The sequence below is a fragment of the Budorcas taxicolor genome, chromosome 14, assembly GCF_023091745.1.
Source record: "Budorcas taxicolor isolate Tak-1 chromosome 14, Takin1.1, whole genome shotgun sequence".
Lineage (NCBI taxonomy): Eukaryota > Metazoa > Chordata > Mammalia > Artiodactyla > Bovidae > Budorcas > Budorcas taxicolor.
The window spans coordinates 39,482,181-39,604,076 of record NC_068923.1 but is presented as its reverse complement, the minus strand read 5'-3'; the positions used below and the strand labels follow the sequence as shown (position 1 = coordinate 39,604,076).

The 121,896-nt window shown below is 42.1% G+C and overlaps 1 protein-coding gene and 1 pseudogene across 1 annotated transcript; both read right to left on the bottom strand.

The window, feature by feature from the left end:
* Positions 1-284: 284 nt before the first annotated feature.
* On the bottom strand, positions 285-65,411 carry RAB2A (RAB2A, member RAS oncogene family). The gene is made up of 8 exons (XM_052651467.1): positions 65,109-65,411; positions 40,635-40,706; positions 32,165-32,232; positions 24,194-24,276; positions 23,674-23,766; positions 17,571-17,682; positions 3,614-3,682; positions 285-1,603 (listed from the first exon to the last, which is right to left on the bottom strand). Exons 1-8 carry the CDS (start codon positions 65,152-65,154, stop codon positions 1,508-1,510), a joined length of 639 nt encoding a protein of 212 aa, XP_052507427.1. The 5' UTR covers positions 65,155-65,411; the 3' UTR covers positions 285-1,507.
* LOC128059174 (elongation factor 2-like) lies at positions 65,227-75,140 on the bottom strand (annotated as a pseudogene).
* Positions 75,141-121,896: the final 46,756 nt, after the last annotated feature.

Below are 121,896 nucleotides of genomic sequence, written 5' to 3'. Positions count from 1 at the left end.
ATCTTCCGGAAAGACGGGCAGAAAGCTAAAGTCAGTGAGTAGATTGAAAATAGCTGCTTTCATTCTTAAAAATACTTGCTTATATATGTCATCAATAACAAAGAATTTTAATACTGTTGAGAAGATTTTTATCACATTCTAGCAAAATTTTTAAAAAGGGTAGTGTTAAAACATTCTGACCCTTTAAAAAAATATGCTTAAATACACATCAAAGCTGCGGATGGACTAAAAAATTAACTTCTAAAAAAGGATGTGGTCATAATAAAAAAAAAGGAACATTTTTATACATAGGATTTTATTTTGCACTGCTATAACAATTTCATTATAGACCAAGGGAGATAAAAGAAAAAGGGTAAAACCACCACACTGAGTAAATTACTAAAGCTTTTCTACATTTAACAGGATTTTCCATCTGGTAGATTTATTGTCATATCCCCTTCAAAACAGACAAGATGCTTACCATATTTTAAAGATTATAGGTTGCCACTGAAAGAAAAATTTTACACATTTCACTGTACATCAAGGTTGAAAAACTGTCCTGCATGAAAAATATACTTAGAAATCATGTGAATAAAAGGAAAAGAAAACATTATTGTTGAAAGAAAGGTTAAAGTCCTCGCAACGTGCCATCTACACACGGACACTCGTTCCTCCTGCAGTCGCTCAGGGGGAGGAGTCCTTGCTTCTGTGCAGCTCTCTCATCATACTGTGTTCCTACCCAATGGGATACATTAAGGCAAACAAATCCTTCTCTGAAGAGGTCTTACAGAAACTGTGGACAAATAGCAAACTTTTGGCATCAAAACAGGTTAACACATACACAGCCTTTAGTAATAATGTACATTTAAGCATATTTCTCTTCGACTAGGGACAAGGAAAAATGAACATGCTTGTTAACAATGTCAAAAAGTTTTAAAATTCAGTGTCCAAGCAATTCCTAAAGATGCTTCTGTAGTTTTAAGCTCTAAACAGTATAGAATTTATGCAAATGCATTAAAGAATTCAAGCTTGGCAAATTACACCCAAGCAGGTTATTAAACTATATATACAGAAAGTAAATGATAAATACAGAATTAAAAGAGTCCTTCTGTTTTCCTTAGAGCCTTGAAAACTGACAAACTTTTGAGGACAGTTCTATAATATTAAACATTAGGTAACCACGAGTGTGGGGAAACCTAACTCCACAAACTGATTTAAAACTCAGGATGACTCTGTAGTGTTTCATACAATTCAGTTTGTAGGTAGGGGCACGAGACAACATTTAACAAAAATAATCACATCAATTGACCTAGAAATCAAATGCAAATAGATATGAATACAATCTCCAAAATCTGTCTTTTTAAGTGAACATTAACCATTTATTCAAAGTTATACAAGAATTTGAAGGATTAAAGTCTTCTGTGACATAAAGCCATTTCAAACAGTTTCATGTCTCAGCTGAGCAGGAGGAGAGGGTGAAAGGATAGGTGAGCAGCCCCTTTAGGGCAGCAAGACCGTATAAACAGACTCAACAGCAGCCTCCGCCGGCCTGCTGTCCTCCCTGACTGCCTGCGTGTGTGGCATTGGTAGCAGCATGCTGAGGGCCAATTTTAATGCCATTTGCCTGCAATAAAAGAGAAAAGGATAATATAAAGGTCAAGTTTAAGAAATCCTTTGGTTTCTTAATGGTACAATATTACCAAACAACTAAAATATATTTTTAAAACACACCTATTAAGCAAATTTCTGGCAACAATTAAGACACTATCTCTCAGGGAATGTTTCTTTCTTTTAAAGCAATACTGTGGAAATATTCCTGAAGACTATTCCTTATCACGGTCAGGTACTAGGTTAACAGAAACCGGAGTGCTGCTTTTAAGGGAATTCTCACAATGGAGAGACTGTTTAAAACAAAAGCATTAAAGGAGGAAAATGTGCAAATCTTAGGCCGCTCCCACACAGCGGACCTTTCCTCTAGACAGCGTTTCTGCTCCATGTTGAATCAGCTGTACAGGCTAAGGGCATATGAGTGTTCTGTGTCATCAATAATTTCTATGATCCCCAAAGACATGGCAGCTTGCCAGGAACCCACACACAGAGTGGTTCTTTCATTCATCAAACTCACACTTATGTCTTAACCCTCACTCCCTCAAGTGGATTTTACCTAAAAATACAACGCACGGAGAAAAGTAATACAGTAGCTTCAGAAATTAAGCTCTTAAGGAAACTTGACGTCACAGTAAATCTCAGATTTATAGTGCTTGGCAGTTGTTCTGCAACAGTAGTAGCCTTGGGGTTTCTGGCACTGGCTCAGTATTGACAGCAGCTGATGTGGTTTCTTTTCGCTCTTTTGACTCCTCTTTAATAAAAAGCATGCCCTATGGCTCATTGGTTTTGCCCCCTCTGGGCTGGTAGCAACTTCTTGAGGAATCAAGGAGTCAGACTTGGCAGTAGGCCAAATAAATCGCACGGCCTGTTGGCTCCTGACAGCACGTTACAATCAAAGCCGCACCAGGCACAGTAAAGCAGTCAGCTACTATATGAAACCAGACAGACACAATGAACGTGCCCTTTTTCATAGGGGTCCAATTACTGTTCAATTTATACGGCATTACTCTCTGAACGGTGTCACCGCGAAATTAACTCAAGATCTACTGCCATAGAAACTTTATCACTACAGATTAAACTTTATCACTACAGATTAAAAGAAATCGAAAAACCAAGTACTTTTTGGAAACCTTGGGTGAACTGTTGCTTGTGTTAGCAAAGAACACTGAGGCAAATAAAAAGAGCCTCTTGCATCCTGGCCAAGAGAGACACACATATAATGTCCTCCCAACACAGGGCCTTCCTCACTGCACCTGGGGGAGGTAGAAAGGGTTTTCTCTCGGAAACAAGAAAACCTAACATGGACTGGCAAAAACATTTATGTAAAAGTAAATAATATACCCTGTTCACATAAAAATTCTAAAATAAGGATAAATGCATAGTGGGGATTTAGGTCAAAATAATGGCTTTTGGTAAACACTCTGAATTATTTGCTTCAAACTTTTAATATTTTATCCTAATCATCTTGATCAAATCTGGCTCAGAATAATTTTACGAAGAGAGAAAAGAAAAGCTACCCACAAAAACGAAACAACCAGCGCCAACTGCCAATTACATGTATTAACTTGGTCTCCTGAAAACACGCTATGCTGAACTGGGAGTAATTTCCAAATTGGGCATTTCCCTCTTCCGCACCAGACAACAGAGAGAGCATCCTGCGCTAGGAACACTGCACATGCACATTTACACACTAGGAAATTATTCCCCAAGGCAGGCGACACCATATGGATGTGTGGATCAAAGTGGATTTTCTTCTCTTTGGAGGATTTCTATTATTTCGCACTGCTTGCAATAAATGGATAGGGTCACTTACTTTAATCTGTTTTCATAGATAAACTGATGCTTTACAAAACATAAAGATTCATCTATTAAACAACACATAACAAACTTTCAATTACATGATTATAAACTAATGTTTAACTGACAGCATAGATCCATTTTAGGAATTTTTAAAAATATAAATTCTTGACTCCAAGTAATTAAAATTCAATTATAGATTAATTATTAGCCAATTATATGTTTATACCTCATTATTAATGTCAAAGACTCCTTCTTGGATTTTTTCATAAATTTCTTTTGCTGTATTAATAAATGCCTGAAATATAAGATAGAGAAGTTAATTTATTTAAAACCACATAGTAAAAGAACATTATATAAAAAGGTCTATAAAATATCACAATGTTCAACATAAGAAAATCAACCAATGTAACACATCATATTAATAAAGGACAAAAATCATATGGTTGTTTTAATAGATGCAAAAAAAGCATTTGACAAAATCCAACACCTTTTCACAATAAAAGCATTCAACAACCTAGATATTGAAGGGGACTTCCTTAACCCGATAAGCCATATCTAAGAAAACCCAGAGCCAGTATCAGACCCAGTGATGAAGTGTGAAAGCCTCGCCTAAGATTCAGAACAAGATGAAGATGTGTGGGAACTAACACAATCAGTCATAAAGTAGAAACAACACACCTGTTCACCAGCTGGTGAATGAAAACCAAAACGTGGTGCAACTCATACAATGGAATAATATTCAGCCCTAAAAATATAAAGAACTGATTCATGAGACAAGGTGGATGAACTTTGTGAAGTAAAGTAAGCCCAATATGAGAGGTCACATAATACAATTCCATTTACGTGAAACGTGCAGAAGAGGTCAATCCACAAAAGGAAAACAATTATTGGCTGCCAGGGATTATGGGAAGGGAGGAATGGAGTGATGAAAATATTCTGGAAGACAGTGGAGATGGTCGCATGACTCTGAACATACTAAAATCCACTGAATCATACCCTTTAAAAAAGGGTGAATTTTATGATATGTGAATTATATTTCAAAAGAAAAAAAAATCATGGCTGGGGAAAGGGGAGACCAAAACGTAAGAACAGCGCACATGTGAAAAACACATCAACTAGATAAGCTGCACAGACACCCATGATGTAACCAGCTTATTCTTGGAGGTCACTGTTCCACATAGGATCCTGTTTGCCTGACAATGTGTTACTTAACATACAGTTCAGGGGGGAAAGGATCAAAGGGTGCTTATTATAAAGAGATAAAGGCAGTTCAACTTCTATGTCATGTTGAATCAAGTTTCATCCTTTTCCCACATAGCATACTACTAAATTAATTCAGGAACAGCTTACATTTATGTTAAGATAATAAGATATTTTACACATTATTCCCAGTGCTACAGAAGATGTATACAAACTCAGCTTTTAAACCACCAGATTTGAGAGGTAATAGTGTTATTATATTCAATTAGCATTCTATGAAAATTCATAAAAGAAGGTTGTTCTCCACTACTACTGATACAGACAATTCAAAATTTAAAAAGTAAACAGGTCCATGGAGCAGAACACATCATACCTTCCGTCTTTTCTACGCTGGCAACAACTGACTGCTGAACTTGCCACCAGAGCTTTTGTTTCCTAATTAACAGGACTGATATGTTTTCACCTTTAAAGGCCTTACAGCTCCCCAGAGTAATCAATCTCCTGCAGCTCAATTACTGCACCAAGAACACACCAGTCGGTGTCGGGACGTGCGCGACAGTGGCGGAGGCACAGAGGTATGAATATGCATCAGCTCTAAGTGGCTGATCGAATCATCAGAGAGGGTCATGAGAACTTGCAGCAAAATAATGAGAAGAATTAATCACTGCAGATTCACAAGGCACTCAGGAAGCCAATGTGCTTTTCATGTGTGCACACTGGAGTTAAAGTGAAGGAGCAATTGGCTTTCAGCCAACTATGAATTGATTCACATTCCTCAAAATGGAGGTTATCCTTATAAGTAAGGGAAAACCTAACTCTATTTCCAATAACATGTCAATTACAGTGATGGCTGGGCTAACTAAACATTAAAAGTCAACAGATTCATAAATTCACAGGGTTATAATCCTCTTCAGGGGCACCCACACTGTGTACGTTTCATTAGAATATCAGACAGAACTACAAGGTCGCATAAATGAGCTATAACTTCATATAAACAAGGATTTTTATTATGAAAATCACTACATGTGCCGATGGATGTAAATAAATTGACTTTTTTGCCAATCTGTTGATGAATTTACTTAAAAAACTGGCTTAAGAAAGCTACATTTTTATTTATGCTAAATTTTCTAAATCACTATTAATTTTATCATTTAAACAGTACATTAAGCAAGCATCTTCAAGAATAGTTGTACCCAGTAGACGTAGGATGTATTTTATATCTGAAAGATATGCAATTAACTCAATTGTAATTAAATATAACAGTTATCTTTTATAATTCCTATCATCTCAATGAAATGCTATTTGGACAATACTACATTTACTTGTCGTCCAACTCTGATTACATGTTAAAGACACTGAAATAAAAATATTTCCCACTTCTTCCAGCACATTATAGAGAGGATACTATATAAATGGATCGGTTCATTTACACCATACCAATGATTAATAGTTAATATATATTACTAAGTGATTAATGATTAATTTTAATGATACCTCAAGAGTTTAGAATCAATGTAACAGATGTAGGCAGTAGTATACCTCTTTTATGCACTGAAATTGACTTCCCAAATATAATGACACACTAACAAAATACTGTTAAGGTTTAGTAGCGATAAAACTTTTAAGAGAAGAGCCTTGCCTGTCACAGACAGTAACTGTCCACTAAAGCTGCAAAGCATTTCAAAACTCAGAAAGACAACAGATACATTATCTGTTATAATAATTGACTAGAATTTTCTTTCATTGCTCATTTCACTCTAGTCACTAAAAATCAATCTCCATAAATATTTTCCTTTTTTTGCTGGAGGATAATTGCTTTACACTGCTCCTGCTGTACAGCAGTGTGAATCAGCTGTATGTATACACATATCTTCTCCCTCTTGAACCTCCCTCCATCCCCTATCCCACCCCTTCATATATATATTTTTAAGGAACAGATGTAATAGTGTGAAATACCTCTAGAACATAGAAAAAATCGAAGTAATTAAAATTAAATCATTACAAAGCCTTTATACCAGGCTCATGTTTTGCTTTTTTTTTTTCGGTTGCACTGCATTGCATGCATGATCTTAGTTTCCTGACCAGGGATTGAACTCGGGGCCCCGGCAGTGAACGGGCCAAGTCCTAACCACAGGTCCACCAGGGAATTCCCTAAAGCTTATGCTTTAATAGGACAGTCTTAAATTGAAATTCCTTCCAATTTTAGACATCATTTTAACTAGTTTTACTTCTTCTATTCCCCAGGCTACCGAAGCAAATTATGAAAAGGAGGGGAAAGAAGACCGGGAAAGCGAACAAGTGAGAAGCGTGTATCTTGAGTGGCCGGTGGGGATGTGCACGCACAGCATCGGGGACCGAGCCAGGCTCTGGACTGGCTGCGGAGCCGTGGGCCTGTGCAGACCAGGCTCACCGCTCCTGAGGGGAGAGGGCACCTGTTGACCAAGATAGCCCAAGTCATCAAGGAGAAAGAGGCTCAGGATTTGCTGTTTAACGTAAAACAAAACACATTTTTGAAATGCCTTCATCATTCTTACAGATTTCAACGTTACCAGGGAAAGACTGTGTAACAATTAACTTATCTGGAATAGTTATTTCCTTACTCTCAGAAAAATGAAGCAAGATGATGGCAGAACTCCAGAAAATTTTCAGCACTAGTTAATTAACATAATACTTTGAAAATATGACATCCTAAAGATCATTGCAGCTTTCTGCAACACATTAAGTCAGAACCACAAATGTTACATTCATCTCTATTCCATGTTTCAAATAGTCAAATCTGAATAAATAGGTTACAGGACAGGAAAAAACACCCTGCTGAGAAACTGATGTGAAAGGATTTCATTAGGCCTGTGAGACAACCCAGGCACATCCATGGTTAAGAAGTATAAACAGATTTCCTCGCAGCCAACCTACCCTGGCGAGGCCTGGCCTCCCATGCAGGGCCTACGCTGGCACCTGAAGCCCAACTCTCTCCGTTTCCCATTAGCTCTCCACTCTGCTCTCTTTAATTAATTGCCATGTCCAGTTCCTTACCTTTATTAGCCATTAACTGCCTTCCACTTCAGACACTGATCTTTCAACCCCTGGCAGTAGTTACCTGAGTGATGCTTGATAATACCCTGCCTTACTGAGGTTAAGTTTTCAGGGACTTCTACAGCACAAATTAAAATACACATAACCCCAAGAAATAAAGCGTATATCCCACCTACCACCTGGCCTTTATCTAAGGGTACCTACTCCATTGTTGACTGAGCTGGTACTTCTAGGGGTATGGATGAAAGGTTCGGGGATAAGGATGATGTAGATAGATCCTACTGCTGCTGAACTGAACCAGTTTAGTCAAAAGGATCTCAGCATGAGTGCTGATATTTCAGCTGCAGATGCAGGAAACGTAAACCCTCTGCCCTGACTGACAGAGGGAGGGTGTGTGCAGGGCAGGATGGGGGTAGGGCCGGCTGTGGACAGTGCACCCAGAGTGCCTTCTCAGCCAACAACAGGGAGCACAAAGGGGAACACAGAATCATGGTTTGTTTTTACTAGGGATTTTACAGTTTTTAAGGCAAAATATTGAAAATAAATTGTCTACAAGAGTAACATTTAAATTACTTCCTTGTGTAACATGCTGCCACCTGGTGGCTAGATAAAAGTTACAGCATCTGTTAGGTGAGAATTCAAAATAAATAGAAGTACCTCAGTTTTACTGAGACATCTAGAATAGATGTAAAGAGCAAAGTGTCCTGTAAAATAAGCTACTCTTTGGTTCTCCCTGAGAACTGGGAAAAGGAACTAGAGTGTTGCTGAATTCTCACCTCCATTGCTTAATCAATGCCATGGACAATACTGGTGTTGACTTGCCAAAGCTTCTATTAACCCATATTTACCAAGTATTTACTGTATGGGCCGGTTACTATGCTAAGTGATTTACACAGGCTCTCATTATTTCTGAAAAGAAGTTCAAAGTATGTATAAAAATGAGGAAGTTAATTTTGTCGGTTGAATCTGTACCTGTAAGCTTGTTAGCAGGACAGAACGTGGGGCTCTGAACCAGGCTTGGGGTTGGGGGGTCAAAGGCCAGTGTCGCCTCTTACCACATGCAACCTCTCTGTAAAATGGGGGCCACAATGATGCCTACGCCACAGACTTGTTGGAGGAAGAAGGTTAAGCACTGAGACCAGTGCTTGGCTTGTAGGTAGACCTTGACGCAGCTCCCACCACCATAAGGATATGAGGGCAAGGGATAGCTATGGGAACCATAGGAGCAGCAGGTACATAGGAGCAGAACCCCCAGTGAATTAAAACATCCTGATTAAATAAAACTAAGTATCAAAAGGTAAACTAGCAACACATAATGTGTACACAGTGAGCCCTCCAGAAGAAAGTGCATTGAGATAAGACTTTGATATTATGCAGAGATAGGACAGTCTTGTGAAAAGGATATCTAGAATTCAAGATGGGGCAGTTTACACATGAAGCTTCTTCAAATTCTGTGACTGATTCTACCTGCTTTAGCTTCAAGGGGAGAGGCCTCCCACACACAATAACTCCTAACGTGTTTCACGGACACCCTCCACAGGGGCCACCCCTGGGGGGATGAGTGAGGAAGGAGGCGGCCACTGGCAGGAGAACCAGGGCACAGCCCCTACTCCACAGTAGAGCCATTCTGCTCTTTCTTCTTTCATCTAGCTTCCTGTGTTGTATTAGAAGAGAGAACAGCTGCTGAATCTACTGACCTGTAATAATTCTCACTGTACAAACACCACAGACTGAGTTGCAAAAGGAGAAATGACTTGCCCAAGAACAGGCAGGCAACACTGGAGCAGAAGCAGGATGAAGATCCTGCCCACATTTATCCTCTTTTTATTAGGATTTTTTATCTTCAATACAACTCAAAGGAATTTTAATTTATTTTGCTTATGTGGCCATTACAACTGAACATAAAAAGCACACACTTCTCATATCCTTTAAAAAAAACTTCTAGCTAGCTAGAAGTTGTTTTGGATGGCTAAGTTTGTTTCCGTGTTACTTATAACACAGAGATATATTCTGTGGTTAATTTAGTTCTTCCATTCAACAAGCACGCTGAACACCTGATTGATACCCGGCACTGAGCATGCAGTCGCATCCTCAGGTACATGCACGTTTTGATCTCAAGGATGTGGCAACACAGGACAGATGTGAACCCAAGACTGGAACACAGCCCAGACACTTCCAAAGCAGTTGTTTAGAAGGGTAATGTGGCATGACTGCTTCTACTGGTAAAAAAAAAAACAAACTGTCCAGAGAAAGCCCTGTGAACGAAGGCCTGAAGGATAGGTAAGCTCCCACTCATATATTAGAAAAATCAGGGGAGGAAAGAGCACCCTGGACAGAGGGGCAGGTTTTAAGCTTAGTTAACGTGGAAGCTGGGTACAGTGAGCCATGGGAGATGAGGATAAAGAGGTGCCCAGGGAACTCTGAAAAGGGATGAAGTCTGGGGACAAAATCAGAGGGTAGCTTAGAGGAGGAGTTAAGAGGAGGCAAGGCTGGTGACAGGAAGGCCAGTAAGGAGTTTAGGACAATAATCAAGGTAAGAGGTGAAGGCCTGACAAATTGTAACAGCGGCAACCAGAATAGAAAGCAAAGAACAAACTTAGTATCTCCTCTGGAGAAATTAACAGGACTTGATAAAGAACAGGGATAAGATGATAAGATGTTTAAGGATGACTCCATCTTTGGCTTAAGTGACTGAGATGGAAGGGTATGTCGTGATTCAGGTTTTAAGGAGGGAATGTAAAGTTTATTTCAGACACATGGAACTCTGCCGCTGATGGGGAAGCCTTGAGAGCTGGTGATCTATAGAGTCGTGTGAATGTTTAAGTGTGTGACATGCACACAGCAGCATGACTGTCTTCAGAAATGTCTAGCTTCCCTGGTTTAGAAGCAGAGAAAATGGATGTTAACTTTGAAAAGTTAGTCTGGTTCTGATCATTCCTGAAGTTCCCTAGGATGATGGCCAAACAGGGGGTGGGGAGTGGAGTGGGGGTGGGGGTGGGGGAAAGAGGAGAAACCTTCTAATCTTTGGAAGAGAGCAGTAAACATTTATTACACTAAATCCCCCTAGAGGGATGCTGGAAACTTGCTAAGGTCAGGTCAGATCTACAGTGAAAAGCCCTGTGGAGAGCACATCATTCGAAATGCCAGGCTGGATGAAGCACAAGCTGGAATCAAGACTGCTGGGAGAACTATCAATAACCTCAGATATGCAGATGACACCACCCTTATGGCAGAAGTGGAGAAGAACTAAAGAGCCTCTTGATGAAAATGAAAGAGGAGAGTGGAAAAGTTGGCTTAAAGCTCAACATTCAGAAAACTAAGATCATGGCATCTGGTCCCATCACATCATGGCAAATAGATGCAGAAACAATGGAAACAGTGAGAGACTTTATTTTGGGGGCTCCAAAATCACTGCAGATGGTGATTGCAGCCATGAAATTAAAAGACATTTGCTCCTTGGAAGAAAAGCTATGACCAACCTAGACAGTATATGAAAAAGCAAAGACACTATTTTGCCAACTAAAGTCTATCTAGTCAAAGCTATGGTTTTTCCAGTAGTCATGTATGGATGTGAGAGTTGGACCATAAAGAAAGCTGAGCTCCAAAGAATTGATGCTTTTGAACTGTGGTGTTGGAGAAGACTCTTGAGAGTCCCTTGGACTGCAAGGAGATCAAACCAGTCAATCCTAAAGGAAATCAGTCCTGAATATTCATTGGAAGGACTGATGCTGAAGCTGAAACTCCAATACTTTGGCCACCTGATGTGAATAACTGACTCACTGGAAAAGACCCGGATACTGAGAAAGACTGAAAGCAGGAGGAAAAGGGGACAAGAGAGGATGAGATGGTCAGATGGCATCACTGACTCAATGGACATGAGTTTGAGTAAGCTCTGGGAGTTGGTGATGGACAGGGAAGCCTGGTGTGCTGCAGTCCATGGGGTTGAAAATAGTCGGACACGACTGAGCGACTGAAGTGAACTGAACGGCCCTGTGGAATTCACGACACTGAGTACAGGGCTAAGGGGTCAGCAAACCCCTCAGTTTACACCCACATTCCAGCTCTACGAAACACCTGTTCTACCACTTACAACACAGCCCAAGGCAAGGAAGGTGTCATCTCATTTGGAATTCAGTCTGCAGATCTCCAAGGACCAGGAGCGGACACCAGTATTAACAAGAGGCCTTGAAACGGGTCTTCTTGGTTACTGAAGTCTTATCGTCATGCGCTTCCCCCCAAGACACAGAAATCCACTGATCCTTCAGGTTAGATGGCCTGGCAGATTACTACAACCTGTCTCTGGGTTAGCAGGCTGTATTCTCAGTTATCATCTTGGCTCTTATCTTTAGTACTTTAGCAGCTAAATCAGGAATTTTCAGCCCTGATTTTTCAATAGTTTAAGATATTTTTAATTACTAAACTTTTGCCTCAATTTTTTTCACATTTATGTATTTTTCCTGGTTTCCCACAAATTTCCGATCTTAACTTTAAGCAAAACTGATGAATATAGGGGGAAATCACCCATCAAATGGCTAAGAGACTGGGAAGAATATCTGACACAGTGACAGCAGTTTGACAAATAATATTTCACTGACACCACAGTCACCTTTGGGCCCTAGAGGGAAGGCAATAATGTCAAGTTTTGGTAATTACAACTCTGAGAAAAAGAAATTTTAATGTAGAGAGGAAATACAAAGAAAAAAACAAGGTAGGAATTATAGAAGCAAATATATCACTTCTAGAGCATTTGGACATCTTCAGAAAGTTGGCCTGCTGCTTCTGGGAAGGGGTATTTTCTCTCGCCTGCCGTAATCTTTGAGGCAGTTATTCCTGGGTCTGAAAAGCCCTTTCAAACCACAAAGACTCCAGGAAGCTACCAGAGGGAGCTCCCCATCAAAGGAGAAGCCAGTCTATTCATCAGTGTTTTCAAGAATCTCACAGGTTTTAGAACACTTAGGGCAAAGAAGGTTTTGGACAGAATTCCACCTACAGGTTAACAAGCGGGACCAAAGCAGAAGTTGACTAAAGACTGCAGCGAGGGGAGAAGGGCTAAAGAAATTAAGGAAATACTTAACCATCCACACATTTACCTACTGTGTGGGGGAAAAAATGGTGCTAGATATTTGGAGATGCCAAGATACAAAGATGGTCTAGGTTTTCAAGGACTTCTGTCCTTAGTTGAGCCAACGTGAAAAACCAGAGTCGTGACGGAGTCCTTAGAGTGTGAAGATGAAGCCATGGCCAGAATGACGCAGGAATGAGTAAGCACCGAGAAGCAAGCACATCAGGGGACTGTGTGGAGGGCGGGTGTCGGTGGAGGGGGTGGGCTGTTTGTGCCTGTCCCGTGTCACGGCATTCCATGAGGAGGAAGAAGACTCGATGACATCCTTGGAGGCTCAGGTTGGAAAGGGGGGATTTCCGAGAAAACTTTCTGTGAATGCACTCCCAGTTTAATAAGAAGAGCGAGGAGGGGAGGACTGGCAAATGAAGGGCCTGTCTTCCAAGCCAAGGAGTTTGATTCTGAAGTGGTGGGAAACCACTGGAGGGTTTTAAAAAGCTGGAGAGTGACATTCAATTTTCCTTTTTTAGAAAGGTGTTATAGGCAAGAGTGTGGAGGACTGAAAAATGAAGATGGGGAGTCCAGTTAGGAAGCAATCATAGAAGAGGAGAGTGTGGAGAGATACTCAGATTAATAGGCAGAAATAGTAATACACATGTGGAGAGCAACACATAGTAACTTGAGTGTGAAGAGGCAGGGAAGGGGGTGCTCTGGGACACAGGAAAGGGGACTTCGCAGTCTAGAGGAGAGGAGGGGCAGCAGCAGTGGAGCTGGACACACAGTCTAAGAAGGGTATTCCTGGGTTCAGGTGATAATTTCAACATGGAAATGAAAGACAGTAAAGGAGTCTGGAAGGCACAGATAAAAAGATTATGATATCACGAGCTAAGAGAAAAGACAGGTTATAGAAGAGTGAGTGGTCAGAAGTATCACATACCCCCCAGGGACTGTTAACGTTAAGAAGAGAAAAGTTTTGTTAGGTGAGGCAACTAGGAGGTCCAGCAAGACCCCGGCTGTGTGGCTGAAGTCAGACTGGGAAGCTAGCTCTGGAAAACAATGAGGAAATGGAGTGCGGTGCGCAGGCTGCTCCCTGCAGTGGCTTCCCGCGCAGCGGAGCTCAGAGTCTAGGCCCAGGGCTTCGGCAGCTGCAGCTCTCGGGCTCTGGAACACAGGCTCAGTACACAGACTTAATTGCCCCATGGCACATGCAATCTTCCCAGACCAGGGATCAAACCCGTGTCCCCTGCATTGGCAGGTGGATTCTTATCCATTGTGCTTCCATGAAGTCCCCTTTTTGTGTGATTATAGATGACACTGTATTTTAAATTTTGGTGTTCACTGTAGATATATAGAAATACAGTAGATTTTAAAATATGCCTTGTATACTATGAACTTGCTGCACTAACTTACTAGCTCTAATTTATTTTGTACATCCCTTGGCCAGAGGACTGGAAAAGGTTAGTTTTCATTCCAATCCCAAAGAAGGGCAATGTCAAAGAATGTTCAAACTACCACACAAGTGTATTCATTTCACATGCTAGCAAGGTAATGCTAACAATCCTTCAAGCTAGACTTCAACAGTACATGAACCGAGAACTTCCAGATGTACAAGCTGGAGTTAGAAAAAGCAGAGGAACCAGAGCTACCAGAGATCAAATTGCCAACATCTGTTGGATCAGAGAAAGCAAGGAATTACAGACAAACATGTACTTCTGCTTCACTGACTATTCTAAAGCCTCGGACTGTGGAAAACTTGTAAAGAGATAGGAATACCAGACCACCTTACCTGCTTCCTGAGAAACCTGTATGCAGGTCAAGAAACAACAGTTAGAACCAGACATGGAACAATGGACAGGTTTAAAATTGGGAAAGGAATATATCAAGGCTTCACACTGTCACTCTGCTTATTTAACTTACATGCAGAGTACATCATGCAAAATGCCAAGCTGGATGAATCACAAGCTAGAATCAAGGCTGCCCGGAGAAATATCAACCACCTCAGATATACAGATGATACCACTCTAATGGCAGAAAGCAAAGAGGAACCAAAGAGCCTCGAGGAAGGTGAAAGAGGAAAGTGAAAAAGCTGGCTTAAAATGCAACATTCAAAAAACAAAGATCATGGCATCAGGTCCCATCACTTCACGGCAAACAGATGGGGAAACAATGATGGACTTTATTTTCTTGGGCTCTAAAATCACTGTGGATGGTTGACTGCAGCTATAAAATTAAAAGATGCTTGCTTTTTGGGAGGAAAGCTATGATAAACCCAGACAGCACATTAAAAAGCAGAGACAACACTCTGCCAACAAAGGTTTGTATAGTGAAGCTATAGTTTTCCCAGTAGTTATGCACTATGGAAGAATTGGACCATAAAGAATGCTGAGTGCCAAAGAATTGATGATTTTGAACTGTTGTGCTGGAGAAGACTGTTGAGAGTCCCTTGGACAGCAAAGAGATCAAACCAGTCAATCCTAAAGGAAATCAACCTTGAATTTTCATTGGAAGGACTGATGCTGAAGCTGAAGCTCCAATACTTTCGCCACTTGATGCGAAGAGTCAACTCACTGGAAAAGACCCTGAGGCTGAGAAAGACTGAAGGCAGGAGAAGGGGATGAGGATGAGATAGTTGGATGGCATCAATGAATCAGCGGACATGAGTTTGAGCAAATTCAGGGAGATAGTGAAGGACAAGAGAGCCTGGCGTGCTGCAGGACAAGGGAGCCTGGCGTGCTGCAGTCCAGGGGGTCACAAGGAATCGGACACGACTGAGAGACTGAACAACAAATTATTCTTGGGATTTCTACAGAGATAATCATATCATCCACAAATATAAACAACTTATTCCTTCCTTTCTGAGCTGTATGCCTTTATTTTCATGCCTTTATGCCATGTACTTATATCTTCTGGAAGGAACAAAACAGAAGAACAACACAACTTTCTGGATTGCCACTTACTCCTGAACCCAATCTGAGGTATATGAGGCAAAAATAAACGAAGGGAGGCCCTGATGCGTCATTCCTCAGATCCCAGGGTCTCTAGCTGGTTGGCCGCCTTCTTGCCACCTTTCTGTCTTCTTGTAACTGTTTTACAGATAATGCTCAGAGTTTTAGTTGTACTCAGCAGGAAAAGTAGGTGGAAAGTCAGTCTACTCCATGTTCCCAGATGCAGGAGTCCTTTGGTTATTATTTTCATGTTCAAATGATTTCCTTTGGATCACAGAATGGACTTCCATCTTCTTATTTTATCATGAAACATTTTTAGCTTTTAGGTAAGATCTCACATGTTATATTATGCAATGCTTACCTATGAATCCTTTAAAAATGGAATTTAAAAAGATTATCTCAATATTCTTGGCTTCTGAGAGGCAAATTAATTTATGTGATTAAGAAAAGTGCTGTTCTCTCAAGACTGTGGAAAATTCCTGCCCTGATCAAATTTAAACAATTATTTTCATTATTAACCGCAGATACAGAATTTTTGTAATAATGCTGCCAAAACATTAATGAAATATACTTCATTTAAATGTTCAGTCAAATGACAATAGTAATTTTCTACTTATAAATAAATACCTATTGTGACTTGTTAAAAATAAGAAAATGAACACAAAGGCTTCAGAGTTAAAACTAGAAATTCAGAATTACTTTCCGGTAGTGGCTGTCTTGTCATTTGACTTCATAGGACAGCTCTTTCATAAAATACAGATAGTTCTGGTTTTAAGGTTCTCAAAATCAACAAGAAAATCCACTGTTAATAATCAATAACGATATGTTTCATATGTCTTGAAACCACCACAACACACTAGCCCCTCCAGTTTCAAATCCAACACCTCTAGGAAAAGAATGTATCACTGAAACAGGCAGCTTTCTATTTTAAGTTAAACAAGAAGACAGAATGGATTTCTCTCTGGGTTTGCTGTGTAAAGTAAAACATTTTCATATGTCTTCAAGTTGCAATTAATTGGTAACACAGGTAAAGCATTAGTTGGAGCCTGTAAGAAACATATTAAGGACAATCACAGAGCACCTCATTAAGTGGAGATGAGCAGGATATCTTACCTAAGAATTCTTCAGTGAAAATACCAATGCTGCTGAACTACTACAGTCAACTTCTGGGTTCAACAGGTAATTAGACGAGTATTATTCTTAATAAATATGTATTCACTGTTTACTATGTGGAAGGCACAGGGCTAGCTGTGGCCTAGGACCCCTATCCTTAAAGCACATGCTTCTCCAATCATTGCAGAATCCCTTTCTGCAGCTGCTTTTAAAATTCTTACCCAGAAGGCGGAAACTGCAGCATTACGCTGTGCAAACTACATATTTTCTTAGGTCTCATTTCTCCTTTTAGAGAGGATTAACTGCCTACTCCTGCATGTGTAGTAAATAAATACCATATCCCACATACACAAAGCACAGGAAAATATGGTGTGTTCAGAAAACTTCCACAGTTCAGGCTGACAACAGAAATAATTGAGATACCACAAATCTTATTTATTAAATATGGCCATGTTGTGTATAATGTTCCATAGCAATAATACTTCCTCTATTTAAGCAGAAGTGGATGCAAACAGCTACAAATGTTTAGTGTCTTGAAACACTTCAAATTTCATTACTGTTCTTTTTTTTCCCTCTTCAGCCACATTAAAAAAGATTTTAGGGAAAGTATATACAAAGATCCGTTAAATCATTCTGACTTCAAGAGAAGTGTCAGAATATAATTTAAGAATCTAATATAACATGAATGTTACAAGGTATTTCAAAGGAAAGAAATTTTCTACTTTCAACAACTATCTGTGTCTAAAAAGCTTATGGGGTATAACCAACAAATGATTAACAAATGATTGCTATTATGTAGAATGATAAACATTTTTAAAAGGCCTTTTATTTACCTCTTCTACATTAGAAGCAGTCTTAGCAGAAGTTTCCATGAAGATAAGTCCGTGTTCTCGTGCAAAAGCTTCACCTTCTTCCTTTTTAACTTCTCTTCTAGATTCTAAATCACTGAACATGGGAAAGAAAGGGCTCAGTTATCAAGCAACACAGTACAATTAGATTCAAAGTTGTGCTGACCATTCTTCCAATTAATTTTTCACACATAATCATCAACTGCATTATCCTGCGTATTACGAGAGTCGAAGTGCACACTGCTGAGCTTCAAAGAACTAACAATCCAAGCAAAGAAAGATTCTAAGTTAGAGTCCTAGAATGCTAAACCCAGAGAAACTCAAAGGGAACATCAAGCCTCAAATCCCACCTTTGAGTACAGCAGGTTCCGAAAGAAGGAACTATCTTACTCAACATAGTTCACTAGGCTCCTCATCCTGCAGCCAGACTCAGAGTCTGAATATGATTAAAAATAAGTCACACAATCCTCAGAGACTACAGGAAGTTGACTGATAAAATTCAAAGTACTACTGAAACATTAATTATTATTCATCCTAGTTGGTTTAATTCCCAATAAAACTGTTAATGAATGAAGAGAGAGAGAAAAATAGAAGTCTAATTTAGAAAGTTTGGACAGAAGTATGGTATTCATTTTTATCATACTGGAATTGTATCAGTTAAGGTAGGGGTAAAAAGTAGCTGTCTCTTCTTCAAGTATGTTTTATTGTTAAAAAAAAAATTAAACTCAGTCTGCATAACTGGATGAAGATAATCTATCCAACAGGATCTGGGGACAGACCACTCATCAAATCAGACATTAAACACCTCGCCCCCACCCACCCCGGCCACCTCATGGAGCTTATATTCTAGCAGGAATAAAAAATAACGGTTGGGGTACACCCTCAACAATGATACGGCAGTGTGCTACTGTCAGCTCCCTTTTCTGACAATCATTCTTAAGACTTTTGTTATCTGAAATTAGCCTTAAGTTACACAAAATCTTCAAGAAAATACTTTCCCTTAACTGCCCTTCATCCCATTTTATGTGTATCAGTTCAGTTCAGTTGCTCAGTCGTGTCTGACTCTTTGCAATCCCATGAACCGCAGCATGCCAGGCCTCCCTGTCCATCACCAACTCCCGGAGTCCACCCACACCCATGTCCATTAAGTCGGTGATGCCATCCAACCATCTCATCCTCTGTCGTCCCCTTCTCCTACCCTCAATCTTTCCCAGCATCAGGGTCTTTTCCAATGAGTCAGCTCTTAGCATCAGGTGGCCAAAGTACTGGAGTTTCACCTTCAACATCAGTCCTTCCAATGAACACCCAGGACTGATCTCCTTTAGGATGGACTGGTTGGATCTCCTTGCAGTCCAAGGGACTCTCAAGAGTCTTTTCCAACACCACAGTTCAAAAGCATCAATTCTTTAGCACTCAGCTTTCTTTATAGTCCAACTCTGACATCCATACATGACCACTGGAAAAACCATAGCCTTGACTAGATGGACCTTTGTTGACAAAGTAATGTCTCTGTTTTTTAATATGCTGTAGAGGTTGGTCATACCTTTTTTTCCAAGGAGTAAGCGTCTTTTAATTTCATGGCTGCAATCACTATCTGCAGTGATTTTGGAGCCCAGAAAAATAGTCAGCCACTGTTTCCCCATCTATTTTCCATGAAGTGATGGGACCAGATGCCATGATCTTACATTTCTGAATGTTTGTGTATGCCATGTTTTATTTAAATAATCCCTTATTTGGGGATATTTCAAGTTACTCACAAGTTTTCCCTACCAGTATCTCTGATGATGTCTACATTTGCAAATGTTGTATTAGCAGAGGGTTAAGGATGTGTACATATAAGGGGTTGTTTGAACAAAAGAAAGTGGCACTTCAGTGTTCAGTTCTTCTGTTTTAGCACGCATTTCTTCAGTTTTCCAGGCATAAAATCATATTATTGTCTTTGAGTTTTCACCCCATTAATCCCACTCAAATCACTTTTACTACTTAAGTATCTTTCTTTCCTAAACCATTTTCTTAACTTATGCTTTCTTGTTTAGGGTATTCTAATCCTTTAACTATTAAAAACTTTCATCTTTGTAGACTCTGCTTTCTAATTTCCTGTATAATCAATTCCCAATGCCACAGTTAAGAAATATCTATGTCATCTGTCATTCTGACTAGGTCACTACCTTTCTCAAATGGTTCCACTGGCTCCCTACAGCTTAATTCACCTAACTCAAAAACGGCTTACTCTCTGTCTCCAGGTTTACCCCAATTCCCCTTATCTGATGATAATCCCATTTATCTCTGTTCATTGCCCATTCACTCTTTGAATGTCATACATTTCTTTTTTTTCTTAGTTTCTTCCCTAAAATGTCTTTCCATAGCTAGTGTATCCTAAAGAACTACCCTTCTACAATCATTAGAAACATGTTTGGTATACACTATATTTTGCTCTTTCTTTTCACAACTGAACTTACAGGCAGCAACCAAATTTAAGCCACCTAAGTGGCTTCCCCAGTGGCTCAGTGGTAAAAAGCTGGCCTGCCAATGCAGGGTTCGCTCCCTGGGTTGGGAAGACCCCCTGGAGAAGGAAAGAGTAACCCACTCCAGTATTCTTGCCTGGCAAATCCCATGGACAGAGGAGCCTGGTGGGCTATAGTCCATGGGGTCGCAAAAGAGTCAGACATGACTTAGTGACTGAACAACAAGCTGCCCCAGTCTCATTTTAGACACAAGGAAAACACTGGTAAGATAAAAGTGTGAAAATTTTCTTTATTCCTCAAATATTCTCCTCTTATTATTTCACACATATGGTAGTATGAATACTTCCATGTTACTGAATACAAAGACCAAAGCTTCCCTCCAATAGCCTTAATCTTAAAAGAATTTTGATATCTGAGGGGAATGACAGAATCAATCCCCCATGGATATGGAGGGACAATTGTATGTTCTCCTAACAGCAAACCTCAATTAAAATAACACTAAAAAAATTTAATCTACTCAGTATAATATTTACTTGTTATATTACCTTTTTAAAAACAGCTTTATAGCAATATAACATTAAAAAAATACATTTAATAGAAAACTTGATGAGTTTGATATGTGTATACCCTGTGAAGCCACCATTCCCCACTGTAATTCACCTGTTCCTTCCCCTGTGCCCTAGGCAACTAATGATCCGCTTTCTGCTCTTAAAGAACAGTCTGCATTTGCTAGGGTTTTACATAAATGGAACAACATAACATGTCTCCTTTATCCTCTTTTTTCTCGGGTAAATACTTAGGAGTGAAATGGCTAAGTGGTATAGCAAATGTGTGTTTATTTTCTAAAGAAACTCCTAAATTATTTTGCAAAATCATTGTATGATTTTATATCCCCACCAGCAGTATGAGAGTTTCAATTTCCTCTAAATCCTTGCCAATACTTGTTAAGTTGATCATTCTCTATGTAAGTAATGTTTGACAAAATCAGAATCCCTAAAATTTAATATGCTTTTTTCTAGAGTTTTTTTAAAAATATCTTTAGCTCTTACATTGAGGTCTATAATCAATTTCCAGTTAATTTTTGTATATGGTGTGAGGTAAGGATCAAGGTTAATCTTTTGAACATGGCTATTCAATTGTTCCAGCTCCATTTGAAGAAAAGATTACCTCTTCTCCTACTGAACCATGGCATCTTTATCAAAAAACAAACTATATATGTATAGATTGACTTCTGATTTCTCACTCTGTTTCACTCATCTATGTCTATCTATGCCAATATCAGAATTCCAGTAGTTTTACAATAAATCTTGAAGTCACTTTACTGAAACCAGCAAATCCTCCAATATTAGCTATTCTATGACCTTCACGTTTTTAAAGAAATTTTAAAATCAGCTTGTCAATTTCTACCTGCTTAAAAAAGGCTGAAGCATTTTGATTGGGATTACAATGAATCTTCAGATCAATTTGGGAAAAGCTGACATCTTAAAAATATTTATTTTCCAATCCATGAACATGGTATCTCTCTCCATTTATTTATTTTTTGGACTAAAAGATTCTACAGATAAGAAAGCAGTCATCTAATAGAGGAAGTTTACAAAGACTATGGTAACTACAGCTTAGAACTGGGAAATCAAATAGCTGTGAAAAATATATATTTTTAAAATTGTTTAGGGATTACTTATTTTTTGAGACACAGTTGACATATAACACTGTAAGTTTAAGGGATACAATGTGTTGACTTGAAGCATTTATATAACACAATATGACTACCACTGTAGCATCAGCTAACACTTCCATCACATCATGTGTCATTTTATTTTATGGTAACAATGTTTAAGATCCTTTCACAGCACCTGGTACACAGTGCAGTACTGTTAACTATAATCACAGCGCTGTACATGAGGCACCCAGAGCTTACTCATCTTCTAACGACAAGTCTGCACTCCTTTAACCAACATCTCCCCAATCCATTTGTTTACACTACTCTCTTACTATCCCTTTAATATCTAAAGGATCTGTGGTGATGATACTCTTTTATTCCCAAAATTGATAATGTATGCCTTCTTTTCTCAGTCTTCTCAAGAGCTAGCTTTTAGTTTTACTGGTTTTCTTTTTATTAACCTCCTTATTTATTTTTGTTTACCTTAGGTTTAAATTGCTCTTACCTTTCTAGTTTTAATCTTAATGTAAAGTTTAGGTTACTGATTTGAAATTCTTCCCTAATAAAAGTGTTTTGTGTTATAATCTCCCTCTAAGCACTGCTTTAACTGCAACCCTCAAGTTCTCAAGGATTGTAGATATACTAAAGAGAAACTAACTTATGAAAAACAGGTACTAATGCAAGTAATTCTTGTCCATGGAAATGCAAGCTGAGCCCTGGTGGAATACAGCTATCAGTCTGTGAATTTTGTTCAGTTTTGTATCCATCTGTAAATTCACTTCAGCATTCCTTATTTGATTATCAACGTGTGATATTTTGAGTTCTCTTTTGAACCAACTGTATTATCTTACTGGTTCCCTCATTAATGGATGAAATAAATAAAAGCTTTGTTGGGTTCATTACCATGTAACAGTCATGCTTTTACATTTCTAAAAATATTATCTTTTAATACTATTTTATAAACCTGAAGAATGAATGAATTCTGTATCTAGCAATTTTAAAATACTAGTTTTAATTGTTACCACTGTAATTTTCTACTAAATTAGTGAAAAATTTCCTACACTCTTTAAAGTTTATAGAAACTATGGTCAAGAAACTGTTTTCTGATGTATTATACTATCATTAAAAACATAAACACAAGGACATTCATTGTAATTAACAATACCTAGAGATATAAAGTAAAATAAGATTGTGAAAACAATATTAAGATGACACTAATATGTAAGTCCTAGAGGTAGGCTTAAAAGTACTAAACATGGTATCTATTAAGCAATATTATTAATAAAAGTGTTTCGGCCTTCAAGTAGAAATACACCTGATTAATCCATGTATTGCATTAACTCATATAATACATATTATTAAATCATTGAAAAAGGGAAAAAATGTTTTTCTGAGTTCTACACAGATCCTTATTTCTATTGCCAAGTATTCTGGATAATACTGAACTTAGCCACCAAACAAATCAGTGGGTTTTATTTTAAATTACTTATCAGATCTGGTGGCTCAGGTGGTAAAGTCTCTGCCTACAATGCAGGAGACCCGGGTTCAATTCCTGGGTCTGGAAGATCTCCTGGAGAAGGAAATGGCAACCTACTCCAGTATTCTTGTCTGAAAATCCCATGGACGGAGGAGCCTAGAAGGCTACAGTCCATGGTGTTGCAGAGTCAGGTTCGACTGAGTGAATTCACTTTCACTTTCAATCAGATAAAACTCCACAAAAATATTCTTTAAAATACACCTTCCAACAAAAATTATTTCAAATAATAATAAATTCCAATAAAGCTTATGATCTGTATTTTAAAAACCAAAAGAAACCTCTTATATTCTAAAAATTTCATCATTTAAGAAATCAATTACTTATATTTTGGACAATGTACAAGACAGGCACTTTAACAGTTACCACATAAACAGCTATCCATCTTCACCATTATGCAATAAAGATTTAAAGATATAGTCGTTTTACCTTTTATTTCCAATAAGCATAATGACCATGTTGGAATTGGAATGCTGGCGGGCATCTTCTAACCAGGTTGTCAAGTGGTTGAATGTGTCTCTCCTAAACATAAATGATAATCTGATGACTATTTTCAAAGTATTTTCCCTAGTGCTATACAGTGAACAGTATACATTCCATTAAAGATTATTTTTAGCCATATGCAATGATGAAACAAGAAACAGATTTTAAGTACAGTATCTGGAGTCATGGCTCAATGACTTTAGTTCAGTTTAGGAATTAAATGTAACCTCACTTCAGGAAATTCCAATGTATAAATATCATTACCAAACTGATCAACTTGGAATGCTTATTTATATAAGAGAGAAACTAAGTTACAGATTTCTGTAGGAAATTTAAATTTAATTCAAGACACACAGGTTTTAAAGTCAAGCAGTCAGGACAAAAAGGCAAAGTTATACTTTTACTACTGATACTCAGAAAAATTCTCTGCATTGACCACTGAGCGAAACAATCTGCAAGTTCTCACCTTGTAATATCATACACTAGCAAAGCCCCTGCTGCTCCTCTGTAATATGACCTTGTGATGGAACGGAAGGACTCTTGCCCCGCCTGTGAGGAGAGAAGAAAAGGTTGAGAGTTGCCTTTAATAAGCAGTCCTCTACGATTTCTTATTATTCAAATGTGGAATATATGGACAGGGAGAGAGTACATAAAGGAAAAGAAGAAATCCTAACTTCACCAGTCTTAGGAAAAAGTCACATAATACCACTACTGCTCAAGTCAACGAGACGCACATGCAATCCACACCCCCCACCCCCCAAAACAAGACCTCGAAACCTTTTTTGGCAATCCCTGACAACCCAATTTACTGAATGGCTTCACAATACATGAATCATTATTAGAACACAGAATGGACTCCTAGCAACTAAGCTCAGAAGACAAATTTGAAAGGAAGCAAATAACCCAGAGCCTCACATTTGAATTCAATAACCCACTCCCTGGGGCAGCTGTTGACACTAGAATAAATAAAGTCCATTGTAAATAAATGATGAATGACATCTTTACGCCCACCATCTGCTGGTGTAAAGGTTGTTGGAAGGCCAAGGATGCAGATTTTATCAGTTATATCATAAACTGCAGTGAGCTTTCAACAGCGATCAGATGGAATTCTTTGAGCAATCATTTTATTATGAAAAACAGAAAACGGTTCTGAATTTATGAAATTCTTTTCTCTACACTTAATCAATTTTCTCTGTATTTGATATATAATGCTTGTCAAAAGGCAGGAGGGCATAAAAGTCATCTTAATACCCACTTGTGAAAACAGACTTCAGAGATACTAGTTAATTTCTCTCTTCTACTAGTGGCACTAGTGTTCTGCTTTTTAAGAAAGGCTGGTGTGGGATATGCCTTTTGCCTCTGAGTTTAAAATTGAGGCAGTTCTTATCGAAAGTAACTTCATTTTTAATCATTTCAAACTTTGAGAAAAAAATGGCATGTAAATTAAGTACACAACAAAGCCTGTTTTCACAATTTTTTAATTAAAAATCTAGTAACTCCTTGCATTCTGAGTTCTGATCTTCCAGCGTAAATATTCAGTCCATCCCACCCTCAGAATGCAAACGGACAGCTCAGGTTCTGCCCTGTTTTAGTAGTAATACTCAGGTGCTGTTACTGTGGTTCTTACTATCCTCCCAGGGCCTAGCACTGGGTCCGGCACACACCAGACATGCAGAGAAAGCCTGCTGGGTGAAAGAATGAATTCTAATGTCTCAGGCAAACGCACCACACGATTATCACTCCATCCTGATGTCACATCCATACTGATGTCCACCTAAATGAGTGGACATCAGTAGGTCCTAACATACTAAGATTCAGTAAAAAAGAACTCCTCCCAGTGGAAACTAAAGAATGAGACCTTCTTTTGGTAACTTAAAAGTAATTCTGGCACTATGTCTTGCGATAAATTAGATACTGAGAAAGCCATCACATAAAAGGGCTGTAAAAAGAGCCAACTCATTTCACAGAGTTTGAGGTTAAAACACTAGATATTAGCTGGAAGTATGAAACTACTTATAATTATTTTTATAAAATTTATTGGGACACAGCTTAAAAAAAATTCTCTCAAATCCAAGTTCAAAAGGCCAGTCTTATGGGAATTTCCTCTTTAACTGCTTAGCATGGGAAAACTAAGGACTAGATTTTTAACAGATTTACTTCACTGTGAATGATATATACCAAGGAAGGATTACGTGGTAAACAATACAAAAAAGGTAAGTATTTTATGTGTTCAAGACGAAAATCACGTTTAGAGCTCTTCTATCTCCCAAGTCTATACAAAGAGCAAACGTAAAAGTTCTTTAAATCGATCTTGGTGGGATCTTCTGTGGGATGAATTAAAATGAATATAGTTGACCTTTGAACAACATGGTTTTGAACTCTGTGGGTCCACTTATATGTGGAACTTTTTCAATGGAAAATAGTCTGAGGTTGGTTGAATCCACGGACATGGAAGAACCAGGGATAGGAAGAACCATGGAGAAGAAGGGCCAACTATATATCCAGATTTTTGACTACGGAGGGTTGGCAACCCTAACCCCACACTGTTCAAGGGTTAACTGTACATTGCTACAGGTCATACAGAATAACTCTTATGAGATCAGCACATATCTGTATATCATTCCCATTCCTCCTAGATTGTTTTACAAAGAACAAACATGTTGCAATATGGAAATAATGTATATTATGCATCACTTTATACTAAATCCACTGGATCTGGATCTTGCCATAATTACAAAATCAAACAAAAACTCAAGCAAAAGATGACAACATTCCAAGTGATTGTTATGAACGCAGCTATGCATCTTAAAATCTATGATTACTCTGTAATAAGCAAACATCAGTATTCACAAGTTTCTTGAGACCTGATTTGTAGGAACAATATTCCATACTCTGGCCTACTAAACAACTAACTGCAGAAAGCTAGCCCAATGGTTAATTATCTTGATCATATTAAGGCAAAGTAACTAAGTCTTTAAAAAACACTTTAATATAAACCTGTCCAAACTGTGATCAACTGATACTGTTTTAAGTGAAAAGAAAATCAATTTATGATATATAGATGTTTTTCATCCTCTTCACTATAAGATGGTGGCTTAAAGAGATTTTAGAAGTTTGAAACTGAACAAGATACAGCATTATTTGCAGAAAGGGACTCCTAAAAGCAGCCAAGGATATAAAGATTCCCCCAAATTGGCTTCTCTATGTGCCTTTCTGTTGATAACAATTTTTGTAGTAACCCGTTTGGTAATTTAACTGCTCCTCCTCTTCTGTTACCTCCATTAATATACAACTCTACATGCATCAAGCTAGCGTTCAAAAATCCTTACCCTGAATGTAAATCCTAACCTCTTGGGCATCTGATTTCTATTTGTTTCTCTAGAATTTTATATTATTTTTCAATAAAAGTCTTATTCATACAGCCATTTTTTCCCTACTGGTATTCTATCCATATTCTGAATTTTCCTGCTTCTGTGCCTCTGTTTTAACTCTCTGTCTGAAAATTTTTCTCTTCTACTTCCCCACTATCTATTCCCTCTGAGGACCAGTCCAAGCTCCATAATCTTCTCACAAAGCTAGGAAGCTTGTCCACCAGAGCCTATACTTAGCCTTTCCCCCTCACAAATCCAAAAACAACTTCATGTGATCATTTGGGTCTAATACTATTGACTAGATAAAATGAACACACTAGTCACATGCTTATCTTTTTTCCTCCTTAGATCTCCTTGTCGGATAGCCCAGTTCAGAATAGTGAAGTGTATTTATAGCAGACACTCAAATGTGTCATCTTGAATGATCCCAAACAGCCAATAAAGTTAGAAAATTAACATTTGTGAGAATCAATACTACAGTAATACCTTTTAGTTTCATTGTTAGTCATTTATCTAACAACTCCAGCTACATGGAACACAGCTGAGAGCCAAAAAGAAAAAAGGATTTCTAAGTAGCCAACTGAGCTGTCCAGGGCCCAAACATGGAATCTCAGGTACTTTACTCAACTTAAAAATCTAGACCTGTGATCAAGGACTGCTGTTATCAAGGAAAAAGATTCTGAAGTTTACATGCAAGAGTAAGACTTCTGGTTTGGATGACGGCAAGATTAACAAGAATAACAGTAATTTTTAGGCTGTCTTAGTGTCAACAGCCAATGGCACCCCACTCCAGTACTCTTGCTTGGAAAATTCCATGGACAGAGGAGCCTGGTGGTCTGCAGTCCATGGGGTCGCTAAGAGTCGGACACGACTGAGCAACTTCACTTTCACTCTTCAGTTTCATGCATTGAAGGAAACAGCAACCCACTCCGGTGTTCTCGCCTGGAGAATCCCAGGGACGGGGGAGCCTGGTGGGCTGCCGTCTATGGGGTCGCATAGTCAAACACGACTGAAATGACTTAGCAGCAGCAGCAGCAGTGTCAACAGCAAGGATGGAGAAAAAGTCAACCGGGTCTATTTAATTCTAGGTTTTTAAAGGGAATTTCATATAGAAACTTAAGAAGATTCTGAGAAGAAAAATAAAGGTTGCAAAGATCTAGGAAAGAAGAGGTGTTGAATGCTTTGACAAATTTAAGAATATTTACTTTGAAAAAAGACTTAAGAGGATGTAACTGCTGACTTCAGATGCTTTTAACATTATCATGTAAGAAAAACAGGAGACCACAGGTGGGAGGCAGACATTAATGTAGAGTGACTTCAAGCAAAGCATGCATGCGAAGCACAATATATGAAAAACATATTAAAGAATAATAAGTAGTTTAGTTCACACTACAGTAAAGGATTTGGGTTGCACAAGAATGTTTTATTAGCTAAGGAAGCAAACTGGTTTTTGTAAAACAATCACTTCTGGAAAAGAAGAAAAACTATCAATACAGAAGTAGACAATAATTTCCTTTTGGTTCAGTTCAGTTCAGTTCAGTCACTCAGTCATGTCTGACTTTTTGCGACCCCATGAATCGCAGCATACCAGGGAGTTCACTCAGACTCACATCCATCAAGTCAGTGATGCCATCCAGCCATCTCATCCTCTGTCGTCCCCTTCTCCTCCCGCCTCCAATCCCTCCCAGAATCAGAATCTTTTCCAATGAGTCAACTCTTCGCATGAGGTGGCCAAAGTACTGGAGCTTCAGCTTCAGCATCATTCCCTCCAAAGAAATCCCAGGGCTGATCTCCTTCAGAATGGACTGGCTGGGTCTCCTTGCAGTCCAAGGGACCCTCAAGAGTCTTCTCCAACACCAGTTCAAGAGCATCAATTTTTCGGCGCTCAGCTTTCTTCACACTCCAACTCTCACATCCATACATGACCACAGGAAAAACCATAGCCTTGACTAGACGGACCTTTGTTGGCAAAGTAATGTCTCTGCTTTTCAATACGCTATCTAGGTTGGTCATAACTTTTCTTCCAAGGAGTAAGCGTCTTTTAATTTCATGGGTGCAGTCACCATCTGCAGTAATTTTGGAGCCCCCGAAAAAAGTCTGACACTGTTTCTACTGTTTCCCCATCTATTTCCCATGAAGTGAAGGGACCAAGGGACCGGATGCCATGATCTTCGTTTTCTGAATGTTGAGCTTTAAGCCAACTTTTTCACTCTCATCTTTCACTTTCATCAAGAGGCTTTTTAGTTCCTCTTCACTTTCTGCCATAAGGGTGGTGTCATCTGCATATCTGAGGTTATGGATATTTCTCCCAACAATCTTGATTCCAGCTTGTGCTTCTTCCAGCCCAGCGTTTCTCATGATGTACTCTGCATAGAAGTTCAATAAGCAGGCTGACAATATACAGCCTTGATGTACTCCTTTTCCTATTTGGAACCAGTCTGTTGTTCCATGTCCAGTTTTAACTGTTGCTTCCTGACCTGCATATAGGTTTCTCAAGAGGCAGGTCAGGTGGTCTGGTATTCCCATCTCTTTCAGAATTTTCCAGTTTATTGTGATCCACACAGTCAAAGGCTTTGGCATAGTCAATAAAGCAGAAATAGATGTTTTTCTGGAACTCTCTTGCTTTTTCCATGATCCAGCAGATGTTGGCAATTTGATCTCTGATTCCTCTGCCTTTTCTAAAACCAGCTTGAACATCTGGAATTTCACAGTTCACGTAGTGCTGAAGCCTGGCTTGGAGAATTTTGAGCATTACTTTACTAGCGTGAGATGAGTGCAATTGAGTGGTAGTTTGAGCATTCTTTGGCATTGCCTTTCTTTGGGATTGGAATGAAAACTGACCTTTTCCAGTCCTGTGGCCACTGCTGAGTTCTCCAAATTTGCTGGCATATTGAGTGCAGCACTTTCACAGCATCATCCTTTTGGTTAGAGATCATTAATTAAAATCTCTAGGAAAGAAGGGAGTTTACATATTTTACTTTTCTTTTTCTACGCAGTTTTGAAGTCTCGTTGCTTGAGAGAACATAAATCCTGAAAGTTACGAGATGCTACAAGTTGGGGGTGGGGGAAACACTAAGAAATGGTGTATGCATAAATCTGCACTGCAGAAAGAGGAAACAAGGAAGCATAAAAAGAGAGTCCCATATATGATTCTGGAACAGAGCAAGGCAGAGATTTAGGGTTTCGCATTTTGGGATGACTGTGTGGTACACAGGAAAGATAAGGAAACCTAGGTCTCGTGACAGCCTTCAGAAATTCGCTCGGCATTCTTGAGAATCCAGTCTGTGAGACTGAATATTCTTCAAGGTACCTTCCTTCAGTAACGGCTATTAAAGGTGACAGGTGAGACACTAAGACTAAAAGATTAGGAAGAAAAAGAAAAACCAGGGGCATGCGGCAGTAAAATTCCCTGTATTTTCCATTTCATTTACTAGTTTAGAGACACGCCGTTTGTCGTCTTAAACCTTTTGGGTTTTCTCAACTAGGGTTCAGTGAAGAATGAAGTCCTAATTGCCCTAAGGTAGTGGTGCTTACAGTGGGATACCTGGACCCCTGGGAGTCCCCGAGACTCCTGAAGGGCCCATGAGGACCCCATTCCCCAACTACCTATTTGTGTGAGGTTGTATTCTCTTCATCAGTTCAGTTCAGTTCAGTTGCTCAGCTGTGCCCGACTCTTTGCGACTCCATGGACTGCAGCATGCCAGGTTTCCCTGTCCACCCTCACCAACTCCCGGAGTTTATTCAAGCTCATGTCCACTGAGTCGGTGATGCCGTCCAGTAGCATACTGGGCACCTACCGACCTGGGGAGTTCATATTTCAGTGTCTTATCTTTTTGCCTTTTCATACTGTTCATGGGGTTCTCAAGGCAAGAATACTGAAGTGGCCTCCATTTCCTTCTCCAGTGGACCACATTTTGTCAAACCTCTCTACCATGACCCATCTGTCTTGGGTGGCCCTACACGGCATGGCTCATAGTTTCACTGAGTTAGACAAGGCTGTGGTCCATGTGATTAGATTGGTTAGTTTTCTGCGACTGTGGTTTTCAGTCTGTCTGCCCTCTGATGGAGAAGGTTAAGAGGCTTATGGAAGCTTCCTGAGGAGAGAGACTGAGGGGGAAACTGCGTCTTGTTCTGATGGGCGGGGCCATTCTCTTCATAGACTTCAAGAAAACAACACACAAAAGACTTGATGCAGAGGGCGACACAAGAATCCAGCTGTCTTCTACTAAGCAGAGTGTAAAGACAATTTTCAAAATGTAACAAAATGACACTCTTCACACTGGAAAATAGCTTTTTGTCTTGGGAAAATGGTCAAATTCCATAAAAATTGCATTGTTTACCCTAATATACAATGAGCTTAATCAGGGTTATTCTATAATCAATTAATAATGAACTGTTTAATATGTTTCTCAGCTTTAATCTCTAGTGATAGTGATAGTTATAAGCCACATAAGCAAAGGCTCTTTGAGGTCTCTACATATCAAATGTATACAATAAAGTACTTCTCTTTTATGCAGAAGATGGGAAAATAAAGAAAATAGTCATGCAAATAACTTTCCGTGGTTCAGATGAGAAACTGCCATTAAAAACTAAGTGACAGGATACTGAACTGGCATTCGATGAATGTAAACGACAGGACTGGGAGCAAAGTAGCGGCAAGTGCTCAGGACTAAATCATACTTTTAGAATAAACTAATAAACTATCAGATCAAGCGACTCTATGGTACGGACATTCATATATTTTAATTCACATGTATACTTTAGACATACTGCTTGTTTTTCTTAAAAACATAGTTTCTGGAGCACTTCTATTTATATCCCATAGCCTGAGAATTTGCTCAAATATGTTCCCCTATACCTGACACCCAGCATACCTCTGTTGAAAATATTGCATGATAAAAATGAATCTTTTCTGTTACCACATTTTATGTCACGGTTGCAGGAACGTCGGTGTCTAACAAACCATAACAGTCATAAGATAACATTAAAACTGAACAAACACACAACAATGTACTTTTACAAAATGACTTTACTGAGGTCATACAAGGTATTTTCGCTATACTTACCGTATCCCATATCTGAAGTTTTATCTGTTTTCCATCAATAGTTATCATTCGAGCACCAAACTCAACACCTGAATAGAACAGAAAGTGTTTTGTTAGGCAAATTAGTGGAAATATATTTCATATTTAAGGATTTTTTTAAAAAAGGGTATTTCTAGGACATGCTATGCCCAATAATACACAGATTAACAAATACAACTCCCATCCTTAGAAAATGTATAAGTTAAGGCAGAGGTATTCATAAGACATAGGCTAAGAATATAATTTAACACTAAGATATCTGAGTCTTGTGTAGACATCAACTGTGGCCTTCATGTTTTGCAGGCTCAATAATATTAAAAATAACTAGAAATGAGATTCAAGAACCAATTTCTTAAAAACTATTAATGTGGTTTAACAATCACTAAAATGGACAGATGAATTTCAACCTCATAGTCTTAGTTCCATCATGGGTTATCAACTAGGAAAGAAATCTGCAAGTTCATTCACTAGAGATGACAACTGTTTAAACATATTTTCAGACATCTCAGCATGAATAAATACACATAGAAGCATAGTTTTATATAAATGGGAATACATAAATGCTGTCCTGCAATTTGCTTTTCAGTCACTATGTCATAAACATTATCCCATACCACAAAGTACTTTTTCAATAAAAAAAATTATATAAAACTATACCATTATTTTTAATGGCCACATAATAGTCCTGTGTGTTATGTATCTTTAGATATACATGCATTTTATTAAGTTGGTACTCTATTGCTACAAATTTTGGTTGTTTTCAAATCTTCACTAAGTAGTTAATGCTGAAATGAATTTTCTGCATATTTTTTTCAACTTATGATTATGATTTTTGGCAAATTACAGGAGACAGGATTGCAGGTGAAGGGAATACAAACTTTACACTTATCAGCTTACTACTCTGGCTTTTTTTCCTTGAATTTACCATCTTTTGAAAATACTCATTCAATCATCAAAATAGGAGGAGGAGAAAAAGAGGGGATAATTTCAGAAGAGCAAACAGCTGTGAAGGAGACTCTGCAAGAAGTCTATCACTTACATTACACCAAATCATTACTGCTTGGAGTGTGTTCTTTCAGTATTTAGATCAGAGTCAGGGTGACGGGGAGACACACATGGTCCCCAGAAACCAGATGTCATCCTGGCAGAAAAACAGCTTTTAGTTGCCCGGGGAAGGGCACACTGCCCAGTGCCAGAATTTCATTTCAGCATCTCCTATAATTCCCCCAACTGTGATCAGGAAGGTGAGATAGAAAGGTGATTTACCCTTTCAGGACATGTAACTTGATCGAGTTTTTATTCTGTATTTTATTATTTTTTCCATACTAGGGGCAAAGTCAATACAAAGAAACTAATGGTATGTTTCTCAGACTCAGAAATACAGGAAAAGCACAGAGAAAAGGCCTACGAGTCAGGATATACTAGAAAGAAAAATGCAAAACTGTACAATTAACCTCATATAAAACCACTACAGTGTTTACACATCTACCTATCTATATACATATAGTCACATACCGTCTATGCCACAGGGTGGGGGGATACCCAAAACAACAATCCACCAGCTTACTCAGTGACACGAAAATGAGTGACTGAGGAAAGAAACTAGCGGCTAAGGACAGTACAGATGCTCTTTGAAATGCCCACTATTTAAAAGGAATGTCCTAAAGTACAAAATTCTACAGATCAGCAAGACAGTTGAGAAAATGGAAGCCTTTTCATGAATCTATTGTAGCCACAGAGAAATCTCGGTTTTCCTCCCACTGCCATGGGAAGGCTTTTAACCACTATCCAAAAACATCTGCACTGCTCAGTGGGATTCAAGATTTCTTAAATCCAATACGTAACGTCAAATTTGATGAAAAACAATGGCAAATTAGAAACAGACCCTTGACTGACACCATGGATGGGCAGGCAAGGCAAGCAAGGACCAGCATCCTGAGCAGAGGGATGAAGGTACTCAAACTGATGCAACCATTCCGTCCTTTGACGGGAGGATGGCTGTTATGGTTTCTGCTTTCCAGCCTCTTAGGATGCTTCTCTCCTGCCCATTTCCAAGTCCATGTCTCCAACCTCTTGTGAATTCTACATAGAACTCCAGACACTTTAATATCGCTAATAATCTAGATACTCTAATAATCCCTTTGCTTAACTTAACCCACAGTTGAGTTTGGGCATATTTAGCCCTTTATTCAAAGTACATACAGAGACTACTGATGCTTAAAAAGTCTTCAAAGATTTTGCCTCTAAAAACACACCTAATTTTAAAACCATGTTATATGAAAATCAAGACTGTTTCTAAAGCAGGAAAATACAGAAAGATTGCCATTTTAACTTCACTTATTAATAGGATCAGGACACAGAACAAAAACAAGAAGCCAAGAAACTAGTTTTAAAAGGCTACTACTATATTATCCAGGAATGAGATAAGAAAAAACTGACAAGCACAGCTGATCACTGAAAAACTATGATTTCTGTTTTCCTATCAAGTGAAACAGAAACAAAGAATTCAAGTTTAGCTTCAAAAACATAACTCTTTCCAATTTACCTTCTCATAACTGGGTTCATTCAGTGCTGGCTTTACCTTTGTATTCTATATGGCAAAAGAAAATGCTGAAAGCTGAAGTGTCCTAGAAATTTTAGAAACAAACAAAAACCCCAAACCTTACACATCTCTGGACTGAAAAAATTTTAAATCGTTTTTAGTTAAGTATATATTTGTATGTGTGTGTGTGTGTGTGTGTGTGTGTGTGTGTGTGTGCGTGCTTAAGAAGCTTATTTAGAAAGTTTTCTTTTGTTTTAATGAGATAAACCATCATCCCCTACGCCCCTGAGCCTCTCTTCCCAGATACATTTTCAATTAACAGCCAATTCTGGCTGCCAGAGAAATTATCTGTGGAGCCAAAGGCCAGGCCTCATTTACCTGACACTGTCAGGGAGTGATGCTTATTTTTTCAGATGTTACTCACTTCCAACCTTCCAGGACAAAACACTCTGAGCGTAAATACACACTTTCTAAATTACCTCTGGATCGTGATCATCCTTGTAGAGTAAGTGCTTGCATCCTTGCATAGTAAACATTTATTATTTAACAATCAATACCAACTAATTGTGTGACCCTGAGCAAGTTACTATATCTCTTCTGTTTTAGTTTTTCTTATGTGTAAATCATATTAACGATACCCATCTAAAAATTTCTTCAAGATTAACAGTTATTACATATGTAGAATCTAAGAAATGATACAAATGCACTACAGACACAGAAAACAAACTTATGGTTATCAAACGGGATGGGGGGTAGACATAAATTAGGAGTCTGGGATAAACACATACACACTACTATATTAAAATAGGTAAACAACAGAGACCTACTGTATAGCACAGTACTCAAGATCTTGTAACAACCTATAATGGAAAAGAATCTGAAAAAGAACACATATATGTATATATGTATGACTGATTCACTTTGCTGTACACTTGAAACTAACTTAACATTGTAAATTAGTTACACTTCAATTTAAAATAAAGTTACCACATGCCTTAGTTACCATATACTTACTGCCTGGCACACAGTAAGTATTTTGCATGGATCCATTATTATTTCATACTATACTCCAAGATTTCTAACTAATGATGACACAACCTCATGAGGTGACTGCTGCTGACAGCCCCAGTGAGAAAGGGCCCCCTGCCAGAGCCAGGGCACGTGGAGGTGCGGAGGCAGGGTGAGGCTCCTCCCCACAGATGGCACTGCCAAAGCAGACAGCAGGGCTGGTATCAAGTTAACAGCCATAAGGAGCCTTCCTTAGACCGTCTTGAGAAAAAAAAAGGATGTACTCCTGGAACTTAGAAACTGCAGAAGTTCAAAACAGAGACTGGTGGCAAAGAAGGCTGATACTCCTAGAAACAAAACTATAGATACTAGCAAAAACAAAAGGTATAGATATTAGCTAGGAAAAAACTATGACTCACAGATAAGGCCAAAATGTCTACCTAGAACATGCAAAACAATTAAACAATAATAATGGTGGGAAAAACCTGTTTACAGTAGCAACAAAATCCATAAAATACAAAAATAATGTCAAAGCACAAGACCTTATATAAAACTTTACTTAAAAGCATTTTAAAAGCTGGAATAAAAGAAAACATCTTATGTGTATAAACTGCTAATCTTAATACAGTAAAAACATAAACTGTCTCCAAACTAGTCCATAAATTTAATATATTTCCTACCAAATTTTAAAAGCCTCACTAAATTTTTTGCCATTTGGCAAACAGACTAAAGTTCAACTGGAGAACAAATATACAAAAATAAGAAAATTCAGAAAATTTTTTAGAAATTTAGAAAATTTTTAGAAAAGGAAAACCGTCAATCACACATTAAGTAACTAGAAAGTGACTGTAAATGCCAGTATGATACTGCCTCATGAAATAGGAAAAAAAAAAAAAAGAGAGAGAGTCCCCAAACAGGCTGACATATATACAGAGATTTAGCACATAACAAAGGCTAAATCAAATAAGAAAGAAAGAATGGCTTATTTAATTAATGATGTGGGGCCACAAGTTATGTAGGGATTAAAGAAAATAACCTACATGACCATATACCAGATGAAGTATAAATTTATAGTATGAGAAGAATATTTTAAAGAATATGTATATAACTCATACATCCGAAAGGGGATCCCTTCCTTAGTAACGCTTGAAAGTCAAAACAAAAAGCATCAATGAATTTGACTAAAGAAAACTAGCAGTAGAGAGGGCAAAGATAAAACCACATAATTCAAAGAAAAGACACAGAAGTGTTTCTTAAACATATTTTTAAAAGTTCAGCCGCACTAAAAACTAAAGAGTTGAAAAGTCAAATAGCGACTTTTCTCCCTCCAATTCACAAATATTAACGTCATTCACAAGCTGCAGTCAAGGCAAAGGTAAGAACAGGTACTTTAGTACATACGGGGAGGAAAAGCAAAAATGAGAACAGCTCTGTATGTGTGTTTATAATATATTTAAAAACTCTAGAAGGTGATACACATACCAAATTCTTCACAGTGGTTGCTGGAGGGCCAAAGGCAAGTTTACGTGGGGAATTTAACTTTCTTTGGATTTTTACAGTGTTTTCATAACAATCACAAGAAGGCAATGGCAACCCATTCCAGTGTTCTTGCCTGGAGAATCCCAGGGACGGAGGAGCCTGGTAGGCAGCCGTCTACGGGGTTGCACAGAGTCGAACACGACTGACGCGACTTAGCAACAGCAGCATAACAATCACAACCCGTCAGGAAAGTATCCTTACGTTCTAGGATCAGGAAAATGGTCTTTGTGAGATCTGAACTGGATGCTCAGAAGGTTTTTTAAGCTATCTTCCTAGTTCTCGGCAATGACATTCTAAATAACTTTATCAGAAAACTGAACCCCAAATAAATGAAGCATACTTTTAATTGATCTCTTGCGGGGCACCTGATATGGGAAACAATACCACCTTTTCCCCAAGAGTATACTTTCACTTTCAGCAGTCACTTAGAAGCTGATGGTTTAAAGTGGGGGAGAGAGGAAGCAAGGTGTAATGAACATGTAAATGGCCTAGCTTCTGGATCAGTATTTGTCAAACTGTCCACTAGAAAGAAGTAAAATAAACATAGTGGGAATGAGTGGGCTATAACTAAGAGGGAGGACAAGGCAGCTGAGGGTGTACACAGGGGTAATTATAATGATGTAACTATAAGGCTTAGAATTAAAGCTGGGTAAGGGGAGAAGTAAGAAAGCAAGAGAGGTGACAGTCCAGAGATGGCAGAATCAATGGATTCTACATCTGATGGGGAAAATAAACTTTTAGTGTTAGGAACCAGGTGTGTGAGCTGAAAGGATGGCAGGGGTGGTCAGATAGCCAGTTGCATGAATCCAATCCAGAGTAGTTCCAGACTCTGGTGACAGAAAGGTCCTGGGCAGGACTGTGCAGATGAGGAGCTCAGTGGAAGCAGGATCTCAGAAGAAGCGCCAAGTAAAGGAAGCGAGGGGCCAGGATGTGTGTGGGCGTGTGCACAGGGTCAACAATATGAAGCCTATTTCCACCTGGGGAATCCACACACATACTCACAAAAGCCACTGATCCAGTGATTCTCAGCCTTTAATGTTCATGTGAATCACCTGGAGACCCTGTTGAGCTGCAGAATGGGAGCCAGTAGATTCTGTAACAACTCCCACACAATGCTGATACTGCTGGTCTAGAGAAACAGACCCTAAGCTATCCTCTGGATGGCAAGGCTGGAGTCTGGATCCTCAGTGAAATTGTGCCCAGGAAGCTATTGTAGACGGCTCTTTGATTCCGGCACAATTCTCACTGAGATAGCAGTCAAAGGGTAAGGAACATTTTATATAGTCTTCCCTTGCCTTTTATTTCCTCTTTGCTATCAGTTAATAATTCTTCATCATGACCCAACCTTAACCTTGTCACCTTCCTCTATTCATCAAGCAAAAGGCAAGTATGCAGCAGGATCAAGACACTGCCTCATGCCTACTTTAGCAATCATTCTACACTCCTCGAAAAAGTATGTACTAAGGCCCTTCTAAATGATTTCTGTGTCAGAAAAAGAAATTCTCGTGATGGGTGTCATGAATATAGTAGTTGGCGTCCAACCAGAAAAATAGAAACCATACTTATGCATTTAAAACAGAGGGGATTTAAAGTACGGAATTGGTTACATTGAAGGAAGGGCTGAGAAACCCAAGGAGCAGAAGGTAATGCAACCCAGAGATCAGTAACAGCCAGAAGTTGCTGCTGTCCCCAAGCCGGGGGGGGGGGGGGGGGGGGGGGCAGAAAGAGAAACCAGGATTTCCTGAGCCCAGGAACCAGAGAGCCAGTGACTCTGACAGGCAGGGGCTTGTACTGAAGCCATGGAGGACACACAGTAAACCCTGGCAGAGAGGGGAGAAGACCCTCGGCTTTTTTTTGCTTTTCTCCTCTGAATTCCCAGGGCCTCCCATCAGCGAGCCCAGAGGGAAGCCGGCCAGTGCAGTCACATGAGTTATGGTTTGCTGAGAACTCCTTCCGACCTACTTCCCTATCTCTCTTCACAGCAGAGCCTATCCTCTGACAGCAGCGAGGCTCAGGCCTATCCTCCCTACAGGGTGTGCTTCAATGAAAAGGAAGACACTTTTGACAGCACCCTATAAAAAAAACAGCTGGCTAGCTGTCTCAGGACCTAGTCATGCCTAAGAGGTGGCCTCAAGGTGCAGACCTATTAAAGAACAGATCCTACAAAAAAGGAGCTCACCCAAGTTAAAACGCATCATGAGAACCAGCATGAAAAAGCAACACCTGTCTTACCCATCATTAGCAGATATAATTAAAACTACCAAGATGAAAATGGAATCTGCATGTTCTTACTATAAGTAGCCAGTAAGGAAAGATGTTTAATATATGCACAAAGTACATTAGGCTTGAGTGAATACCATCAACTGATCAAATAGTCTGATTTATAAACTGTATCTTCGACTTGGTACTTTAAAAATACACAGGACATGAGAATCAACTTATTATGAATAGTGAGTTAATGATACCTATAGAAAACAAGCAGACACTGGCTGAAAACACACACTAAGCTATCAGCTGCAAACTTTAACTAGATTTCCAATTACCTTATTTATACATGGCTGACTAATCTCTATTGCAGCCATAGAAGAAGAAATCTGGATTCTTTAGCTTTCGGGGTATAATTTTTTAAAACAGATTAAGAACCGTGAAAGAGCACACTTACTTCAAGTTTTTTGTTTTTCACTTAATTTTATACTTTTGCATATTAATGAATAATATCACTAAAAACAACCAGTAGAGCTAACAGTAATAACAGCTAAAATTTGTTGACCATCTCTTACCAGGAACTCTCATTTATTCTTCACAATTGAGGAAACCAAAAAATGCTTGATGGTAGTTTTTCTGGATTAATAATTATAGGCAGGCCTGGAGCACTTACCACACTGCTAGGCACTGCTTCAATGCATCACATTTATTAACTCACTTACTGTTCACAACGATTTTGTGAGATGGTCCTACTACTTTTCTCATTTTACAAAGAAACTGAGGCATGGAGTGGGGAAGGGGTGGGTCCAGCTAGTGGCAGAGCCCTGATCCAAACTCCAACAAACCGGTCCACAGTCTCTGCTGTTACCCAGCCGTCTTGAGATACACTGTCTCCCAATCTTCTGTTCCATCGTTAAATACAATCAAGATCAAGTATGATCGTCTGCTGCATTCCAACCACTCTTACAGAGTTGTGTAATATTATTTTTACTGTAGATACAGTTATTTTAAACCCAGTGATGGAGACTAAACTCTGGTACAGCAACAGATCTAGTTTCACTGATTTCTGACTCCTTACTAATGCAATGAGCTCTCCAGCATATTCCATGTCCACTATCCCAAATTTGTGAATGCGTCTCATCTCTTTACAACACTTACCAATAGTAAGGTCATGCACTGGCTGGAACCTCTTGTCTGTAAACTGTAGCAATAAGCATGATTTACCAACACCTGAAAAGTAGAAAAAATAAATAAGTAAGAGAAAAATTCACAGAAATTAAGAAATACTTCATAAAAGCACTTGGAAGAGAGACATTCAGGGTTCCCAGTGCTCTGAGAGCAACGTGCCACGCTTTCTCAGTGCTCTACCACTGATCTGGGCGGAAGGTGGTGACCAACCCAAAACAGCCTTTGCATCCTTCCTGTTCATTCAGCATTTCAACCTGAAAGATGGGAGTGGCAGGAACTCCCGGAAGACAACCAAGCAGCCTCTACCCCAGGATTCATGCAGGGAAGTGTTCCTGCACTCTTGCTTTTTCTGTAGTAGTGAAAACATTTAAAAAACAGCACTTTCCTCTTTTTACAGTTTATTTTACCTTGGTCTCAGAAAACAAAGAAACAAGAAGCAAGTGTCTGGGATCTGCTTTAGTGGGAAAAGCTGCTTGTTCTACCTTCTGGCTGATTCACTTTGAAAGTGAAAGTCGCTCAGTCGGGTCCAACTCTTTGCAACCCCACAGACTACACATTCCATGGAATTCTCCAGGCCAGAATACTGGAGTGAGTGGCCTTTCCCTTCTCCAGGGGATCTTCCCAACCCAGGTCTCCCGCATTACAGGTGGATAGATTCTTTACCAGCTGAGCCACTAGGGAAGCACTGATTCATTTTGGAATCGACTTTAATCTGAATGGTATTCCTTTACTTTTATCATTGAAGTCTTGAATAACTTCCCAATATTCAAATTAAAGGCAAAATTTCTATATATATCCTACTTGCCCTCTGAGAAGAACTGAATATTCATACCACTTCCTACTCATTTTCAGGCCCATAACCTTACAGGAGACCAAATCTGCTTACTTGGTAGCATCGTGCACTTATGAAACACAAAGGCAGTCACCATTCATTCATCCATTCACTTATTCAAAAAGTCTCTGGTGAATGCTAACTATGCACATGGAAAACTGATTTGCTTGCTTCCTTACAGCCCAGCAGAGGGAGAGAAACTGAGCAGAACAAATGCCCAAATAATCTGTATGAACTGGAACTTAAAATAATTATAATAACTGCCATCTGAAAGAAGAAAATAAAGTACTATGAAGAAGAGTAACAGAAAAGACTTCATTTAGACTGAAGGGCTGAAGAAGGTCTTTCTTAAGTGACACAAACTGAACGGTTCAATGTCTTCTAGGTTATTCACTCAATGAGAGAAGGACAATGAATACCTTGTCACTTGCTACCTGTCTTAAGGCAGAGAGAAATCACTCAATAATTTTGCTGAAGTGTCAAAATGAACAATAACAAATCAAAGATAAATTCTGTGTGTGTGTAAGTTATGTAAGTTCTCTGTGTGTGTGTGTGTATATATATATATATATAGTGCTTTTTTTTTAAACTTTTCTTTTAAAAAATGTTTTGGCCTTAAGGGGCAGCATATGAGATCTCAGTTCCCCTTGCGGTGGAAGCATGGATTCTTAACCGCTGGACCACCAGAGAAGCCCCCCATATGGCTGTGTTTTAGGAAGTATTTTATTTGCTCCAAGTTTTTTGAATGTTTTAAGATTCTAGTTAACTGAAAATAAGATGGAATTTCAAAACATTTGACTTTTTTTCTCTTGTATTCACAATTTCTCTTTTACATCACAAAAGGCACAAACCCATTAGATTTCTAATGCCCCTTCAACAGCCTTGCAGGTCTAGGAGAGAAAGGAAAATTATTAAGTGTTAAAATACAAAATAGGTGAGCAACTGAGATATGAATCTTCCGTTCTGCTTTTAAAAAGAGACTTTATTTTTGGGAGCAGTTTTAGGTTCATAGCGAAACTAAGCGGGAAGTACAGCAAGATCCCATAGCCTCCCTCCCCACGGGAGCACAGCCCCCTTCACTACCAGCCTCCTGCACCAGAGCTGTAACACCTGTCCCAACTGATGAACCTGCCTTGACATACCATCACTCAAAGTCCGCACTTCACATCTGGGTTCATTCTCGGTGTTCTCCATCCTATGGATTTTGACAAATTATCATGTATCCAGTTACAGTGTCACACAGAACTTTCACTGCCCTAAACATCCCCACTGCTCTCTCAGTCCTGCCCCCTCACCACTCATCTTCTTCCTGCTCCGTAGTCCCGCCTCTCTCTGTCACATAGCTGGAATCATACGGTATGTAGCTTTTCCAGACTGGCTTCTTTCATTTAGCAATATGCACTTAAGATTCTTCTTTTTTCTTCATTTCTATTTTTAGCATTCAAAATTTCCCCATATGGTAGAGAAAAAAATTATAATTAGAAATCACAGATTTTATTACTGAGGGACCTCAAGAATCATCTCACAGTCTGGTAATAACTCTAGTGATACAAGAACCTGAAACCCTCTTATCATCTCACAACAGAGTATGGATTGCTCTGCTAATAGCAATACCACTTACTCTGGCCAAGTACTGACCTCACTTTCAAGACACCACATCCTTTCTTCAGGGAATCAAAGTATCTTTCAAAGCAGAGAATATATCCAAGGGCCACTATGGTGTTTCCCAGGCCTCCTTAGTCACCCACCTACTGATCATTTGTCAGGACCAGTTAAGTTTCCAGATAGCTGGTCTTATTCAATATATGTTGACTTCTACTATTTTAATTCTGGATAAAATACTTGGGGGTTCTGGCTCACAATCACGAACACTTTTCCAAATTGCCAAATTGAATTAGCTAGGCTTTTTCTCAGTCCTCAATTTATTTGACCCAGAAACATGATCTATTTGTGCCATAAAATATTTCTGTAATATTTATCTACCTACAATCTCCTTAAAAATTACCACTTCTGGCTTTTTCAGGCTGTAATCATCTCCTTGGTCCCTTAATTCTGTGACAACTGCTCCTTTTCTTAAATACTGGAGGTTTCACCACCATTTCATCTTTGGTTATCTTTTCTCTTCAGCTGACAGAACTAACCCAGGCCTATAGCCCCAACATACATCTATAAATTAGTGACTGCCAAACACATCTCTCTAGCCACCATCTTAATTAATTTCATTCTCATTATATCCAACTGCCTTCTGAACATGTCCACTTTAACTCTTTCAGGTTGGGAATGCAAACTTGTAAAACCTAATCCATTCTGTTTCATGTTCCTGCCTACCATTCTTCCAACAACTCAAGAGTCACCTTCAGTATTTCTTTATCTCTGGAGTTGGTTCCCAATGGATCACATCAACAAGAAAATCTCTTAATTCCTTTTCTTCCTACAGCTAATGGCTCACCAATCTCATCAGTTTCTTCAGAAATACCTTAAATTCCATGCTTTCCCCTCTTAATCCTCAGTGCTCCATTTCTGGCTCTCAATAAGACATGGTCTTGGCTTCCCTGGTGGCTCAGAGGGTAAAGCGTCTGCCTCTAATGCGGGAGACCTGGGTTCAATCCCTGGGTCAGGAAGATCCCCTGGAGAAGGAAATGGCAACCCCCTCCAGTATTCTTGCCTAGAGAATCCCATGGATGGAGGACCCTGGTGGGCTACAGTCCACGGGGTCGCAAAGAGCTGGACACGACTGAGCGACTTAACTAACTTTCCGCCTTCAACCTTTGCCTCAAATCTATTTGTATAAACCTCTGAAAATTTTTGCTAAAATGCACATACATAAAATTTAAGCCCTCCAAAACAGTAAATGATGTTCTTTGAGAAATTGTTATCCCAACAGATCATATTATCACACCATGGTCTACAGCCTGTGGTTAAGCACAACACATCACCTTCTGTCCTCTGAAATGACACTACATTCTTCCTCTGGCATCTCTTACCAAGGAACTTGTCACTCCTTGGCAACTCTAAACTCATGCTTAGAGATTCCAATGCTTTCTTCACTAAAGCATTCCTGTTCCAAAGATGCTATCAATTCCCATGCAGAACTAGTATGGGGATTTGTTCCTTGGCTTTCCATAGTATTTCCTTTATGCCTCAAAATCCTGGTAAGAATCCTAGCTCTGTCACTTACCAGCTGTAACGTGGGGCAAGGAAATTGACCTTCTGAGCTTCAAAATTCTATCTATAAAACTGGGGAAATTCCTATACTTTCTTTGGTGCACTGTTGCAAGAATCAGATGAAATAAATTTAAGACGGCTCCTGTACAGTAAGAGTTACCTGTGTCCAGTTTACAAACCTTCTCTGAGCTATATATTTAGGACATGTGCCTTTTTCTATAAGCACAATATACTTTAATAAAAATGAAAACACTGTGATGATCTTTCTGATGCATCAGCTTGACTAGGCCTTCCAATTACTGGGTGCTGCTGTGAAGGCATTTGGTAAGATATAAGTCCACCCTCAGTTTCATATGATCTAAGTTTCATTCTTTTGTATATGGCTGTCCAGTCTTCCCAACATCATTTAATGAAGACTGTCCTTTCCCCACTGTATATTCTGGGCTCCTTTGTCAAATTAATTGACCACATATGAATGGGTTTACCTCTGGGTTCTTTATTCTGTACCATCGATCTATGTCTGTGCCAATACTAATACCATACTGTTTTGAGTACAACAGCTTTCTAATATAGCTTAAACTCAGGGAGCATGGTGCCTCCAGATTTGTTCTTCTTTCTAAAAACTGCTTTAGCTACTCAACCACTCTGTAATAGAAACTGCTGCACTTAACAGCTGTTAGAGTTTCTACTGTGAAGTCACCTTACCTTCTTCCTTTGCTGCTGCTAAGTCGCTTCAGTTGTGTCCGACTCTGCACGAACCCACAGACGGCAGCCCACCAGGCTCTGCCATCCCTGGGATTCTCCAGGCAAGAGTGCTGGAGTGGGTTGCCATTACCTTCTCCAATGCATGAAAGTGAAAAAAGAAAGTGAAGTCGCTCAGTCGTGTCTGACTCTTAACGACTTCATGGACTGCAGCCTACCAGGCTCCTCCGTCCATGGAATTTTCCAGGCAAGAGTACTGGAGTGGGTTGCCATTGCCTTCTCTGACCTTCTTCCTTTACTCAGGGTCCAATACACTGTCCTCAGCAGGCCTCAGTGTTGTGGTGAGAACTGACTACCTGATTACATCAATGCCAAACAATTATAAGTAACACTCATAAAAATTGTAGATTCCTAAAGCCTCCCCCCAGAGATTCTGATTCAGTCTTTGGTTAGACCCAAGAATCTAATTAATAAACCACCAGCGATGTTTTTAGGCAATGGAGCCTTCTCCACAAGGAGGATTGGTAAAAGTGCTAGGTATTCTACTGAAGTTTATTTTTCTAGTCCTAAACCAACTTCTACCAATTTCAAGATAATTTAAAAAAATTGATGATTGCTCCATTTTAAAAATCATAAGACAGTTCAAAATATGTGGGGGAAGCAAAGATCTAAAGTTTCATCAACTTTTATCCTGAAATCATAGCTACACACTGTCATCTACGATGTTGGGTCCCCAAAAGCAGAATGAACCAGATGTTCTACAAATGAATGACCTGTCTTCATGACTAAAAGTAATGCATTGAAGAACTCTATGTTTTAAAGTCATACCAAAGAACTGACAGACCTCAAACACAGACTATGCAGAGAGGTGGCAATCTGGTGTAAATATTTGTGGCTTATTTTGCAAAGAGAAAATTTTATTCTTCATGTTAACATTCCAAACCAAGAAACCCGTGAAACATGACAAAACAATGAGGTCTGCTCTTTTAAACAGAAAATTAATAAACTTAGCAAGATACATTAAAAAGAACATAAGCTTTATAGTTGTGACACCAGGGTTCACCTGCATTATTTCATAACTTGTAACCTCAGACAAAATTCATTATAGAAACTAAGCTCCACTTCCACATTTGTAAAATGGGAAAAAGAAAAACATGGCATTTCTACTTCAAAGGAATATCATAAGGTTCAAATTCCAAAATTTTGAGTTTTTCATATTCAAAATTTTTAATGAAAACAGTAGAGGATTCTTCAAGATGAATACAGTTGAGAAGAAAATCTCCAACCAAACTGATCTGACCTTGAGTTCACATTTTTAATTATCTAGTTTCTACAACTGAAGAAAATATTCACAATCTATAATTATCTTTTAAATAAAATGACTTCAGAGTTGTTTTCATGCTGCTGGTTTCCCACACATCATCCCCCTCACACCTGAGACAGCAATCCTTTCATTTACTGCTATTAGATACTGATCTGATGCTGACTGGAGTGGGTTAAAGAGACATGTCTAAGTCCCAACTCCTGGAACTTCTGAATGTGACCTAACTTGGAAAAAGATCTGTTCAGGTATAATTAAGGATTCTGAGATGTGATCAGCCTGCATTCAGGTTGGGCCTAATTCCAGTGATAAGTGGATACGCAGGGGAGAAGGTTGTCTGAAGACAAAGGAGGAGACTGGACTTGTGCTGCCACAAACCCAGGAGCCCCTGGAGCCACCAGAAGCTGGAAGAGCAACAAGGATTTTCCTTGGTGCCTTCAGAGGGAGCACAGCCCTGCCCACCCCTAGATTTTGGACTGCTGGCCTCCAGAACTGTGAGGGAATAGGTTTTTGTTGTTTTGAGCTCTGAGACAAGTTTCTTGAAATGCTTAAGTAGCGCAAGAAACCCTATAAAAATGCACTCGTGAGGAGCAATTTTTCCTTCCTCCCCCTCCTTGGACTCCTTGGTCTCTCAGTCTTGTTGACTCCATCTCCAATGATTCCTACTGTGGTCAGTAAAAAATAAAGAGACTCAAACACCAGAAATATTAAAATAAGGGAAGAGGCAACAGGAAAGACAGAGCATTTATTTGAGAAACCTCTCAGTGAAGGCTAAGAGGGCAGGGAGGAAGACACTCTGGACCCTTCTATGAAATGGCCAAGCCATCTCCATCTCCAGAGCTCTGATGGACTCTACCAGCACTGCCAGACCTGCAACCCCTAAGGACAGGAACACATCTAATTCACTTTTGAAATTCTTCTCAGAAATGTGCTTTACATTTGGTAAACTTTTACCATTGCAGCCTCCTGTATTTCAATGTACACCACCAATTTAAGAGAGAAACACTGGACTATATTTGGATCCCACATGTGACAACGGTAGAAAAAGTTGTTTCAGGTCTCAAGGCCTTGTTTGCTTATCATATCACAGTAATCATACATTTACTTTACTCAGAAAGCTACTGCAAGGAATAAAAGAAATGGCACGTAAAGAATAAAGGTAACAAACACATCTATGCTTCCTTCCCTTTCCTGGCACAAATTCAGACTAACACTTCATTGCACGCTGCGGCCATAGTGCTCTCTACACACTTCATTAAGCACCTCTTGTATCATACTTCTATTATCAATTCACACATCTACCTGCCTCCCTTAGGAGCAGTAACATTCTGCATTTAGAAAACCACTCTGCTCTGTGGCCTGGCTTAGAATTAATAGATGCTCAGTGAATGCAGAATTTATGTCCTGAATGCGCGCTGAAAGGATCAAACAGTGACATACTTGCATTTTCTATATAATGACAAACAAGTCTACATTCTAAGAAGTCAATTTCTCAAAAAAATTTTTATTCCCAACAGTGGCTTTTTCAGGTAGAAAAATGATGTTGGAGAATGAAATCATGACCACGTGACATTAAGAACTGTGTCTCTGACACTATCTGCCCCTGATTTAAGTGTAATTTTCCTCTGAAAACCTGAGGTCTCCAAGGAGTGTTCCTTCCTCCCACACTCTGCCTCTGTCTTAGGGACAGTGGCTGGGCCCTCCACCTGTGTTCTGTATTCTTTAGAATTCTCTTAGTCCACTTCCCCATTACTCTAACCCGACATTAAAGTCAGTGGTTCTTTATATCAGACTTCCCCTGTTCAAAATTCTGTTTGTAATTTCCAACTCCTACGGACTCTTAGAATTAGTATGATTAATACATCCTTCACCAGAAGAAAATTTAATTTGGTGAAGCTGAGGGTTTTTTAATATAAGCTGAGTTTAGATATTCTTAAGAAAGACCCAGCTTGTGCAATATTTTCATGAAAACAAGATAGGTGCAATTTATAACTTTTTAAAACTTAAAAAATAAAATGGAGCACTAGCTAATTTACATAGAGAATAAATGACAGAATATTAAATTTAATAGCAAGTAACATAGCAGAAATGTGGTTAAAAATAGCATCGCTTTCCTTTTTCTCCTCCCACTCTTGGGATTTTCTCGAACTAGTTTGTTTTAATGGTGGAAAATGGCTTAGAGTGAGAAGAATCAGAATGAAGGAAACTGAAGTATACCTCTCAGAATCTTAGAAAGTCACAGTATGCCGGAAGCAAAGGGGCCCTCTGTGCAATGTTCTCTAAACAGTAGGTTGTAACCAGTGAAATCAATTTACTGGATTACAACTAGCATTTAAAAAATGAACTAGAACAAAATAGCAAATACTAGACTGCAGGGACTCAATAAAGATAGGACAAGTGCTATATGCAAGCTATTGCACACACACACACATATATGCACTTACACACATATTTAAACCCTGGGCTGCAATGTAAGATGTACCTCTTATTGTGCTGATAAGACACAAATTTGGAAATTATTCTCCAGCATCTCATCCAATCACACACCCAGGGAAAGAACCCATCCACAACATTTATGCTAGGATTCACAGCAAACAAATCAGCTGAAGAATCTAGAACACTTCTGTTCTCTTTTAATGAATATTTACAAGGACAGGGATCAAGGAAAAAACAAGACTAAATCATCACAGTTGGGAATTTAACATAAACCAACCACCCAACCAACCACCCACCCAACCAACCAGCCAGCCAACCAACCAACCAGCCAGCCAAACCACCACCCACCCAGCCAGCCAACCTTGGGTACCATGAGTCATCTACTAGGTGACAATTCTATTGCATAACCCTCTTTGTAAAGATTTTTCAAACAGGTAAAATGAGGATGACACTGTATCCTTGTTTGCCAGGGACAGGCTTAGTTACCCCCGGTGTCCTGATGAATTAGGGATCAGCCTAGATGATGAATTACATGCCTTCACTAAAGCGCTGATTCCCTAAAGTGCGCTTCTCCAGAACAGCAACATCAGCAGTACCTGGAAACTTTTAGAATGCAAATTATCAGCTCCACCCCAAACTTAATGAGTCAGAAACTCTGGGGTGGAGTCCTTAAATCAGTGTTTCACCAAGCTCTTCAGGTGATCCTGATGTGCCCTGAAGTCTGAGAATCACGGGCCTAGCTATAGTCGACCAAAATACTGGTCTCAGTGTCCAATCCTCTTTAGTTTTCCAGCTACAACTAATATGACACCATTACCTGCTTGGTATAACAGATAAGTAACAAAAAATAGTGAAGATATGCTGCTGTACCTCGGTACAGGTTAAGTTCAAAACAGGGTTACCCTGGTTTCCACTTAGAATCTCTGGCGATCACTGAGCTTAGAATAGTGAGACTACCTGATATCTGCCTAATTCCCAAAGGACCCACTTCAATATGAACAAGCAGTTTTTACTGCAGCGATGGACTTCTATAATTGAGTTCAAGCTAACACACTCTTGTCTTATGTAAAATATATGCATGACTTTTGAGATTTTCAAGGTGAAAACAAGCTCTCTCTTCACACACAATCTTATTTGACCATAACAGTAAGCCTATGACATCAGTAAAGCAGGAATGATAATCCCTCTCTTTTTTTTTTTTTTTTGCCACACCACACAGCTTGTGGGATCTTAGTTCCCCAACAAGGGATTGAAACCAGGCCATGGCAGTGAAAGTGCTGAGTCCTAATCATGGCCTGCCAGGGAATTCCTGATAACCTTATTTTAAAGATGAAGGAACAGAGGCTTAAATGACATGCCTCAAGTTAAAGCACAGTAAGAAGCAAAACTGAAACTCAAAATAAGGTTTTAAAATTTACAATATAAGTCATATTTTTCCACTGTACCAACCAACCTCCTGAGTTTGTTCTTCTCTGATACATATTACTACTTGCAAACAATACCTCCTGTAACTAAAAAGAAGCTATCTCCCTCACCATGTATTAGCATCAATAGTAAGATAAAGAAAGGAAATATTCTATAAGCTTAAAGACTCTGACAGAGCAGAAATTTAACAAAGGAAGGTTTTAAAAAAGTAATAGATCAGGTGTGTCAACGTATTTTAACCTGACCATTTTCCTGACTGTTTCATAAAGTAAAGATCTCACAAATAAATTTCAGTGAAGCAGCTTGAAGAGGATACTTTCTCATGATGCTATGAAAGGAAGAAGGTGTCTGGATGTAAACGTACAATATAATCACCATACAGTAAGTTTACTGCACATGTCTAAGTAGTATGTTATGATGTAAATGAGTATCAAAATCAAAGACTGTAAGCAGAACGATCCATTTCTTGCAGTGCTAGGTTAATAAGAAGTACATGATAACAGTAACTAAATCAAGCTCCTTAAATCCCTGCAGACTTGGTATCAGTAGACACAGACAATGTTGAGGCTAGCCTGTTGAATTTAAGTATTGATATGTGAATACTTAAATTCACAATTAAATACTAATATCCTTTCTAAATTCCTATTCTTAATGGAAGATGATTTATGACCTTCCGTTGTGGTCACATTTGACCTCGGCTGAGCCAATCAGATGCACCTGTTCAGAATTTGGAATCTTGAAAGAATGCGTCAATATCAGGAACCAGAAAGAAAGAATCTACAGTGGCTACAGAGGAGGTGCCGGACGACTGGCATGCACCAGCATCTGCTTCAGCAGGTTGTATTGACAGCAGGAGTCTGGCTGTGTCTTGCCTTCCCTGGTTGTGCCATTTTCAAGCTTGATTATACTGCCTTCCTATCAATTCTATGGAGCATCCTATCTTTCCAATAAAATGCTGCTCTGCTTAAGTTGACCACAGCAGGTTTCTGCTGTCTGCTAGCACAGACCAGGACTAAGAAAACTGAGGACTGACTGAGGTAATAATGATTCAGCTATGCAGGTTTTTAAAAAGAATGAGATAGATTCATTCGTGATATGTTAAGACACCCAAGATTTACCCTTAAGCAAAAAAAAGGTGAAGAACAGCACAATTTATATAATCATATTGGTGGGACTGGGACGGATGGACACACACACACACACACACACACACACAGACATGTTTAAAGATGCACAGAAAATTTCTAGAAGGATACACAAATCATTACTATTCTATGTAAAATGGTGGAGTATTTAAATTTTCATTTTTCACCATAAACATTCATCGTTTTTATAAAAAAAATCTGAGTTTTTTAAAGGATCTATTTTAGCATCAAATACTATATAAGCAATACTTTCACTAGCTCCATCCAACAACCTCCAGTGTGATGTGGCATTTAAGTAACTAGCACAACGTCTAGTGTGACCATAAATAGTCACATTAAATACTGGTCTGCTAAGAAAATTAGAAGCCTGAAAGTAAAATAATGCGTTGCGAAACTGAAGATTTTGATTTCCTTTTTTAACTCCTAAAAGCCACTAAGGAATAACTAATCAGTAGTACTTTTATGGCTAAGGCTCAACATTCACAGATTCACATTCAAATCCAATATGACTTTTCCATTTCTTGGGTAAATTCTCCAAGAAAGGAAACTGTAAGCCAAAATGGATGGGGGGTGGGGTGGGAGGTGGGGGAAATCAAGAAAGAAAAAAGGTTAAATGGTGGAAAGGCCTCAATAACTCCTGTCAGAAGTCTGAGTGAAGAGTTAGTTATCCCATTCAGAGATGGAGAATAAAGCTTCTTTTATGAAGCTGTACCCAGAGCATATGAAACCAACTCTTTATACCACACAATGCTCTTCACAGTGTGGTCCCAAGATTCCTGTATTTCTGAGCCTCCACAAATTCCAACAAAAAGCTCCATAGGACCACACTCTGCAGAACATTCCTGGTATAGAGTCATCCCACCTTCCTGGCAAAACAGAAGACTGAGGAGCTCAGTTCCATTCTCTGTTCTCCATACACAACAAATACATAAATGGAGGCAAAAGCACAAACTGATTCTACAGGATTATCAGGTAGGGAAGTTCTCAAAGCGTCTGTGTCACATTTGACCATTTGTAAAATGGGGTCAAGAGCTATCTAGGATTACTGCAAGCAATGTATGGAAGCTACAGCACAGTTCTCAGCATGCAGTGGGTCCTCAATAAATGTTTACTGAAAACCTGAATGTCATGAGCTGTTCACTCCAGGTAGAATGAATGAGTCTTCTCCATGCTCCTTCAGTACTCTGCATAGACAAGTCTCTATTACACCATCTTGTCATTGTGGCAAACTTGTCTCCCTCTTAGGGTAGGGCAGTCCTGCTCCTTTTTCTTAACTCCAGCACCAGGCATGCCCACATAATACCTTAACTTTATTTAAAAAGAAAAAAAAAAAATTGAATCCAATCCCCTACTGGTTGCATAAATTTCATCTTCCATGCCCTAATGTGTGAATCAAACCTCTGCCTGAACAGCCCCAGTAATCGACCTACTCACCACTTAACACTCTTTCCATTTCACAGCGAGTCGTCTACTTGTAGTCCTGATTCTGTCTGCAAAAAGTCACAAAGGGTAAGTTGAAGCCCCTTTTTAATATGACAGTCACCTAAGTATTTGAGGTCATTGTTATATTCTCCTGTAACTCTTTTTTTGTTAAAATGTTTCAGTTATTCTTCCTTTCCTAAATATGTTGGGAAATATGGTTGACACACCTTTGTACCACCCTGACTGGTCTCTCAGCACAGATTCCAATAAGCAGATGTCCCTCTGAAACAAGTTTCCATAACTGAACTGCAGTTGAGTCCTGACTGAGCACTACTACCACCTGCCTTGTTTGTACATTACACTTTTCCTGAGAACCACACTTCTTCCTTTGTGGACTCCTACTGGACTTAGTTATGTAAAACTTCTAAGTTTTTAGACATGTGTTGCTATTTAACCAGCTACCTCCATCTTTTATATATATATATATATATATATATATATTTTTTTTTTTTTTTTTTAAGAAAAAAGTGTATAGGGCTTTCACTTCATTTTTATTAAACTCCACTTTGCTAAAATTAGTCAGCCATTCTGGACTCTGTCTGGTGTAACCTACACATTAGCTCTTTCAACCAAAGTGGAGTTTATCCAAGTTGTTGCCAATATAAAATGTAAAAATCTAGGATTGAATATAGCAGCATTCCCTCTCCAGGTGGACTAGATGGACAGTACTTAAGGATAGTTATTCAACCAGTTAAAATTCCACTTAGCTGCAAAACCAGAAGAAATTCTTCACCCCATACCAAAGGTCATTCTGGAAAAGTGTAAAAAATATTTTTCTTAAAGGATTGGTCAACTATCTCACCAGGCAAACAACTACTACTGCTTCAGTTTATAACCTAGTAACTAATTTCCCTATTTATTAATATCTGTATCAAGTAAAGCTTTTAACATAAGTGATTGTGGACAAATGTACTTTTACTTTGCCCTTTGAAATGGTTAAAACTGAACCAACAATACTTGGGCCAAACAGAGAAGATAACTTTTGATCAATAGATTCATTTATACTGAAGATTCCTGCAGATCTATAGAACTGCCTCTTTCAAAAGGGGTTCAAAATTAAGAGAAACCTTAACAAGGAACCTCAAGACACCATGAGTGAGTATAGGAAACAACTCTCCATCTTACAACCTCTTTTCTGGAGACTAGTGAAAAAGAGCACCTCCTACCCAATATTCTTCTCATCCAAGTTTGGAAAAAACTTTTTCTTTTATAGAGTCCAGAAAGAATTTCAAGATCAAAGAACTGCCATTTTGCGGGTTAACATGTTGTTTTGCTTCTTCCAACTCAAGTAATTATAGTTTAAAGTCAACATGCTGCTAAGTCACATCAGTCGTGTCCGAATCTGTGCGACCCCATAGACGGCGGCCCACCAGGCTCCCATCCCTGGGATTCTCCAGGTAAGAATAATGGAGTAGGTTGCCATTTCCTTCTCCAGTGCATGAAAGTGAAAAGTGAAAGTGAAGTTGCTCAGTCGTGTCCGACTCTTCGCGACCTCATGGACTTAGCCTACCAGGCTCTTCCATCCATGGGATTTCCCAGGCAAGAGTACTGGAGTGGGTTGCCATTGCCTTCTCCGTAAAGTCAGCATAGTGAATACCTTTTTCCATAAGGCAAGACACCCCCTCAAACACACAACTTAATTTTAGGATACTCAACATATAAGAAAAATTATCTCTAAAATACTACCATTAATAAAGTACCCTGCAGCTTCAAAGCATCTGTGTACAAGGTTTATTTCAAGCTAACAAAAATCCTGCGAGGTAGGTAACTTAGACAGTACTACTGACATTTTCTAGATGAGAAAACTGAAGCTAAAGATGCCTGAACTTTACCAAAGCAATGAGTAAGCAGGAGCCACCATGCCAATCCAGATATTTTTCTAATCACAAACAGCAGGCTCTTAAGAAATTTTTAAGAGTGCAGTCTAAGCTAAAATACCCAAGAGGACTTAGAATAACGTATTATTTGCCTCCTAGATGCATAGTAGTTACTGCTGCTGCTGCTAAGTTGCTTCAGTCGTGTCCAACTCTGTGCGACCCCATAGATGGCAGCCCACTAGGCTCCGCCGTCCCTGGGATTCTCCAGGCAAGAATACTGGAGTGGGTTGCCATTCCCTTCTCCAATGCATGAAAGTGAAAAGTGAAGTCGCTCAGTCGTTCAGTCGTGCCCGACTCTCAGCGACCCCAAGGACTGCAGCCTACCAGGCTCCTCCGTCCATGGGATTTTCCAGGCCAGAGTACTGGAGTGGGGTGCCATTGCCTTCTCCAAGTAGTTACTGCTAAAGGTGGACAAATGTTAAGGGGGAGCTAGCCATCAATGTTAATAATGTCAGAGGCTGCAGAGCAGACATAAATGCACCACTTACACTGGTTTTATCAATTGTAAATAAATGAAGGGAAACAAACTACTGACACTTGAGTTTCAAAGACAGCTACAAAGTTAGAGGGAAAAAACCCAAAAACTTAGAACACTGGTGGACAACTCTATAGAGTACACTAAGCCAGTAGTACTACCCACGTTTTACAAAGAGAAAACTCAGGAATTTAAATGAATTGTTCATTTGCACAAATAAGTTGTGGGCAGGTATCCTCTACCCAGATTGTCCTACAAGGACACTACACAAGCCTGGGAGATCTGTCTACCATACTGTTTCCTGTGTGGGACAAGTGTGTCTCCCCAGGAAGTCCACAGCAAAGGGGCAACCTGGGACCTAGGCCGTGACCCCTGCTCATGACTGAACTAGGCTGGTGCTGGATGGCAGGAAAAAATTCAAATTCACTAATGATTACATTCTCCTGGTAAAAGAACCTCTCAGACTGAATTTTTTTTAAAAAATAAGAGTACTGGGCTATATACAAAAAATAGACTTTAAAAAAAGTGAAATAGTAGGGCTGAAACAAAGATGAGAGTTGCCAGAAAACCACTCTGGAGAAATGAGAGTCAAAGATGGCAGACTCTTTCAAGTTATCAGCTGGCCACAAATGAGCAAGCTAGGAAAGGAAGTGAAAAAAAAAAGTCAACATAGTAACTATTATGTGAACATATCAGTTCACACGGAGGGTGAAAGAAATGATTTTTGCTATGAACAGCATTATTCAAACACTATATAGCATTGGTCAAGTTTGGTTTTTCAAATGCATATGGGGAAATTCTTGAAGACATTCAAAGTATAAAAATGACAAAAAAGACAAAAAATGAAAATGAACTATTAACCATTTATTTAGTCAGGGTCACACACAAAATCTCATTTAGTCATTTCATTTTATAGATGAAGACACTGAGATTCAGAGACTGAAGAGGCTGCCCAAGCTCACAGAGTTGCTGAGGAGCAGTAAACAGACTATCCTTGTTTTATCGATAGAATATTTCTGCTCAGTTTTGCAGAGTGGAGGTAGTTTCTGTTTTAGTATAAAAGCGAACTGAGGGACTGTGTACTTCCACATCAGCTCAACAGACCAAGCAGCTGATAAGCCAACACAAGAGATATGATATGGAATATGTGGGAATTAAGAAATATGTATGACATGGGAGAGAGAGCATGGCCTTTGGAGTCAGAAAGATCTGGGCTCAAATTCCAGCTTGGTCAGTTAACTAGCTGTGTGATACGACAATCAGTCCACCTTTCTTCACTGTAAAGTAGAGCCTTCCTCATGGATATAACTGTTCAGATTCAATGAGTTGTACCCCTAGAAAAGGCCCCATATGTTCAAATATGCGAGTGTGCATGCTAAGTCACTTCAGTCGTGTCTGACTCTGGAGATACTATGGACGGTAGCCCGCCAGGCTCCTGTGTTCATGGGGATTCTCCAGGCAGGAATACTGGGGTGGGTCCCATGCCCTCCTCCAGGGGATCTTCCCAACCCAAGGATCCATCCAGCATCTCTTATGTCCCTTGCATTGGGAGGCAGTTCTTTAGCCCTAGTGCCACCTGGGAAGCTCATGTTCAAATATACTACTTGTATATCTACATTTTTCACCATACTGTATTCTTTTTAAGAGAACCAGAAGAAAATGTCTTTCAAGACTCAAGGACTAAGTATATGAGTACACATACTTTTAAAAATTGATGATTACTGTAAGTAAGTAGATGAGAGAGAGTTCTCTGCAGTACAGTTCACTTTAGCCCCCGAGTTGTGTCCGATTCTGTGACCCAATGGACTGCAGCACGCCAGGCCTCCCTGTTCGTCACACCTCCCGTAGTTTGCCCAAGTTCACGTCTACTGCATCGGTGATGCTGTCCAACCATCCCATCCTCTGACATCCTCGTCTCTTTCTGCAGTGGTGCTAAATACAGTGTCCACTTCAAAAAAGTGTACAAAGCATGGATATTAATGCTATTTCTGACTTCAATTTGTTTCTACCTACTGCTTCTCCTCAGCCTGCTATAGTACGGAGGATAAAAACCCCACTCCCCCCCTTCAAGACACACACACTCTAATCAATCCCCAGAACCTATGGGTATGCTACCCTACAAGGCAAGGCGCCCATACAGATGTGATTAAGATTACAGACCTCAAGATGAGGAGATTATCCTCGATTATCCAGGTAAACCCAATCTAATTATATAAGTCTTTAAAAGCAGAAAACCTTTCTAGGCTTCAACGAGAGATTGGATGACTCAAGAAGAGTCAGAAACACGTGGCACAGAAGGACCTGACCCACTGTTGCTTTGAAGATGAAGGAAGGGGGCCCTGGGCCAAATCACGTGACTAGGTGGGTAGACTCAAGAAGCCAGGAACTGATGACACCAGCAAGAAAACGGAGACCTCAGCACAGAACAATTCCGCCAACAACCTGAATGAGCATGGACCCTCCCGAAGGGAACCCAACCTGCCAAGAACTTGATGGTAGCGTAGTGAGACACACATCAGACTTCTAACGTGTACTGCCACGTACATGAACTTATGCAGAACTTCAGAACTCTAAGATTTGCATTGCTGGAGCTGCTAAGAATATGGTGGTTTGTTATGTTAGCAACATAAACTAATACACTCTCTCTTACTTGCATTTAAAACTGTAGAAAGGGCACTTATGTAAGTGCCCTTAAATCCTTTTTGAAAGGAGAAATAAACTGGTCAATGTGTGCAGCCTAAGCAGCAGAGGCTGCCTAGCGCACGTTCATCGTGTTTTGAGGCACTAGCTCTGTGCCTTCAAGAACTTCACTCATCATCCATCAACATTCATCTTCTTTATTCCCTCAGATTGGACCAGAAACACAGTAACAGTCAGCTACCCCTGAGAATGGCAACACTCAAGAACAAACTGGAGAAACTTAGAGGTACAGCATAGCTATGAAAAGTAGAAGAGCTTGTGGGAGAGAAGAAATAGTTTGCCCCAAAGGACACAGCTCAGTTTCTTCATCTATGAAACGGTTACTTCACACAAGGCAGTTAAAGGATTAAAAGCTTTCGATACTGTGCATGAACTACAAAAAGTGTAGAGAATTCCTAAGAATCCACTAGGTAGACAGAGTGCCAAAAACTAATGTGATGGAGATTTCTCCAGGATATGCCTCAGTGGTGGTAGTGTTAGTCACTGAGTCATGTCTGACTTTCTGTGACCCCACAGACTGTAGCCCACCAGGCTCCTCTGTCCATGCTCTAGGTAAGAATACGAGAGTGGGTTCCATCCCCTTCTCCAGGGGATCTTCCCAACCCAGGGATTGACCCGAATATGCCTTAGCAATTACTTGAAATCCCAGAGAGCAGAACACCTGACAGTAGGAAGGAAGGAATTTTAGAAAAAGTCAGGCAGAGAGGCTCAGCACTGGCAAGGAGAGGAGCGCCACACACCACTGCAAAGGACGGTTTCAAAAAACACAGACGTCCAGGACTCGCTGCAGAGCCACGAAAACAGCATCTCCAAGGACGAGACCCAAGTTGTCTGAGTTGAGGAACACTGCAGGCACTAAAGGAGAAGGCGATGGCACCCCACTTCAGTACTCTTGCCTGGAAAACCCCATGGACAGAGGAGCCTGGGGGGCTGCAGTCCATGGGGTCTCGAAGAGTTGGACATGACTGAGCGACTTCACTTTCACGCATTGAAGAAGGAAATGGCAACCCACTCCAGTGTTCTTGCCTGGATAATCTCAGGGACGGGGGAGCCTGGTGGGCTGCCGTCTATGGGGTCACACAGAGTTGGACACGACTGAAGCGACTTAGCAGCAGCAGGCATTAAAAAGGGTGACTATGAGTGTATGACAGCAGAGGGAACTCTGCGTCTCTTTGCTGGGTGTCCTTTACTTACAAGAGAGGAATAACAGCTAGAATGTGGAGTATTTTAAAACCTGCAAATGAACGTGACTGATAAAAACAAATGGGGAAGTGTCACAGAAAACGAAAAGTCAGAGAGAGGGACAGGGCCAGTCAGTACGTGGTTGTATCTTTTGTGGCAAAGGACACAGCCTCCCAGACTGAGGATGAGCACAGAATAACAAAATCGAGCAAGCACAGCTGGGCCAGAGTGAGGGAAAAACAGCTGAGCTGGCAAAATTAGGATCTGCTCAAGTCAAACAGCAAAACGACAGGCTAAGAGGAGAGCTGTTGAGATAACATGGGGGAGGAGGAGCAGGGGGAGAGATAAAGGAGGAAATTAATTTCACGTTGGAGTGGGAGCAGCAATGGAGTGGGGACAGAAAGGACAGGAGCACTAGACAGAAGAGTGGGGCATGACCGGAGATGCGGAGGCAGGTCCACCAGGAAAGAAACGGGCAAAGGGATGAGAAACCCAGGGCCGCGGCCTCTGTGGCTCAAAAAGAAGTCTCAGGAGCAATATAAATATTAGGGGAAGCAGGCAGCAAATACACTGTGGGAAGCAAAGGGAAAGGGGAGTCAAAAATCCTGAAGGACAGTAAATAACATGCAGAATGCCAAAACTTCAAGTAGATTCTGGGTGACATTAAAAGATATGTTTCAGGAATGTAGCTCTCATTTAATAAAACAACTAAACACATCCAAAAATGGGCAGAACTAGGCACTATAGTTTAGGGATGTGTTAAGTGAGACGTCTACGAAGAAAAGCTAAGGAAGGACTAATACAGAATTCAGGTGAGAGGAAGCCTTGTGGAGACTCAAGTGATGAGGCTCTTTATTTCTCTCGAATGGGTTATCTGATTCAACTCTATTCTCTAAACTGTGTTAACATATACTATGAATTTGTTTTACATGTATGATATATCTTATAATTTCTAAAAAGTTAATGAAATTTTTCTACCTCCCAACTTCCCAGTTTGTTTTCCTACTGTGTGTTTTCCGAAACAGTCTAACAAACTTGCTCATGTAATTATATAAAACGATTAGTGTTTCTGGCCTTAGGTTTTACAACATGAAGCTCCACTTTACAGATCGAGTGACTCAAAATCACTGAGGGTCAGGCCCTCAATGATTCCTTAAAAGAAAAAAAAAACACCAAAAAACCAATACACCAGGTGACTCATAAGAATCTAAAGAAACTCAAATTAGAGTGTCCCAGAGGAAGACGTCTTCCTGCTGCTACAGTTCCAAACCTACAAAGAATCAAATACTGTTCTTTCCCAGAATCCTCTGGGATTTAGCCCCTGCCCTTTCACTAGTAATTTCAAACTTTTGACCTCAAGTCTCCCCTATCCGAATAAACACACACACACCAGCCAACTTGATCTTTCAATCAACTCTAAACTTCTCACTCTTTCCTTCTCCTTCACATGCAAAGTCTTCAATAAAATGGTCCATGGTACAGCTCTGTTCTCAACTTCCCAGTATCACAGGGAGGTCTGGCGTGCTGCAGTCCATGGAGACACAGAGTCAGACAACAACAAATATCACTATGTTTTAAAAACATCAATGACTGAGCTACAAACATGTACTTGCAATTATCTATTAGATATCTCCCCTTTCCCCACCTGGCAAATCAAGTATTATCTTCCAGGCAGAGCCCTGCAGCACCTCCCCCAAGAGCCCATCCACTTATTTATTAAACATGTCTGATACTGAATGCCTACTCTCACTTTTAAAACAAAGTCAAAAACATTCCAAACAAACAAATAGATTATTTAAGACGCTGTAGCAATGGCACCCCACTCCAGCACTCTTTCTTGCCTGGAAAATCCCATGGACGGAGGAACCTGGTGGGCTGCAGTCCATGGGGTCGCTAAGAGTCGGACACGACTGAGCAACTTCACTTTCACTTCTCACTTTCATGCACTGGAGAAGGAAATAGCAACCCACTCCAGTGTTCTTGCCTGGAGAATCCCAGGGACGGGGGAGCCTGGCGGGCTACCGTCTATGGGGTCGCACAGAGTTGGACACGACTGAAGCGACTTAGCAGCAGCAGCAGCAGCAGTAAAGGTGATCAAAAAGTACAAACTTCTAGCTATAAGTCCTGGGGATGTAATGTACAGCATGATGAATACAGTCATCAACACTGTACGGAACAGCTGAAAGTTAGGGGAGTATATCTTAAAAGGTCTCATCACAAGGAAAAAACAACTTTCTAGCTGTGTGTGGTGATGGATGTTAATGAAACTTATTGTGGTAATCATTTCCCAACATACTTACTTACCAAATCATTACAGCTGTGTGCCTGAAACTAAAACACTGTATACTTCAATCATATCTCAAATTAAAAAATACATTCAGATGTTATTAGAATAAGGTGTGTTCAGGCTTGTCTTATTTCAACTCCACTGTCGGTATCCATCAGGCTTCTCTGTCCATGGAATTCTCCAGGCAGGAATATTAGAGTAGGTTGTCATTCCCTTCTCCAGGGGATCTTCCCGACCCAGGAACTGAACCCAGGTCTCCTGCTTCGCAGACAGATTCTTTAATGACTAAGCTACGAGGGAATCCCTTCTCATACAACACTTGTCCTTAAAAGTTTTTAAGCAAAAAACAGGCAAACCAAACTGTGGGGTGGTTAAATAAAGAAAGAGAGGAGGGAACTAGTACAGGGAGCTAGGGAAGGGTGGGGTTTGTTATCACCCTGCAAGAATGAATGAATGAACAGGAGCTGCTAAGGTAATAAAAAACTCTGACCTGACTTTCAGTTTGGCTCGAGTTGGGTTTTGGGGAGTGGAGCCCAGAAGAAAGGGTATTTCAGATAGAACACCACTAGGTTTGTGCTTCTGTGTACCAAGATGAGAGGCAGGAAAGGAGAAGGAGGGCAGTGATGAGATTGAATGGGAGGCAGATGCCAGAATTTAGAAGCAACAATTAAAGGTTTATTATAATTTTTCTCTCCTTCTGCATTTGATAATTATCTGCTTATGATATTAGTCCAGGCTTGTTAAAAACCAATTTCCACTTTATAGCTAGGTTTAAATGACACATTTTCCTAAATGATTTTTCAGGAATAAGGCGTTACCCATGAAAAATTTTAAAGCTATATTTTAACTGCACTTGGCCCTATAGTAAGAAAAGGAACATTTCAGCAATATCATGATCACTTGCAGTGTTTTCATATCTGTCCTTACTTAATCTATGGGGGGGCATGATAATAAAGACTGCTTCAATAGGGAGGAAAACTGAAAATCAGGAAAAGGAGTGATTTTCTTCATTTTAAAAATGCATGTTTTCCACACTATGACGTAAAAAAAAAATGAGGATGGCTCTCCCACTATTGATTTACTATCATTCTTGTGTGTGTGGGGCCACATTAAGTGGGTCTACTTCGAATTAAGAAAACATGGTAAAGGGGTCTGGTCAAAGTTGATATAAATAGAAAGTGGCAGAACTTGGCTAAAAAATTCTTCTGTCAAGTTATCAATGTATACTAATAGGAACATTATGGCCTGTTTGGCTATTCTTTCAATAATGTAATTCAGTATCTGGGGCCTACCTTCTACTAAGCTCTTCCTGGCATACAAAACCATGCAAAAACACCTTTTCTGCCTGCAAGAGATATGTAATCAAACACAAATGCCCACCCAAGTATCTACAAAACAGTCAGGAATTAATACAAAGGGGGATACATCCAGATAAGGAGGTGGAGTCACTTCCAGTTGGGATACCAGCAATGCCTAACACATCAAAAGAACTTAATAAACGCTGACTGTGAAATCATTATGTAAGACTCTAGTCAAACTTTGAGGACAGACAAATTTGGACAGAGAGGCACCCCAAACAAAGTGCAGGAGCAGCAGTGACCAGGTAAAAGCACAGGGCCTCACCGGCAGGAGGAAGGCAGGGACTAGTAACAGTGGGAAAGAAGACCAGTGTGGGAAATCATGCTTAGACCTGGAGGTCCCTGAAGGTCAAACAAACGAATGGAAAGGGAGGGATGGCCCCTAAGGGCCCTGTCTGCTCTTCCTGGAGGGGGAGAAAGGCGGCGCAGTGGACAGTCTATTGCCAAGTGTACCTGAACCAGGTGGCGACAGCAGCAACGGCAAGGATGAATGTCTTCCCTCTGAACTGCCTGGACACTGTTTTGGCATGAGGGTAAAGTCCCAAAGAACCCAGTACCAACTTGCTAACATTTGCAGCACCACTACTCCCAGCACAACTCTTCACCCACAGTAGATGTTTGGTAGGTATGCTCAAAGAGAGAGACCTGCAAAGGCTAATTTCAACGGTCACTACTGCTGATGTCTATAATCACCCCTTCCACTTCCCAAACCCACTCGTATTACAGTTATTGGGAATTTCCTCTTCCAATCTCACTGATACAACATAAATTAAAATGTACCAGTAGGCTTCGAAACCCCACTTCCTTCAGCATTTTAAAAAGCATATAAATTTGCTACATGAACATCTGCAAAACATTGCTTTATCCAGGATTCTGCATAGAGAACCATCAGGTTTCCACGCGCACGCCAAAAAACATTGCTGAAACACTATTTACAGCAGAAAATCTTTCTTTTAGGCAGCAATCAACATGCCTCTTGTGTTACTTATTCAACCTGACATATCACTAGTACAACCACAAGCTGCTGCTTACATTTCCAAAGTTGTGCAAAGGGTCCAAAGTTGTGCAAGAGTCATCACTGAAATCAGACTCTGGTATATTAATAGTTGTAACACCTGAACACGTCTTAGTTTCATTATTAGATTCACAGTAATGCCAAAAAATCCATAATTAAAAAATATATTTTCAATGAGTTTGACTACTTTGCAAAATACACTGGAATGTCATTTTAAGTGAAAAATAGCTGTATGTCTTTCTGCTTCAAATGGACATTAGGTCACCTGATTAACTGGCATTTGTGGGCCTGGATTTCATGTATCGGAAAAAAAGCCAGTATCCCCAACACGCACACGCAACCGAGAGCACTGAACGGCCTTGCATTACTATCAAATAACGCCAGTTTACACGTGGCAAAAGTCGACAAGAGACAGAACTCTTCCGTGTTTTAATGACCTCGAAAAGCATTCCCCAGGCGTCAAGTAATGGGATGTTACTTATTCTGACTTGGCAGTTCAGTGATAAAAATACATATATACACACACATATGTATCTTTTTTTTTTTTTTAATGTCTCCTTCTCAGCTAGCTGTCCCACGCCGGGGAGCGCTTTGCCCAGGCCGTGGCAGATGTGAACGGGTCGGAGAAGGTGGGATGTGTCAGGGAAGCCAAGACCCTCCTTCCATCCCCTTCTGCTCTCCCTGGGCCCCCCTTTTCCTTTCTCGGGAGCGGCGGCGAGGCCCAAGGTGAGAGGCTCCGGGCAGGGCGTGCAACCCTCAGAGCCAGGCCAGCTCCTCTATCATCTACTCCCCAGACCGGGCGGCGAAACGGCTGCCGCGGCCCCCGGTTGCAGGCCCGGCCTGGGCCGGGGCGGGGGCGACGGGCCAGGCCGCGGCCGCTCGCAGTGCCCACGTCACCAGCTCCAGCACTGCGGAAATGGAGCGGCGGGGAGGCGCCCGGCGGCGACCGAGGCTGCGCCGCCGCCCGACGCCGTTTGCCCCTCGGCCCCGGCCCCCGGGCCGCCGCCTCCCGGCCGGTCGGCCGCCGCGCCCCGGGCCTCACCTGTGTCGCCGATGATGATGTACTTGAAGAGATAGGCGTACGCCATGGCCGCGGCCGCTCGGTGCCAGGGCACACGGCTCCTCCTCCTGCTGCTGCAGCTCCTCCTCCTCTGCGCCCCTCACCCCGGCGCCACTCGGCCTCGAAAAGCCAGGCCCCGCCCGCCGCAGCCGCCGCCGCCGCCGTAAGCCGCCGGGAGTGAGGGGCCGAGGGGAAGCTGGACAAACTGACAACGACCCAGCCAAGGGAGACAGCGCCCGGCCGAGCACACTCGAACAATAACAGCCGCCGCGGCTCCTCCGCCCCGCCTCCGCGCCGACCCGGAAGTGCTGCGGCCGCTGGCGCCGCCGGAGGAAAGGGGAGGAACCCTGCACGCCGGCCGCGCCCCGCCCCGCTTGCTGGAGCCCCGCCCAGCCAGAGCCCCGCCCCCGCCGGAGCTCCGCCCAGCGCCGCGCCTAGCCGGCCGGGCCCATCTTCCCGGTCCACCCAGAACCGGGCAAGGCCGGGCGCCGGTCCTTCCGGCCCCTTTGAGCGGGCGTCGCCGGCGGCCGAGAGACGCTAGGGGAGGGGAGGGGCCGGGTGGCTCCGTCGCCGCGACGCGCGCTGGGCCGCGTCCTTCCGCTCTGCGGCGGGGACGCGGGGTACGTGGTGGAAGGCGGAGATCGCTTTCGGCGCTGGGCCTGCCCTGGGCTCGTGACCAGGGGTTTGAAAATGATGGAGCCGCTGGGACGGCGGGCGGGGGGGAGGGGTTGGAGGGCGAGGGTATTTCTGCGCTGGGGGACCGGGCTTTGACAGTGAAAATAATGGAAGTGTAAATCTGAAACCCTAAATCAGGGAATGTGAGGGGAACCTTGGTGTACCCCTACGGTGGAATACTGCGTTGTCTTAATTAAAAGGAAGAAAAAGCCTATCTTCTGCCAAGTGAAAATAAGGCACAGGACTCAGTCTATAAATATATACTTATGCAATGGCACCCCACTCCAGTACTCTTGCCTGGAAAATCCTATGGACGGAGGAGCCTGGCGAGCTGCAGTCCATGGGGTCGCTGAGAGTCGGGTACAACTGGGCGACTTCACTTTCCCTTTTCACTTTCATTCATTGGAGAAGGAAATGGCAACCCACTCCAGTATTCTTGCCTGGAGAATCCCAGGGACGGAGGAGCCTGGTAGGCTGCCATCTATGGGGTCGCACAGAGTCGGACACCACTGAAGCGATTTAGCAGCAGCAGCATGCTATATGTATTTATATATACAGCTATTATATGTAATAAGTGATATATAATACATATTTGTATATAAGTTGTATTGTTATGCAAATAAAGATAACTTTTTTTTTTTACTATTGTGTAGAAAAATGACAGGAATACACTTAAATACCCTTATGTACATAGTCTGAAAGGACACAACTGGGACCAAGGGTCGGAGGGAATATAGTTGCGGGGAGATCCGGTCCCTGGGTCGGGAAGTTCCCTTGGAAAAGGAAATGGCAACCCACTCCAGTGTTCTTGCCTGAAGAATCCCATGGATGGAGGAGCCTGGCTGGCTACAGTCCATGGGGTCGCAGAGTCCGGACATGACTAAGCGAGCTCACTTCTACTTTTCACTGAGGTTTTCGAGTGCAGTTTGGATTTTCAGTGCTCATGAATTACCTATTGAAAAATGCACTCAAAAGAACATAATGACTTCTTCATTCATTCAACTAACACCAAGTACATACTATATTTCCTGCACTGCTAGGCATTGGAACTAAAACCAGAGTCTGTTCTAAAAGAGCACAGATTTGGAAGAGGAGATGGAGAACAGGATAGTGTCAGAATAGGTTATCGAAAGTATATCATCTCTGAACTAGACATATGAAGGATGAGTAAGAGCTTGTCAAAAGGACAAAAGGTCTGGAAGGGAACTGAAATTTAGGCGCAAGAAACAATGTGCAGAGGTCCTGAATCTGTTGAGGGAATTCAAAGTTGCCTAAGGGAGCTCATTTGCTAACCCATGGCTTCTGCCCTTGGCAGTGGAAGGAGAGTTGTTGTTAGGGCAGAAGTGACTGGGAGACAGTGGCCCTGGTTCCTGTTGCCTAATACTTTCCTCTCCCTTTTGAAATCTGTCATTCTACTGCCACCTTCATGTGGGGCTGGCAGTGGTTGACTGGTATGTGGTTGAATGGCCTTTCTAAACATCAGCTCAGAGGGATTTTTCTTCAGTGTTTGGAAGTGGTTTTCAGAGATAGCACTCAAAAATTTGACATGAAAAATTACCAAGCATTTCATAACCTGGTTCACTTATCTTTGGTTTGGGAGGTGGGAGAGACGGTCTCTGCTCGAGTCCTCTGGAATTTCAAAGGTCATTTTGTCCCTCCCATCTGAGTGCCTTCACTCAAATCTTTCCTGACAACAGACACCTAGAAAGTCCCTGCCTTCCAGAAGAGAGTTCCCTGCTGTTCCCAAAAGTATGTTCTTTATCCATAGTCTGCACAAGACCACTCTGTGAGGATGTTACCCAAAGGGCTGGCATCCTTAGAATCAAAAGCATTCCCATGCAGTTACAGGAAGTGAACAATGGGATAAGTCACTGGTGTCAGGTCATGCGGGGGCTACCAGGGGTTGGTAGCTGCGTAGTTGGCATGCAGCAGTTTACTCAGTGAACACAAGGGGAACTGGGGAAAGAAAGGTCAGAATTGCATATGTAAAAAAAATTATAGAAAGGGTATGTATGGAGCTATAGAGGCAATGAAGTGTAAAGAGAAGGATTCAGGAAACCTGCCTTTGACCCTGGCCCTACCACAAACAGATAGAATGATTGTGGCAAATCTTTTGGCTTCCTAGAGAGTTTTGATGCACTCATCAATAAAGTGATCAAGTTACCTGGAAGGTCTATTCCAAGTCTGAAGTCCTTCAGTTTTATGTCTGTCCATCTCCAGATCTAAAGCACCTGTAAAGAGGTCGTAATCCTCTCATGAAGATGTCGTGGCCACAGGAATCAAGTGTTTGTTGTTCTTCCACAGAACTGAGAGGCATCAGTTACTGGTTCGCAGGAATTGTAACAATCAGTGGCGTTGAAAAGAACAAGGACTAGATTTTCCAAGTCCCTCCCTGAGCCTCAGTTTTCTTTTCTGGACAATGTAAAGAATAATTGCCTCAAAATTATTGCCTTTTCAGTTTTGGATCAAATGAGATAATGTATATGAAGGTATTTTGTAAATTCTGAAAAATATATACTTAATATGAGAAACCCTTCAGTTCAGTTCAGTTCAGTCTCTCAGTCATGTCTGACTCTGCGACGCCATGAATCGCAGCATGCCAGGCTTCCCTGTCCATCACCAACTCCCAGAGTTCACTCAAACTCACGTCTATCGAGTCAGTGATGCCATCCAGCCATCTCATCCTCCTGCCCCCAATCCCTCCCAGCATCAGAATCTTTTCCAATGAGTCAACTCTTCGCATGAGGTAGCCAGGGTTTCACTGGAGAAGCCCTTAGTGCTGCATATATTTTTAAAAATTACCTTGAGGAAGTAGAAGCCTTATCAGTACATAAATTCATGTTATAAAATCAGCTCCACTCCTGTCTCTCTAGTTTATGTCTCTATGTTTATTTTCTTCTATGTGTAATTCATGTTTTATTTTATTTTCTCTAAGCCTATACACTATCTTGAATTCTCTTTTAAATAATACAGAGTATAAATAAAAACCACACAAACTTCATCTCAAACATTATTTAGCCCCCAAAATCCAAAGACATTTTTCAAGAAAAATTTCTTAGGCAAAAATGATAGAAATAAACCGTTCTTCCCTTAAATCGTAGGATAATTCCTAGGATTTTCCATTCAGTTTATTTTCAGCTATTTCACTCCCCTGAGGATGAATTCTGATAACCTCATCTCTCAGTCTTACCTCACATGTGATCTGAAGATCATGACTATGAAATTTAAAGATAGTCTACATTCTCCAAGGTCTCCTTGTTCAAATTTTCCACGACATTTTTAAGTAGAGCATTACATTAGAATTTTGAATTTGCTCTTCCGAATCAAACTTTTCATGTGTTTAAACTTTCTCTGGTTTTGATGGCTCTCAGACTGTGGGAAGAGAGGTAGGGAGGAATAGGATAGGAGAAGAGTGGTTTGGAGTACTGTCATCATAGGTTCTTACTTTGGTTTCCATGGTTTCCTTGGCTAGCCCTTGATGCGCTCTGGGAGCCGTGCGATCCTTGTGAAATGGTATGCACAATGCTGTGTGTATTTGCGTATATGTAATTTTATGGGAGTGATCCCTGCATGAGTCCATGACCCAGAAATAATTAAGAACCATGGTGAAATGCTTTCAGCCATTTCTAAACACCATGCCAGAACTAATTTTCCTGCAAATACTAATAAGCTCAGTACCAGTTTTGGAGGAAGAAAGAGGTTCAAATGCTGAATTTATCTCCTATCAGTTGAGTGATCTTGGATAAATTACTAAACTCTCTAAGCCTTAGATTCCTCATGAGATGACACAAGTGCAGTGTCTAGCAAAGTGTCAAGATCGAAGGAGACGCTAAGTCAACACTGAAGTCATTTCTGCCTTCCCTTCATCCTCTGCCTGTCCTTCACCTCCAACTCGTCGCTAAGAACTGTAGGAGTTAAATAAACCCAACCAATACACTGCCTGGAGGAAGATTAGAGTCTCTTTGCGCTAAGTCATGGGTAGTTTTGGCTTGATGAAGGCTAACGGGAGAGGTACAGTGTTATCTTAGAAGACAGAATTTTGTTCTGGGAAATAAGGGTAGATTTTATAGGAGAGCCATCTAAACTGAGCCTCAAAGGACATTATCTTTCATGGTTACTGCTTTAAACCTAATCATTCCAAATGCTTCAACAGCCCTCTCCACTGTACTTCATTCACCTTACCCATTGCATCAGCTATTTTTATTCTTGCTGGGTAACACACTTAGCACTCCCTATCTTACTTTTCTACTTGTGACCTATTTCTGACCACTTGTCAAAGCCAAAGATGACCATTTTCTCTCTTCCATTCCATTCTGCTCCTTCTTTAAAGGTTTACTTGAAGAGACAAAATGGAATGATTGCAAATTCACATCCTTAATCAAAGTGTGTGCAAGTGAGTGAAGAAACTTTCTTTTATATGTTGTTCAGTTGCTCAGCCGTTTCTGACTCTTTGCGACCCCGTGTACTGCAGCACGCCCAGCTTCCCTGTCCTTCACCATCTCCCGGAGCTTGGTCAAACTTTGTTTGTAGGTTAGTTTTTTTAATCAGTGGACTTAACATTAATGATAGAACGGGATCTATGTAGGTGCGTGAATGAGAGAAACAGTGAATATTAGAATAATAATAAGCTCATAATAAGCTCAACCAAAATTGTGTTCTTAAATTACCCACTTTTCTAAGTCCCTTAACAGTCGCCTGGGGAAAGGCCCTATATTAGATTCCAGGAGGTCTAAATTATAGTCTTTCTTGCCACCAACAAGCTGACCCTGAGAATTTTTGTCATATACTCAACAGAAACAATAATTCCAGTTGCTAATAGAATTGCTGGGAGGTAGATGTGAGGGAACTCTGAAAAGTACGTTATTCCTGGTAGAAAGTCTATATACCAAATCTCAGTTGAATGATTTTCTGCAAATGTATCTAAGTACATTAGAAGACTGACCCTTACAGAACCGCATTAATGTCAGCAGTATTTTATTCTCTGCATTGGTGGGTTTTGTCAGCAGAGACTAGACCATGCAGTTACTTCAAACCCTTCCCTCCACTTATCCTTGCTATGTTCTATGTCCTGTGTTTATTGGTAGGGACCTTTATTTTGGAAAAGTCAGGATCATTATAAGAATGAGGAAACATGAGACATATACCTCATGTAGTGCGAAGAGAGAACCAATTATCACTCCCATGCGTACTTCAATTTATTTTAATCATTACCCATAAAGGTCTTTAAATTTTGATAAAGGGAAAACCATTTCTCTCCATTTTTGAGGACATGATAAGCTAGCTATGTCCCAACGGGAGATGTGGACACAGAAAACCTTCTGTCACTGATATCTTTTGTTAGAGATGGGTGCCAGGAACTATGAGATCACATGTCAACCTTCTTCCACTTCCCCTTCCTCCTGTATCAGGAAGATCCCCTGGAGAAAGGAATGACAACCCACTCCAGTATTTTGCCTGGAGAATTCCATGGACTGAGGAGCCTGGCATGCTGCAGTCCTTGGGGTCTCAAAGAGTTGGACATGACTGAGTGACTAACACTGTCCTCCTGTATACCCTTTATCTCTGCATCTAGCGATCTCATTATCAGAATATTCAACACATGGAGTGAGAGGAAAACGATATCAGAGAGTCACATTTTCACTTCTAAAATGGAGAAAATAGAAGTCTATTTCTTCCAGCTTTTTGATTTTAAAAAAGTTATTAAAAGAATAAACCTTTTCTTCCAAAATTGAGATTACCTCTAAAGACTCACATTTAAAAATCTGCAAGGTTAATTTAGATTTCCCTAAGAATCATTGCTGCACTTTTACTCTTTTAAATTTCTCAATTTAAGGAATCTGGGGATCAATTCTCAACAATTTCTTCAAATAAATAGATTTTTAAAACTACAGTATAACCTTAAAACAGCAATAAACATTTATTCTCATACCAAGTTTGCACATCAGAAATCTAGGAGCAGCTTAGCTCAGTGGCCCTGGCTTGGAGTTTTCTCACGGGGTTTCAGTTAATCTCTCAGCCAGATCTGTAGCCTATAGACACCTGAAGGCTTGACTAGGGCTGGATGGTTTATTTCCAAGGTGGCTCATGCACTTGACTGAGGCCTTAGTTCTTTACGACGTGGACCTCCCAGAGAACTGCTTACTATCTTTGTGACGTGGAAGTTGACTTCTCCCAGTGGGAGGGAGGTGAGAGAGTGAGCAGGAGGCCAAAACCTCAGTATCTTTCATGACCTATCCTTGGAAATCACTTCTGCTCTATCCTAGTTGCTCAAATGAACAGCTGGACATTTGGGTCTGGAGCTTAGGGGAGTGGTCTGAGCTCCAGGCAGAAATACCATATAGCTGGTTATGGTTATTGGGGCCAAATGTTTTTTTCAAGTGTCTGGTAGAGACTTGTGGTTCTTTTAGTTTTGTTTTTAAACCTCTTAATGCGTTTATTTTAAACTTTTTTTTGGACATTAAGTTTCCCTCTCAACAAAAAAGTATTGGTTGTCCCATCCCCTCCCCCAACCCCACCAGCCAGATCAGTCCCTGCTGTAAGAGCACTTCTGTTGCCCCTGAAATCTGGAAATAAATATCAAAAGAAATGGCATCAAGTCTTCATGTTGAGCGATGGCACGAAGTGGGCCCCAGAAACCTGTCATGCAGGGTGTTACCAGGTCTGGACAGCCTCAAGGTGTCATGGAGAATGTGGGGGCTTGTTGCTGTGGTTACCTGTCCCTGGGCGCGGGGGCTGCGCTGATGCCACCAGGTGGCTGGCTGCTCGGAGGCTGCCTGCAACCTGTCTGGGAAGTTGTCCAGGGCTGGGATGCCTTCCTTCAGGCATTTGTGCTTGCGTGTCTCCACCACCACTTGACTGGGCAGTTGGTGTTTTTGAAGGGGTCGCCAGGCAGGATCTGCCTGTGGTCGAACACACACTGGGGGAAGGCCTGGCCACCCGTGTTGGACCTCAGGTCAGTAGTAAAGCCAAAGGACTCATTGACAGGCAGGTAGGCCTTCCACTATAAACATGGGGGTGCCAGCCAGCTGGGTCTCCTCGAAGACGTGGCCCCGCTTCCTGTTCAGGACACCATAGATACCACCAGCCACTTGTTTTGGACACTGGATCTCCACAAGGTAGATGGGCTCCACGAGCCAGGGATGGGCGGTCAGCACACTGGCGTACAGGCAGCACCAGGCCATGGGGATGTTCTGGCCACCCCCACAGTGGATGGCATCGGTATGCAGTGTCACATCGTGAACGCCAAAGCACACGCCCCACATGTACTTCTCGCATAGCACCCCCTCCTTGGTGGCCCACTGGAAGCCAGCCGCCACACTATCCTTGATTTCACTGAGGTATTGCATGCCCTTGGCGATGTCCGTGAGAATGCTGGTGCCCATGCCGTCAGGGCCAAAGCACCAGATCTTGCGGGCCTTGGCCACATCCTACTCATAATTCTCGGCCAGGTAGTGGGCTCCCTGCTTGAGCTCCTGGCGGACAGACACCTTGCCCTTGATGTCCTTGGCCAGGCCATTGGGGAAGGGCCATGCCTTCATGTAAAACCTATTGTGCTTGATGGGGGACTTGGACAGGCAGAGCATGTTTGACTGCTCGCTGACAGTCTTCTGGTATGAGACAACTGGGTCAGATTTCTCTTGATGGGGATGCAGACATGGTCCTCCTCCATGTCCTTGAGGCAGATCTCCAAGTGCAGTTCCCCAGACCCCCATGATGATGTGCTCCCTGGACTCCTCGCTGATACACTGCACCATGGGGTCCGACTTGGCCAGCTGCTTCAGGCCCTCCACCAGCTTGGGCAGGCTGGCTGGGTTCTTTGCCTCCACAATGACCCTGACAACAGGGCTCACACTGAACTTTATCACCCATGTGTTGTGGCTATGCTCAAAGGTGGTGATGGTGTCGGTCTTCACCAGGAACTGGTCCACGCCCACCAGGCCCATGATGTTGCCACAAGACACATCCTCGATGGGCTCTACATAACAGCCCATCATCAGGATTGTCCTCTGGATCTGCTTCAGGTACAGGTCCTCCTTCTCCCCGGAGTTGGGCCCCATGATGCAGACCATCAGGCCAGTGTACACTACCCCCAAGAAGACCTGGCCAAAGGCATAGAACTGACCTTTGTCAGAGGTTGGCACCATTTTGGAAGTGTACATCATGAGAGGGCCTTTGGAATCACAGCTTTTAATGCCCATGGCTGCCTCATCGCCTGGGGGCCCCTCATACGGGACCTCACAATGGTACTTCTGGACCATCACAGGGGAGGGCAGATGGATGGTGATCATCTGTAGCAGGGTGTCCCCAGCAGGCAGCCAGCAGTGCATCACAGCCTTCAGAAGTGATTTGCCCTCCTTATCCTTATCTTTGCTGTCCAACTTGATGTCTAGTTTTCCAATTAGTTTTGCTATCTCCTCTTTCTTGAAGTTCCTGATTGCATCAGACATCTTGAAGATGGGGTCCAGGATGAGCTGGCAGAACGTTGCGGCAGCTTCTTATCATTGGGCTGTTGGCTGACTTGCTGAACTTTCTGGTGGGTGGATCAAAGTACCAGTCTCCCCACAGCTTTTTCATTATGTCCTCCACCTTCTTGGCCCGCTCAGCAGGCCCCAGCTGGCCTTCACCCTTGGCAACAAACTTGGCCACATACAACTCTGCAAACTACTTCAGGGTAAAGGCCCAACTGTGGAGACCAGACCCGAAGCCAACAGTACTGAGGATGGGGTTGATTATGATATTGCCCATGGGGCCGCTCTCGCCCTTGCCATAGGTGGAGATGATGATGTTGATGTTCTCCACAATGTGCTGGAAGGGCTTGTAGAGCTCCTTGGGCTCCTTCTGCAGTTCAAGCAGGGCCCAGTCCGTCTTGTTCATCATTAGCACCGGCTTGATTCCCTTGGCGACAGCCTGGCACAGCACCGTCTCTGTCTGCACACACATGCCCGACACGCAGTCCACCATCACCAAGGTGCTGTCGGTGACATGGAGTGCAGCTGTCACCTCTGAGGAGAAGTCCACGTGCCCAGGGGAGTTGATGAGGTTGATGAGGAAGCCAGAGCCATCCCTGCTCTCCTTGCTGAAATTCAAGTTGTTCTCTGAAGGCTTGTAGAAAAGGGAGATGGCCATTGACTTGCTGATGCAACACTCCTGCTCATCCTTCCGGGTGTTCGTGAAGCAGGTCTCCCCAGACCGGGCAGAGGCAATGATACCCACCTTGCACATCAGGAAGTCCATCAGAGTGGACTTGGCATGATCCACGTGGGTGATGGCGCCCATGTTCCTGATGTTGGCTTTCTTGTCCATGATGGCCCGGATCTGGTTTACTGTGAAGTTCACCATGGTGGTGGATGGTGGTGGTTTCTCCCAGGCAGATCCAAGTGAGCTAGTTCTTGCCGAGGATGGTGACGATGATGTTGGAAGAGAACCAGATCTTCTATTATATGTTATCTATGTGTATGTTCTGTGTATCTATTAAGTATCTGACAATTATTGTTAAACTTCACATACATTTAATACAATTGAAAACGTGTAACAAACCACCCAAATCATCTAATCTTAACAAATCTGGTAGCTTTTAATTTATGTATTTTTATTTTTTGCATTTTACCCTGAGAGTTTTATTTTAAATTGGAGTATAATTGACTTTCAATGTTGTGTTGGTTCTTGGCGTGCTGCAGAGTGGTTCAGTTATACATGCATATGTTCTTTTTCAGATTCTTTTTCCCTACAAGTTGTTACAAATATTAATATAGTTCCCTGTTCTATATAGTTCCTTGTTGGTTGTGTGTTTTACACATAGTAGTATGTATATGTTAATCCCACTGATAGTATTTTTTTATTTAAATACTTATTTAAAGAAAAACAATAATAATCAGAAATGAAAAAAATGTGAGAAAGTGAGAATTCTTTTGTAAAACTTGAAAGGGCAAATTGATTTTTACAAAGATGGTGAAATGAGTATCAAAATGCTTTAATACATACAAACTCTTTAACCTAAATTTCCAAGTTCTGCTAATATAGCTAAAAAAATACAAAATAAATATACAGAGAAAAAAATTTTTTTGATAGAAAAAGGGACTGAGGCTTAAAGAGATTAAGTAATTTCTCATATCATGATAGCTAGTAAGTGACAGTGCTGGGGGAAGCTGGTTGTGTGGGTCTAATGAGAGTTCTGACCTCCGCATACAAATTTAGAAGTCATTAGCATATAACACGTAAGAAAAACATATTTGTCCTCCACAAGGAATTGATGAAAGCTTTATGTTCATGAAAAAGGGTTATATTCACTGTCCCAAGAGGACTCACAGGATGGTATATATAGTAAATCAGGCTTAGAAACCTGATTTCTCTGCACATCAAGACTGAACCCATCTTTCAGAAATGGCTCACTTTAACCTAGTTTATGAATCTGATTTTTAAAAGTAGAATGTCAATTGCAACGAGAAATCACTCTCCCAGAGATGGGAATACATAAAATTAATGCCACTAATTTTTTCTTATCCTAGACAAAGAGTAAAGTGTATGGAAATATTTGATGACTTTAAGCAGAGGGAACATGAAACATTCATCTTATGTTTGGGATGGCCTTTCTGGGGACAAGAATCTGTGACTCCTAGTGCCTTTCATTCTCTCACTCATTTCATCAGCCCGACTATACCCTGATGTCTCATTCTGATCTGAAAGCTGTATCCATTTGGCCTCCAAAAGCATTTGTAAACCTGGTCCAATGCCTTTATGCCTGGGCGCTCAGTCTCTCAGTTGTGTCCAACTCTTTTCAACCCTAATGGCCTTACTCAAGTACCAAATACTTGGATGAGTCAAAAACTCCCCTAAGTAACGTTTCAGTGAAAGTGAAAGTATAGTTGCTCAGTCGAGTCTGACTCTTTGCCACCCCATGGACTGTAGCCCACCAAGCTCCTCTGTCCATGGAATTCTCCAGGTGAGAATACTGGAGTGGGTTGCCATTCCCTTCTGCAGGGGATCTTCCCAACCGAGGGATCAAACCCGGGTCTCCTGCACCAAAGGTGGATTCTTTACCTTCTGAGCCACCAGGAAATCTATAATATTTCAATAGAGAATATCAATTTTTATCTCCAAGATTTTCATTTTTTGAGTCTCTAAGACTGACTAATCCTCCTTCTGACGGACTTAGCTGATTCAATCAAATTACCATCAAGTTCTGTCCCCAGGATTCAACCTGTATTTTTAAGTCTCTCCTGTAACTTCATTTTGCAGTATATTAAGCCCCCAACTCATTAATTACCTGCCATCTGACCTACCAAAGACATCGATCCCATCTGTACTTGAGTTCCTTAGTCTGTAGAATGGGAAAAATAGCATCAGAATCATAGGATGACCGTGCAGCACCTTGGGCATGTGAAGCTATCTGTGTGTTATCACTGCGTGGTTGTCATCATTGTTAACATGTTGAATTGTTAACATTAATTCTCAGGGCACAAACTTACACCTAAGTTCTTAGGTGAATGCTTGCTGTAAAACCCAAAGGTTGTAATGTCTGTCATATGTAGTTCTGATGCTAAGAAAAAAATGGTACAGTGGGCTCTGTAACTTGAGCATCAAAACTGAACTGAAAAGCAGTAATCAGAAAGATTTTTAAAATTAGGAAACATGGTGTTTTGGTGTTTTCATTTTTCTTTTAGCAGTAGATCCCATTAGTATTCAAGTAAAGTTCATGGATAACTGCTCAGAATAATGCTTTAAAAGGTATAAAAAAATAAGGATTACAGGAAAAAAATTATATTAGAATTATATTAAAATATTCCCCAAATAAATTTCTGTTAGAGTAATATGTGCACTTCTTTATGAATATATTAAAAACCAAGATCTAAGAAGAGATCTAATAATGACCATAACTTAGCAGCTGGGATGTGTGTAAATAATACAAGATATTCGTATTGATTGTACTGTTAGGTGACAATATCCATATTCCTGTTAGTGACAAAGCCATAGATACTGCTAATATACCATAGTGTTGGCAACAATCATAACTGAATAAAATGTTGAATTTCAACTAGAGTTAATACAAATAAAGATCCCCTCATCCGAGGAGCATGTTCTTTATAGAGAGACAGCAGGACCTAAGAGCCTAAGAAAGATATTATATCAGGTAGGTTACTTGCTGTGGTAAACAACAGAAAATCAACGTTTTGAGATTTATTATTGACTTAAGGAATACAGGTGATTTATAGCCCTCGCTCAACAGAAAAACTCCAGAGAGGAGCAAAAAGTTTTATAAGAAAATTTCCAGGGTAAAAAAATCTATTTCTTCCAGATGTACTCTCTCCAGAGAACTCCCTAGCAGACCTCCGTTTACACTTCATTGACCCAAACTGCATACTTATTCCTGGACCATGTCCTGTGGCAGAGAAATTCCATTCCATTGGCTTACCAACCGCTGGGTGAGTTCCTGAACAGTCATTCACAGGAAGCACCGTGCTCCCTCTGGACCAGTTGCTCAAGCAGAGCTTTAGCATTCAAGTGTGTGTTGGGCATTTTAGGTTGCCAGAACAACTGCAAGAGGAAGTTAGGGGTGCAGAACACCCCAAGATGCCTGAGACAGTTCTGCAAAGAGTTGCCCAGCCTCAAATAGCATTGTGCCTGGTGCTAAGAAATACTGCTGTAGATACCACCCTTGAATGTCACTGGCTTCTTATAGAGCTGGGGTATAATAAGAAATACTTTTGGTTTGTCTCCATTTGTGGCACATAGCTCCTAAAGCCTTTGGAATTTCCCGAGTGATCAGAGAGTCCTTTGTTATTCATGTGTGTGTGTGTTTTGTGTGTGTGTGTGTGCTTGCTTAGTCACGCACACACTGTTTGCCACCCCATGCGACTCTTTGCTACCCCATGGACTGTAGACTGCCAGGCTCCTTTGTCCATGGGGATTCTCCAGGCAAGAATACCGGAGTGGGTTGCCATGCCCTCCTGGGGATCTTCCCAACCCAAGGATTGAACCCAGGTCTCCCACATTGCAGGCAGATTTTTTACTGTCAGAGCCACCAGGGAAGCCATTGTTATCCATAAAGAACTTCTTTTTTGATCACCTGGGATTTTAAGCTAATGCGATGACTTAAAGCTGTGTCCCTACATAGCCTCAGGATTGGGCTGGCCACCAGAAAGACTGAGTGATTAAAATGGTTGGAACTTTCAGGCCCACCCACAAACCTCTAGGAAAGGGAGAGGGTGCTGCAGATTAAGCTCTATGTAAATTTTTGTTGTAGTTGTTTTTAATTTTCTTTGGAATAGAAATTGCTTTACAAAGTTATATTAGTTTCTGCCGTGCAGCAAAGTGAATCAGCTGTATGCATACAGGTGTGTGAGCATGTGCTCAGTCCTCAGTCTTTGCAACCCATGGACTGTAGCTCCCCCATGGGATTTCCCAGGCAAGAATACTGGAGTGGGTTGCCATTTCCTGCTCCAGGGGATCTTCCCAGCCCAGGGACTGAACCCGTATCTCTTGCATTTCCTGCATTGGCAGGTATATTCTTTACCAATGTGCCATCTGGGAAGCATATATATATATCCACTCTTTTTTGGGTTTCCTTCTCATTTAGGCCACCACAGAGCACTGAGTAGAGATCACTGTGCTATATAGTAGACTCTCATTAGTCATCTATTTTATACATGAAGTGAAGCGAAGTGACAGTTGCTCAGTTGTGTCTGACTCTTTGCGATTCCATGGACTATACAGTGCATGGAATTCTCCAGGCCAGAATGCTGGAGTGGGTAGCCTTTCTCTTCTCCAGGGGATCTTCTCAACCCGAGGATCAAACCCAGGTCTCCTGCATTGCAGGCAGATTCTTTACCGGCTGAGCCACCAGGGAAGATTTTTATATATCGTAGTAGTAGTATATATATATATGTCAATCCCAATCTTTTGAACAATGAGACATTGATGAGCTTCTGGGTTGGTGAACACATGGAGATGCTGGGAGGGTGGGGGATGGGGAGAGTGCCCCTTTTTCATCTGGGTGTTCCTGAGTAGTATCCTTTTTTTTTTTTTTTTTTTTTGAGTAGTATCCTTTTATAAAAGCCAGGTAAATGTTAAGTAAATGTTTCTCTGAACTTTGTGAGTCATTCTAAAAATTATCAGACCCAAGGACCCCTTGGCTTTCTGGGAACTCATTTATGACTGGTGGGTCAGCAGGAGGCCCCTGGACTTGAGATTGGCAGTAATTCAAGTTGGGGAATCTGGTGGGACTGAGCTGTTAACCTTGGGATGTAATGGTTTCTCCAAGTTCAGTTCAGTTCAGTCGCTCAGTCATGTCCAATTCTTTTCGACCCCATAGATTACAGAATGCCAGGCTTCCCTGTCCATCAAGTAGAGAGGATCAGAAGTGTAAGTGTTACCCCTCAGCCTTGTCTGACTGTTTGTGACCCCGTGGGCTGTAACCTGCCAGGCTTTTCTGTCCATGGAATTTTCCAGTCAAGATAGAGTCAGAATTGAATTAAATTTGTAGAACATCCAGTTGATTATCCACTGCACCTTGTAGAATTGCTCGGAGGTGATGGAGAACACTTTCGGGGGGTGAGATATGGATATCTGAGCAAAAGTGTGGAAAGAATGGTAAATGGGTTTGGGGAAGACAACTGACTACAGCTGCTACAGATAGTATAGATTTCAGAAGCAGAGAGCCTGGGGTTTAAATCCTGGTTCTTCCTTTCCAGCGCTGTGTGATCTTGAGCAAGTTAGTTAATGTTTAAAAGCCTCATTTTCTTTAATAAGTAAAAATGGAATAATAAAACCTACCTCTGAGATTTCTGAGAGGATTGATTAGAGAATGTATGCAAGTCTGTCAAACGTCCTGGTCCCTGGAAGGGATGCCATAGAGTGTCAGCTTCCTTTCTTCCTGCTCTTATATGCCTGAATTTCCAGGATAGCTATCTGATAGGATCCAAAGGGATCAGTACCTGGCTGTTTCCAGCAAATGTTTTCGAGGTGCTAAGATCTTCTAATGACAGCACGAGCCGTCATTTAAACCATTAGATTAGGAACATTACAGATGGTCCCAGCACAATTTGTTCAGTGTCACAGATGGCTCATAACAGCAAGTCAGTAGTAAGAAGCAAGAAGACATGTATCAGTTTTAGCTTTGGGCTTTCAACCACTTCTTAAATGTACTAGTACTGTATAAAATAAATAAAATATGTATGTACACGTATGTTTGACTTTCTGTATACTTCATTTTAAATTATTTTATTATTATTATTTTTTGGCCGGGCTATGTGGCTTGTGGGATCTTAGTTCTCCAAGCAGGGGTTGAAGCCAGGCCACAGCAGTGAAAGCGCTGAGTATAACTACTGGAAAACCAAGGAATTCCCTCTATATGTTTCATAATCAGGTGAAGATGCATAGGAAAATGAGCTCAGTTCCATTTTATTTTTAGTTGAGGATAATTGCTTTACAATGTTACACTGGTTTCTGCTGTACAACAACATGAATCAGCTGTAAGTATACATATATCCCCTCCCTCTTGAGCATTCCAATTTTGAAGGCATCTTCTTTCCTTCAAACAGAGGTCTTTGTGCACCCTGCATCCTGCCCTCCTTGTCTGGAAGAGAATTCTTATTTTTCTTTCAGAGTCCACATGAATGATCAATTCCTCTGGAAAGTCCTGCCGACTTTCCAGACTAGGTAGGAGCTCCTGTTTTTGTTCTCATAGCCTCGCATTTCTTGTTATCTACTGATGTATTACAAACCACAACTACATTCAGTGGATTAAATACTCATAGGCTATGATTTCCCATGATTCTTTGGGTTGATCCGGTGGTTCTTCTGCTTTGTGACACTTTGACTGTAGTGTAGAGATAGCTGGAAAGTCCCAAGGCCGGCCTATCACACTGGACACCAGCTGGGAGCTCAGTTGGAGTTGCTGATCAGGGCCCTTGGTGATTCTCCATAGGGACCATCCATTTCCAGAATGGCAACTGGATTCTAAGAAAGTGCATTCAAAGAGGCCCAGTCCCATTGAGCAAGTACTCAGCAAACCCCTACTGGTTCCATGTATATAATGTCCCAACAGTCACAGTTAATTATGTGGCCAAACCAACGTCAACATGGAAGAAGATGGCACAAGGTTTGGTTCACTGGGGGCCAAAGTCTGCCACATCCAGTGAAACTTTCCTTCGTAGGACTCATCATTGTCTGCAATCATGTATGTATGTATATGCCAGTTATTGTGAAACAGAACCTTAAATGCAATTGAAATGATTTGCTGAGGCCCATGCATGCATGGATGCTCAGTCACTTCCGTCATGTCCCATTCTTTTTGACGCTATGGCCTAGCCTACCAGGCTCCTCTGTCCGTGGGACTCTCTAGGCAAGCATACTGGAGTGGGTTGCCATTTGCTCCTCCAGGGGATCTTCCAGATCCAGGGATCAAACTCATGTCTGCTGTGTTTCCTGCACTGTAGGCAGATTCTTTACAGCTGAGCCACCAGGGAAGCCCTGCAGAAGTCCAAGTGACCGAGAAACTAACAGGAGGTGCCACAGTGCAGGTCTTACAAGAAGGACTGGTCCTGTCCACTGTTAGCTGATCACCTACCACCACACTATTTCGAGGATAATCATAGGTATTCTGTGTTCCCTCTCATCTCAAGCCAAGGGAGAAGGATTTCAAAATTTATTTGGAGACCTTAACATGTGATCCTTGAATTTTGATGCACCATTCCTGTGAGCATCCCAGTGCTTGCGAGCACCAGGATTGTTTGTGGGCATCAGACCCTACAAGAGGATTGGCCCAGGATTGTCCTGCCAGGAAGCCCCTCTGAATAAAGGAATCTGTACATGTCCTTGACAGACACCCAATGCTGTTTTCTACCAAAAGACATTAGCTGCATTTATCAAGGGCCTCTCATTCCAGGATATCACATACATTTTTTTTCTAATGTGTAGGACAACCCTGCAAGGTATGTAGATTTTATTCATGTTTTACAGATGAGAAAGCAAACTGAGATTGAAATACATGCCAACATCATATAGCTGATAAATACCAGAGCTGTGTTTCCACCCTAGGTCTGTCTGTCTTCAAAATTCCAGTCCTTTCACCAGCGCCCCACTGTCACAGTTCAGGCAGACACAGAGAAGACAGCCCACGTGCAGCAGTGAAGACCCAGCTGGGTCTGCCCCAGTTGTGGTGAGGAGGGGCTACTCTCTAGGTGTGGTGCGTGGGCTTCTCATTGCGATGGCTTCTCTTGTTGCAGAGCACGGGCTTTACATGTGTGGGCTCAGTAGTTGCAGCTTCCGGGCTTAGTTGCTCTGAGGCAGGCGGGATCTTCCCAGACCAGGGACCAGACCTGTGTCCCCTGCATTGTCAGGCTGATTCTTCACCACTGGGTCATCAGGAAGGTCTGACGCATGTCTTCAAAGGCTGACATGGAGAACAAGTTCAGGGTATATTTGATAGGGATCAGTGCCTATAAAAAGAAGGGGGTGGAAGCAGCGTTGGGCAGATGGAGAAGCTGCAGTGCAGGCATCAGGAACCATGTAGCAGCTCTGGGACATGTAGTGTCCACTGTGCGTCATCCTTCTGGCTGGAAGACTGGACCTGATACCTCTGCCTTATGCAGGCACAGGATGCGCGTTGCCCCCATGTAATAGTTAATTTTGTCAACTTGATGGGGACATGGGGAGCTCGCATACTTGGCTAAATGTTATTTCAGGATGTGTCTGTGGGGGTGTTTCTGGATGACATTAGCATTTGAACTGGTAGAGTAAGTGAGGCAGATTGCCTTCCCCATGTGGGTGGGCATCGTCCCCTCAGCTGAGGACCTGAATAGAGCAAAGGTGTGGGGGAGGGGTGGATTTGAGGTCTCTGCTGGTGGTGAAGCTGGGATGTTGGTCTTGTGTACTTGGACTGGGACTTACATCATCACTTCCTCTGGTTCCCAGGCCTTGTGATTTGGACTGGAATTGACACCACTGTTTTTCCTGCTTGCAGATGGCAGATCATGGGGTTCTCATCATGTGAGCCAATATCTTGTAATAAGTCAGTCTTTCGCTGCGTAATTTCAGTCTTTTTCAGGGCTTTCCTGGTGGCTCAGTGGTAAAGAATCTGCCTGCCAATGCAGGAGATGCGGGTTTGATCCCTGCTCTGGAAAGATCCCCTGAAGAAGGAAATGGCAACCCACTCCAGTATTCTTCCCTGGAGAATCCCCACGGACAGAGGAGGGTCCCAAAAGAGTCGGACACAACTTAGCAACTGAACAACAATCTTTTTCTATCTCTATATCCTATTGACTCTGTTTCTCTAGAGAATTCTAATACACCCAGGAAACATCTGTCCTCAGGCAGGGTTCTCTCTGCAGCTGAGACCAGTCCCAAAGTGGCCAACAAGTGGTGTTATCTGCTATCTGCACACCCTGCAGCTGGCAGCTCGTCTTTCCTGCACTTGGCAGCACATCTCCATGTCTACCACACATCTGAGCTATTCGTTTGTGGCATTTTTATTATTTGACTTAAAATTATACCTTATTAGTATTTATGTTTTAACAAAATTTATCTTGACATTCATTTACTATTTTATCAGATTTGAGTATGTGATTTAAAATCTGACTGCTGGTTAAAATGCTCACTTTCATGTTATGTATATTTTATAACAGTAAAATAATCTATGACTTCTACACATTACTTATATGAGAGTCTAAATTCCTTATCATGGTCCATGAAACCTATCAAAGTCAGATCTGAAACTATATTTACAAGCTTCTACTGTTGCTCAGTCTTGCCCCATTCTCAGCCTCCCATCCCGGACTGCTCCTGCTTCTGGACAATGCTTCAGTGATACTCAGCTTTTCACTGATCCCCAAACAGTCCATCTTCTTCATCTAATTAGCGTTTTTGCACAGCCTAGATTATTTGCATTATGCTTCCCTGACTTCTCTGCCTGATGAAATCCTACTAATACCATTCAAGACAAAACATAAAGGGGGCTTCCCTGGTGGCTCAGAGGTAGAGAGTCTGCCTGCCAATGCAGGAGACATGGATGTGATGCCTGGTCTGGGAAGATCCCACATGCTGATGGGCAACTAAGCCTGTGTGCCGAAACCAGTGAGCCCGGGAACTGCAGCTACTAAGCCCATACTCCCCAACTACTGAAGCCCGCACCCTGGAGCCCATGCTGTGCAACAAGAGAAGCCACCTCAATGAGAAGCCCATGCACTGCCACTACAGAGAGGCTCACCACAGCTAGAGAAAAGCCCGCACAGCAGTAAAGACCCAGCACAGGCAAAAATAAAAATAAGTGAAATCACACTGATAAGACAAAATACAAATATTATTTTGACTCTTGGCAAATGTTCTATATCCTTGTGCTTTCCTGTTATGTAGCGTCTAAGTATTCTTGATTTACATATACATGCGTGGGTATGATTGCATTACATATACATGTCACATCATTGCATTGTCAGGATGGTTTTGGCTGCAAGTAGCAGAAAAATAGAGAGGTTTTGCTTTTTCATTGGTTCCATTCTTTTTAACCAATGATTCTATTTAATGTAAACATTGGATATCTAGTGGCTACATGACACAATTTGGCACCCTCCGTCTAAGGTCATCTTCAGTGAAATCTGGCAAACGTCAGTAAGGCACCATGTTCCATCCTGTGTAGAATTTGAAGAGCTGAGAAAGTCAAGATGAATGAGGCAGGGAGGAGTCCAGACAACCGAGCGGTGACCTGGGTGACAGAGATACAGGATTGTTGCCCTATGCAGCGAATTAACCGCTGCTTCTCATCTGAGAAGCAAGAGGGATCGGGGGAGGATTCCAGGTGGAAGGAACACAAGTGAGGCATGGAACAGGAGTTCAGGCTGTGGTTGGGGATGATGAAACCCTTGGCTAGAGCACAGAGCATATGCAGGTAGGCACCAAGCAAAACAACTCAACAGAAATCTGGGGCGGCATCGTGGAAAGCATTGTTCAGAGAGAGCTGAGTCATCGAGGCTTTTGAACAGAAATGAGGCTTGCTCCCGGTCCTGCTCCATGACTATCTCCTGGGGAGCATCATGTCAGCTCTTGACTGCATGGGCATCTTATTCTCATTCTTTCCTGACAGCAAAGGCTCCTTTTAAAATAAAAAACAAAACAAATGAACCAAAAAAGCCCTGTCCTTGAACTGAATCTCTTTCTAATAACTTTCTCCTAAACAACCAAGCCCATGAGAACAGGCTAGAATCTCTGTGTTGGAATCCCTTGCTTTTTTGTGTGTTTTTATTTTTGAGTGGGGGCCTCAGCTGGTGGCTTGGGGGTTCCCAGGTGGCCTGAGTGTTAAAGAACCTGCCTGACAATGCAGGAGATGTAAGAGACGTAGGTTCAGTCCCTGGGTCAGGACAATCCCTTGGAGGAGGGCATGGCAACCCACTCCAGTATTCCTGCCTGGAGAATCCCAAGGACAGAGAAGCCTGACAGGCTACAGTCCACAGGGTCGCAAAGAGTTGGACACGACTAAAGTGACTTAGCATGCATACACTGTGGCTCGTGGAGGTTTTATTTGCCCACAAGAGGTTGAGTCAGAGCCCTCGGCAATGAAAGCCAGGAGTTCTAACCACTGGACCACCAGGCGGTTCCCATCCCCACTTCTGTTATACCTATATATCTATCGATTGTCTATGCATGTGTGGTTAGCCACTCAGCCATGTCCGACTCTTTATGACCCCATGGACTGCAGCCCACCAGGCTCCTTTGTCCATGGAATTTTCCAAGCAAGAATACTGGAGTGGGTTGCCATGCCCTTCTCCAGGGGATCTTCCCAACCCAGGGATTAAACCTAGGTCTTCTGCATTGCAGGTGGATTCTTTACCGTCTGAGCCACCAGGGAAGGTGACGGATTATCTATCTATCTACCCATACACGTGTGCGTGCACACACACACACACACACACACACACACACATCTTACTGGTTCTGCTTCCCCTTTCCATTTCCTTCTCCAGGGGATTTTCCTTTTCTCTGGACCGCCTGAACCAACAGCTGCTGCAGCTCCTGCTGCTGTGAAGTCGCTTCAGTCGTGTCCAGCTCTGTGTGACCCCATAGATGGCAGCCCACCAGGCTCCCCCGTCCCTGGGATTCCCCAGGCAAGCACACTGGAGTGGGTGAACCAACAGCAGGGGATCTCAAATTCCAGGTGTGTTAGACTCATGCAAGGTATCTTTCTCATAATGCCAAAGATACAGTGAGTCCCTTTCACACAGTTTGGCTTCAGTAAGTCTGGGATGGGCCTGAAAATGTGCATTTTCACAGTCTCTTCAGTTGATTCTCACACATGTGGCGAGAGAGTCACGTTTGAGAAACACTGCTCTGCATACTCTTTCTGGAGGATCTCATCAATTCTCCTGTCTCTAATGTTGTCTATGAGATGATTACTTTCAGATCTATTTCTCTTGGCCAGAACTCCCCTGATTCCAGGTTTCTATAACTGTTTCACATTCAGCTACTTGTTCCTTAAGCAACTAATCTCACTATTTCCCCTATAACATCTTTTTATTTTTTCAGCTGACAAGTTCACTTTATTTTTAATATTTATTTTTATTTATTTATGTATTTGTCCACACAGAGTCTTAGTTGCAGCACATGCAATCTTCCATCTTTGTTGTGGCAAGTGAGATCTAGTTACCTGATCAAGGATCGAACACGGGCCCCCTGCATTGAGAGCATGGAGTCTTAGCCACTGGACCACCAGGGAAGTCCCTGTAACATTATTTCAGTGAAGGACACCAACATGTATCTGTTCATTTAAAGGAAGAACCTGGGAGTCCTACTGAAACCCTTCCTCCCGCTTCTCTACTTCCTTAGTATCTTTTGTATCTTCCTCATCTTTCCACCCCACTGCCATTGCCGTGGTCTGAACCCCCAAACCTCTGGAACCTGGGCAGTTTTAATTAACTCTACTCCCTACTCATCCCCTACCCTCCCAGTCCAATCTCCCTTGTTTTGCCAGATCCATTTTCTAAAATCAAATCTGATCACAGTTAAACCCTTTAATTGCTTCTACAGCCCACAGGATAAAGCCTGAATTCCCAGGATGATGTAAAATCTGCCCTCTTCGTTTAGCCTTGCTCCCCTTTAGAGTAATGCCTCCCTTCCCTCTCAGGCTTGTGCTGTGCCCAGCTGTTTGCAGCCACCAAAACACACGAGGCTGTTCTTGGCATTTTTGTGATACTGGTTAACCTGATTCATCTACCTAGAATGTGCTCTCTGTTCATGCAAAATACATTTCACTCATCTCACAAGACTCACGAATCATCTTTGCCGTCAAGCCTTTTCTGATATTTTCAGGTAAAATCAAACGTTTCCAGTCTTATTTTGATCATATCACCTGAAATACTTTTTTGCACATATTTATTCACATTTGTGGTGTGGTGGTGGTTTAGTCGCTCAGTTGTGTCCGACTCTTTGCAACCCCATGGACTGTAGCCTGCCAGGCTCCTCTGTCCATGGGATTTACATGGGTAGCAGGAAACAAATGACAAATAATTTCCTATCAGATTGGGAATTAATTGTTCACTTTTATATCCTGGACACCCTGTACAGAGTCAGACATAAAGTACAGATTATGTGTGTGCCTGTTGAATATATATGAATTAAGCATAGTGGAAAGTACATTATTCTAAATAAGGTCTGAGGATCTAATATATACCATCATGACTAGGGTTGATAATACCATATTGTATAACTGAAATTTGCTACAGAGTAGATCTTAAATGTTCATACTCTTCTCCAGAAAAAGAAAAAATATATCTAAGTATGTATATGAGGTGACTGATATGTTCATTAATTAGGTGGGAGAAATCTTTTCACAATGTAAATACATCAAATCTCGATGTACACTTAAAATATCTTAGAATTTTATTTGTCAATAAAACTGGAGAATAGTTAAAAAAAGAAAGAACATTGTTCTAGAAGTTCAATTACATGAGTCTACTCCTGGCTCAACGCTAATGAACTTACTGCCTAGGACAAGTCATTAATTCTCATGCACTCCAGGTAGCTTTGTGGTTTGCTGGAAAGCAAGTAGTAAAAACAGCAAAACGATGACAGAATTGGCACGTGATCCTGCTGAGACTGTCATGAACCCCTCTAAAAATTATTGTCGATACTGGTTGATGTACCAATAATCCATGTTCTGTGATGTCAATAAGGTTTTTAGTGCTAAAAGGATTGGGGCAAAGAATGACTCATGGTGCAGAAATAACACAGATCTCCTTCCGATCAATCCGGAGGGTATGAAAGGAGAGACTTGGGGGTAATCAGAAGTCAGGTGGGGGTGTTCAGCCCTCAGAGGGATGGAGGGGGCCTCTGCATCACACAACGTGCAACTGGTATAGCTGTGGGGAGGGGCTCCCCCCTTGTCTCCCATGCAGGGCACATGACCGCAAACTGCCCATCACGGATCATGAATTAGAGACCCTGGGTGGCAGCTGGGTTTTCTGATTCTATGCCGGGTTTAGGGTGGATCTATTGTTTGAAAAGAACCCTGTGTTCAAGCTTCCTTTTGCTCAACCACTGGAGGAAAAGCAAATGAAAAGGAGAACTGGGATTCTCAATTAACCATTGTTTTGATTTCTTTTCCTTGATTCAGGCACAATTCCCCTAAAAAGTTAAAGGACACTTTTTACTTGAAGCGTGAATAGGAATGTCCCCCTTTCTTTGGGAGGGGGCAGGGAAAGGTGGTTAGCTGTTAACCTAACAACAACAACACAACACAACAATGGTAGCAGCTACTGTTTGGGGGACAGGTACTGTTTTCTAGGCTTGGTACTAACCATGTGGCACACATTACTCACTTAATATCTGTGATAATCCTATGTGATAAGGTCACTTGTTACCTCCCTTTATAGATGAATAAATAGGCTCAGATGGATTAAGGAACCTACCTGAAGCCACACAGTGAGTTAAGAGGCAGAGCTGAGAAACAATCCAGATCTGACTCCAAATTCCTCCTAACTACAGTCTTCTCTGAAATTATCCCAATCCATAGCATATGCTCAAAAATTTATATTGAGGATTCTATCAATATATTCTTTGAATTTCATCTTTGAATTGATTGAGCAGTTATGTGCATAGACATGTACATGATGTATAAGAAAACGTATGACAACTGGAAAATATGGGTGTTTGGATTTTTCTGATTAAAAAACCCCTCAAATGTGGGACCTCCCCAGCAACTCAGTGGATAAAACTCTGCCTTCCTATGTAGGTGGCATGGGTTTGATCCCGGGTTGGGGAACTAAGTTTCCACATGCCGCAAGATTCAACCAAAAAACACCAAAACCATCACCAACAAAAACCAACCAACAAACAAAAAAACCCCAAAACAACCAACCAACCAATCAACTAACAAAGATCTCTTATGATAGAAACTTTCTCAGTACTGGTGAAGCCACAGTTTCATGGACTTGTGAGTCATCTGTTGAATCATTTTTACCCTCTAAAGTACACTCCATTCTCACTTTATCAGTGAGAGATTAATGCATGAACTCTGAAAGTCTTAAGAATTATTTAGTGTGCATCTTACTTGCTCATCAGCTGTTTTCCCCATTTATGGGTCTGACCAATCATTGCTTCAGATATGTTATATTTCCAGTGATAATGTTGTTCACTCACTACTCATACAAGTTCATTTCTTCTGAGCCCTGTCTTCCACTGAGTGCTCCTTTTAAACATTGTTCTGTGATTAATAATTTTTCACTGCCGACTGCTGTGATTCACGGGTAATAAGCCTGGAAGTTGAAGACATTTTTTTTTTTCTTTAATATTTATTTGTGGGCTTCCCCTCTGGCTCAGTGGTAAAGAATCTGCCTGCAATGCAGGAGACACAGGAGACATGGTTTCAATCCCTGGGTCAGGAAGATCCCTTGGAGGAGGAAATGACAACCCAGTCCAGCATTCTTGCCTGAAGAACCCCATGGACAGAGGAGCCTGGTGGGCTACAGTAAAAATATTTATTTGCATTTACTTATTTATTTGTTTGACTGCACTGTATCTTTCTTGTGGGAAATTAGTTGAGGCATGTGGGATCTAGTCTACTGACCAGGGATTGAACCCAAGCCCCTGCATTGAGAGCGCTGAGTCTTAGTCACTGGACAATGAGGGAAGTCCCAGGAAAGATATTCCTATTTTCCCCTTAATGTAGCTATTCCAACACTGCCTTCTGGTTCACCCTTCTCACTCCTATACTCTTTTCAGAGCCCGATTGTTGTTGAAATCGTAAGCTCTGTGAGTTATACAGAAAGATCGTTCCCTGTCTAAACACTGCCTCCATCCAGACGCAGATGATTCATCCAGAAACACTGGCTATACCCGTCACCCCCCAGGACCAGCTATTACTTCCCAGCCTTGGGAATCAACACCTCCAGGCTTCAGAGATTTGTGGCTCATCTTTATCCTCTTGAAATTAGGATGCCAGGTTTCACGCTGCTGCCGTCTGTGACAGACTCTAAATTCCCACGGGACACCACCATAAAAATTGCTTCCAGGCAGAGCCCTAGGCTTCCCTGGTGGCTCAGTGGTAAAGAATCCATGTGCAAGGCAGGAGACTCGGGTTCAAACCCACGTCTCTTAGGTCGCCTGCATTGGCAGGAGGGTTCTTTCCACTGAGCCACCTGAGTGTGTGTGTGAGTGTATTCATAATGTGTTTCTTATTATATTTTGTATTAATAAATGGGGGTTCTCAACTTGCAGGTGAAGATTATGATTTGATGGATCATATCAGGAAAATATCGAGTCCCTTGGACTGCAAGGAGATCAAACCAGTCAATCCTAAAGGAAATCAGTCCTGAATATTCATTGGAAGGACTGATGCTGAAGCTGAAACTCCAATACTTTGGTCACCTGATGCGAAGAATTGACTCATTAGAACAAACCCTGATGCTGGGAAAGATTGAAGGCAGGAGGAGAAGGGGACGACAGAGGATGAGATGGTTGGATGGTATTACCGACTCGATGGACGTGAGTCTGGGCAAGCTCCAGGAACTGGTGATGAACAGGGAAGCCTGGCATGCTGCAGTCTATGGGGTCGCAAAGAGTTGGACACGACTGAGTGACTTAACTGAACTGAAAGGCATATCAGTCTCTGGAGGATTGGGGTAGGTATGTGTGTTTGTTTTATTTTATATGAAAGTGAAAGAAAGTGAAGTCGCTTAGTCATGTCCGACTCTTTGCGACCCCATGGACTGTAGCCTACCAGGCTCCTCGGTCCATGGGATTTTCAAGCCAAGAGTACTGGAGTTCTGCTCACAGCAAAGTGATGCAGTTATACAAATACATACATTCTTTTTCATATTCTTTTCCATACGGTTGATCGCACGATATTGAATATAGTTCCCTGTGCTACACAGTAGGACCTTGTTGTTTGTTATGTGTGTAAAGTTCCTGATTATAATATACTTCTCTTGTTACTTCCCCAGCACTGGCACGGGTATGCATGCACACACACACACACACACACACACACACACAGAGTTATACACACACACACACTCTACTGTTGTTGAGAACAATCATGTCTTATGCATCTGAATAGCCCCTATTCCTGAAACAGTGCCTGGCGCTTGGGGGTACCCAATCAATGCTTATAATTGTCAAATGGCAAACCTTTGAAGGGTAAAGGTGGAATCTATGTAGTTTTCTTTCACCATGCTCAGCACACACTTGGGACTTGATAAATCACTGAGTGTGATTGTGATGACTTAGTGAAAACAAAAATATAGCCATGAGAAGCTATATGAATCAAGGGCACAGGTGTGATGAACAGCCGCAGAGCGGGGCTGGCCTTCACAGCAGAACAAAGCTCTCTTTACCCCTCAATGCACTTCAACAAACCCATCCAAACCAGGAAACCTCAGGGACAGAGTGGCTGTCATCTCCCTAAGTAATAGAGCCTATCTCCTCTTAACCTTTGTGACCCTCAAAAACCAGTAAATTCCTTCTTTTATCTATCCCAAATCCTTTATATTACCCTCTAAGCCAATTTTCTGTTGTACTGTATTCAATGGGAATTGAAAACAGCTGGTCACCATCTGCTGTAGATTAATTCTTCATGTACTTGAAGCCTCTAATTAGGTCATTGCTCAACCTTCTCTTCTCCAGGCTAAATATCTTATTTCCTTTAACCCTTCCCCAAAGGTTTTATTTTCCAATTATTCAATTGTCTTCCTAGTGTTACTCTCAACATCAGGCTTTGTGTTCTCTGCACACCTCGGGTGGAGGGGGCTGATCAGTGTGAAGGGTTATAGGTGTTGAAGGTCACCCCTGCCACTTCTGAGGACCTTTTTTTTTTCCCCCCTGTGAGTTGTTTACTTTCAGAGGGCCATTTAGAAATGAACGGCAGCCTCTGACTGCCATGCTGAAATTGCAAACAGAGGAATCAGACAGTTGTGCTTTGCTTCTACACTAACTTCAGTCATGCTAGCCCATCACCTTGATGGCACACCCCAAACTATGAGATGGTCATTGCAAATTTACAAGCAGTAACTTCACTCCTGATTACAGATGCATCACTAGAAAGGCACTGTGGAAGTGCCTTGGGAGCCTGGAAGTTCAGTGACAGCTGGAGCAAGAGTTTTAAGTTGACCAAGCTCAGGAAACAAGAGTCTGGTAGAGAGAAGTGTCCTCGCTCTTAAGTTCAGGAAATAGCCCACACAGGGAATGGCCCTTGTGTCCAAGCACCATTCTCCAAGGCAGCGGTTCTGTTACCTGTCTCCCTTCTGGAATTACATACATACAAGGCATTCCCTAGTGTCCAGATTTTTTATGAAATTCAGAAATATTTCACGGATCGATTGATTTTTGAAATGATTGCAATCATATCTTCACTTCTGGAGCTTTCTTGCTCTGTCTCTCAAAAGTGTGTTGAGGGACTTTCCTGGTGGTCCAGTGATTAAGACCCTGCCTTCCAGTGCAGGGGGTGCGGGTTCAATCCCTGGTCAGGGAACTAAGATCCCACATGCCTTGAGGTCTAAAAATGGAAACACAAAGCAGAAACAATATTGTAACAAATTCAATAAAGGTTTAAAAAATGGTCCACATCAAAAAATAAAATAAAGCATGTTGGACTTTTGGTTGGAAGAAGTTATCCCCTGTTTATCTGTCCTGTAAAGGATCCGTCATTACTTAGAAATGATGACCAGGCTAGATGTTCTTTGCTTAACGCTATAGGCCCTCCCTGCCAGCTGAGAGCACAAGGGCTGGGTCAGAAACAGCCCTGAATGCATGGATTCTGTGATGTAACGTGCACAATCCCTTCAAGAGGTGAATAAGCATCACTCTCGTTTTTACAGATGACACAGACACAGAGAAATTGTCTTTAAATGTGTTTCAGTTCAGTTCAGTTCAGTCGCTCAGTCGTGTCCGACTCTTTGCGACCCCATGAATCACATCATGCCAGGTCTCCCTGTCCATCACGAACTCCTGGAGTTCACTCAAACTCATGTCCATCAAATCATGATGCCATCCAGTCATTTCATCCTCTGTCATCCCCTTCTCCTCCTGCCCACAATCCCTCCCAGCATCAGAGTCTTTTCCAATGAGTCAACTCTTCACATGAGATGGCCAAAGTATTGGAGTTTCAGCTTCATCATCAGTCCTTCCAGTGAACACCCAGGGCTGATCTCTTTTAGGACGGACTGGTTGGATGTCCTTGCAGTCCAAGGGACTCTCAAGAGTCTTCTCCAACACCGCAGTTCAAAAGCATCAATTCTTCTGCGCTCAGCTTTCTTCACAGTCCAACTCTCACATCCATACATGACCACTGGAAAAACCATAGCCATGACTAGACGGACTTTTGTTGGCAAAGTAATGTCTCTGCTTTTTATATTTGTGATAGCTTAGCCTCCCAGGTGGCTCAATGGTAAAGAATCTGTCTGTGGTGGAGGAGATGAGGGCTCCATCCCTGGATCCAGACAACCCCCTGGAGGATGAAATGACAACCCACTCCATTATTCTTGCCTGGAATATCCCATGGACAGAGGAGATTGGCGGGCTGTAGTCCACGGGGTTGCAACGATTTGGACATGAGTGAGCCACTCAGTGTGCACATTTGGCTGCTTAGGCGGCAGAGCTGAGATTTGGTTCCTGGTCTGTTTGGTCTCTAGTGTCATTATGACTTCCTCCATATACTTGTTAAACTTCAGACCTCAGGATCCCGTCTCAGATTCTGAGTCAGGAGACGAGGCCCAGGAGTCTGTATTTTCAATCCAGTATTCCAGCAGAGCCGATGCAGGAAACCCAGATCCCTTGTGTACAAAAACACTGTCTAACTTGGTCCCCGGATGAGGAAATCTAGGTCGCTCTTCCTTAGACTCTGTTGTACATCTGCCCAGGAGCTGGTTGGGAAGAGGCTTGGATTCTACTTCCCAGTTACTGAGTCAGAAGCAAGGAAGGGTTGAGTCCAGAAGCTGTATTGTTACTGTGCAACCTGAGGTCTATTCTGTCGTTATTCAGTCGCTCAGTCGTGTCCGACTCTTCGAGACCCCGTGGGCTGCAGCACGCCAGGCCTCCCTGTCCATCACCAACTCCTGGAGCTTGCTTAAACTCATGTCTATTGAGTCTGTGATGCCATCCAACCATCTCATCCTCTGTCTCCTTCTCCTCCTGCCTCCAATTTTCCCAGCATCAGGATCTTTTCCAAAGAGTCAGGGTCTATTCTAAGTCATGCTGAATACTGAAAACTGCTTCTGTTAGTCTCCCTGCCAGAGATTTCCTATCCCCAGCACTTCTAGATGCTTTGTGTGAGATGGAGTCTGGTAGGGTGAAAGACAAGAGGCTGTGGGCTTAGGGGTCTTGGCTTCCTGATTGTGGAAGGAGCGCTTGATTAAGAGAACAGTTGAGGTAACCCCTGAGAATGCCTGTTGCCTCACCTCCCACGGAAGAAACCTTTACCCTAAGGATGAAAAGCCATGGTTTTGAAAGTCAAGTGTTATATTTGATATCAAAAGTCCAGCAAAGAGATAGCCATTCCTTGCAGTGATGTAGCAGGTAGTGTTGCCTTGGCAACATAGCAGGGGACTTACCAAGAAGACAGATGACAGATGACAGGTGTCATTACTTTGAGAACGCAGGGGTGACAAAGAGGTTTACTAAAATGAGCAACTTGAAAAAAGACTTGGCACCCTCAGAAATCCAGTCATTGAAGATGAAAACTCACATGTTTTGGTTCTATGAATACGTTTTAAATCTAAAAAATACGTTTTAACAGCAGGAGCAAAAGTATCATCACAGACGTCTGAGAAATCTTTATTCTACGGACCTCCTTTGCAAGTAGCTTTCTAGTAAGTCATGTTTTGTACCATGTGTGGGGAGAATGAGTGGAGTGTTTGCACTTAAAAGCCAAAGCTATGCCAAGATAATTAAACCGTCACTGGAGGACCTGAAGAGGATCAATTTGATTCAGCACAGCAGTTTCTTGAATCAGTATTTATCAGGTAGGTAGGTGGTAATAAGTTTCAAGGTTCGGGTACACTTATATTTAAATTTCAGTTTTATTATATTCTGTTTAAAAACAGATCTAATTTTAATTTCCTCGATGAATCCTGACTCCTATTTATTTAATTCATTCTTACTTTGAACTAAGGAAAGTTTATTACTTGACACTTCAACATTTATACTCCATCAATTTCCCAGATACATAATAACCAAATCAAGATTATTGGGGCAAAGGGACCCTCTGGACGTCAATAATTCAGCTTCACTAGTTCTTAACGTACCACATTTAAACTGTTTAAAGAGGAAACATATGCATTCTATACAAATGTTTATCTCATCACTTGATAAAGATCAAGCAGGGTTTTCTGCTAAGTTAGGCAGTAAACAGATGCTGACCTTATCAGCTAGGGCAGGGGAATTCCTTACATTTTTCTCCTTTGAATTGGTCTCTGAGCTCTAAGGATGCAAAAAAGAAGGACACTTTACACATGTGAATGAACTCGCCTCTGAACGCTCCTTGGGATACACGGAGAGAATGTTTCCTGTAGGGAGGTGCGTAGGTCTGCTCCTCAGCCCTGTGCAATTGTACTCTTCTTCCTCGTGACTCGATGTAATTTACCTATTCAAAGTCTCCCTTTGCCTCAGAGAAATGAAACGAACACCTTCCAATCAGAGCATCTCTCTGCCTGGCGTGTCTTTGGGGGCATTAGGTACTGCCTTGGGTCCCTGTGTTCCAGGCTGCCTCACAGATCACACCTTCAGCTTTCAAGGATGAATCTCCCTCACTGCTTCTTCCTGTGAGATGTGGAGCTCTTCAAATCCAATTCTGAAGCAGGCAGACTTGCTCAGGACATCAACGAAGAATGGAACTAGGCTCATGACTCTGTGGGACCCACACTGTCTGTTCCCGGTCACCAACCCCCACCTCCCCCAAATCCCACCCTTTCTTTATGTCAGCACTGAGGAGGGTAGTCGTGGTGAAAACTGAGACCAGCTTTTAAGGTGTGACCGAGTGAGGGACTTGTAATTCCATGACACAAACAGGTTGGGATAAAGATGGTCAGAGTGAGACTATGACCTACTTAATGACCTAACATGCTCCGCCTGTCTTTCTAGTGAGTCTGTGTTTCTAATCATGCTGATGGCTTCAGTCGTGTCTGATTCCTTGTGACCCCATGGACTGTAGTCCACCAGGCTCCTCTGTCCATGGAATTTTCCCGGCAAGAATTCTGGAGTGGGTTGCCGTTTCCTTCTCCAGGGATCGAACCCAGGTCTCCTGCACTGCAGATGGATTTTTTCTAACCACTGAGCTACCAGGGAAGCCCTTCTAATTATTCCTATAGCCTTAAAAGTCTCAAAATGGAGCTTGTTTCTACAAAAAAAGGAATGCCTCAAATTCTGCAATGAATCTTTGTTACTTAAGACACTTGCTTGCAAATCACAAAAACTGATTAGAGCTAGCCTGAGCAACAGGGGAGATTTTGTTTTCAGGTGAGGGAAATCAAAGGGCAGGTCTGCAACCCAGGACTTGGGTGGGTACGAGAGAATGGAGTCCATCGAGGGTCAGTCTATGCTGACCCTTGCTGGTTTACATTCTTGCTCATCCCTTTCTCTGTCGACTGGTTTATGCTGCTTTTCATTCTCCATATTGGAAGTGTTGGCATGGCCACAGTCAAATTGTCTGGTTTTGTTTCTTCCATTCAGGAGGGAGCCTGGCTGAAGCACGCACACATCTGGCACAAAACTGAGGAGGGAAGATGGGACTTTGTTCTTGTTTTGTTGCTAAGTCATATCTGATTCTTTGCGACCCTGTGGACCATAGCCCGCCAGGCTTCTCTGATCATGGGATTTCCCAGACAAGAATACAGGAGTGGGTTGCTATTTCCTTCTCCAGGGGATCTTCTGGACTCAGGCATCGAACCTGCATCTCCTGCATTGGCTGGCGGATTCTTTACCATGCTGCCAGGGAAGCCCCAAGATTGGAATAGCCTCAGTAAAAAACCTCCCACTTAGAACACAGAAAAAGAAGAGCCTTCACTGGTGAAGAGTCCAGAGCCTGTGCCTTCTATCTCTAAATAACAGGAGCCCAGAGTCTCAGGAACATCAGTGCCACCTCCCTGGTGGTGGTGCTGTGAGTTCTCTGCTCAGTGGATCTGGAGGTCCTGAGCAGGTCCTGACTGCTGGGTGCCCGTGTCCAGTGTCTTTCCAACCCTACCATGGACGCACATGATGTGTGTGTTCAAAGCAGCCCACTTTCTATCGGTGCAAATACTTGGGCTTTGGGAGTGGTTTAGAAACTGAGAAATTGTGGGGCCTCCTGCACTTTTTTTTTGTTCAGTCGCTCAGTCATGTCAGACTCTTTGTGACCCCATGGACTGCAGCATGCCAGGCTTCCCTGTCCTTCACCATTTCCCAGAGCTCACACCAACTCATGTCCACTGAATTGCTGATGCCATCCAACCATCTCATCCTCTGTCATCCCCTTCTCTTCCTGCCCTCAATCTTTCCCAGCAACAGGGTCCTTTCCTGTGAGTCAGCTCTTCCCATCAGGTGGCCAAAGTACTGGAGCTTCAGCTTCAGCATCAGTCCTTCCCTAGATCTGAGTATTCTTGGGTTTTGTTTTTCTTTCCTGTTTCCAATGCAACTCCCTTAAATCATTCTTTTAAATTCTGGGGACTCCATTTGGTAATAACACTGGAAGAAATCCTATGTGTCTGTCTCCTAGCATGGGGGCAGGGCACGCTCTCCCTTGCCCCTGGCTTTCACCTGGAGTGATGAGTTTCCTTCTTAATCTGCCCTGGAATGTTGCCCCAGCCTAGTCTGTGAGCTCCATCACCTGTGTCTGCCAGGGGAGACTTGGGTCTAATCCCCTGCTCCTCAAAGGCTGTCTTCAGAAGAGTCTATCCAGGTCTCAGGAATGAAGGGTTGAACAAAGAGCAGCGATTATTCATTCACTCCACTCCCCAGCCCTGGAAACTGGACAGACTAGTCACATAGCACACATGGGCTGCCTTTCCAAAGCAGAATGCACGTGGTTCTGGTGGAAGCAGTTGCATATTCTAAACAATATAACAATATCCACCATTAAATACAGTTTCAAAAGATTTAAGGCCCATCTAGTCAAAGCTATAGTTTTTTCCAGTAGTCATGTACAGATGTGAGAGTTGAACCATAAAGAAGGTTGAGCGCCAAAGAATTAATGGTTTTGAACTGTGTGCTGGAGAAGACTCTTGAGAGTCCCTTGGACAGCAAAAAGATCAAACCAGTCAATCCTAAAGGAAATAAACCCTGAATATTCATTGGAAGGACTGATCCTGAAGCTGAAGCTCCAACACTTTGGGCACCTGATGTGAAGACCTGACTTATTGGAAAAGACCCTGATGCTGGAAAAGATTGAGGGCAGGAGGAGAAGAGGCGGAAGAGGATGAGGTGGTTGGATGGCATCAATGACTCAATGGACATGAGTTTGAGCAAACTCCAGAAGATAATGAGGGACAGGGAAGTCTGGCGTGCTATAGTCCATGGGGTCACAGAGAGTTGGACACGACTTGCTGACTGAAAAATAACAGTGACAACAATAAAATTTAGAGACACTTCCTTGGTGATCCAGTGCCTAAGACTTTGCCTTCCAATGCAAGGGGTGAGGCTTCAATCCCTGGTCTGGGAGCTGAGATCCCACATGCCTCATGGTAAAAACAAAACACAAAAAACAAAAAAAAACCAACAGAACATAAGCAACAGAAGCAACATTGTAACAAATTCAATAAAGACTTAAAATAATAATATTTAAATAATGTTCTCTCTTCCTCCTCCCAAAAGTCTGCTCACACTCACTGTCTGGTCTTCTGGGCTGAACTCTTAGCCCTGGAGTCAGAATTCATTCTCTGTGTCCTGTAACTCTGGGCTCCTTTCTTGGCTGTGTGAATGGTGGCGTTGCTATTGTTTCCATGTGTGTCTGTGGCCCCAGTCTTGCCCTTTTCCTCATGATCTCTGATCTCACTCCAGCCCTATAACCCAAGAGATTTTGGGCATCCTCAGGCTTGGGGTGAGGGGAGGGAAACACACAGTGGGGAAACACTTCCTTGTCTTCATTTTTGCCGAGTCTGTACTCAGCACTCAGGTATTGGGTCCTCCCTACTGTGGTCAACCTAACTGTGCTGTCCTGTTTTTTTTTCTTCAAATTATTATTATTATTTTTTTTCTTTGACTGCGCTTGGTCTTTGTTATAGCACATGGGCACATAGGATCTTAGTTCTCTGACCAGCTATTGAATCCACATTCTCTGTGTTAGAAGGCAGATTTTTTAACCACTGAACCACCAGGCAAGTGCCTGGTTTGTCCGATTTTTTAAAAAGACAAGGGTGTCATGGTTTGGTTGTTGTCTCCCTCCTTCCCTCTTTAATGTGTTTCTTCTTCTAAAGATTTGTGCTAAGTCACTTCGGTCATGTCCAACTCTTTGCAACGCCATGGACTGTAGCCCTCCAGGCTCCTCTGTCCATGGGATTCTCCAGGCAAGAACACTGGAGTGGGTTGCCATTCCCTTCTTCAAGGGACCTTCCTGACCCAGGGATCGAACCCAGGTCTCCTTCAATGCGGGCAGATTCTTTACCAATTGAGCCACCAGGAAAGCCCATCCCCATTTTACAGTTAAGGAAATGAAGGCTTAAAGAGTTTAAGTGGGGACTTCCCTGGTGGTCCAGTGATTAAGAGTCCTCCTTTCAATGCAGGGGATGTGGGTTCAATCCCTGATCAGGGAAGTAGAACCCCACATGCCGTGCGGCAACTAAGGATGTGCACCTCAACTAAGACGAGATGCAGTCAAATAAATAAATATTTAAAAAATTTAAAATGGGATAAATTGAGAGAGCAGCATTGACCTATATACACTACCATGTGTGAAATAGCTAGCTAGTGAGAAGCTGCTCTATAGCACATGGAGCTCAGCTCAGTGCTCTGTGATGACCTAGAGAGGTGGACTGAGGGGGTGGGAGGGAGGCTCAACAGGGAGGTGATATGTGTATACTTACAGCTGATCCCTCGGGCACAGGAGGGCCGGGAGGAGCTACTCCACGTTCAAGATCAGAAGGGGCGGCAGTGAGGAGATACCCCTTGTCCAAGGTAAGGAACAGTGGCTGCGCTTTGCTAGAGCAGCCGTGAAGAGATATCCCCTGTCCAAGGTAAGAGAAACCCAAGTAAGATGGTAGGTGTTGTGAGAGGGCATGAGAGGGCAGACACACTGAAACCATAATCACAGAAAACTAGCAAATCTGATCACACAGACCACAGCCTGGTCTAACTCAATGAAACTAAGCCATGCCCTGTGGGGCTACCCAAGACAGGTGGGTCATGGTGGAGAGGTCTGACAATGTGGTCCTCTGGAGAAAGGAATCGCAAACCACTTCAGTTTTCTTGCCTTGAGAACCCCATGAACAGTATGAAAAGGTAAAATGATAGGATACTGAAAGAGGAACTCCCTGGGTCAGTAGATGCCCAATATGCTACTGGAGATCAGTGGAGAAATAACTCCAGAAAGAATGAAGGGATGGAGCCAAAGCAAAAACAACACCCAGTTGTGGATGTGACTGGTGATAGAAGCAAAGTCCGATGCTGTAAAGAGCAATATTGCATAGGAACCTGGAATGCCAGGTCCATGAATCAAGGAAAATTGGAAGTGGTCAAACAGGAGATGGCAAGAGTGAAGGTTGACATTCTAGGAATCAGCGAACTCAAATGGACTGGAATGGATGAATTTAACTCAGATGATCATTATATCTACTGCTGTGGGCAGAAATCCCTTAGAAGAAATGGAGTAGCCATCATGGTCAACAAAAGAGTCTGAAATGCAGTACTTGGATGCAATCTCAAAAATGACAGAATGATCTCTGTTCATTTCCAAGGCAAACCATTTGATAACACGGTAATCCAAGCCTATACCCCAACCAGTAACGCTGAAGAAGCTGAAACTGAAAGGTTCTATGAAGACCTACAAGACCTTTTAGAACTAACACCCAAAAAAGATGTCCTTTTCATTATAGGGGACTGGAATGCAAAAGTAGGAAGTCAAGAAACACCTGGAGTAACAGGCAAATTTGGCCTTGGAATACGGAATGAAGCAGGGCAAAGTCTAATAGAGTTTTGCCAAGAGAACGCATTGGTCAAAGCAAACACCCTCTTCCAACAACACAAGAGAAGACTCTACACATGGACATCACCAGATGGTCAACACTGAAATCAGATTGATTATATTCTTTGCAGCCAAAGACAGAGAAGCTCTATACAGTCAACAAAAACAAGACCAGGAGCTGACTGTGGCTCAGATCATGAACTCCTGATTGCCAAATTCAGACTTAAATTGAAGAAAATGGGGAAAACCACTAGACCATTCAGGTATGACCTAAATCAAATCCGTTATGATTATACAGTGGAAGTGAGAAATAGATTTAAGGGACTAGATCTGATAGATAGAGTGCCTGATGAACTATGGAATGAGGTTCGTGACATTGTACAGGAGGCAGTGATCAAGACCATCCCCAAGGAAAAGAAATGCAAAAAAGCAAAATGGCTGTCTGGGGAGGCCTTACAAATAGCTGTGAAAAGAAGAGAAGCAAAAACCAAAGGAGAAAAGGAAAGATATAAGCATCCGAATGCAGAGTTCCAAAGAGTAGCAAGGAGAGATAAGAAAGCCTTCTTCAGAGTTCAATGCAAAGAAATAGAGGAAATCAACAGAATGGGAAAGACTAGAGATCTCTTCAAGAAAATTAGAGATATCAAGGGAACATTTCATGCAAAGTGGGCTCAATAAATGACAGAAATGGTATGGACCTAACAGAAGCAGAAGATATTAAGAAGAGGTGGCAAGAATACACAGAAGAACTATACAAAAAAGATCTTTACAACCAAGATAATCACGATGGTGTGATCACTCACCTAGAGCCAGACATCCTGGAATGCGAAGTCAAGTGGGCCTTAGAAAGCATTACTATGAACAAAGCTAGTGGAGGTGATAGAATTCCAGTTGAGCTATTTCAAATCCTGAAAGATGATGCTGTCAAAGTGGTGCACTCAATATGCCAGCAAATTTGGAAAACTCAGCAGTGGCCACAGGACTGGAAAAGGTCAGTTTTCATTTCAATCCCAAAGAAAGGCACTGCCAAAGAATGCTCAAACTATCGCAAAATTGCCCTCATCTCACATGCTAGTAAAGTAATGCTCAAAATTCTCCAAGCAAGGCTTCAGCAGTACGTGAACCGTGAACTTCCAGCTGTTCAAGCTGGTTTTAGAAAAGGCAGAGGAACCAGAGATCAAATTGCCAACATCCGCTGGATCATGGAAAAAGCAAGAGAGTTCCAGAAAAACATCTATTTCTGCTTTATTGGCTATGCCAAAGCCTTTGTGTGGACCACAATAAACTAGAAAATTCTGAAAGAGATGGGAATACCAGACCACTTGACCTGCTTCTTGAGAAACCTATATGCAGGTCAGGAAGCAACAGTTAGAACTGGACATGGACCAACAGACTGGTTCCAAATAGGGAAAGGAGTACGTCAAGGCTGTATATTGACAGCCTGCTTATTGAACTGCTATGCAGAGTACATCATGAGAAACGCTGGGCTGGAAGAAGCACAAGCTGGAATCAAGATTGCCGGGAGAAATAACAATAACCTCAGATATGCAGATGACACCACCCTTATGGCAGACAGTGCAGAGGAACTAAAAAGACTCTTGATGAAAGTAAAGGAGGAGAGTGAAAAAATTGGCTTAAAGCTCAACATTCAGAAAACGAAGATCATGGTATCCAGTCCCATCATTTCACGGGAAATAGATGGGGAAACAGTGGAAACAGAGTCAGACTTTATTTTGGGGGGCTCCAAAATCACTGCAGATGGTGATTGCAGCCATGAAAGTAAAAGATGCTTACTCCTTGGAAGGAAAGTTATGACCAACCTAGATAGCATATTGAAAAGCAGAGACGTTACTTTGCCAACAAAGGTCCATCTAGTCAAAGCTATGGTTTTCCAGTAGTCATGTATGGATGTGAGAGTTGGACTGTGAAGAAAGCTGAGTGCCGAAGAGTTGATGCTTTTGAACTGTGGTGTTGGAGAAGACTCTTGAGAGTCCCTTGGACTACAAGGAGATCCAACCAGTCCATTCTGAAGGAGATCAGTCCTGGGTGTTCACTGGAAGGACTGATGCTGAAGCTGAAACTCCAGTACTTTGGCCACCTGATGCGAAGAGTTGACTCATTGGAAAAGACTCTGATGCTGGGAGAGACTGGGGGCAGGAGGAGAAGGGGACGACAGAGGAAGAGATGGCTGGATGACATCACCGACTGGAAGGATGTGAGTCTGAGTGAACTCCAGGAGTTGGTGATGGACAGGGAGGCCTGGCGTGATGTGACTGATGAGGTGGCAAAGAGTCGGACACGACTGAGCGACTGAACTGAACTGAGCTGATAGCTGATTCACATTGTTGTACAGCAGAAACTAATACAACATTGTAAAGCAATTTTACCCCAGTTAGAAAAAAGGAGCTTGAGAAACTTAAGATACTTAGCTAGCAAATGATGACGGTAGCCACTCTTGCAGCCATCCATGGAATCTTTATAGTAGGACAGTCACTGTTACAAAGCCACGTTCTGTGCTTCTTGGCTTTCATTATAAAATAGGTCAGGCGTGTCCTTTTTTGGACGGTGGTTAACAGTGTCATTCATACTGTGACAGTCTGTGACTAAAAATATGTGCATTAGTTGAAAAAAAATGGGAGAATATCTTTAAATCTGTAATAAAAATCACTCAGAAAATACATTTGTAAAGTCAACTCTCTTCTCAGAAATCGTTTAACATTGTATACAAATATAGCTAGAAACTTCCCTGGCTGTCTAGTGGTTAAGATTCCCCCTTTCAAGGCAGGGGACATAGGTTCTATCCCTGGTTGGGGAACTGAATTCTTGTAGACTGATCGTGCAGCCAAAAAAAAAAAAAAGCTAGAGAGTAAGGCACACTTGCAACAGTTGAACTGTGTTCCGTTTCAATTTCCTAAAGGATTTCACAGTTGTACTTATGGATATGATTTCACATTGAAGTATTTGGATAAGAAAATGTTTGTGATTAATTACATATGGACTGAGTGTTCATCTGTGAACTCGAAGAATTGCTGTTTTTACTTATTCCTTGCTTCTCAGTAAAACAATCAAAATCCACTATATTTGGGGACCACATGTACACATTTCTGCATAAGTACTTCTTTTCCTTCCTACCGCTAAAGAGAGAACTCAGAAATCACTCCAATTAAACTTTTCCAAAATGTTATCTGTGAACTGTGATTCAGAATGCTTCACACACTCCTGTAGCACTCTGCTTTTAAATGTCTAAAAGTATGGAATTGAAATGCAAGATTTTAATGGTTTAGTGGGAAGAAGGCAAGATTTATAATCAGAGAATTAGTGTTTGCATTTTGGCTCCAATATCTACCAGCTTTGTAACTTTCCAGCATCAGGTTCCTTTTCTATCAGATGGGGACATGTTTTTTTTGTTAGTTTAAAAATATGGAGTCTAGGGAAATAAGGAGTTGATAGAAGCCGGGGGTAGGGAGTGGGGGAAATTGGAAAAAGTGGTCAAAAGGTACAAATTTCCTGTTATAAAATAAATAAGTCCAGGACATTAATGTACAACTTGGTGATAATAGTAAATGATACTGTGTTTATATTTAAAAGTTGCTAAGAGAGAAGATCTTAAAAGTTCTCATTACAAGAAAAAAATATTTGTAACTATGTGAGGTGATAGATGTTAGCTAGAGTTACTGTGGTGATCCTTCAGCAATAAATACAAATATCTAATCACTATGTTGTACACTTGAAACTAATATAATATTTTCTATGAATTACAGCTCAATAAAAATCCCATTAAATATATATATATTTATATATTATGTACATACATATATATATTAAATAAAACCTATTGTCACATCACTTTTGGTGGATTAGATACCTGGAGAGTTTCCTAACCACAGAAATTCTTCATAAAAATATAGTGTATCTAATCAACAAGGACCTACTGGATAACACAGGGAACTCTGCTCAGTGTCAAGCGGTGGTGTGGATGGGAGTGGACCTTGAAAGAGAATTGATGCATGTATATGCTTGGCTGAATCCCTTCACTGTTCACCTGAAACTATCACAACATTGTTAATTTGATAAGTTCAATTCAGTTCAGTCCCTCAGTGTTCGTGACTCTTTGTGACCCCACGGACTGCAGGACCCCAGGCTTCCCTGTCCATCGCCAACTCCCAGAGCTTGCTCAAACTCATGTCCATCGAGTCCATGATGCCATCCAACCATCTCATCCTCTGTCGTCCCCTTCTCCTGCCTTCAGTCTTTCCTAGCATCAGGATCTTTTCCTACGAGTCAGTTTTTCGCATCGGGGGCCAAAGTATTGGAGCTTTAGCTTCAACATCAGTTGGCTACACTCCAATTTTTTTAATTGGCTATGTCCAATACAAAATAAAAAGTAGAAAAAAATATAGTGTATCTATATTAAAGAATAGAAATATGGAGGTCTGGGGAAAGAACAAGTGTTTCCTAAAGACTCATGTCAGAAACATCCCCTGTTAAGTCCTTCACATCTGCAGTGACATTAAATCCCCACGATGCTTCTCCATGGTGAATAATGTAATCCTTTACTTATAGACCAAGAGGCAAAGGCTAGGGACTTCCAGACATGCATGTGCTTATTAACAGGCAGGATCAATGGTGAAGAGCATCGAGACCGCCTCTGGATAGGAGAAGGAAGCTCACACAGCTGAACTTTGTTGTGGAATCTTGTGTTCTCTAGCTCTTTGACCGAGTTTGTCTTCAGTGCACAGCCCAGGACAATGTCCGGCAAAGGCTTCCGTCCTGTCCTGTTCTGAGTCATCCTCCTCTGGGGCTGCAGATAAAGGCAGGCCCTTCTGCTAAACTTCTGGTTCTTGTCGGCCCAGGTTTGTTATCTCTCAGTCCACACCTGGGGTTGTATATTTGTATCCCTCTCCTCCTGAGTCCCATCCTCAGGCAGATTTCCTTCTTGTCTGGAACTTCTTCCTTTATCTTGAGATATCCACTCAGGATCATCTTGCAACATTGTCTGAAAAACAGACACACGTACATAGGAAAACACCCCCTCTTTCTTTGTGTAAATAGAAAATTATACTCTTCACTCTAAGTTTGTGAATTTATCTTTCCACCTCTTCACTTGACCTTCCCCTCTGGGTAGCTTTAGAAAGTGGGCTTCCCTGGCAGCTCAGTGGTAAAGAATCTGCCTGCCAATGCAGGACGCTCAGGAGACTCAGGTTTGATCCCCTGGAGAAGAAAATGGCAACCCACTCCAGAATTTTTGCCTGGGAAATCCCCTGGACAGAGGAGTGACATTGGGTTTCAAGTCCAGCTGCAGTGCTGGGGTCTGTGGGTTGCTCTATCCACTCCCTTCATGAGCGTTTGTGTGAGTACCATCCCCCAGTGCATCTTCACGTTTCCTTATTCTGTGTGTGAAGGTGGCTGCACTTTCAAGCTCACTATTTCTCCAGATAGGGTTCAATATAATTGACTAATTCTCCTGATTGCCTAATTACAGTCACACCCCAAGTTGGCCTCCTGCGATACTTCTCGAGTCCTCTTGGATTGGCATTTTGGGTGTTTCTGATCACATTTCAACAGTCTCTTGGATTAACCAAATGACTCTTAACATGGAACATAGACTTGCCAGCAGGGCACTTTGGGGAGAACTTCTTCCCATGTTCTGGGAGGGGGGCCCCTCCGTATTGTCCACCCGGCTTTATACACTGTGGTCCAGGGAAAATGAGTTTTGGTCCCTTTGTCCGTCAATTCCTGGCATCTTCTTGCTGCCCCCTTGGGAATTTTCCTCCTTCAGACAACTGGCCTTCACCTTTCTTGGCAAATGTCAAGCGGTGCACATTTAGGTCTTGGTTTCCTTCCTTCAAAAGTCACCTGTGAGGGAATTCCCTGGTGGTCCAGGGGTTAGGGCTCTGTGCTTCCACCCCAGGGGGCTTGAATTTGATCCCTGGTTGGGGAACTAAGATCCTCCATGCTGTGCAGCATGGCCAAAAAAAAGTCCCAGGTGAGCCCTCCCGAGCTAAGTGTGAGTGTCCCAGACTGACCTGTGGGGCTATGTGGGCCTCTAGCAGCTCCATCTCAGCGGGATTTCCTGACTGTCCCCTCACCTGTCCCCTGCTGCTCCCCTCTGGTGGGCCACCCTGCCTCCCTGCTCTCTTGCTGGGTTGAATCCTGGCCTCATGCCTGGCTCCCCGACCCCAGAAAAGGTCTGCCAGCTGCTCTCTGATGGATGATACTCAAGGACACGCTGGCAGTTTGGCCCCATCCCAGGATGGTCTTTGTTAAAGCCAACAAAATGAAATGTGCCCGAGTAGAGAATGAGTTACTTTGGGGAAAAAAGCTCAAAAAAGTATGTTAAGTATGTTCTTAAAAGTATGTTAAGAATAGTACATTTCACAATATTTTACAATGCCCAGCACAGTGCCCTGGGCTAACAAATAAAGAAACAAAAGAGCAGGAGGGAATTGTTTTTCACTGTAAAGACATCTCGACTGCAGTTAACTCTTCACAAACATCATGCTGAGCTTCCCCTCTGGCACAGCGGTAGGTAAAGAATCCGCCTGCAATGCAGGAGATACCGGAGTTACAGGTTTGATCCCTGGGTTGGGAAGATCCCCTGGAGGAGGAAATGGCAACCCACTCCAGTGTTCTTGCCTGGAGAATCCTGTGGATAGAGGAGCCTGATGGGCTACAGTCCATGGGGTCCCAAAGAGTGGGATGCAACTGAGTAACTGAACACACACACACACACACACACACACACACACACACACACACACACAGACATCCTGCCAAAATAATAGCGTTTTTGTTATCAGAACTCTGTGAATTAATCAGGAATTTATAAAACTTATCAGATGTTGCAGCTGTAAAGTTCATCTCCTGATTCTAATATCTTGTTGTTGAGAACACAGCAGGGGCCAGAGCCAGGTCATCTAGAATGCAGATCTTCTTGTTCTGAGTTCAAGGCTCTTTCTGTTATAATTGATGACACAGAATCACTTCCTTTAGTGATCAGCACCTCAAAGGCAAGTGTGTGGGGAGGAAGAGGTGAGCAATTAATTGGCTTAGAACTCAGCCCAACCTGAGATCAAACCCTGGTTTTGCGGGTGCCAAGTTGAGGGACCATGAGCAAGGTAATTCACCACTCTGAGTATCAATGATTTTCCAGCTGAGATGTCGAAATAATAATAACAAATAATGAGAATTATTACTATGTAATAAACTAAATGGTGATAATGCACATGAAGTACACAGAGATTAGCCAAATAATAGCTTTTATTACATATATATTCAGTTCAGTTCAGTCGCTCAGTCGTGTCCGACTCTGCGACCTCATGAATCGCAGCATGCCAGGCCTTCCTGTCCATCACCATCTCCTGGAGTTCACTCAGACTCACGTCCATCGAGTCCGTGATGCCATCCAGCCATCTCATCCTGGCTTGTCCCCTTCTCCTCCTGCCCCCAATCTCTCAAAAAGACATCAGAGTCTTTTCCAATGAGTCAACTGTTCGCATCAGGTGGCCAAAGTACTGGAGCTTCAGCTTTAGCATCATCCCTTCCAAAGAAATCCCAGGGTTGATATCCTTCAGAATGGACTGGTTGGATCTCCTTGCAGTCCAAGGGACCCTCAAGAGTCTTCTACAACACCACAGTTCAAAAGCATCAATTCTTCAGCGCTCAGCTTTCTTCACAGTCCAACTCTCACATCCATACATGACCACAGGAAAAACCATAGCCTTGACTGGATGGACCTTTGCTGGCAAAGTAATGTCTCTGCTTTTGAATATGTTGTCTAGGTTGGTCATAGCTTTTCTTCCAAGGAGTAAGCATCTTTTAATTTCATGGCTGCAATCACCATCTGCAGTGATTTTGGAGCCCCCCAAAATAAAGTCTGACACTGTTTCCACTGTTTCCCCATCTATTTCCCATGAAGTGATGGGACCAGATGCCATGATCTTCATTTTCTGAATGTTGAGCTTTAAGCCAATTTTTTCACTCTCCTCTTTCACTTTCATCAGGAGGCTTTTTAGCTCCTCTTCACTTTCTGCCATAAGGGTGGGGTCATCTGCATATCTGAGGTTATTGATATTTCTCCCGGCAATCTTGATTCCAGCTTGTATATAATCATTACATCATCATATATCCACCATTCCATTAGCCTAATCAGTGGAGACAGCAAAACTGGATGGTTGGTCAAGGCTTGTGAGGATGAATAAGAATTCTGTCTCTGTCTCTCTCTCTTTTTTTTTTTGGCCTCACTGCACAGCATGTGGGATCTTAGTTACTCCACCAGGGATCGAGCCCACGCCCCCTGCATTGGAAGCACAGAGTCTTAACCACTGGCTCACCAGGAAAGTCCCAGAATTCTCTTGTAGAACAGGGTGTCATCACATTAGCTGGTGGCTCTCAGGAGAGCTTTTGGTTGGAACCTCACTCCAGTGATACTAATCTATTTCATGGTATTGGCTCCAATCATGTTTCTATATGAATTCCTGAAAAAAAAATGATGAACTTGCAAAATAAGTAGGAAAAAAAAAATTAGATTGAATGTAGGTCATGGTGAATCTGACATCCATTTTTTGGAAAATGTCCCTTTTTTTGAGAATATAAACAAATCCTATATTTGTATAGGACTTTGAGTGTATAAGGGGCTTCCCTGGTGGCTCATATGGTAAAGAATCTGCCTGCAATGTGGGAGACTCAGGTTTAATCCCTGGGTTGGGAAAAATCCCCTGGAGAAGGGAATAGGAACCCACTCCAGTGTTCTTGCCTGGAGAATCCCGCGGACAGCGGAGCCTGGCAGGCTACAGTCCATGGGGTTGCAAGGAGTCAACATGACTGAGCGACTAACATTTTCACACTTTTCACTTGAGTGTATGAAGTACTTTCCTACCTATGATCTCGTTATATCCTTATGATACCTTATGAAATAAGTGTGTTAGTTACATCTCCATACATGGAGCAATTGAGCTTCAATTTATTTTTAGATTCCCATCTAAGATGCTAATTTCAGGGCTTTCCCTCCACATGGTGACCAGCCCTGGAGAAACGATGCCTGTATGTGGCTAATGAAAGGCAGGCTTCTTAGGGACACGTACTTTTCTTGCCAAGAGCCTTTTATTGGGCTGTTATGTTTCATGGTCAACAATCACAACGACCCGCGTGAGTGGAACACCTCCAGTCTGTCTGAGACAGTGTCAGTGTTTTCATGTGTGTGTGACAGGCGTGGTCTGCTTAGACCCAGTGTCACCCTTGTTCTCTGCTCTGTTATCTCCAGAAACCACCCTTCCTAGGCCCCTCTGTCTTCTGACTTCCCCCTCCTCCAGGCGGCAGAGGGGAGGGGGAGGATGCCGTCTCTCCGCTCGCCTCCTTGTGTGGACTGTCTCCATCTCAAGCTAGTTCTTCTCTGTGGCGTTAGTTCTCCTGTCCCACTGCAGCCCTAGCTCCTGCTAATTAATAACCCTGACTCCTGGGCTCTGTACAACCCCCACCTTCCTTTGACCTGCCAGCAGCCAGTCTCAGGATGACCTCTTTATTCTATTTGGCTCTTTAGCTCTTCCATCTCCTGTGGAACCAAATTCCCTCCTTGAATCCCAGCTATTTTGTTTCATGACCTGTTCATGCAGCTGCAACATGATATTATTACCTCTTACCTTTACAGCGTTCCAGGGAGGAGGTTATACTATCATCTCCATATACAGTTATGGAAATGGAAGCTCGAAAGAGACAAATGGCGTGCCAAGCCTCGTATGATCCATAAACAGGAGCTCTGGGGCTTGAAGACAGCATCTCCAGCTGACAATCGACTCTGACTGAGTGAATTCCAGTGTCAGTTTCTGGAGCCCGAGTGTGTCTGTATACATCACAGCCCTCACAGCATCTCCCCAGTTACAGATGAGGACACAGAGCTCAGAAACATTAGTTCCACAAAGGCGTGAAGCTAGTAAGTATCAGAGATGGAATTCAGACCAGATCTGTCTGACTCCAAGCTTGTTTTTGTCTACCACTGCAAGTGCTTCCCCCAAAGTCAGGGTATATCACCACTGTGGAGGTGTAGGGTAGTTGCAATCTAAACTTTTAGTCCTCAGCCCCAGAAGTTCCAGTTCAGTAGCTTTGGGAAGGGGCCCTGGAAACAAGCATTTTGCACATCTGCCCTAAGAGATGCTGAAGCCAGGGAGTGTGGAAACCTTGGGAGGCCAACCTTGGCTATCCTCCATGCTCTCCCCACACCTGTGACACCCCGTGTGCCTCTGTGTGCCTCTCCCGCCTGCCTCTTTTCCTCATCTGTAAAATGAAAAGTTGGATTGGATAATCTCCAAGATCTCTAGGTCTATGCTGAGTCCCCTATACCTGTGTGCTGGAGGAGTGCAAAACACGTGGTATCATCCTTCCAAGGAGATCACTGCTGTGCCACTGAGCCCTTCAAGTGCACCCCTGGGCACCAGGGGTCTGGGGTTTCTCAGGGATCCCCCAGGCTCTGAGATCTGATAGGAACCCGGTGGCTTGAGAGTAAAGGAGAGCCCTGTTTATCTGTTTGCAGCGGTTGGCAAACCAGCATTTTAAAAAGGAAATGAATTGTGTGGGGTGGGGGTTTCAATTCAGGGAGATATTCGAAGACTTCAGTGTTTGCTCTGAGAGGTCATTAAATAAGTTTTGTTCCCACACCCTCTGGAAAAATGATGCTTCATTAAAATGGCAACATGAGGTGTAGAGAAAACGGTGTGAAACGGGGAACACTGAAAAGACACATTCACCAGATTCCACTTAAAATGTAAAAGGAGTGTAAAGAAAACAAATGGACATTTTCTTGAGGCAGCTGAGCGATACAAAACACAGGCATCTTTGTCTCCTTCTTGAAAACTTCCACAATGTGCTCTCCTTTCTTCCTCTTGACTAATCTCTGCTTCTAAGAGGTGTTGAGTTTCGGCCAAACTTTCTGCTCCGCTCGCATCAAAGGCTGCCATCCAGTGAATGGCCAGCTCTCACCTACCGATCCTCTTACTCACTCCTGCCCAGCAGACGCAGGCCATTCCCCATAATTAGCTCACAGACAGAATTTCCAGGCGGGGTCCGGGAGCATCAATCACAGGATGAATGGGAGATCGGTGCGTGGGAACCGCGGGAGGAGCTGGGTGCAGAGCTCGCAGTGGTCCCTCCTACCTGAGATGCTGAGATGTTTCCTCAGTTCCCCTCGGGCTACATCTGTGCTTGACAGACAGGTTGTGGTCGTTTCCACACAGACTCAGAGGTGCAGAATACCCCATCGGAGGGAGGCAGGAGAAGTTTCTGTTTTTGCTGTATCATGATGTGTGTGTGCGCTCAGGCGTGTCCAACTCTTTGCGACTCTGTGGACTGTAGCCCACCAAGCTCCTCTGTCCATGGGGTTCTTCAGGCACAAATATTGCAGTGGGTTGCCATGCCCTCCTCCAGGGGATCTTCCAGACCTAGGGACTGAACCCACGCCTCTTATGTCTCCTGCATTGGCGGGGGGGGGGGGGGGGGGGGGGGGGGAGGGGGGGGTTCTTTACCACTAGTGCACCTGGGAAGCCCAGCTGGGAGACTGGGCTTCTGTTTTATCCTTGTTGTCTTCTGCTTAACGCCCTGATTTCTCAGGTTTCAATTTTTCAGCTATAATATGAAGGTGATGGGTCAGAACTATTAGCTATAATGAATAAGAGCGAGGTCAAAACACTTTGAAAATACAAAATAACGTCAACTATGACGTCCTCGTTTGCTCTTTACTAACATCCTCTGCCGGTGGTCTTGCCAAGGCAAGTGCCCCAGGCTGCCTCGTCCTCCGGAAGCTGGTTCCTGCTCACACCAGATTTTCAGAAGGAACCAGGGCCTGGGAAACGATGAGTTCAGCGCCAACCTCAATTTGGTCGGTTCTGATGCCTGGTGTATATTGTGCATTGATCCGTATGCCTGACATCTTACATACGCCTGTTCTCGGGGACCACCTCTCCACCTCTCGCCATCACCTGGCTCAAAGTTGAATTCTTTGCTCTGTGTAGGGCTGGAGGAGGGGCTGGACCCCTGCCCAGGGCAGTTCCCAAGAGCTGTGGGCCGAGGTGTCTGGGGCGCTTCCTGATCCTCCAAGCACAGAAAGGCTTTCCGAGGGGGAAGGGAGGGCACTTTGACACTAGAGAAAGGCAAGGGCAAAAACCTGGTGAAGTCTAAAGCAGCATCAGGTCTATGCTGCCCCCTGGTGGTCACGTGTTGTGCTAAAGCCGGCCCAGAGTCGTAAAACTGCAATTACTCTCCTATCTCTGTCCTACACTGTGGAAGTCCAGAGCCCTGAGGAGTCAGTCAAGACAGCTTAAGGGCAGTGGAAGCATAGATCTCATCTTCTTGTAGGACTGAAGACAGAACTTTTACTGTGGGAGCCATTTAGTCTTTACCTGGTAGTGCGTATAAACTAGTCAACAAGGCCAGAATAAAAATCATACATTGAATGGATTTAAATTGTTTTTGACGGTTAAAAATTAAAAATTAGCATATTTCATCTATTTTGACTTTTACCAATTTGTTTTCGAGTTCCATCTCATTTTTACAGTTTACTATAGTTTGGGGGGAAGAGAATAATGTAGTTTTTTGTTTTTTTTTTTTTAGCTTTTTATATTGGAGTATAGCCAATTAATCATGTTGTGATAAGTTTTAGGTGGACAACGAAAGGACTCAGCCATGCATGTACATGTATCCATTCTCCCCCAAACTCTCCTCCCATCCAGGCTGCTGATAACATTGACAAGAGAGAACAGTATAGCTTTTTAAAAAGATAAAACAATTTTCCTTTATTCTAACTTATAACAAGGCCCTTACAAAGTTGTACCATGATGATTGTTTCAATTTTTGCACTTTTTAACTTTTTATTTTATACTGGAGTATAGCTGATTAACAGTGTTGTGAGAGTTTCAGCGAAGGGACCAGCCATTCATATACAGGTATCCATTCTCCTGCAAATCCCCCTGCCATCCAGGCAGGCACATAACACTGAGCAGAGTTCCTTGTGCTGTACAGGAGGTCTTCGTTGGTTATCCATTTTAAATAGAGCAGTGTGTGAGAGAACAATATAGTTTTAATCCCTATTTCGCTGACATGAAACAGAGTCAGGGGCCTAAGATCTCTGCAGAGTCAGGGCTGCATCTGGCCCTGCAGATGGGTCGCTGGGCCCTGGGTCAGAAGTCAGACGTGGGGCAGGGCCATCAGCGCAGGCCAGGGGGCTCTCCTCTCGGATCCAGGGCCCCGCCCCCTCTACTTCTGCTCATTCCTGTCATTCGCACTGGGAGTTTCTAGTCAGCTGTGTACGCTATGTTAGGCATTTCAAATATGTTTCTGGAAGTTGTCAGAGCTGTTCTCTATGAGGCCTGAAGGCAAAATTCAATGTTTGTAGTAAATAAGTACTAAAATTATACCAGCTCTTGAGAGAATGGATTATTTCCAGGTTGCTTAGCCATATTGGCTGAGTGTTGAAATCGGCAGTGGTGCCAACATGTTATGCACAAGAATCTTGTATTCCTGGACTCTGAGGATCACACTGAAGGTGACGGTGAGGAATCTGCTCAGGGTGTGGTCAGCAGCATGCAAGAAGGAGTTTATGGAGATGCAAGAGAAGGTTCCAAAAACTTTGGTGGGATGGCACAGCCCTTGGGCTAGTTGCAGCATCAGAAGCTAGATGGTGTTTTACAAACAGTGGGCTCCAAGGAATGTTTATTCCTGGAATCGAAGCCACCTCTATATGGGATTCTGTCTTCCCATCTCTCAGGGTCTCTGTTATGGACTGAATTGTGTTCCTCCAAAGTTCCTATGTTGATATTCTAACCCCAGTATCTGAGAATGTGATTTTATTTGGAGAAAGGGCATTTGAAGAGGTGATTAAGTTAAAACGAGGTCATTAGCATGGGCCCTCATCCAATATGGACTTAGAAGGACTACTGTCCTTATAAGAAGGGAAATTAGGATGGGGACATGCAGAAAGGGAGGGCCATGTGAGGACACGGTGACAAGTTGGCCAAGCAAGCCAAGGAGAGAGACTTCTGAGCAAACCTACCCTGGTGGCACTTTGATTTCAGACATCCTGTGTCCACACCACAGGGAAATGAATGGATGTTGTCTAAGCCAGTCAGTGTGTGGTGCTTTGTGATGGCAGCCTGAGCAACTAAAACGGTCTCTATTTGAATTTAGGGAACATGGAGTGACTGGCCCATCCACTCAGCATCCACACCAACCAAGTGAAAACCATCAAAGCCACTCCGTAAGGAACTAAAACATCTTGAAAAACAGGAAAGTGACTTGTGAAATAACATCTGGTTGGAATGGCATCCTGTATGTTTTACTAGACAAGATATATTAGACTGATTTCTGGAGAAAAGCCCAAATACATGCCACAAATATGTGCACCACGGCAATGATTGAATATAAATCTTTCTCCCCCCCGCCCTCCACCAGCTTTCTGGTATCCTATGGAAGGAATCCAAATAGTATGAAAAATACCTTCAAGTCTAAGTGAATCATCCAGCCAAGCTTAATGGAACCAAGCTATAAAGTCACTACAAGAAAAAAATATTCACCTATGTTACTCTTAATTTTTCTATAGGCTGTTCTGAGGTATCTGATGTTTAGCGTATAGGTTACATTATTTTTTAAAATAATGATTTATTCCTGGCTACACAGGGTCTTCGTTGCTTCATGCGGGGCTTTCTCTTGTTGTGGAGCACAGGCTCTAGCTGCACGGGCTCAGGAGTTGTGGCTCCTGGACTCTAGAGCACAGGCTTAATGGTCATGGTGCGCCAGCTTAGTTCCTTTGAGACATATGGGATCTTCCCGGACCAGGGATCGAACCTGTGTTCCATGGATTGGTAGGGAGATTCTTAACCATTGGACCACCAGGGAAGCCCATCAGTTACATTATTTTATGGAACTCTACAAAAGACTTAGCACAAAGAAGAAACCTGAGAACCCAAGGCTTGGAATGCAGGTGTTCTGCAGAGTATCGTCAATGACAGCCATGAGGTTAACATTGGAGATGAGCTGACTTTTACTGAGCATTTCTCATGACCAAGGCACTAAATGAAGTGCTTGGATGTCACTTAGGTCTCACAGAAACACTAGTAGAAAAGATATGGTATAAGCTAGCCCTTCAGTCTTGGTCACTGCTACTCTTCAGCCTCGGCTTCTTGAGCAAACGACTTTACTCTCCACAACTCTGTCTTCTCATTTCAAAAGGTTGTTATTGATGTAGTTGAAAGTGCTTGAAATAGGACCTGGCACCAAGGAAGGTTTTGGTAAGTGTATGTTGCAGGTATTTTTGTTTTTATTTTTATTCTATGGTAGTATAGTTGATTTACACTGTTGTGTTAGTTTCAGGCTATACAGCTAATTGATTCAGCTATCCATATACATACATCAATCTTCTTCAGAGTCTTCTTAATGTCCTCATATGAGGGAACAAAGGACAACAGAGATGTGAAGCTCTTTGCTCGGCACCTCGGGTCGTGTTGTGCGGAGGACGTCCAGGCTGCCACGCTGCGCCAGCACATCACATTTGGTGGCGTTGTCCTTTGCAGATGTTGTTGTTGTTTTTCAGTTGATAAGTCATATCCGACTCTTTTGTGACCCCATGGACTATACCCCGTCAGGCTCCTCTGTCCATGGGATTTCCCAGGCAAGAATACTGAGTGGGTTGCCATTTCCTTCTCCAGTAGGTTGCCATTTCCTTCTCTTTCTCCTGAGCTAGGAATCAAGCCTGAGTCCCCTGTTTGGCAGGCTGATCCTTTACCACTGAACCACCAGGGGTAATTGTGACCTTATTCTTGACCTTACTCGTGCTGGGACATACAAGTGGGTGTTCTTAATATGTGTGACACATGGTCCTTTAACCCTAAGTTCTAAATCAGTGTGCATTTTCTAAAAATAAGGACATTCTTTTTAAAAATCACAATAAAATGGCCAAAATCAGGAAATTAACATTGATCTGATAATGTCAATCTATAAACTGTAATCAAAATTTTCTGGGACTTCCCTTGTGGTCCAGTAGTTTAGACTCTGGGCTTCCACTGCAGGAAGCAAAGATTTAATCCCTGGTTGAGGAACTAGGATCCCACATGCTGAGTGGGGTGTGGCCAAAAATAATTGCCAACTGTTTCATTTATCTCCTTTACAGGAAAATTGAGTAACCTCAGCTTAAAATTTTTTTTTTTTTTAAATTTTTTGCTTTTCATGACTTTTGACACTTTCAGAGCATAGGGTTTTTATTTTGAAGATGACCCTTCAATTTGAAAACAGATTTATTTTTAATATGCATTTCTTAGAAACACAAATTTACCTAAAGGAATGAAAAAATAGTGGGAATATATGGACATCACAACAGACACCAGGTGGGAATATGTGGAGGTAGGTGGATCTTCTGACAACATTTAAATTGAAATAATTGGTGGATATTATGGTTGACACTGTACAGAAGTTGTTCTCTTTTAGTCTTATTAAGTCAGTTGCTTCATACCTAAGATTCAGTTCAGTTCAGTTCAGTTCAGTTGCTCAGTTGTGTCTGACTCTTTGTGACCCCCATGAATCACAGCACCCCAGGCCTCCCTGTCCATCATCAACTCCTGGAGTCCACCCACACTCATGAGTTGGTGATGCCATCCAACCATCTCATCCTCACCCTTCTCCTCCTGCCCTCAATCTTTCCCAGCATCAGAGTCTTTTCAAATGAGTCAGCTCTTCACATCAGGTGGCCAAAGTATTGGAGTTTCACCTTCAACACCAGTCCTTCCAATGAACACCCAGGACTGATCTCCTTTAGGATGGACTGGTTGGATCTCGTTGCTGTCCAAGGGACTCTCAAGAGTCTTCTCCAACACCACAGTTCAGAAACGTCAATTCTTCGGCACTCAGCTTTCTTTATAGTCCAACTCTGACATCCATACATGACTACTGGAAAAACCATGGCCTTGACTACACGGACCTTTGTTGACAAAGTGATGTCTGTGCTTTTGAATATGCTGTCTAGGTTGTTCATAGCTTTCCTTCCAAGGAGTAAGCGTCTTTTGATTTCATGGCTGCATCACCATCTGCCGTGATTTACGGGTTTCATTTCTATGGTCTCTAGCATTGCCTCTGGCTCTGGAATTCTTGTAATACTTTGAGACTGAGATTTGTGACTGTTAATGGTGCTTTTTACATACTTTCTTTATGTGTTCCCTCACTGATTTCCCCTGGGAAAGGAATATCCTGGTTAATATCACTTATCTCCAACCCATTCAATTCTCTCTTTCTCTAACCATTACAATTTTTATTCTGTTTTCTTCAAGCACTCAAATGCCTTATTTGGACTATGCTTCTGCCATGTGACTGCTCTTGGAGTGTAGAAATGCCTCAGATGCTAGGACTGTGATTCCAAAACATTTCCTCCATGGAGGAGACAATCAGCTCCCAAAGAACAGCACCACTCCTGAGATCTCAGCTCACCACCACTGCCCTGGATGCTGGTGGCTTGTTTTTCCCAAGAAATCACTTGCTGCATATACACACCTGGCAGGAACAGAACTGGGCCTCCCAGGTGGTGCAGTGGTAAAGAATCTGCCTGGGTCAGGAAGATCCCCTGGAGGAGGAAATGGTAACATGTTCCAGTGTTTTTACCTGGAAAATTCCATGGACAGAGGAACCTTGTGAGCTACACTCCACGGGGTCGCAAAGTCAGACATGACTGAACACACACACACACACACACACACACACACAGAGGAACAGAACTACCTGCTGAATGGTAGTGCAGACAAGGAGTGGTTGCAATGCATTGTTGCAATGCCATTGTGGATTTCAGGCACACTTTCTAGATGTTCCAAGGGCTTTATTTGCTCCATTTGGGGTAAAAGAAAGACACAAAAGGCCCATTGGAATGTTAGACTTTGGAAGTGCGTCAGAGAATAATGATGGCTAAAAAGAAAGATATCATTTTGTTAACAATGACACAGTGAAGGTGTAGAGTTTCTAGTTGCTGTTGAAATTTGGAAGAATTGGCTATTCACTTAAAAGGTAAGAAGAAGAATGGGTGTCTACAGGAAAAGGGACTTGTGAGTTCCAGGGAGCCATCTGTGTGTTGGTTACGGAACAAATGGAAATAGAAACATTTGTACATTATGTAGCACTTGTAAGCTGGTCATGCAACCAGGCACTTGTCCATTCGCTTTTCTATTTATTGAGTGTGTCCCAGTTTCCATCCTGGGCTCTGAGGATGCAGAGGTAGAAAAAGGAGAGCCTCAGTCCATTCACCGGATAAGACCTCGAAAAGGGTAATTACAGTGTGGTAGGAGCTGTAAATCAGGAAGATCCCCTGGAGGAGGGCATGGCAACTCACTCCATTATTCTTGCCTGGAGAATCCCATGGACAGAGGAGCGTGGTGGGCCTCAGTCCATGAGGTTGCCAAAGAGTCATATACGATTGAATCGACTTAGCAAGTATGCATGCAGCAGCTGTAAAGGGGCCATGGATGGGATGTTGTGGGGATAGAAGAAGGACTAGGTCAGGAAATATATATGGAGTGGGAACACTTAGTCAGGATCTTGCAGTATGTGTAGGAGTTTGCTGTGTAGATGAAAGATAGCACTACAGGTATACGAAAAGGCCTGGAGTTACAAACAAAAGGGAAATGATTTTTATGAGATCAGGGCAGGCAGAGTCCTCGGTTTTGACTGACTCTGTGGGTACGTTCAGCCAAGCAGCATCTGATCAGGCAGAATCAGCCCAGGTAATTTCAGGAAGGGGAGACACTCCCTGAAGCACCTCTGTGCACCCTCCTGTGTCTGCCTGGATCTTCCTCCTTTGATCTGTTGGAGGGAAAGGGCTCTGAAGGATCTGATTAGTGAAAGGGAAAAATGAATAACAATTTAAGAGAGCTGTTCTTACCCAGACCACACTGGAGGATCTCCTTGGGAAATTTTTGAGATTTTCGTGGCCAGGAAGTTCCAACTTAGGGACATCCCTGACTGTCCAGTGGCTAAGACTTTGTGGGCTCCCAGTGCAGGGAGCCCAAGTTCGATTCCTGGTCAGGGATATAGATCCCACATGCAGCAACTAGGACATGGCGCAGCTAAATACATAGATAAAATAATAATAAAAAAGAAAGTCCAACTCAGAGGCCTGGCCCCCTCAACAGAGCTTCTCAGGTGTGTCCTTGGTGGAGACCGTCTGTTGTAAGCATCTCCTCAACATGGAGTATCTGCCCACGGGAAGAAAGGACATTGGGTGCCGTACATCCACCTTAGACAGGACCTGCGGACTCTCCTCGATGAACCACATTCTTTATCCCACTGGGCTGGGAGTAAACTCTAGTGACAGGAATGTCACCCAGCCTCCCCATCAAGTGCGGCTCAATTTCGGGAGATGCTTCCAAATAAGATTTTCTAATCTCCTCTAGAGTCTCAGACTCTATTTTCATCATATTTCCTGTTAATTTTTATCATCAAGTTTGAGGCTGGGAGAGGGCACATCCAGGGCTTCTTGCCGCTTTTACCCCACAGTGACTGAGTGCTGATTACATGGGGCCTTTG

What these genes read in the sequence shown, in the direction of transcription:
- RAB2A (XM_052651467.1), bottom strand. Translation starts at nt 65,154, where the DNA reads ATGGCGTACGCCTATCTCTTCAAGTACATCATCATCGGCGACACAG. An exon ending in AACTTCAGATATGGGATACG is followed by an intron (nt 24,277 to 32,164) that starts GTAAGTATAGCG and finishes CTCTCCTCACAG; the next exon opens with GCGGGGCAAGAGTCCTTCCG. An exon ending in TCTTTGACATTAATAATGAG is followed by an intron (nt 1,604 to 3,613) that starts GTATAAACATAT and finishes CTTTTATTGCAG; the next exon opens with GCAAATGGCATTAAAATTGG.